The sequence below is a fragment of the Stegodyphus dumicola genome, chromosome 6 (assembly GCF_044657685.1).
Source record: "Stegodyphus dumicola isolate Sdum_Otavi_A_Nest chromosome 6, ASM4465768v1".
In the NCBI taxonomy this organism is placed as follows: Eukaryota; Metazoa; Arthropoda; class Arachnida; order Araneae; family Eresidae; genus Stegodyphus; species Stegodyphus dumicola.
Genome location: NC_140773.1, coordinates 156,040,558 through 156,184,736, shown reverse-complemented (window position 1 = coordinate 156,184,736; position 144,179 = coordinate 156,040,558). Strand labels below are relative to the sequence as shown.

Sequence of the window (144,179 nt, the reverse complement as noted above, 5' to 3'; positions counted from 1 at the left end):
AAAAAATGCTCGCATACCTTCACAGAATCTCTTTCTAGGAGGGAGAAATGAATCATTTGTTATCCCAAGGATGTTTTTGTGCTATGTGGGATAGAGAAACAAATGATTCATTTCTCCCTCCTAGAAAGAGATTCTGTGACCAAGGATGTTGCTCGCGGGATATGCGCATATCCTCAGGACATCCAGGAATATCCCGCGAACCTCCTCCCGAGTGCTTAATGTCACATCCCGGGATATCCTCAGGACATCCTAACCAAGTCCCATCGACAGCGTGGGGGATGTTATTAGGATATGAACTCCTACTTACTAAATTCTCGGGACATCCCACAAACCTCCTAAGCACATCCCATTATATCCTAAAAACATCCTATCTATGTCCCATCGACAGCATATGGGATGTTATTAGGATTTAAAGTCCTACTTACTACATCCTCAGGACATCCCGTAATATCCCAATTTCCTCCTAAACTCATCCTCCTGAGCGCTTAATGTCACATCCCAGTATATCCTTAGGACATCCTATCTACGTCCCACCGACAGCGTATGGGATGTTACCAGGATTTGAAACACTAGTTACAATATCCCTTTAACCTCTTAACTACATACTCTCAACTGCTTAGTGTCGCATCCCAGTATATATACAGAGGAAAATTCCAGTGAAAGTATGTGAAGGTGTGATGATCTAAAACCTACTTTTTTTTACACAGATAGTCTCAAATCGTTCTCCTATGGTTACTATGGAAAAATCAGAAATGTTAAAAATATTTATACAACTTATTTTGTTTTTAAAATCTGAATTTGTGAATATATTAAAACTGAGCAAGGAAATTAAAATGAATTATTAATACAAAATATTAAAACTGAAAATTTTGCTTTTATTTTTAAGACATTAAAAATCTTTTGATCATTTTTAAACATCCAATAGCCCCCAAATTGAATTATTCATAATTAAATTATTTTACAAAATCAGTTTCTAATTTGAGTTAATTTGTATTAAAAATTGAATAATAAAATTAGCCATTTAATAATCTTTACATAAATGAATCATCTTTCTTTAAAACATGTAAGGAATTTATAGTGTTTTGATGACACTGTTGGGAAATTGTTAAAAGGAATAAATTGTATTTTTAAAACTAAATCAATTCCTAGCCTCAGAATAAATAAATGTTTTCGTAACATGAGAATGCTGCAGGCTTTTTTATATATTTAATATTTAGTTGTAAAAATTTGACATTATGTTAACAATTCTTTATATCATTCAAAAGGTAACTCAAGAAGCTCTTCTAAAATTCTATCTTTCTGCTCACACAATTAAAAAAAAAAATCTGAAAGGCCTCAGATTTTAGCAGTCACTCAAAGAGGCTAAAAGTTTATGAATGCATAGATTATCAATACAGATGGGGCAGTGGAAATAGCAAAACATTTTATAAGATACTGACACCAGAAAGTTATATATCTTCTATATATTTGAAAAATGAAGAAATATATCATGTAATTATGTAGAAATATTAAAATGTTTTCAATTAGATATATCATGAATTATATGCATTTTAAATCAATCAGATTAAAAATTAAAAAAAGCATTGTTAAGAACTGTGTGTAATGCTTTTAAATAGCTTGGCTTGTTAGTCAATAATATATTAGATTTTAAAGGTAAATATGTTAAATTTTGCCAAATGGCAAGACTTGAATGAAAAGCGAAACAAGTTTACGACTGACGATATGAAGTCACATTTCAAAACTAATAGCCCTTTTAGATTAAAAAAAAAGTTCTGAAAATAATTTGCAATGGTTCATTGGTATTATTTTACGCAAAATTCAGTAAAATGAAATTTACCCGTTGAAATCAGCATCAAATTAAACTTTGTAAATTCTAGCGCATGTTAAAGTTTGTCTCATCCAGAATTCATTACTAACCATTCATTTCACAGCAAAATAAAACAGCAATTGCCATTTATATGACAATCAATATCAAAAATTTAAATCTGCATTTTACGCAACATAGAAAAACTTCAAAAGATCTACTGTTTACCATGCAATTAAGGCATTTTACTCTGCTATCAACTCTACCAATTATTAATTCCATTAAGTATATTCAGTTTACTCTTTCTGCTCAATATATGCAATGTAAAATTTTCCATAAATTTATTAATTCATTTTATTTTGAGGTGACCTTTTATTCAACTCTCAATGTCAACGAGAATGTTTAGTTCATTTTTTATTCGGTCTCAAGAGAGAAATCAAAATACGTGGATTTATGTACGTGTATTTATGAATCAAAATACATGAGAAATCACAGTGAGAAAAGCATTGCTACCTTAAACTGTGATTATATATAACAAATGCAGTGAATTATAGTTAAAAAATAGTGAAAATATATTTCTGAACTATTTCATATATAACATTTTCAGTTTCGCATATGTGGCAATTTAAGAACTTTTTTACGTATACTAATTTTTTGAAATATCTGCATATTTTTGTATCTTCAAGGAAAGCTTATTCTTTCACCTTTAGTATATGAGTAATGGTAATTTACCAGATAAAATTACTTAATGGGGAATACAGAAAAATATCTAACCACTTACCTTTGTGACTTCATCTGCAAAGAGACTAAAAAAGTAGTTCAGCTAAATCTGCTATAATAAATATTTATAATAATGCTAAATTATGCAATATCTATTAATATGACAAATTTTTGTAAAGCTATTTATCTGGATGAAAAATAAACACATTCAGAAATTTATGGCACTATATTATGATTAACAGAGGAAAAACACTTTTCAAAATTCAAAATAGTTTTTATTAATCCAATTTATCACATTTTATTTGAATTCATGAAAAACAATCTTATATACATGTATTCTTATGTATATAAGAACTCTTGATAAATTGGATCTCTGTCATTGCCTTTCACAGCACCTAAAATAAAAAAACACTCACAATTACTATATGTGAATATAATTCATAATTAAATTTAAACAAATGACTATTAGAATGCAAATTAAAGGAAGCATTTAAAATATTTTAACATTTAGTACCTATAAACAGAGTGGCAATTATTTGATTTTTCGATTATAGTAAAATAAACATGGGGGATGCCTTTTAAAATTTTTTATGTCAGAAAATAAACTCAAACCACCAGCTGAACATATGAGCAGTTTTATCAATCAGCCACTGGTAGGTAACCTGGATACTGAATCAACATATAAAGTTGCCAAGATAAAGAGAGAAACAAAATTATGATAATCACATCTTACCTATTCATAAAACTATTTTAAATTTAATGTGTAGGCAAGTCCAAAAAGAGTGAGAATGAATTTATTTTGCAACACAAAGTAAAGTCTTGCAGGAGCAAAAAAAAACTTGTCTCATGAGATTGGCAAGTAAAAAATAATTAACTGCATCTGGTAACATTTATCTGACAACACATAAGTAATTTTTAGCTACGTGCAGAAAATAAAATCTGATCAGGGGCGTAGCTAGAGGGGGGCAAGGGGGGGCATCTGTCCTCGGGTGCAGAATCCAAGGGGTACCAAACTGATTTTAGAATTAAATGTTTTCTATCCTTGGCAAGCAGTAGGAGGCGCGAAATCTTCAGTTGTCCCTGAGCGCTGAAAACCCTAGCTATGACTCTCAATCTGATCATGTTAATGCAATTTTAAACTTTTGAATTTAACCGCAGAAATTTACCAAAGAAGTACTTGTAACAGTAGTAAATGAAGATGTGGCTAATCTTTACTGTATGGTACACCTTGGTTTCTGTCTGAAAAAAAATTGCGAAGTGGTATTGGTTGTTTGTGAAATGTGGAAGCCCATTGCGTCAAATAAGTTTTTCGGTAACCCTAATGTTGATAATGTTGGCGAAAGTAGCCTTCGGGAAAAAAAAAAAAAACTTTTTTTTTGTCAATAAAAAGGAGTTATTTCTGCAAATATTGCCAACGTGCTGTGATAAATTTAGTTTTGTGCTACTTTTTTTAATAGTAAACCTTTTGTACAGTCCCAGGTTTTTGGTTCTTACCATTCTTTTCAATTGCTGTGTTTGGTTGCACAGAAGTGGTATGGTCTCGTATTTTGAACATGCTATTTATTATTTTGGTGTGGGTACCATCGTTTGAGTATGTCTGAGGTGACTAAGAGAATTGAATAAAATTTAATTGAATTGCTTACCTGGAGGATGGTGGTGGGAAGCCTAAACATATGCATGTGAAAAAAAAGGTATGTTAAAAAAAATGACGTTTCATTTATTTTTTTGTCTCTGTGTGTTAATTTTTGTTAGAAGATTTGTTGTTTAATGTTCTTATGTTAGGAAATATGTATTTTTGGTAACTTATTCCTCTCTGTTTGTGTATTTTTGGTTGTCTGTGTGTTAAGACAGTGGCGAATTTTTTCTGGTAACTATGATATTTTTAACTTTCTGATTTTCTTAAAGTGAAAATAGATCAATGTGTACACGACAAAGTTAAGGCAGTGCACAATGCCCAGTTTGTGCAGTTCTCAGTTTTAATAGGTCGATGTGTACATGGACACAGAGTTTGTGTATGTCTTTGACTTCTTATTTTGGTTTTGTGTAGTGGCCACCTTGAAATTGGTGCCGATCTTCTCAGGTGACGATCTTGATATAAAAAAAAGGAACGATTCGCCAAGGGTTACAGTAGAGTAAATTTTTACCAAAGATGTTCTGCCATAATCACCATTTCAGTGGTTTAAACACTAGTGGAGCAGTTTGCAGAGATGAAGATTTGAGTTTTGTTTACACAGCATGATGGTTTAGGCACTCCAGCCATTACAGTGAACAAAATTATAATAAACATAGCCACAATAACTGTCTATAAATATTGATGTATAACACTGCATTAACTAATATATTTCTTATGCTAGTATATACAGAATCCTTAATCGAAGAGGAAAATCAGAAGATTGTGCATGCATTTTCCTTTAACTGAAACATGGATTTGACCATACAAATCTCAGTCTTACGGGACATGCCACACTATGCAGATAGACAGTAAAAAGTGCTTGTGTTGTTTTTATTTGTTAGAGGTATGAAATAAATATACTTCTAGATTTTATTTTTTCTTTTCTTGTTTTACATTTGGATTACCTATCAAAAAGTAAGATATTTTGATATTACAATATCGGAGTTAAAATAACAATTATTGGACATGATAAAGTAATGAAAATTTTAAATTAGGTTAAAAAGTAACCCTTAATGTGGCATATTTTTGAATTAAACTCTATCGAAATTAAAAACAACAAAACGTCCTTCTTTATTAAGGACTTTAATTAACTAATTTTAATTACGGAGCTATGAATGAATTTTTTCCCTTGTATGTTATAATAACTGAAACAAAATTACTCTGATACAGTCAAAATTCCTAAATGCAAGTACATAAAATTTACTTTAGCAATTTAAAGAGATGAGACACACTGAACACATGAATAAATTTCTATCAAAGAATAATTTATTAAATTTGGCCCGTTCCATAGTAAACTTTAACCATTAGATTACATTATTACACCATGTTATCAGTTTGAAAAGCAAGTCATATGCCAGATCTTGGATGTAAAAGAAATGCACAAAATAATATACAGATTATTGAGAAATGATGTATACCAATGTTTATAGATATGATTAAATGTAACAGAAAATTTACTGTCACAACCACATTTTTAAGTGAAATGTATTATTTTAACATTTTACAATAGTTAAGGTATGGCATTAAATGCAACATTATGTGCCTGGATATAAGTTAGTAAATTAAAAAAAAAATAATAATCAAAGAATGAATGTCATGAAAAATTTCAAAAACAAGCAGAATTTAATTTAGAAGACCTTTAGACACTTATGATAAATAAATTTGAGAATTCTTCACCCAAAATTAAATTACAATTAACTAAAACCAGTTTGACTGACCTTCTACAAAATCCTTCAGTTGCAATTTTTTCTAGCTTGAAAACCAAATTCTTCTCCACATGGTAATAACATCTTAACCAGTTGAAATTCCTGCAGAAAGTTTGATAACACAGTAATAGAATTAATAGAATAGAAAAATTAACACAAAAGTATAGAACATCATTTAAACTTAACATTATTACAAATTTTAGTGCTTTCTGACTATCTGCAAAGCTGTGAAAATTGGGAAAATGGTTAGTTTATGGTTCATATCTACTGCTCTGTTCACAAGTAGTAATTCAAATAAGCACTTTATAAGAAACAAGAAATTTTAGGATGCACACACACAAAAATATATACATTGGGTCAATATTCACATATTTTTCATCCAATGGAATACTATTCAGAAATAAAGATTAAATATAAAGCATGTAAATACATGTGTGTGGTATGCATATTCATAGTTTGCTATTATTGTGTGCATACTCTTGCTGTTTTAGCATAAGTTGAAGCTGTGAGGGCAGATGATAAGAAAGTATCAGAATTTTTCATGTATAAGAAAAGATTGCCCTGACAACAGTATCTCAATTGTTTAGCACTGACATTTACATAGCGCATTAGAAATATATGGTAATATATGTATAATAAAAAGATAATTGCATATTATTAATTCATTTTTTTTTAAATGCCAAACTTTAACAATTCTTTCACATATAATTAAACAGAATTCTTTCACATGAACATCTAAAATCCATTCTTAACTAAAGAATAAATAATAAAACCATGTAAATTTCTTATTAAGCCCATCATTTCCGAAATGTCTACTTCTGAAAGTTCCCAGCATTTCTCAATATATTATTAAATTACTAAACTAAGCATCAATGATCGTCATGTTCGCTAATGTGGCAATATCTTTCACACTTCTTTGTTACCACAAGTAACAAGTAGGCTTCAATAAATCTTTAACTGTTACATGCTCCTTTTGTCTAAAATTTGTACAAATAATAAAATTAAATGAGCTCCTTATAATATGCTCAAAGAAATAATTTTGTATCAAAATTTGTATGTTATATATTGGCCTGATTAATGATTCAGGAAATAATTCAGGTTTTCAAAGTGCTTCCAATAATTCAAATTTCAGCTTGTGTCAAAATAAAATCTATAACACAAAGATAAGCAAATTTCCTTATGAACAATGCATTTTAACATTATTCAATCACTGGCAATCACACAGTATTGATTGCTTCAATAAACATTACTGTAACTGTGTTATTTAAAAGACTGTAATGTCTTAATTATTTCCTTAATTAAAACATTACAGTCTTTTCCTCCTTCTAACACCAAAAGAAAACCCAGATAAGAAATATAAAAATATCAGTAAAAATAAATTATATTATTGAATGACGCTTTACATTAATTACACTTATGCATATATTATTTTATTATAAATTATTTCAAAATCAAAGAAGAGAAGCAGGAGAAACTTTAATATTGACAATTCTAAAATGATATAAACATTAATCATTTAGTACAGTTTGTTATTTCAGGCAAAAAGAATTGACTTTTCTGGATAGCATTTATATTTCCATCTCACTTTCAATGAAACATTAAGAGAAATGCATATAATTTAAACACCAGTTTATTTTATTTATCAGACAGATTATGTCAACTCGAAAAAACCTATCAGTAAAATTCGGTAGTAATAATTCTGAATGTTAGGCAACTTGCAAGATTCAACAAAAATTATCAATACTTTTATTATAATGACAATACTACAGTAACATGAACATAAAATTAAACTGCATATAACTATAAAATAAACCAGCATATAATAATGGTGCATTGGTTTCTAAAACAATGGGCTCGATGAAAAAATACATGTATTATGGTAGCTATTCATATTCTTCAGCTTTCCTAATATTCTCATGTTCACTTTACATAACTAAAGTATCTAAAATACAATAAAAATGCAAACAATATTTATGAGAAAACGTTAAAAGCAATCATAAGCATTTGATTGAATGACCATATTTTGTCTTCCTGCAAGTCGAATCTTAAAATGATATGCAGTTTGAAAAATGCTTAATCCTTTTATAAAATATTCAAAATAGATTAAAAAAAGGTACTGTTCTGTTATCAGGGCCGGGTTCAGAATTGTATTTATGTATGCTTGTATATTTGTATGTTTGTGTGTCTACATATACACATCTATGCACATACTTACGAACACAGGTTCATACATTTCCGATTCTGGTCCTAATAACAGAACAGTACCCCCAAAAAAACTTGAATTACAAACTAGATTAACATAATGTTTCAACCATACATATTTTGGACAAAACAATGCAAACTCTTATTTTTATACAATTGTTCAAACTATTTAACATAAATTTATTGCTGCAATAAAATAATAAGTAATCTGATCACACATATTATTTTGAAACTGAATGCATAAACCAGACTAAAAAAAATTCAGTCATAAACATTTGGATAGCAGGGCAAATTAGATATTTGAAAAGACAGCCAGCCATTGAGATACTCGTAATTCACGACAGAATGGTAACAATTCATAAAGCTGTGAAACATTTAACTGTCAAAATGACATAAATTCGAAAAGCAAAAAAAGTAAACATACAAGTATTGCAACTGAACTTACCTTTCATGCAACAAAAAATATCCATGCAAGTTAACCTCACGGCGCAGCCATTTTGGACTTCGTTTCAAATATATACAGCTTTGGGTCTAACCTCCTTGAATCAGACAGATGTTTACAGATTTGCGGAAGAATACGAGGAACTAGTAGTTTGCCGGATACAATGTGCAATGACGCGAAAGAATATAATTCTGTAGAACTTCCTACATTATTCCGTAATAAACAGTACTATTTCCTAATTTTTTCTTTATCTAATTAATTAATTAATAGGGAAATAGTTAAATAATGCCGAATTCATTTTGAATGAAATGTAAAATTTTGCATGTATGGGACGACCACCTTCCATCCAATATTTCTGAGAATATAAACAAATTTTGGAATCTGAGAGTATCAGTAAATAAATATATAGAATATCGCCTCTCAAACGACCACTTCTGAAAGTGATCAATAGATCTGAGATTATAAATAAATATTGATATTAAGCATTATTTCTATAAGACGACCATCTCTATATAAGACCAAAGTTTCTAGAATCTTGGATAGTCATCAGAGATGTATCTTTACTGCGAAATTATCGCACGACTGTAATTCAATATCAATAACAGATCGCGCGATTGAAAAACATTTTCTGTCCTGTAATTAGAGGAAAAAATTTGTCCTTATGAGGTATTTCTCCCGCTTTCCTAGCGTGCCTTCGTGGTGTAATAGTTCTGCACGCTGGGCCGGTATTTCAGAGGCCCATGGTTCGATTCACGGCGAAGGCGGTTGCTAATTTTTCATCTCTACGGCTTCCCAAAAAAATCCTAATGTCTCTACAGTGGCGCCCGAACTAAAAAGGTGTTGGATGAGGTATATCCACACCCAGGATTTAGTGATTGGATCCCCTTAAAAAAGAGAAGTAATATAAGGTATTTCTCCCGCTTTCCTAGCGTGTCTTCGGCCCACCAGCGGCCGAGCGGTAAAGTCGCTGAACCCTGGTAGTGCGATCCGAGGTTCGAATCCCGCGAACGGGCTGGCTGCATGGGTGTTTTCGTGTTTTCCCCACGTGTAACGTGTATACGAGCCAGTTTCCCTTAGAAAGTCCTCCACGAAGACATCCCTCCCCTTAGGCAGATAGCCCTAGTGTGCTTTGCCATAATTAAATACACCACCACCACACCTAGCGTGTCTTCGTGGTGTAGTGGTTCTGCACACTGGGCCGGTATTCCAGAGGTCCGTCCTTCGATTCCCGGCGAAGGCAGTTGCTAATTTTTCATGTTTCCTGCTTCCAAAAAAATACCTAATGTCTCTATATCCAAATTTAAAAAAAAATTCGTTTCCGTAATTAAATATATATATATATCTAATTTTAGCTATATATGTAGTTGAGTTTGTAATTTGTAAGTAATTATACATGTAATTTATACATTTTTTATAAAAAAAATATACGTTATTTAGAATTTTGCAAATATTCTAGAAAATGCTAATCCATTGAAAAAAATGTTTTCCATGACTAAATAAATTTTTAAAAACGTTAGAAAAAATAGCAGTTAAAATTAATAACAAAATAACAAGAATAAATCATCAATCATATCAATATTTTTAATGTACAGCATTTAGAAACAACTTAGTAAAATACATATGAAAAATAAAATAATGTGCAAGTTTCAGATGAGCAATGTCAAAAAAGTAAAACTGGTAAATTTGAGAACAAATATCCTCAAAATGTTTAACAACGAAAGTCCTCCGGACAATGCAGAATGAATGTCCTCAGGATGTGAAATTGGTGAACTCTTCAGGACATCTGAGAATCAACATCTTCAGGACATCCTGTCATATCCCGGGACATAGCGACACTTATCTATTTAAACCACTCGAGTACGATGACGTCATTGGATACGGTGGAATTTGTAGAGAAATAGTCTAGAAACTAACTCAAACGCCCGTTTTTTTTCAGTCTATTTCAATACTCATGAGTGTCAATGCATTCTATTCCTTCCGAGACCCATTTTTTGGGGTCACACTCTCATCCAATCTTGGAAAATCTAAACTCACCTCTTGATGAGTCCAAAATTAGGGGAGGAAATCTTGAAAAAGATCCTCTGTCGACTCTGTTTGAACGCAACGATGAAGTCATTGGATACGGTGGAATTTGTAGAGAAATAGTCTAGGAGCTAACTCAAATGCCCGTTTTTTTTTTTTTTTTTTTTTTTTTTTCAGTATATTTTAATACACATGAGTGTCAATGCATTCTATTCCTTCCAAGACCCATTTTTTGGGGTCACACACTCATCCAATCTTGGAAAATCTAAACTCACCTCTTGATGAGTACAAAATTGGGGGAGGAAATCTTGAAGAAGATCCTCTGTGGACTCTGTTTGAACGCAACGATGACGTAAATATCCTCCACTTTAAACAAATTCGAATCGCTCTCCAGAAAATCTTGTTTGCGGATCTGCATTTTTGAACAGCTCATAGTCATCTGATGCGAAAAACTGGGAATGTTGAAAAAATGTAAAGAAGAGTCCATTCTTAAAAAATAGTGCTGTCTTGCCAATCGAAGATCGAGTCGGCTGGGAAAAAATTTCTGAGGGCTGGAAAACATTTCTGGCTGACTAAGTTATTAAAAAAAAACACTTTTTGTTAATTTTATGATGTCTTTAGATAGAAATAGATCATGACTCATCCTTTCTAAAAATAGAATTCCAAGAAAAACAATGATCTATTTTTAGAAAGAGTGAGACATCATTCTAAACAAAAAGGGTATGTCGTTAATTTTATGATGTCTTTAGACATCATAAAATTAACAAAAAGTTTTTTTTTTTTTTTTTTTTTTTTTTTTTTTTTTTTACATCTGAGCCAGAGAAATTTTTTTCCAGCTCTCAGAAATTTTTTCCCAGCCGATCCGATTTCACTTTTTTACTTTCACTTTCAATTCTCTCTTCGATAAAAGTATTACACGTTTTTTGTTTAGAACAGAACAGTGTGGGCTGTTGGAGATGCAACATTTCTCTCTCTACCCAAATCTGTGATGACCCACGATGATCTTAAGAAGAATTCTTTGAGAATCTCTTACCATTTCGGAATAATACAAAATTCTTTCTAGAAGGAATTCACATTTATCTATTTAAACCACTCGCATTTCGACTTCCAATAAGTCTGTGCTGTGGAATCGACCTGGATACACACTTCTTCCTCAAAGAAAGACATTCTGTAAAGACAAGCTAACATATTTCTCAGCTTTTAGAAATGTTTTTTTCCAGCCGACTCGATCAACGAGACATCATCCAATTTTTTAAGAATGGATTCTCTAATATCTCTGGAGGATTTTCCTGTTTCGCTTTCGTCGAGTCCCTGTTGTGCACCTAATCTCTCTAAAAAATATTTTTCCAACCCATGTCAAAAGGATCCTCCCAACCGACAAGATATCAACCCATATTTTTTTATTCTAATCTCTCAGAAAATATTTTCCAGTTTCATCTCAAAAGGATCCTTCTAGTCGACATCATTCTCGGAAAAGAATGCAGCCCATTTTTGATTCCAATCTCTCAGAAAAATATTTTTCCAGCCCATCTCAAAAGGATCCTCCCAGCCGATGTGATCCACGTGATCAACATCCCATTTTTTAATTCCAATCTCTCAAAAAATATTTTCCAGGCCATCTCAAACCGATCCTCCCAGCCGACGTTATTATCAGCCCATTTTTTGATTCCAATCTATCATGGAAAATATTTTTCCAGCCCATCTCAAAACGATCTCCCAGCCGATGTGATCAACAGCCCATTTTTTAATTCCAATCTCTCAGAAAAATATTTTCCAGGCCATCTCTAAACGATCTTCCCACCCGATGTGATCGACGTGATCAGCAGCTAATTTTTTAATTCCTATCTCTCAGAAAAATATATTCCAGGCGATCACAATACGATCCTCCCAGCCGACGTGATCATTAGCCCATTTTTTTTATTCCAATTTCTCAGAAAAATATTTTTCCAGCCCATTTCAAACTAATCCTCCCAGGTGACGTGATCGACCACACATCAGCCGATTTTTTTCTTTACAACTCCGTGTGGTTTTCATGTAACGGAGGGGTGAATCTGGATCTGTTTCAAGGACCATGGGATGTTGGCGCGAAGAATAGTGGAACAGCCTCTCGTAACAGAAAAGAAAGCTAACGATGACACACATTTCAGAGACCACGAGATGTTGGAGAAGATATCCAAGAGAAACATCACGTGAAGAGGAGAATAGAGGAAAACTCTCTCGTAAGAGAAGAAAGCTGACTATCCCACACATACCTACACACGCCCATTTTTAAAAAAAAAATCACAAAGTCTTTTGGGAAACATATTTTCATTATTTATAGAAAACACGCATGTTTAAGAGGGGGTCGCATTTAAAATGTATAAGAAAAAACATACGAATCATGTCGTTTAGCCATCATACGACGAAATAAAAATTTTTTTAAAGATTCATGGCAAACACAAAATCATAAAATATTTTACTCGAACACTATATATAAACTAAAAACATTTTAACTACCCACAGAAAATCTCGAAAATGTTTAAAAGAATACTTTGAGCCATTATTTTAAAAACGAAATGTAAAAGCTGACTTACCTTTCATGAAAAGCATTTCTGTGTAGATGAAAGCGCGAAGAGATCTTGAAAAAAAAAACCATTCTTCTTATCCTAGAACGATGTCGGCTTTTGGCTCAAGGGATAGAGTCCCCCCCCCCAAAATCTTCAATGGGTGACATGTTCAAAATTCATAAGTTATTCCATTGGAATATCCTTCTTTGATCAACAAATAGCTTCGAAATACGAAAAAGAAACATCCATCTCATCTAAAGTTCCGAAATGGTAAGAGACAGCCCACACTGTTCTGAACAAAAACGTGTAATGCTTTTATAGAAAGAGAAGAGCTAACACTAACATCATAAAATTAAGAAAAAGTTTTTTTTTTCATCTGAGCCAGAAAAATTTTTTCCAGCTCGTGGTCGACATTTGAATGCCTTCGTGTGCGACTTTTGAAGGGAAACTAGCTCGTATTCACGTTACACATGGGGGGGAAACCACCCATGCAGCCAGCTTGAAAATCATTCTTCAAGTTTTATAAAATAGGAAATTGATTCTATGAAACATATTGGGATATAGACCATATTCATATTCAAATTGGAACATTCTGTTGTTTTTTTTATCAGAATATACCAGTATATACGATTCAACAATTATTCTGAATCACATGATCTTACCTTTTTGAAAGGGCTTTGTTAAAATTTCACAAAATATATCAGTTAACGATGGAACAATCGTGATCCGTTGATCCTGACTGATCTCTAGCCAGCTGGGGATCACGAGATCTTGCCTTCTTGATAGGGCTTTGTTAAGTTTCACAAAATATACTAGTGCGCGATGGAACAATCGTGATCCATTGATTGTGACTGGTCTAGCCAGCTGTGGACCACACAATGTTGCTTTCTTGAAAGTCATTTGTTAAGTTTAACAAAATATATCATTATACGATGGCACAATCGTGATCCATTGATCGTGACTGGTCTAGCCAGCTGTGGACCACATGATGTTGCCTTCTTGAAAGTCATTTGTTCAAGTTTCATAAAATATATCAGTATACGATGGCACAATCGTGATCCATTGATCATGACTGGTCTAGCCAGATGTGGACCACATCATGTTGCTTTCTTGAAAGTCATTTGTTAAAGTTTCATAAAATATATCAGTATACGATGGCACAATCGTGATCCATTGATCGTGACTGGTCTAGCCAGATGTGGACCACATCATGTTGCTTTCTTGAAAGTCATTTGTTAAAGGTTCACAAACTATGAACAAACATATGAAATAACAAATCTTTAAACACTTTAAAGTGAAATATCAAAGTATTGAAAAGAAATAATAACATATTTTCTATAAAAAAGGCTATTGAGTAAAACATTTACAGCCTTAAAAACAAAAAGCAGGAGAAGGGAAAGAATGTTAAAATACGTCAAAGTATTGAAAGGAAATAATAACACATTTCTAGTCTAATGAAATACAAAAGAGTAGGAAAACAAAGTTCACACACGTTTGAAGGGAAACTGGCTCATATTCACGTTACACATGGGAAAAAAACCACCTATGTAGCCAGCTTGAAAGTCATTCTTCAAGTTTTACAAAATATGAAATTGATTTTATAAAACATATTGAGATATAGACCCATATTCGTATTCAAATTGGATCATTCTGTTTTTTTTTTATCAGAATATACCAGTATATACGATTGAACAATTATTCTGAATTACATGATCTTGCCTTCTTGAAAGGACTTTGTTAAAGTTTCACAAAATATATCAGTATACGTTGGAACAATCGTGATCCATCTATTTTTTGACTGGTCTAGCCAGCTGTGGATCATGATATCTTGCCTTCTTGAAAGGACTTTGTTAAAGTTTCACAAAATATATCAGTATACGCTGGAACAATTGTGATCCATCTATTTTTTTAACTGGTCTAACAAGTTGTGGATCACGATTTGTTTGTCCTATTCATTTCAAATATAACACCGTTGAGGTAGGAGAAAATTTAGAGCATTCCTATTTGTCTACGAGTGAATAACGGGTCGCCCACTAAACACAATGGAGAGCTGTTGTTCGATCTCTCAACATGAGCCTGCTTAAGACGACACGTTTGATGTTTTTTTCCTCTGAGATCCTTTAAAACAATAGGTCTTTCAGCGTGATGTATACAGACATTCCGCTTCAGATCAACCTTGACCAATTTCCTTGTAGCTGTATAAGCGAATTGTAAAAAAAAAAATTTGACTCGTAGCTCTCAAACGGAGGGAAAAGAAATGAGATCTGTCGAACGAAAATCACTTGAGTGAAGTCGGCAATCGGGGCGTTCTGGTATCGACTCAAAGGATAGAGTTTCCCCCAAAAAATATTCAAAGGGTAACATTTTTCAAAATTGGTAAGTCATTTCATAGGAATCTCCTTCTTTCATCAATAAATAGCTTCGAAATACGAAAAAAGAAACATTCAGTTCGTCTAAGCTAGAGAAAGAGAGCCATCTCTCCAATGAAAACACCTCCCAAGAAGAAGCAATGTTCCAATACCTCCAAAGAAGCTTTTTTTCCAGGAGAGAGTAGCGTGTATCGAGGTCGAATGCCCAGCACAGACTGATTGGAAGTCGAAACGCGAGTGGTTTTATCAGGTTCTGTGTTCCTCCTTACTTGCTTTGGGAACATTAAATGTCCTGACTCGGAGCAGGGAGCTTACTAAAGCTATGTTCAATAAATTTCGGAAGTAGGCAATACACACAGAAAGGGTATACGAAACCCTTTATTTTTCTCTCTTTACAATGATTTCCGGACTTCGGAATACAGAGACCAAAAACTTGTGGTCTGAACGTAAGAATATAAAAATATTAACTAAACTCTAACTAAACTTAACTTTGGATTAATCAAACAAGTGCCTACTCCAAGATTGGCCGTATATTAGCAAAAAGCCGTATGTAGTACAGAGAACTGCTAACACTACGATACGTTTAAAATTATCAAGAGGATTAAACTTCTGGCCTTGAAGGCAACCAGCAACCAAGTAAAACTACTATGGCAAGCGGCCTGCTTCTAATAGCCCCTTCCTCTCTCTTGCTTGGCAAAATGCCACAACTTAAGTACTTGGCGTTCGCAAGAGAAATTTGCATAATTAAGTTAAAGCTTTTAATTCTGGCCGGAAGTAGAAAATAAGAAGTGATAGTAAAGATTTAAAATAAAATAAACGTTAGTAAAACTTAAGATCCTTACATACTTCCCGCCAGAGTTAATTAGTTTGAAACTGAGGTCTAAAACGACCTTGTTGAAAACTTTTAGCTCTAGAATCTAACGCGAGGCCAATCTTTTACAAATATTTCTCACTAGAAACTAGAAATTAAAAAAAGTCGTTTTTACATCATCAACTCCTTGGACAATTACTTTTCATCTGTACTGCATCTAAACAGGAGTTCTTAGTTGAAATCTGGTTCCTTCCAGAGATCTGGAAGGAAAACTAGTTTAATGAAATGTTAGACAATTAAATGGCAAGTAACATGAATACTTATATTTATCTTAACATTCTTATTTCATTCATGACGTTATTTAATTATCTCCCCGTGCGCTCTGACATGTGTTGTAAAGGAAAACGACTAACACGAACGTGTTTATGTACAAGTGTTCAACACTACCGCCTGCAATCAAAACACTGACGTGTTAAAATTGAACATAACAAGACCTCATAACACACCTTATATTCATCTCTAAACCCTGAGGTACTAACCTGAAAGTGGCTAACTCTGAAGTGTAGCGTCAGAGAGCCTAACTACATTCATTCAACCTTTAACACATATTCACAATAATTTGCTGTTTTTACAATCACACGAATAAGTTAAAATGTTTTGGCATTACTTTCACTTTTAACATATTACAGTAGTTCTTAACGTTTAAAATAACAGTTCACATTGTATATAAGGACATATTAACATGTCGTTAATTTTACGCATTTTAGAATATACATTAGTAGTACATTGTTAACTTCTATTCTTTTCCAAGCAAGTGCCAATTCTTCTACATTGAAATACTACATTTCAAAAGTCTTTCAGACTAAAACTTTTTTTTTTTTTTTTTGCCAGAATCTTTTAAATAAAATTTTATACAATAACGTTTACAATATTCAAGTATTTACACATTCCTATTATACATTAATTTTAGTTTTACTCGCGAGTAATTGAAAAACATAATACCAAAATAGGTAACAACTCATTTCTCGCCTTTTTGGCGATAAAGGTAGACCTCACATGAGGTAAAACGTCTTGAATTCTGCTACTTGCAGTAAGAATGAAAGATTAACTTAAGGTTTCAAAGTAACATAAAGTTTTACTTATCTTTGTGATATTCGGACATCCTTTTTTCTGCCCAGTCTTGGAAAGTGGCGAAGACTACCGTCTGGTTTATCTTCCTTCTTGTACGGGTTCGCCCTTCAGTTCCTTCCTCCATGAGCTTTCTTTTCCTTCCAGTTTGGTCACCCTTGAAGACCTTCTTTTTAGCCTCTGTCTGTGGTCTCGGCCATTTGATGGCAGCTGGTCTTGGCGGAACCGGGACAACTCTCTCTCGTTCCTGCTTGGATCTCTTTGCTGGCTGTTCAAATTTTCCTTTTTTCTTTGCCTCCGCAGATGGTATTCCTTCATCAATTCGTCGACATTTGCTTCGTAGAATCCTGTCCGATGGGTAGATCTTCCGTTTTGGAGCCGGGTTATAGTTGCCGTCATTTCTCCTGGCTCTCTTTGCATTCGTCGTACTTCTCCCTTCTTCATTCTGGGGGTGGTCGTGCTCTCTCTTTTCTGGTCGGTGGAACGGCTTCTTTTTCTTGTTACCTTCAACTTTCCAACGGGGAAATTTCTTTTCAATTGCTCCTGCCTCCTAATGGCTTGCCCTTGTGATTGACGTTGTTCCATCTCTGGAGCTTGTGCCTGCAGTGCCTGCCGTGCCGGATCCTGCAAAAGATCTTTAAATATTTGCATTTTATTACGATTATAGAATGGTTTTATCTGGTCAATGTTTGCGGGGCATGTTTCACCATTCCTGGCTTTTAACACCACTACAGCCTGAGTTATTTTTTCTATGACATATGGCACTTCAGATCGTGGAAAAAATTTGGCAGTTTTATCTTTTGGTGCTGAAGAAAGTGAATGCTTAATTTTTAACACTTCATCTCCTACTTTATAAGTTACTCCTTGTCGTTTCATATCATAATAAAGTTTCTGTTTTCTCTGTGCTACTTCAGTGTTCTTTTTTTGCTTCTTTAATTAATTTTTCTATATCGCCCATTTTAAATTCTGGGGCTCTTTTTTGAACATAAAATAATTTATCTAACGGCGTTATAATCTTTCTGCCTAAAAATAACTCAGCAGGAGTTTCGCCCGTTGTATCATGTTTTGCGGTCCTAAGGGCGAAAGCTAATTCATTGACATAGTTATCCCAGCTTTTATGAAAATTTTTAACATAACTACGGATAATTTTCACTATATTTCTATTGACCAGTTCCGCTATATTTGATTGCGGCCGATACGGGACCATTTTTAAATGACGTATGCCCAGTTTTTGGCACATGTCTTCAAATATATTACTTACAAATTGAGGACCATTATCCGATATAACTTTTAGGGGCGCCCCGTATTTTAAAATATATTTATATAAAATAGAATCAGTAACTAATTTCGCGAAGGCTCGTTTTAAGGGAACAATTTCGGTCCACTTACTAAAATGATCAACCATAACAAGGAGATACCTTCTTTTATTTAACTGACTTTTTGGGAAAGGGCTCAATAAATCGATGACAATTATTTCATTTGGAAATTCGGATTTAATGCTATTTAGAAACCCGGCCGGGCGGAAATTAATACAATTAACTGCTTGACATGTTGGGCAGGACTGGACATACGCCCTTGTTAACTTTTGCAGTTAAGGAAAATAAACTTCTTCGCGTACGCGTTGGATGGTTTTTCGAATACCAGCATGAGAAGCTAAAGAGCAGTCGTGCAACTCCTGCAGGATATTTAATCTAAGACTAGCTGGGATAACAGGTCGAAATTCGTTGTTGGAATTCGTAGTTTTTGTATAAAATAATAGACCATCTATTAGTTCGTAATGGGCCGCCCTATTTCTTATCGCCACAATATCCTGGTGGCTAAAATTTTCAGGATCCTTTAAATACTCATAAATGTTTTTAAATTCAGGATCCTTACCCAGTTCGGTTATTACAGTTTCTCGGGAATTTATCGTACATGCTGTGAGCATTGCCACCTTTACAGTATTACTTTCTTCATCTATTTTTATTCTGTTTAGGGCATCTGCTACGATATTTTCCTTTCCGGGGGTGTGCTTGATTACCAGATTATACTCTTGTAACTTGAGTGCCCATCTTATTAACCTTGGGGATAAGTTTTTCCCTGAGTACAATCTAGTTACCGCCGCATGATCAGAATACACTGTTATTGGCGCCCTTCCAAAATAGACTCGGAACTTTTGCACTGCTAACAGAACTGCAAGTGCCTCTCTCTCAGTCGCGGAATAATTTCTTTGTGTTTGATTTAAAGTTCTACTAAAAAATGCCACGGGCTGCTGATTTTGAGAAAGTGCCGCTCCTACCGCATAATCCGAAGCATCCGCTGAAATTTCTAAATTCTCATCGTTTTCAGGAAATTTCAAAACAGGGGCTTGCGTTAATGCTTGCTTTAATTTTTCGAAAGGACTATTGGCTTCGGCCGTCCACGAGAATCTTGCCTTTTTCCTTTTTAATTTTAACAATAGTTCAGCAATAGCTGCAAAATCCTTTATAAAGGACCTATAATATGAACAAAGTCCTAGAAAAGAAGAGAGCTTTTTCGCCGTATTTGGTGGCGGATACTTTTGCACAGCGATTATTTTTGATTCGTCTGTCTCGATTCCTTTCTGAGATATTTTGTAACCTAAGTATTTTAATTCAGGGGCTGCAAATTTGCACTTTTCGACATTAACTTTTATACCGGCCTCATTTAATAATGAAAACACCTGTCTTAAATCCTGTACATGTTGGTCCAGATTATCACTAGTAATAATGATATCGTCTAAATAGATAAATGTGGACTTTCCAAGAACAGGCCTTAGCACAATATCCATTCATCGCTGAAATGTTGCCGGTGTCCCTGAAAGGCCAAACGGCATACGCAGGAATGCATAAGTGCCAGACTTGGTTATAAAAGAAGTCTTAGGCACATCTTCCGGTCTAAGCCCTATTTGAAAATAACCAGTCGTTCAGTCTAAAGTAGTTATGTATTTGGTAGAAGTTATGTTCCTTAGAATTTCTTCGATAATAGGTAACGGATATACCGGATATTTAGTCATGGAGTTTAATTTACGATAGTCAATTGCAAAACGTTACCTTTTTGGATGTGTTACCGGATAGTCATTGTTTTTCTTACATAACACAACCGGGCTAGCATAACTACTTGAGATGGGCGTTATGATCTTTTTACGTAACATATCTCTAATGTGCCACTCTATAATTTTTGTTTATTCTTATCATATCGGTATGGTTTGTGGCGAACTGGCAGTGAATCTCCGGTGTCGATACTATGGTTAGTAACTTGAGTAAATCCTGGAATATCACTAAATAACGAAGCAAATTCACTTACCATTTGTCGAATTTTTTGTCCAGTGTTGCTTCTGCCTCTGAAAGAAAATCTATCCCTAAGATGATATGTGCTTGCAAATTCTTTACGATAAAAAACATAATCTTTACTTGCTCGTCCTTGATACGAACGTATAACGGTAATTTACCTATGCACTTGCATCTTTCTCCCTGCGCAGCTAACACTGTAGTATTATTCGAATTATATATGCGGTATTTACGGAAATACTTCCTAAAAAATCTTCTGCCACACAGGAAAACTGCGCGCCTGTATCCAGGAGTGCGGTGGCTGGGATGTTATTCACCAACATTTCAATCTTTGGAAGAGTCAAATTTTTCACCATCACTGTATTTAACTTGAAGGAAGAGGGGTTTTCTTGGCCTTCAGATTTCCGCACCCTCCCGTCAGCAGAAATCCGTTTTAGTTTAAATCTTGTTTCTTCCTTTCCATGCCTTCCTTCTTTTTCCACTGGCCTTCAGACATTTTTTGTGGCTTACTATTGAACTGTCGACGTTCTCGGGTTGGTTTTGGATACTCGGGTTTCCTTGCCCACTGATTCGCTTTGCTTCCGTAGCCGTGTTCTTGAATTTGCTGTGGTCTTGGTGCACCAAATTGGCTTCGTTGCTCATACTGGCGTCTTCTTCTAATGTCCGCCGTTCTTCTACTTTCAAACTGGATTGCTAGCTCAAATAACTTTTCCAGTGTAGTCGGATTCCTTATTTCAATAAAGTCTTGTACTTGGGGAAGTAACCTCGGCAAAATCACTTGAATTATCTCAGGATCCGGACGGTTTCCATACAAGAGTTTGAAGACGTGAATTTTTCTTAAAATAAAGCTTGAGAGAATTTCAATTCGTTGCTGGTATATGCTGAAGAGTTCCGCTTCTAATTTTGAACGATTTCTTACGACAGGGAAGGCTTTTACTAAGGCAGTCGTGAAATTTTCGTAAGTATAGGTGGCGCTTCCCGCTTGACCCAGGTTTCTGCCTTGAAGAGGTTTCTGCCTATACATTTGAACCAATTAAGCGCTTGGCCCGTCAATGCGCTGGTAGCTAAGGTGACTTTCTGGAATTCATGCACTTGATACAGCATGAAGTGGTGATCCAATTTTTCCAAAAAACTGGTTACCGGTGAGTTTCCATTAAATGTTGCTTCTGGTTTCATCGATGCGCGCATGGTCTGGACGATGTAACCAAATCCTTCCAGGGCGGAAGCTGGCATTTCTGGATTCTGAGCCGCTTCTGCAGGCAGCACAGGTTCTTCTTGAAACTCGGCCATGGTTATTCTTCTTCGTCGGGAGCCACTATCAGGTTCTGTGTTCCTCCTTACTTGCTTTGGGAACATTAAATGTCCTGACTCGGAACAAGGAGCTTACTAAAGCTATGTTCAATAAATTTGGGAAGTAGACAATACACACAGAAAGGGTATACGAAACCCTTTATTTTTTTCTCTTTACAATGATTTCCGGACTTCGGAATACAGAGACCAACCACTTGTGGTCTGAACGTAAGAATATAAAAAATATTAACTAAACTCTAACTAAACTTAACTTTGGATTAATCAAACAAGTGCCTACTCCAAGATTGGCCGTATATTAGCAAAAAGCCGTATGTAGTACAGAGAACTGCTAACACTACGATACGTTTAAAATTATCAAGAGGATTAAACTTCTGGCCTTGAAGGCAAAGAGCAACCGAGTAAAACTACTATGGCAAGCGGCCTGCTTCTAATAGCTCCTTCCTCTCTCTTGCTTGGCAAAAAGCCACAGCTTAACTACTTGGCGTTCGCAAGACAAATTTGCATAAATAAGTTAAAGCTTTTAATTCTGGCCGGAAGTAGAAAATAAGAAGTGATAGTAAAGATTTAAAATAAAATAAACGTTAGTAAAACTTAAGATCCTTACAGTTTAAATAGATAAGTGTGAATTCTCTCTAGAAAGAATTATGTTTTGTCTTGCCAATCGATAATCGAGTCGGCTGGGAAAAAATTTCTGAGGGCTGGAAAAAAATTTCTCCGGCTCGGATTTAAAAAAAAAAAAAAATTTGTTAATTTTATGATGTCTTTAGACATCATAAAATTAACGACATACCCTTTTTGTTTAGAATGATGTCTCACTCTTTCAAAAAATACATCGTTGTTTTTCTTGGAATTCTATTTTTAGAAAGGATGAGTCATGATCTATTTTTAGAAAGAGTGAGACATCATTCTAAACAAAAAGGGTATGTCGTTAATTTTATGATGTCTAAAGACATCATAAAATTAACAAAAATTTTTTTTTTTTAATCTGAGCCAGAGAAATTTTTTTCCAGCTCTCGGAAATTTTTCTCCAGCCGATCCGATTTCGTTTTCTCACTTTCACTTTCAATTCTTCTCTTTTCTATAAAAGCATTACGCATTTTTGTTCAGAACAGACTGGGCTGTTGGAGATGCAACATGTCTCTCTCTCTCTACCCAAATCTGAGATGATCCACGATGATCTTAAGAAGAATTCTTTGAGAATCTCTTACCGTTTCGGAACTTTAGATGAGATGGATGTTTCTTTTTCGTATTTCGACTTCCAATCAGTCTGTGCTGCGGATTCGACCTGGATACACACTGCTCTTTCCTGGAAAAGATCCATTATGAAGGTATGGGAACATTTTTCTAAGATCTTAGGAATGTTTTTTTCCTCCCCAGCCGATTCGATCAATGATACATCCCTCTATTTTTTTAAGAATGGACTCTCTGATCTATAGAAGTCTTTCCCGTTTCCCTTCCGTGCAGTGCGTGCTGTGGACTCACCTGAATATCTATATTCTGCCCCTCCCCTTCTGGAAATTCCCATAGCTCTTTTGGATTCCCGTAGCTTTTGAAAGCAAATCTGATTAATGTTTTTTTTTATTGACAGCCTTCCGAGTTTCGCTTTAGCTATACCAGGGGGATCTGAGAAAACCATTTTTCAACCTAGAGTAATGTCAACTCTCGGGAGTGACTCAGAATTTTCTTCTGAGCTCTGAGAAATTGTTTCCCAGCCGACTTGATCCACGAGGCATCACCCTATTTTTTTAAAAGAATAGACTTTCCATTATTGAATGAAGTATTCCGCGTTTAGCTGCAGTTCAAGTTCAATCCCTGCTGTGGACCCATCAGGACACACGTGTTTCCCTGATCTGGAAAGAATGGGTATCCAGAGAGATTCCTTCTATTCTTTTCCCGTTTCAATTTACTCCCTACTAGAAAAAATGCTTCTATGAAGATATGAGAACATTTTCTCGCAGCTGTTAGAAAATTATGTTTTCCCCTGCCAACTTGATCGACGAGACATCCCTCTATTTTTAAAAATGGACTCTCTGTTATCTATGGAAGCCTTTCCCGTTTCACTTCCCTGCAGTTCGTGCAGTGGACTCACCTGGATATCTATTTTCTGCCCATCCCCTTCTGGAAATTGTCATAGCTCTTTTGAATCCTCGTAGCTTTTGCAAGCAAATCTGAAAAATGTTTTTTTTTTATTGTCAGCCTTCCGAGTTTCGCTTTAGCCATACCAGGGTGATTTGAGAAAACTAGAATAAGATCTCTCAACATGGTCTTTCTCGAGTGTTTAAAGAGGGAGGGTTGATTCCTACCTGAATAGATAACGGTTTCTACTCATATTTGAGAGCAGTCTCATTTAAAACGTATAGCAAAAAACACATGAATTATGTCTGGTATGGTAACAACATTAGAAACAAAAAAAACATTTTTAATACAGTTTCACTCTAGAAACAGAAAATCTGACAATATTTCACTCGGAAATGTTTAGAAGCATACTTTAAACAACGACTTGAGAAATGAAAAATAGGATATGCTTTTCGTGAAAATCATTTCTATCCAGACGAAAGCGGGAATAGATTTCCCAAAAAGCATTTTTCAACCTAAAGCAATGTCAGCTCTCGGGGCTGACTCAGATTTTTTTTTCTGAGAAATTTTCCCAGCCGACTCGATCCTTTTCAGAATGTTAACGGGAAAAAAATCCTCTAGCTCGTCTCTCATACCTCTCTAAATCACAAGAGTGCTGCCTGTCTTGGAAATGGAAATAAATATCAAAAACTACCCCCTTCACACCTCAATGGTCAGCCTAAACGGAGGGACCTGTAGAACGGAAAGGATTTAAGTCCAGACCGTTTCGCCTGAGACCTATTTCAGGGAATTCAAAAAGAATAAATTATCTGTGAGAGATTTTTTTCCCTCTGAGCTTAGAAAATAAAAAACCAATCTTAAAAAAAAACGCCTCTGGGATCTTTTAGAAATTGGTAATCAATAGAAGCAATTTTTCATTTAGAGTCTCGTTGCTGATCCATGAAGGTCTTTAAAAGGACAGTTTTGAAATCACATTGTAAAAAGAAAGGGGGCAGCTGAACAGAAATCCTTTTGCCCCATTTCAGCGACCACGATATGTTGGAAAAAGATAACCAAAAGAGAACAAACTAAACATACATATGTTTTTTAAAATAATCATGCGTTTAAGGGGGGGGGGCGTGGGGAAGTCCTTTCAACTCTCTCGACATATAGATATTTTCTACACTCCTATTTAAGAAGAGAGAATCTGATCTAAAGAGTATAGTGAAACATATGAATTATGTCCGGTATGATAATAACATTAGGAACAAAAAATTGTTTTTTTATAAATCTATTACATTTTTTTACAATGTTCTACTAGACAATGTTTAAACGAATAGTTTGAGTAAAAATATTTGTAAAAGACTTACCTTTCATGAAGATCATATCTATCCAAACGAAAACAGGAATAGATTTGGAAAAGCATTTTCGTTTTAAAACTCTCAGGATATTTTCTTTTTTTGTTTTTCAATTTCAATAGACGACATTCTTAAACAATTCCATTGGAATCTCCTTTTTTTGACAAAGTGCTTCGAAATACGAAAAGAAACATCAAACTCATCAAAGGTTCAGAAGCTGTCAAGAATTCCTAAAAGAATTTCCTCTTGAAAAACATCATGGGCCCAGATTGAGTAGAGACGTGTCGTCTTTTCAACAACCAGCACGGATCTGCATTGAAACACGGAATACTTTTATAAATAAACGAGCAATGGACATCCAATTCATCTAAGGTTCAGAAGTTGTCAACAATTCCTAAAAGGAATTTCCTCTGAAAAGCATCCTGGATCCAGATTGAGTAGAGAGAGATATATTTGTTGCCTCTTCAACAGCCAGCACGAATCTGCACTGAAACACGGAATGTTTTTATAGATAAGTGAGGAAGTGAAATTGAAAGTCAAAAAACTAAATAGGATCGGCTTGGAAAATATTTTCAGAGCTCAGAAAAAAAATCTGGCTGGCTAAGTTGTAAAAAAAAAAAAAAAACTTTTTGTTAATTTTATGATTTAGATATTATAAAATTAACGACATACTCTTTTTGTTTAGAATGATGTCTCACTCTTTCTAAAAATAGATCATGACTCATCCTTTCTAAAAATAGAATTCTAAGAAAAACAATGAGCTATGGTCTATTTTTAGAAAGGTGAGTCTTCATTCCCAGACAAAAGGGGGGAGATCGTTAATTTTTATTATGTCTAAAGAAATAATAAAAATAAAAATTCTTTTTTTTTACAACTTAGCCAGCCAGAATTTTTTTCTGAGCTCTAAAAATTTTTTCCCAGCCGATCCGATTTCGATTTTTCACTTTCACTTTCACTTCCTCACTTATCTATAAAAATACTCCACATTTCTGTTCAAAACAGTGCTGGTGCTTGAAGATATAGCATAGATAGCATGCTTTCTCTCTCTACCTCTACCTCATCTGGACACAGGATATGCTTTCCCAAGAAAAAGAATTCTTTGGGAATGTTTTGCCATTTCTAAACTTTACACGAGCTGGATATTTTCTTTTTTCATATTTCGAAGACATAAGTCAAAGTAGTGTAAGATGTCATGAATGGGACATGTTGACGAATAAGCTAAACAATTTTTATAGTCTCTCTTAAACCTCGATAGATGGAGAACCACCCTTTTATTTTTTTTTTATCTCAATCCCTGATGGTGGGAGCAGCTATTTTGTTTCCCCATCCTATGAAGACTTTCTGAGGAGAGTGTTGTGTTCTTTCTCTCTCTACGCGAGCGAAGATGGGACGCAGCGACCGTTTGATCAGTCACCTTTGTTTCCCAACTCACCTAGATAGGTCATGTTGTATTTTCTTCCGTACACCTAGACAGATTTGACGTGAGCTACCCTTTTATTTTCCCCATCGAACTAAGAGGGATAAAGGAGACCATTGTGCTCTTTCTCTCTTCGCGAACCGAGACGGGGTGGCATAAGGACCGTTTGGGATTTTTTTTATTTTTTCCTCTGAGCGCAAACCTGGATCACTTGAGCAACAATTTTGTTTCCCAGCTCACTCAGATAGGTCGTATTGTATTTTTTTCCCCTACACCTAGCCGAATTTGACATGGGTTATCCTTTTGTTGTTTTTCTCATCCAACTAAGATGGATGGGGGGACGATAACCGAGACGGGACGTAGCGACCGTCTGCGTTCTTTCTCTGAGCGCAAACCTGGATCACTTGAGCAGTCATTTTGTTTCCCAACTCACTTAGATAGGTCGTGTTGTATTTTTTCCGACACCTAGCCATATTTGACGTGAGCCATCCTTTTGTTTTTTTCTCATCCAACTAAGATGGATGAGTGAGACGATTCTGTTCTTTTCCTCTCTGCGCGAACCAAGACGCGGGTGTAGCGACCGTCTGTGGGTTTTATTTTTTTTCCTCTGCACGCAAACCTCGATTCCTTGAGCAGCCATTTTGTTTCCCACCTCACTCAGATAGGTCGTATTGTATTTTTCCGACACCTAGACGAATTTGATATGAACCATCCTTTTGTTTTTCCCATTCAACTGAGATAGACTCTTGAAACCCTTTTGCTTTTTCGCTTTTCGGCAACCAAGTCGGGCCGCAGCGACCGTTTGCGTTTTTTTTTCTCTGCTCACCCAGATAGCTCGTGGTTTTTTTCTCTCGACACCTAGCCAGGATGGACGTCAGCCATCCTTTGGTGTTCTTATACAACCAAGATTGACACGAGCCACCAGTTTGTTTCTCAACGGAAAAGTAAATTTTCTGAATGGGTACCGGTGTTCAAATTCTTTTGTGACGGACTGTCTGATTGTACTGTTACAACCACGAAATCTCGAAATGAATTGGTTTTACAGTTGACTACGGAAAGGCGTATCGAGACCTGCCACCCTCGAGCTCCTCCTAGGAATTCTGATGATACTATTACAACGCCAAAATCTCAAAAAATGCTAGTATATACATTAGACATTGACTCCCGAAACCTATGGAATTGGCCCTAGAGAGATTTGAAAGGAAGACAGATTCGATGGGAGAGATGACTCTTCTTTCTGGATGGAAAAAGTATTCGAACTGCCTTTGTCTTCCAACAGAGGAAAAACGGCATGGAATCCTACAACCAGTCAAGCTGACGCTAGACAAGTTCAAAAGGTAGAGAGGTTCGACTGGGGTGGAATTTTTTTCTGGTTCAAAAAGAATACTCGTTCTGCTTTTCTTCCAACATAGAGAAGGGCATCCAATTCCACAACCTTTGAATTGTCCCTAGAGACATTGAAAAAGGAAGACAGAGTCGACTAGGAGGGTTTTTTTCTGATTAAAAAAATATCCGTTACGCTTTCTATTCAACATGGAAAAGTCTATTGAGTCCCACAACCTGTCAAGCTGACCCTAGACAGATTGAAAACATAGATTCGACTGGGGTGGGTTTTACTAGTTAAAAGAGAATACTCGTTCCGCTTTTCTTCCAACATGGAAAAGGGTAGGTTTCACTCTCTTTTCAGCGACAAGATGTTTTCTTCTTCTTCTTCTTCTTCTTCAAAGCCTCGCACTCCACTGAAGCGAAACTCGGAATTCGAAATGTTTATATAGATCATATAGTCCATTCTAGAAAAAAATGGCGCTGTCTTGCCAATCGAAATTCGAGTCGGCTGGGAAAAAATTTCTCAGAGCTGGAAAAAATTTCTCTGGCTCAGATTAAAAAAAAACTTTCTGTTAATTTTATGATGTCTAACGACATCCTTTTTGTCTGGGAATGATGCCTTCCCCCTTTCTAAAAATAGATTTCTAAGAACAGAATGAGTCATCTCTTTCTTGGAAATCTGCTTTAAAAGCATGTTGAAACATGTTGAGACCTGATTCGAACCAAAATAGGGGAGATCGTTAATTTTTATGATGTCTAAAGACATCATAAAAATTAACAAAAAGTTTTTTTTTTAATCTGAGGCAGAGAAAATTTTTTTCCAGCTCTCAGAAATTTTTTCCCAGCCGACTCGATTTTCGATTGGCAAGACATCTCAAAATTCTTTCTAGAATGAACTCTATGCTCTTATTGGTTTCTGTAAACATTCCGAGTTTCATTTCAGATGGGAGATGACTCTTCTTTCTGGTTGGGGGATTTACTGGTTAAAAGAATACTCATTCCGCTTTTCTTCCAACATCGAGAAGGGCTACTAATCCCACAATCTGTCGAGCTGGCCCAAGAGATTTTGAAAAATTGAAAAAGGAAGACAGTTTCGACTAGGAGGGTTTTTTTCTGGTTAAAAAAATATCCGTCGTGCTTTTCTTCCAACATGGAAAATTCGATCCAGTCCCACAACCTGTCGAGCTGAACCTAGAGAGGTTGAAAAGGTAGAGAGATTCGACTGGGGTGGATTTTACTGGTTTAAAAATATCCGTTACGTTTTTCTTTCAACATGGGAAAGTCCATCCAGTACCTGTAGAGTTGACCCTAGATAGGTTCAAAATTTACAGAGATACTTTCCTTTCAACATGGGAAAGGTCCATCCAGTCCCACAACCTGTTGAGCTGACCCTAGAGAGGTTGAAAAGGTACAGAGATACTTTTCTTTCAACATGGGAAAGTCTATCCAGTCCCACAACCTGTTGAGCTGACCCTAGAGAGGTTGAAAAGGAACAGAGATAGATACGACTGGGGTGGGTTTGTTACTGGTTAAAAAAATAATACTCGTTCCGCTTTTCTTCCAACATGGAAAAGGGCATCCAGTCCCACAACCGTTCTTGCTGACCCTAGAGAGATTGAAAAGGAAGACAGATTCGACTGGGGTTGTTTTTTTCTAGTTAAAAACAAATATCAGTTGCGCTTTTCTTCCAACATGGAAAAAGTCCATTGAATCCCACAACCTATTCAGCTGACACTAGAGAGATTGAAGAAGGAAGAGAAATTCTATTAGGGTCTTTCTGGTGGAAGAATACCTGTTCCGCTTTTCTCTCAACATGGGTAAAAAAATGAATGAATGAAACAAATGTCCAAAGAAATTCATTTCTCGAAAGTATGTGACAGACTAAATTCTAAATTTAAACGGTCAATAAATAAACAACGCGGTAAACAATATCAATAAAATGGTAAAGTAAATTCATTAAGCTAGTCTCTCAAATCTCCCCCCCCAAGTGCAAAATATTTGAAATGGAAACAAATCAACAAAATGGTAAATACATCAATATAATAGGAAAATAAAATCGGCTAGAAGGAGTGGGAAAACTGTCAGAAAAGTAAAAACACAAAAGATAGAATATGACCTATCTGGGTGAGATGGAAAAAAAAATGACTGATCAAACGATCCAGGTTTGCGTGCCGAATGAAAAAAAACCAAACGGTCGCTACGTCCCATCTTGGCTCGGGTAGAGAGAGAAAGAACACAACGGTCTCTTCAGAAAGTCTTCATTGGATGAGAAAAAAAATAGCGGCTCCCACCATCAGGGTTTGAGATGAGAAATATATAAAAGGGTGGTTCTCAAACTATCGAGGTTTAAGAGCATGAAAGGGTTCGAGTTGAATGAGCCTTCGTGAGACTAGAAAAAATAGTTTAGCTTATTCGTTAAAATGTCCCAAAATATCCGTTGCGCTTTTCTTTCAACATGGAAACGTCTATCAAGTACCACAACCTGTCAAGCTGACCCTAGAGAGGTTGAAAACGGTAGAGATAGATTCGACTGGGGTGGGTTTTACTGGTTAAAAGAGAATACTCGTTCCGCTTTTCTTCCAACATGGAAAAGGGCAGGTTTCACTCTCTGTTCAGCGACAAGATGTTTTCTTCTTCTTCAACGGCTCGCACTGCACTGAAGCGAAACTCGGAATTTGAAATGTTTAAGTCCATTCTAGAAAAAAAAATGGCGCTGTCTTGCCAATCAAAAATCAAGTCGGCTGGGAAAAAAATTCTGAGAGCTGGAAAATAAATTTCTCTGGCTCAGATTTAAAAAAAAAAACTTTTTGTTAATTTTTATGATGTCTTTAGACATCATAAAAATTAACGACAACCCCCGTTTCTCTTGGAATCCTGCCTCATCCTTTCTAAAAATAGATTTATAAAAATAGAATGAGTCATCTCTTTCTTGGAAATCTGCTTTAAAAGCATGTTGAAACATGTTCAGACCTGATTCGAACCAAAATAGGGGAGATCGTTAATTTTTATGATGTCTAAAGACATCATAAAAATTAACAATGAGTTGTTTTTTTTAATCTGAGCCAGCGAAATTTTTTTTCCAGCTCTCAGAAATTTTTTCCCAAACGACTCGATTTTCGATTGGCAAGACATCTCAAAATTCTTTCTAGAATGGACTCTATGCTCTTATTGATTTATATGTAAACATTCCGAGTTTCATTTCAGATGGGAGATGACTCTTCTTTCTGGTTGGAAAAACTTCCAACAACTTTTTTTCCAACAGAGAAAAACGGCATCCAGTCCTATAACCTATCGAGATGACGCTAGAGAAGTTGAAAATGTAGAGAGATTCGACTGGGGTTGGTTTTACTGGTTCAAAAAGAATACTCGTTCCGCTTTCTTCCAACATCGAGAAGGGCATCCAATCCCACAACCTGTCGAGCTGACCCTAGAGGAAAAAAATTGAAAAACGAAGACAGATTCGACTAGGAGGGTTTTTGCTGGTTAAAAGAACACTCGTTCCACTTTTCTTCCATCATGGAAAAGTCCATCCAGTCCCACAACCTTTCGAGCTGACCCTAGACATTGAAAAAGGAAGATAGAAAATTCCATCAAGTCCCACAACCTGTCGAGCGGACCCTAGAGAGGTTGAAAAGGTAGAGAGATACGACTGGAGTGGGTTTTACTAGTTAAAAAGAATACTTGATCCGCTTTTCTTCCTACATGGAGAAGGGCATCCAGTCCCACAACCGGTCGAGCTGATCCTAGAGAGATTGAAAAGGAAGACAGATTCGACTGGATCCTTCTTTATTAGTTAACCTCTATTATTGACTTCATCTTATAATTTTATATATATATTTCTTTCTTGGTACTTAACAATTAAGTAAATGATAAAAATATAAGAATTCTATATACCTTTTAAAACATCTTTTTACTATTAAATAAAACGAAAAGTAAAGTCCGAACCCTTTTAATAACACGTAATTACTTGTTTGATCTAGTCCGACCAAGTAATTACGTGTTATTAAAAGGGATCGGACTTTACTTTTCGTTTTATTTAATAAAAATTTAAGAAAAAGGTTTACACTAGAAGGTTTCAAAATTGTATTAATGATATTTAATTATCATTAACGAACTTTTGGATGGGTGCCAGTATCTGACGATATTGATAAAGAAATAAATTTATCAATAATATATATATTTGAAAATGAATACCATAACGGAAAAAACATTCTTTTCCTGATGTCTAGATAGCTGTGTTTGAGAAATCATGTAGATGATCAAACAAATCACTAAAGTAATGACAAATAAACAGTAAAGCTGGACAGTATCAAATCGTCTCTTATCTGTAAAAACATTCCGAGTTTTAGTTCAGTTCGCAACGAGCTGTTGGAGATGCAACACAACAGGATCCTTCTCCTCCAAACCTGGAAAATACTTCCCTATTATGAAGATAGAGATACACGAAAAATCTCAAAAGAATTTTTTAATTGACACTGGAAAGAGGGGGAATATTATTATGAACGATTTTCTTTTGTTATTGAAATGGGGAAACAAATGTCACTTCTAAACATCCAAGGTTCTGTTTATATATGGAGGAAACAAAATGTTTCCAGCTGATTTGAGCCGCTACCAGGTTTTTGAAAACAATAGACTCATTGTGATTGATAGAAGTATTCAGATTTCCAATCTATGAGTGCTGTTCAACATGGAATACAACGGCTTGAATCTCTTCCACTTAAAGAAGATAATATATTCTATTCTTTTGAAATCTTCGAATTCAGGAAGGGTAAGTTTATGTCTTTCTTTTACACTGTCCAACTTTACTGTTTATTTGTCATTACTTTAGTGATTTGTTTTACCATCTACATGATTTATTAAACATAGCGAGCTAGACATTAGGAAGATATTGTTTTTTTCTCCCTTCATGATATTTATTTTTTCAGACATACATATTATGGATAAAGTTATTTCTTTTCCAATATCATCACATCCTGGCGCCCATTTAAAAATCATTAATGATAATTTAATATAATTAATACAATTTTGAAACCTTCTAGTATAAACTTTTTTATCAATTTATAGTAAAATAAAAAAAATCCTAAACTCCTTTTACACTGTCCAACTTTACTGTTTATTTGTCATTACTTTAGTGATTTGTTTTACCATCTACATGATTTATTAAACATAGCGAGCTAGACATTAGGAAGATATTGTTTTTTTCTCCCTTCATGATATTTATTTTTTCAGACATACATATTATGGATAAAGTTATTTCTTTTCCAATATCATCACATCCTGGCGCCCATTTAAAAATCATTAATGATAATTTAATATAATTAATACAATTTTGAAACCTTCTAGTATAAACTTTTTTATCAATTTATAGTAAAATAAAAAAAAATCCTAAACTCCTTACCTTTTAAATCTAGTGTGTCCCATATGACAAACCGGTTTGTCCTATCAGACACACTAGATTTAAAAGGTAAGGAGTTTAGGATTTTTTTATTTTGCATGAATTTCTTGTTTAGATTATTACCGGGTTGTGGGAATGGATGGACTTTTCCATGTTGGAAGAAAAGCGGAACGAGTGTTCTTTTAACCAGTAAAAACCCTCCTAGTGGAATCTGTCTTCGTTTTTCAATTTTTTTTTCAATGTCTCTAGGGTCAGCTCGACAGGTTGTGGGATTGGATGCCCTTCTCGATGTTGGAAGAAAAGCGGAACGAGTATTCTTTTTGAACCAGTAAAACCCACCCCAGTCGAATCTCTCTACCTTTTCAACTTCTCTAGCGTAAGCTCGATAGGTTATGGGACTGGATGCCGTTTTTCCCTGTTGGAAGAAAAGTTCTTGGAAGTTTTTCCAAACAGAAAGAAGAGTCATCTCCCATCTGAAATGAAACTCGGAATGTTTACAATAAGAGCATAGAGTCCATTCTAGAAAGAATTTTGAGATGTCTTGCCAATCGAAAATCGAGTCGGCTGGGAAAAAATTTCTGAGAGCTGGAAAAAAATTTCTCTGGCTCAGATTAAAAAAAAAAAAATTTGTTAATTTTTATGATGTCTTTAGACATCATAAAAATTAACGATCTCCCCTATTTTGGTTCGAATCAGGTCTCAACATGTTTCAACATGCTTTTAAAGCAGATTTCCAAGAAAGAGATGACTCATTCTATTCTTAGAAATCTATTTTTAGAAAAGGATGAGGCAGGATTCCAAGAGAAACGGGGGTTGGCGTTAATTTTTAAGATGTCTAAAGACATCTTAAAAATTAACAAAAAGCTTTTTTTCCTAATCTGAGCCATAGAATTTATTTTTTCCAGCTCTCAGAAGTTTCTCCCAGCCGATTCTATTTTCGATTGACAAGACAGCGCCATTTTTTTTTCTAGAATGGACTTAAACATTTCAAATTCCGAGTTTCGCTTCAGTGCAGTGCGAGCCGTTGAAGAAGAAGAAAACATCTTGTCGCTGAACAGAGAGTGAAACCTGCCCTTTTCCATGTTGGAAGAAAAGCGGAACGAGTATTCTCTTTTAACCAGTAAAACCCACCCCAGTCGAATATATCTCTACCTTTTTCAACCTCTCTAGGGTCAGCTTGACAGGTTGTGGAACTCGATAGACTTTTCCATTTTGGAAGAAAAGCGCAACGGATATTTTGGGACATTTTAACGAATAAGCTAAACTATTTTTTCTAGTCTCACGAAGGCTCATTCAACTCGAACCCTTTCGTGCTCTTAAACCTCGATAGTTTGAGAACCACCCTTTTATATATTTCTCATGTCAAACCTTGATGGTGGGAGCCGCTATTTTTTTTCTCATCCAATGAAGACTTTCTGAAGAGACCGTTGTGTTCTTTCTCTCTCTACCCGAGCCAAGATGGGACGTAGCGACCTTTTGGTTTTTCTTCCCTCGGCATGCAAACCTGGATCGTTTGATCAGTCACTTTTTTTTCATCTCATCCAGATAGGTCATATTCTATCTTTTGTGTTTTTACTTTTCTAACAGTTTTCCCCCTCCTTCTAGCCGATTTTATTTTCCTATTATATTGATGTTGTTTACCATTTTGTTGATTTGTTTCCATTTGAAATATTTTGCAGGCGGGGGGAGATTTGAGAGAATAGCTTAATGAATTTTCTTTACCATTTTGTTGATATTGTTCAACGCGTTGTTTATTTATTGACCGTTTAAATTTAGAATTTAGTCTGTCACATACTTTCGAGAAATGAATTTCTTTGGACATTTGTTTCATTCATTCATTTTTTACCCATGTTGAGAGAAAAGCGGAACAGGTATTCTTCCACCAGGAAGACCCCAGTAGCATCTCTCTTCCTGCTTCAATCTCTCTAGTGTCAGCTGGATAGGTTGTGGGACTCAATGGACTTTTTCCATGTTGGAAGAAAAGCGCAACGGATATTTGTTTTTAACCAGAAAAAAAACCACCCCAGTCGAATCTGTCATCCTTTTCAATCTCTCTAGGGTCAGCAAGAACGGTTGTGGGACTGGATGCCCTTCTCCATGTTGGAAGAAAAGCGGAACGAGTATTATTTTTTTAACCAGTAACAAACCCACCCCAGTCGTATCTATCTCTGTACCTTTTCAACCTCTCTAGGGTCAACTCGACCGGTTGTGGGACTGGATGGAGTTTCTCATGTTGAAAGAAAAGTATCTCTGTACCTTTTCAACCTCTCTAGGGTCAGCTCAGCAGGTTGTGGGACTAGATGGACTTTTCCATGTTGAAAGAAAAGTATCTCTGTACCTCTTTTTCAACCTCTCTAAGGTCAGCTCAACAGGTTGTGCTACTGGATGGACTTTCCCATGTTGAAAGAAAAGTATCTCTGTACCTTTTTCAACCTCTCTAGGGTCAGCTCAAAAGGTTGTGGGACTGGATGGACTTTCCCATGTTGAAATAAAAGTATCTCTGTACCTTTTTCAACCTATCTAGGGTCAACTCGACAGGTTGTGGGACTGGATGGATTTTCCCATGTTGAAAGAAAAGCGTAACGGATACTTTTTAACCAGAAAAACCCTCCTAGTCGAATCTGTCTTCCTTTTTCAATTTTTTTCAACCTTTTAAATCTAGTGTGTCCCATATGACAAACCGGTTTGTCCTATCAGACACACTAGATTTAAAAGGTAAGGAGTTTAGGATTTTTTTATTTCGCATGAATTTCTTGTTTAGATTACTACCGGGTTGTGGGACTGGATGGACTTTTCCATGTTGGAAGAAAAGCGGAAGGAGTGTTCTTTTAACCAGTAAAAACCCTCCTAGTGGAATCTGTCTTCGTTTTTTAATTTTTTTTCAATGTTTCCAGGGTCAGCTCGACAGGTTGTGGGATTCGATGCCCTTCTAGATGTTGGAAGAAGAGCGGAACGAGTATTGTTTTTGAACCAGTAAAACCCACCCCAGACGAATCTCTCTACCTTTTCAACTTCTCTAGCGTCAGCTCGATAGGTTATGGGACTGGATGCCGTTTTTCCCTGTTGGAAGAATAGTTGTTGGAAGTTTTTCCAACCAGAAAGAAGAGTCATCTCCCATCTGAAATGAAACTCGGAATGTTTACATAAATCAATAAGAGCATAGAGTTCATTCTAGAAAGAATTTTGAGATGTCTTGCCAATTGAAAATCGAGTCGGCTGGGAAAAAATTTCTGAATACTGGAAAAAAATTTTCTCTGGCTCAGATTAAAAAAAAACTTTTTGTTAATTTTTATGATGTCTTTAGACATCATAAAAATTAACGATGTCCCCTGTTTTGGTTCGAATCAGGTCTCAACATGATTCAACATGCTTTTAAAGCAGATTTCCATGAAAGAGATGACTCATTCTGTTCTTAGAAATCTATTTTCAGAAAGGGGGGAGACGTCATTCCAGGCAAAAAAGATGTCGTTAATTATATGATGTCTAAAAACAACATAAAATTAGCAAAAAGTTTTTTTTTTTTAAATCTGAGCCAGAGAAATTTTTTTCCAGCTCTCAGAAATTTTTTCCCAGCTGACTCGAATTTCGATTGGCAAGACTGCGCCATTTTTTTTTCTAGAATGGACTCTATGAGCTATTTAAACATTTCGAATTCCGAGTTTCGCTTCAGTGGAGTGCGAGGCGAAGAAGAAGAAGAGGGAAACATCTTGTCGCTGAACAGAGAGTGAAACCTGCCCTTTTCCATGTTGGAAGAAAAGCGGAACGAGTATTCTCTTTTAACTAGTAGAACCCACCCCAGTCGAATCTATGTTTTCAATCTCTCTAGGGTCAGCTTGACAGGTTGTGGGACTCAATAGACTTTTCCATGTTGAATAGAAAGCGTAACGGATATTTTTTTAATCGGAAAAAAACCCTCCTAGTCGACTCTGTCTTCCTTTTTCAATGTCTCTAGGGCCAATTCGAAAGGTTGTGGGATTGGATGCCCTTCTCCATGTTGGAAGAAAAGCAGAACGAGTATTCTTTTTGAATCAGTAAAAAAACCCACCCCAGTCGAACCTCTCTACCTTTTCAACTTCTCTAGCGTCAGCTTGACTGGTTGTAGAATTCCATGCCGTTTTTCCTCTGTTGGAAGAAAAAGGCAGTGCGAATACTTTTTCCGTCCAGAAAGAAGAGTCATCTCTCCCATCGAATCTGTCTTCCTTTCAAATCTCTCTAGGGCTAATTCGATAGGTTTCGGGAGTCAATGTCAAATGTATATCCTAGCATTTTTTGAGTTTTAGGGTAGTAATAGTATCATCAGAATTTCTAGGATGAGCTCGAGGGTGGCAGGTCTCGATACGCCTTACCGTAGTCAAATGTAAAACCAATTCATTTCGAGATTTCGTGGTTGTAACAGTACAATCAGACAGTCCGTCACAAAAGAATTTGAACACCGGTACCAATTCAGAAAATTTACTTTTCCGTTGAGAAACAAACTGGTGGCTCGTGTCAATCTTGTTTCGATCAGAACACCAAAGGATGGCTAACGTCCATCCTGGCTAGATGTCGACAGAAAAAAACCACGAGATATCTGGGTGAGCAGAGAAAAAAAACGCGAACGGTCGCTGCGGCCCGACTTGGTTGCCGAAAAGAGAAAAAGCAAAAGGGTCTCAAGAGTCTATCTCAGTTGGATGGGAAAACAAAAGAATAGTTCATGTCAAATTCGGCTAGGTGTCGGAAAAATACAATACGACCTATCTGAGTGAGCTGGGAAACAAATTGGCTGCTGAAGCGATCGAGGTTTGCGTGCAGAGGAAAAAAAATAAAATCCACAAACGTTCGCTACACCCCCGTCTTGGTTCGCGCAGAGAGAAAAAGAACAGAATCGTCTCACTCATCCATCTTAGTTGGATGAGAAAAAAACAAAAGGATGGCCTACGTCAAATTTGGCTAGGTGTCGGAAAAAATACAAAATGACCTACCTAAATGAGCTGGGAAACAAAATGACTGCTCAAGGTGATCCATGTTTGCGCTCAGAGAAAAAACGCAGCCGGTCGCTACGTCCCGTCTCGGTTATCGTCTCCCTCATTCATCTTAGTTGGATGAGAAAAACAACAAATGGATAACTCATGTCAAATTCGGCTAGGTGTAGGGAAAAAAAATACAATACGACCTATCTGAGTGAGCTGGGATACAAAATGACTGCTCAAGTGATCCAGGTTTGCGCTCAGAGAAAAAACGCAAACGGTCGCTACGTCCCGTCTCGGTTATCGTCTCCCTCATCCATCTTAATTGCATGAGAAAAACAACAAAAGGATAACTCATGTCAAATTCGGCTAGGTGTAGGAAAAAGAAATACAATACGACCTATCTGAGTTAGCTGGGAAAGAAATTAGTTGCTCAAGTGATCCAGGTTTGCGCTCAGAGGAAAAAATAAAAAAAAAAAAAAACACAAACGGTCGTTATGCCCCCCGTCTCGGTTCGCGAAGAGAGAAAGAGCACAATGGTCTCATTTATCCCTCTTAGTTCGATGGGGAAAATAAAAGTGTGGCTCACGTCTAATTTGTCTAGGTGTAGGAAAAAAAAACACAACATGACCTATCTAGGTGAGATGGGAAACACAAATGACTGAACAAACGTTCGCTGCGTCCCATCTTGGCTCGCGTAGAGAGAGAAAGAGCATTACAGTCTCCTCAGAAAGTCTTCATTGGATGGGGAAACAAAATAGCTGCTCCCACCGTCAGGGATTGAGATGAAAAAAAAAAAAAAAATAAAAGGGTGGTTCTCCATCTATCGAGGTTTAACCCACCGGGCGGCTCGCATTCAAATCTATTTACGTCTCGAAAACTGCAGTAAAAATTAACCATGTTTACAATTTTTTTTCCACTTAGAGTGAACCAAAATTGTCCTGAAAACGGCCTTTGTTAGATTTTCTTCCTCCCTACTTGTAGGGCGATCAACAAGTCGTTTCACTTAAGTGATGGCTTCCTACTGTCCTTTGATTACCGCCTAGAGGCGATTAAGCAGATGGGCTGCTTTTGCCCTTAAGGAGGAAGGAGCACGTTTTGTGTCCATGCTTTGGTTAGACGAAAAAAGATATTTTTTTCTAGAAATCCAAAACAGAAAAGGAAGTTTTGTATTGCATTGTTACTAATTTTGTGCATATTTCTAATCTTAATTGCTTATCAGAGCCGTGCCAAGATATTTTTTCACCTGAGGCAGAAAGGTCAATGCGCGTCCATATAAATATAAAAATAGCTACACTTGTATTAAGCAAAAGTAATTGTATTAAATCAAAATGTCATAACTCTTATAGCATAATTATACCATAATTCTTAAAGTATTTTTTAATCGTAGTTTTATAAATTCAGAGAAATAATGTAGCCAATTATTTATAATTTTCAAATGAAAACGTTAAAAGATTCGTTTTTGATAAATAAGAAATAACACTGAAATGCATATTGCATTAATTTCCAGGTTTTCTTGCAATTTTTTGGTTTGTTTTATTGATTTAAGTTTGACGAAGCTTATTTCCCCTAATAATTAAAGTAATTTTCGAATTCGCATAGCCAATTTGGCGCCTCTTCTAGTGATTCACATGAGCCCGGCTTTGTTGCTATTTAAGTATAAATGTTATTAATTTTTATTGCGTTTCGGTATTTTAATGTACATTTATAGAATGTTAATTTGTTTTTATATGCATATTTCAGTAATATAATCTTACGACTAGTGAGACAGTGTAGTTTAACTAATTTTCTGTTTTTGATTCATGTTATCGAGCTTTTACGCTAAGAAAAAATTTATAAGAGGCTTAAAATACCTAATTCCTATTGAAAGCTACATGTAATTGATAATTAAATTATTATTAAAATAACAAACACATGCTCAGTGTCAGTCATTTCGACATAATGTTTGTAATTCATTTTACCACAAATTTATTTCGTTTATCTTGTTTCATATTTATAAAAGGGGAGTTTACCTTCATCGCATTTATTGGTTGATTGAATATTTTGAAACAAATTTCAGTCATAATAACCTCATTAAAAATTTTCTACATATAGACAAGATGTCACAGATACCTCTCAGTTTCCGAACTAAATTACATGGTACTGAAATTCGGTGCATTTCCATATGATTATTTTTGACAGAAAGAGTTACCTTACGTAAATCACAAAAGAACATTGTTTTAATTCTTAATTAAATATAGCACTTGTATTAAATTGCTAAAATTCATTGTTAGGAAAATCTCGCTCTAAAAAATTAGACACTTTTACCTTTCAAAGTGGAATTTTTGTGGTTTTCTCTGTGCATAATGTGGGCGCGAGTAAGTTTTTCTTAGAATGTCCTCCACGGAGGCATTCTTCCCTTTAGGCAGATAGCTCTCCCTTGCTTTGAAGGAAAAATAAAGCAAACCAAAATAAAAGCTTCAAATTTGGTTTTTAACATTTTTTTGGGTTCAAATACGCAAATTACTTAGAGATCTCAATTCACATTATCAAATGTTATTAGTTAAATAAATAAAGGCAAGTTCAGGATTTCCATTTAAATTGTTTGTTTTAAAATAAAAAATAAGAACAGTCAGTTTTGAATAAATCTTGTCAACATCAAGCAGGGACAGGAACATGCCAATGTAAAATTTAATATTAGGCCAAAAAGAAACGCTTTGACGTAGATTTTGGATAAAACTTAATCAAATTCGCAGGTAGTCAGAGACAGGCCTTTCTTCAGTAGAGAGAAAAAAATGTTTCTGAAGTATTTGTGTATTTATTACATAAATGTTTTAATGCTTCCATAGCACTGCTAATCGATAAAATTTATTTGATGAAAAGTAGGAAGTTTGCTTTTAAAATTCCGATTTTTCAACCTTTTTCAGTGACATATATGGCATCGAAAAACACGTCTGGCCAGGTGGCAGATTAATGGCTGAAAAATTCTTAGAATTTAAAGAGGCATCGAACAAGAAAATTTAGGGATGGCGAAATTGTAAGAATTTGGCACTTGACAACGGCAAAAGTTTTAGAATGTAGAGAGCTACAGAATTTAGGCAGGGCAAAATATTTTAAATTTATAGAACATCGGTCAGTAGAATTAAGATCCCACAGCAATTGCACTGAGAAACAAATCGACCTGCTTCTCGATTATGCGGATGGACGCAGATTAACTTCCGAAAGCTCAGTGAAGCAAGAGCTATACATAATGCAGCTATTTACGATTTCTGCTATAATAAATTGAAATTTAATATAATAATTTAACACTATATATCAGTTTACGAAAACATGATGATACTTTTGAGAAATTTTTCTTTAATTCCCCAGTACACTAAAAAAAAAAAAAAAAAAAGTACAATAGATTGATTATATAATGATATTACTAACAAAACGATGTCGATGACGCATTTAATTTTTATCTTTTTATTAATCTAAATAAATATGTCATAGAGTTTTCCATAACTTATAGTTTTGCAAATTAAAAATGTTCAATAATATAATTCAAGGCAAAGCACACGAGGGTTATCTGCCTAAATGGAGGGATGCCTTCGTAGAGGACTTTCTAAGGGAAACTGGCTCGTATACACGTTACACATGGGCAAAACCACGAAAACGGCCATGCAGCCAGCCCGTTCGCGTGATTCGAACCACGGACCGAACTACCAGTGTTCAGCGTCTTTACCGCTCGGCCGCTGATGGGTAATGTGTGATTATGAAAGCTGTGTAAAAGAAGAAAAATTCTTGCACATTCGTCAGGCAGCATACGATGGGGACCTGCTTGAGGAAAAGGATGCGTTTGTAGATGACTTTTTCAGGAAAACTGGTTTGGTATATTCAACCTAAAATTCACCAAAATACCAAGCAACGAACGCATTCGCCGGAATTCAAACTTAGGCAAAACTACCAGTGTTCAGTTGCAAAAGAGAGTTAACAACATAAACAGGTAACATGTCTGAAATTAGTATTTATTGCATCCAACAGTGATATGATTTTCTGATAAAATTTAATGGAATATCATTGTAAAAGAATGGGAATCTTTTTTTTTCTCCTTTTGCAAGGAGATTTTTTTCCGCTTTGTTTTCAACATTTGGTTGAAATGCAAATTAAATAAATATTTACAAATGCAGAATATTGGATAGTTATTGATGATTTCGAGATTCAGTTTCTGAAATCCATTTCATGTATCATTTCCTTAAAAAGGTGATACTGAAACCAACTTTCGAGGAGTAAAATGATTACTAGAAAAGAGTTTCCGATTTTTTTCATTTATTTATTCCCATTATAAATTTATCCCGTAGTTCTTAGAACATTCTTCTATCCGTAAGTGATGATTTGCTTTCCGAGAAAATTTTCTGAAAGGAATAAATTACTTAGTCTTCAAACCATGGGAAAATCTTGCCATCGCCGGTACTTAATTCCCTTCATTTACTGAGATAACCTGCTTTGTTATAAGTATGGTACTTGTTTTCTGATTTTTACTGAATTTGCATGCTCAAAGATATCTAAATAAAGAAACGCTATTGTGAATATCAGGGTATGAGTACATATATGAAAGGGTTATATATTTTTCAGAATTCCCCTATGAGCTGTTTATTCTTAGGGCAGAAAGAGGAAAAAGCTTGCATACATCGCCATTCCCGGAAACTAGACAGTACCGAAAACATTACTAGACAGTCCGGTTTACCAAACAATAGAGTTTATCTGATTCCAAGTTGTAAAAGCTGACAGTTATAAATTGTTATGTTCATGGCGACCTTCAGAAGGCATCAAATTACTTCAAAAGTTCCGCTGCTATAAATTTTCAGACTGCAATTTTGTTCCTTTAAATTTTTGAAAATACCTATTTTTTAAGTATTTTTCGGTACTTATATTAATATTGATACAAATAATATAGAAAGCACCAAACGTAGCTATGATGTATTTTAATTTGTCCTTAGTATTTTCTCACATATAAGTATTAACACTTTGTCTACACGTTTCTAATGTTTCACCATATAGTAAGCCTTCTCTTTCCGAATGTATTCAGTTCCTTTTCGCTTTCGTTTTCTGCTTCTTCTTTTTTTTAAAAAATTTTATTTATTTATTTATTTAATGTTACCATATCCTGAGTTTTACTCTAGCTATTAGCTAGAGTAGCTACTAGGTAGCATTCATTATAGTACATTCATTATATTCATATAGCTACTAGCTAGCATTCATTATAGTACAAAATATAGCTTGTCAATATCAACACATTTTTATCTTGAATAAAATCCACTAATTCGATTGATGCTGTAAAAATTACAATTTAATACTTCAGCCAATTATTCTGATTATAGTGATTTAAATTCGATTTTAGGCAACATATGCATTCTTTCAGAAAACGCGATATATTGGAGCACCGCTGTTACAAGTAAATACTGTACATTCAACCATTTCATAATATGTAAATGTAGCATAACTTCTTTTCGAGTGCTTGCATTGAGAGTCTCCTTCAAGTAAACCTTAATGGAACTTTATTTCATGAAAATTTAGAAGTATTATAAAAGCCTCAGAATTATTTCCATTGCAAATATTTATGAATTATGAAGAAAAATATATAAGAAAAACATCAATGAGAAACTATTGTCGAATATACATTTCATGACAGCAGTAAAACATTTTTTCAGTACCGACGGTGTTAAAAAGCTCAATATTGTGATAAGCTAAATAAAATAAAACGGTATTAAAAGTTTAATAGTGATAAGTATACTAATCTATAAAACTCATTTGATATTTTTGCCATTAGGAACTATAATGTAATTCTAACCGTTAAAGTAACATTGTATTTGTATTAACTACAACTGTAATTGTAATTTCAATTAAATTTATCAGTACTCGTTGTTTCCTGCACCTTGAGGGAGACGCATTATTATTTTTTTTCTATTATATAAAATACTGTCCTCAGAAAAAAATGTCTCTAGACATGATTCTGTCTCCAAAATTAATGGATGAGGTGAACAGAAATAATCTTGGAACAGACTTTGGGCAAGTGCTGCGAGTATGCGAAATGTAAGACTGTAATTAAACTTCGACCATCCTGGAGACTACACTTTCTTAGAATATTGCCATTCGACAAATTATAAGACCTTCCATTTATCTTTAAAGTTTAAGCTATCTGTTATTGACTGAGAAAAGCTGGTAATTCATTGTAGTTACTTTGTAGTTAAAACTACAACTAATGCAGTTATAATTGTAATTGTGCCGCCCAGATGGTATAGTGGTTAGGGAAGCCTGACTGCGATACCGAAGGGCCTGAGTTCGAATCCCGGAGAAGGCATGGCTTTAACTGTTCGTCCTTTCATAGGAGGCGATGGTGGCCCACATATTAGATGCCTCTATAATAAAGTGACTGCAACTTCTGGCCATGTATAGACTAATGGACTGTGTTGCACTGTAACTATTCCCAATCTGCCATTGGGGAAAATAATAATAATAATAAACAATGATTGTTCGAATTACAATATAACTTCAAAAGCAATTAGATTTTTCGCTCAGCAGAGTAATAAGTCGTCTTTTGAATACTACAAGTTCAAATCGGATGCCCATTTTGGCAAACAATCTAAATGTTTAGATAGCTCCGTGGATTTCCTTATGTGTAACATGAATATAAATCATTTTATTTTAGAAAGTTCTCTATGAGTACATCATTCTTCTTAAACGTTTCGTTGCATTCAATTAAATAAAGATCTTTTCCTGCTTTTATTAACGGGGGATGTGAACATGAGCCAGTTTCCCTTAGAAAGTCCTCCACAGAAGCATCTTTGCAGTCTATACCGTAATCCAAATAATATGACAATCACAGGTGCATAAGAAAATTGTACTTTTATTTGTTCTTACGTGAAACAATGATGGAAAATAGTTCATGAAAGTACTTTCACTTGTAACTGAATAATGCATTTTAACTATTTATGGAAAATGTGTGTTATGTTGAATAAAAGACCAATTCGTAATTTTTTTTTTTTTCCAATGGCAGGGAGTACCCGTTTATAGACATTGATCACTACTAAGGCCGGTCATGTTATTAAGGAGGGAACTAATACGTGGGCCACCGTTGCCAACTATGAAGAGGACGAACAAATTACATTCATGCCCTATCCGGGATTCGAACCCAGGCTCTTCGGTACGGCAACCAGAGTCACGAACCGCTTTACTGTCTGGGCGGTAATTCATAATAAATGGATTTAGTAAAATGTCTAATACACACAGTAATTAAGCATACTGATTGCTGATCAGAATCCTTTTTTACCAGCTAAAGCAATAGGTTGGACAAGCATCCCGTAACAAATCCTTTGCGAAAACATCCCTTTGCACTGGCATAAACTCTTTGCTGGCTTTCCCTTAATCTTGTAATTTAAGTTCACATGTATATCGAAGATCATAAACATACATATTTGCTTACTAACGTTATGTGCATTTCGGTCTATATAGAATATTTCCTTTAAATAAACTCCAATTTATGCTGGTACCACAAACTACAATATATATAAGATGATTCAGAAGACATGACAGAAAATATTAGTATTTTTCTTATAGGTGATTATCCCGTTGTATTATTTAAAAACTCATTATCCAAAATGCAGAAACATTTCGAATATAATATTATTGACTGTAATTTTCAAATATTATCACGATTTCCTTAGCATATGTCACTGAAATAATAAGGGGCAATTGCTTTTCTGATTAAATAGTTACAATCATCTGCTGCGCAATTTTAATTAAGAGGTCATTACAATTGCATTGTAATTTTTATTAGATTATATAATTACAGTTATATACCGTTTATTCAATTAGATTTCACAATTAAAATTCAATTATAATTAAAATGCATTTGAGTAAATTGTATATATAATTAAAATTGTTACATTGTAATTACAAGATAATTGGATAATATTATTCCAATTACTACGTGTTTTCAATTGCATTCTGCAATTACATGTGCAATTAAGATCATGATTTTCCTGGGCTACGTAACTGCTTTTATCAGAAACAATTGCTATCTTAATTACATTATTATAATTACTTACTGGAGTTACTATGACAGTGTAATTGTAATTAGATTATATGTTTGCAGTTGCAGTGAATATGAAATTGGATTTCGCAAATATAGAGTAATTGTAATTTAAATGAAATTACGTAAATTGTAATTGTAATTAAAAAAACAGCTACTTTTTAACTATAACTACTTAGTAATTGCATAATTTTATTACAATTGCATACTACACTTAGAATTACAATTATGATCATAATTTCACTATGTTAAGTAATTCTAATTATCAGAGACAATTACTTTCCTAATTACGTAGTTATAATTACCTACTGCAATTGCAGTTAAAATTACGTTGTAATTAGCTAATATTACCGTAGTTGTGATTAGATGCAATAAAATTTGTAATTGTAATTAGATTATATAATTATAATGTTTGTGATTATCATTGCATTGTAATTGTAAGACTTAAGAATTAAAATGCAATTACATACATTATTGTTGCATTTAAAAAGTATTTACTTTCTAATTGTAATTGCGAAGCTAATTACAATTGCAATATAATTGAAATCACATATTTCAAAATATTGTTGCAGTTTCTTGCAATTTTAATTTTAATTCCAGTTACATTTTGCCAAACTGCATCTAAAATTTGGAGAATAATTAGGCTGGAAAATGAAAATTCTCTTTACAAACATAAACATTTAAGTTTACTATAGCTGGTATAAGCACAGAACAGCTGGAACAGCTGGAAGTTTTGAACGAGCTATTTATTCCGAGCTGTTATTCAAAACCTAACGATAAAACCCATTTGCCCCTAGCGAATAGATAGTTTCCTCTCCTCAATTACCTCCTGCAGAGAAAAATTATCACCTGTCAGTTTACATTAAAAGCAGAGAGGGGAGGCACTCTGAGACCGGCCGTATATATGCTGCTTTGCCGTTTCGGGCAAAAATTTAAGTTTACGTATATATGCTGCCTTGCCGCCATGAGGACCAAAATATTTGGACGCATATATGCTGCCTTGCCGCTATGAGAGCCATTATTTTCGAACGCATATATACGGCCTTGCCGCCTGGAGGGTTAAGAGAGACTATAAAAATTGTTTAGCTTATTCCTCAACATGTCCCATTCATGACATCTTACACTTCTTTGATAAATGGCTTCGAAATATGAAAAAAGAAAATATGCATCTGGTGTAAAGTTCAGAAATGGCAAAACATTCCCAAAGAATTCTTTTTCTTGGGAAAGCATATCCTGCGTCCAGATGAGGTAGAGGTAGAGAGAGAAAGCATGCTGTGTCTTCAAGAACCAGCACTGTTCTGAACAGAAACGTGGAATATTTTTATATATAAGTGAGGAAGTGAAAGTGAAAGTGAAAAATCGAAATCGGATCGGCTGGGAAAAAATTTTCAGAGCTCAGAAAAAAATTCTGGCTGGCTAAATTGTAAAAAAAAAAACTTTTTTTGAGACATAATAAAAATTAACAAAAAGTTTTTTAATTAATAATAATAAAAATTAACGATCTCCCCCCTTTTTTCTGAAATGAAGCCTCACCTTTCTAAAAATAGACCATAGCTCATTGTTTTTCTTGGAATTCTTCTTTTAGAAAGGATGAGTCATGATCTAGTTTTAGAAAGAGTGAGACATCATTTTAAACAAAAAGGGTATGTCGTTAATTTTATGATGTCTAAACACTTCATAAAATTAAAAAAAGTTTTTTTTTTTTTTTTTTTTTTTTCTACTTAGCCAGCCAGATTTTTTTTTCTGAGCTCTGAAAATTGTTTCCCAGCCGATCCGATTTCGATTTTTCCCTTTCACTTTCACTTCCTCACTTATCTATAAAACTTTTTTTTAGTTTTTCCTCTGAGCGGAAACCTGGATCACTTGAGCAACTATTTTGTTTCCCAGCTCACTCAGATAGGTCGTATTGTAATTTTTTTCCCACACCTAGCCGAATTTGACATGATTTATCCTTTTGTTCTTTTTTTATCCAACTAAGATGGATGAGGGAGACGATAACCAAGACGGGACGTAGCGACCGTTTGCGTTTTTTCTCTGAGCGCAAACCTGGATCACTTGAGCAGTCATTTTGTTTCCCAGCTCACTTAGATAGGTCGTGTTGTATTTTTTCCGAAACCTAGCCAAATTTGACGTGGGCTATCCTTTTGTTTTTTTCTCATCTATCTAAGATGGATGAATGAGACGATTCTGTTCTTTTTCTCTCTGCGCGAACCAAGACGGGGGTGTAGCGACCGTTTGTGGGTTTTATTTTTTTTCCTCTCCACGCAAACCTCGATCCCTTGAGCAGCCATTTTGTTCCCAGCTCACTCAGATAGGTCGTATTGTATTTTTCCGACACCTAGCCGAATTTGACATGAACCATTCTTTTGTTTTTCCCATCCAACTGAGATAGACTCTTAAGACCCTTTTGCTTTTTCGCTTTTCGGCAACCAAGTCGGGCGGCAGCGACCGTTTGCGTTTCTTTTTCTCTGCTCACCCGGATAGCTCGTGGTTTTTTTTCTCTCGACATCTAGCCAGGATGGACGTCAGCCATTTTTTGGTGTTCTGATCGAATCAAGATTGACACGAGCCACCAGTTTGTTTTTCAACGGAAAAGTAAATTTTCTGAATGGGTACCGGTGTTTAAATTCTTTTGTGACCGACTGTAATTACGGCACAGCCTCGAGGGCTATCTGCCTAAAGTGAGGGTTGCCTTCGTGGAGGACATTCTAAGGAAAACTAGCTCGTATACACGTAACACTTGGGGAAAACCACGAAAACGTCCATGCAACCAGCCCGTTCACGGGATTCCAACTTTTGACGGAACTTCTAGTGTTCAGCGATTTTACCGGCCGCTGGTGAAATCGATTTAAAAAGGGTATAAATATATATGTTATGCAATTTCTTTCACTGCATTTGTTAATATATTTATACAGTTTTATATATATATATATTTATATATTTAAAACAGATTTTCTGTGCCTTAAACTTCTATGCTTCGGGAAGTTGACAGATACATTGGGTAAAGACGCCCATGCGTCCAGTCCGTTCGCGGGAGTCGAACCTCGGACCGCACTACCAGTGTTCGGAGATTTTACCGCTCGGCCACTAGTGGGATCGACTTAAAAAGGGCATAAATAGGAATATGTTCTACAATTTCCTTTCACTGCATATATTAATATATTTATAATACATTTATATATACATACAGTTATTTATTTAAAACAGGTTTTGCATGCCTTAATTCTTTATGCTTTTGGAAATTACGAGAAATATGTTGGTAATGACAGATATATTGGTTATCAGAGATATGTTGGTAATGCAACGAACCCGTTCGCAGTATTTGGACCTCGGACCGAACTACCAGTGTTCAGTGATTTTACCACCCGGTCACTGGTGGGATCGATTTAAAAAGGTTATAAATAGGAATATGTATTGCAATTTCCTTTCACTGCACATGTTAAAATATATATATATATATATATGTGTGTGTGTGTGTGTGTGTGTGTGTGTGTGTGTGCGTGCGCGCAAGATAATATGTTTTATGATTTAAGCTATAGTTATTTAATTTTTTTTTATTTTTCTTCCTATTACTTTTGTTAAAATTTTGTTATGTTTTTACTCACTGCTTATTGGTATCTACGATACACAGTATATTTGTAGCTACGTGATAGGTATAATTCCTGAATAAATAAAATTATTGATATAATCATGGGTTGCTAAAAATTAATTTTTTTTGATTCAAATTCATTGGGAATATTAAACACGCGTACGCGGTGCTATATTTCAATGATTTGACTTATGACGTTGTTGCATAACCTTTTCAGACAAAATAATGTATTTTAATCATAAAATTCCTGTTAACAAATAGTTTACAAACATGTAACCTTTTAGAAAATTTCCATTTTGCAAAAGATCATACGTAAAATTATGTTTACGTTTCTTCACATACCTGAAGTTTTGACAAGGCCATTTCTTTCTGCTTTTAAAATATCCATTAACGTTCCCCATTTCTTTTTCCATACTCTTTACTAAATCCAGGAGCGTATTTTTTCGAAAAATTTCACCATTTACTCGAACTCGATTTTTTTTTCTACCGCCATCCTCAGTAATAAGCACGTGCGAAACAGCCCCTTTGACAACAAACTACCCCCTTCCCCTGAGCCTGGAGCAATGTAGAGGTGAGATAGACTGGTTGCTATGCAATACACGTCACTTCCGCACGGAATTTCCACTTCAATTTCTGTCGACGGAATTTGAAGGGGCCAGACTCGCTCTCCCTTCTGCTATCGAGTGGAAAGAGAATCCCGACTGGTTTTCCGATATCGATCTCGACCGGTGTCCAGACTAGACCCCTTTGATTCTGAATGTTCTGTTGCTGAGAAAAGAGGCTATTAAACGAATAAAATGATATGAAAAATTGAGAGTGATTAGTTTGTAAATAAGGCCTCGATGCCATACCCTGTCAAAAGCTTTCGCGATATCGAGGAATATAGCACCGGTCGGAAGCTTGCAGTTGTATCCTTCAGTGATAATGTTGATAACTCTAAGAAGTTGGCGGTAAGTGCTATGATGATTACGAAAACCGAATTGTACTTCTGGGAGAAAATTCATGGAAGGGTGAATTTTTTGGATGTGGAAAAGTAGGATTTTCTCAGTAACTTTAGACAGATGGCTAAGTAAACCGATAGGGCGATAGTTCTGTGGGAGAGTTGGATTTTGTTGCGGTTTAGCAGAAACAATGATTATAGCTTTCTTCCATGAGTTAGGAAAATGAGCGAATTTGATAATGTTGTTGATAATGTAGTTAGGCAGGTAAAAGCGTTGATCGGAAGAAGCCTGCATCTTGACACTCGAGAATAAAATACGATCTGTGTGTGTTCAGTGCTTTGGTCGAGATGCCATCGTGGAGCTTTCTTCGTTTGTAAGGCGCTGATGGTGTTGACAACGATTGTTGGGGTAGTCAGAAAAGTGAAGTTGTACGGAGCCAAGGTCCGTAAAAGAAAAGGTTAGCTCACTTGGGGTAAACAAACGAAAATTGCGTTCTCGCTGTCTATTGGCTGTGACGTCACTGAAGTTTTCTCTCCTCAGATCAACATTGATTTTTGCATTGATTTAAGTTGAATGTAAGCTTGTGCGCGACTGTGGTGGAAACTCATCCGTTTTTTTTTTTTCTCTCAAATATAATTAAATTTATGTAGTATAATGGTTGGTACGCACTGCGCAATTGCATTATACACCAATAATGCAGGCAAAATAAAAAATAATCACAAAAATGTATTATTTCATAGGTATAGAAACTTATAGTGTTTTCTGATTTGATGCAAGTTATTTTGAATTTTCGGGTTACTTAAATTAATTTATTCATTAATATATATAGAAACTTCTATGCATTTATTAGGTGTATTTAAATGCCAACGGTTTTGAATATTGTTGTGAATTGTGACAGATGCATATAAATATGCTTAAATAGTTTTAAATTATGTGTATGTAGCTCACTGCATTAATTAACTCGTTTTACACATGGAATAATGGCCATGCAATCAGCCTTTTCTCCAGGAATTGAAGTCAAATCACCAGTGTTCAGCTGATGGGCCTTGTCAATTACTTAGAATTTAAGCCTATTGTACTGTTAATATGGTACATGCCAGAAATACAATATCATTAATACACGGGGTACATGTAAGCAATAAGAAGGACTAACAACACCGCAGAGTACAGAAAGCAACATATTAGAAGTCCACAATTCATTTGGCGAGCAAATTAAGTTGTATTATTATACTTAAGGCTATCAGTTTTGGATAATTTTGTTACAGTAATTTTGCAAAGATAGTAAAGCAGTTCCTTCAGCAATATTAATTTTCTAATTATTAAGTCTTTTTTCTTTCATATTATTTGAAAACAGAGTAATACACAGCATGCATTTAAATGCAATCAAAATTTAGGAAATGTATGATTTAAGAATATAGAAACGTTTAAAAAACAAATATGCTAAAATTCTTGTAAAATATAAAATTTCATTTTCTATCTGTACTTATAATTTGTTATGATTTGTATTATGAATGAATAATATAACTTAAGCAAATATTTTTTTTATTATAGTTTTAAAATTAGCATTCCATTACCATGATATATTTCATACAAAATTTCATTTATAAAATTAAGATCCATATTTACTAAGATTTTGTTGAATGTAGTGTTTAAAATTTAGTACCAATTTTGACTTTTACATTTAATTATATAAATTTACCTGCAGAATTATATTTTGCTAGTATCTACGAATGTAATCATTATATCGGTGGGGATATTGTACACAGGTCATCATATTAAATAAACATCCACCCTTTTTCCATGTGTTCAAAGAAAGTACGATTACAGTCAAATGACGTTAAGATAAACTGCATAATGTTTTTATGAGTACATTTATCTTTGTATGAATAATATTTTTCCACAACTAAACTGATAAATCTAATTTTTTTTTATTCATAGAATGGTTAAACTGAATATGCTAAATGAAATGTAATATTTAAGTTATTATATAAACATATTTCTTTTTTGATACCAAAACAAACACATACAGCATTCAGTCCTATTAATATCTGACCACCAGCGGCCGAGCGGTGAAGTCGCTAAGCACTGGTAGTTCGGTCCGAGGTTCGAATCCTGCGAAGGGGCTGGCTCCATGGGCGTTTTCGTGGTTTTCCCATGTGTAACGAGTATACGAGCCAGTTTCCCTTAGAAAGTCCTCCACGAAGGCATCCCTCCCTTCAGGCGCATAGCCCTCGAGGTTTTGCCATAATCACACACACGACACCACCTATTAATATCTAGGATTTACTTCTCTGAAATAAAAAATGAGGATGACAATCCAGAAAATGACTACATGTTTCATTTCGTAATTATTTTTATAAATTAAGCAATACATAAGTGAAATAAATATAGAAACCTAAAAGATAAAATTCTAAATATACAATATTAATAACAAAACATAATAGAGGATATGCAACTATTCTTTTAATATCTTTTATTTATTTTTTATATAAAAGGTTAACATCTTCTATCTGAATACTTTTGGAAATTTTTATTTTTTATTTTTGCTAAAATGTAAAATTCAAAGAATTAAGATTTAAATCAAAATTAAGTCTCAATTTTTATATAGAATTACATAATGCAGCTGCTGATTTTAAAGAGTCTGCTGATTAAGTATTACACTTCCTTTCAATTATAGCTTGAATAGTTCATTTGTTTATGTTTCTTGTTGCTGCTTTACATCAAGAAATTACAAACAAGTTTTAGAATCTATCGACTTATAATTTTATGCAATTTCTTTTTTTTAATCTATTAAAATTAATCATATATTACAGGAAAAGCTCATGCGAGTTCATCTGAAAAAAAAAAAAAAAAAGCCACAAGTAAACTAAGATTTCTAAATGAAACAAGTACTGCAGAAACAATTGGACCAAAAGTAGGCTTTAGCAAAAAATTAATTTAAATTTCAGCCAAATTAGATTCCAAACATTAGGGACAAGTTTGTACAGCTTTATAGAATAAATATTCTTAATTTGAATTTCTTCTATATCGCTTCACACAGGGCTTAATTTCTAAAATTAGAAGTGCCGGAACCCTATGGAAGACCGTTAGTAAAGAGGAACAAGAGTAAATAAATAAATAAAATGACTATTAAAATCATTTATCATTTAAAAATTAAATAGTTAATTATTATCAAATTAATAAATAATTAGTTAATTAATATTTATTAATTATTATCTAACAATTAATTAATAATTGATTATTATTTATTAAAATAATTCAATAAAATGTAAAGAGGTAAATTAACATTTAATAAGCGGTTTTTAATATAATTTTATTGCTGCTAAAAATAAAATTTTTGAGATTAAATTTCTACTGAAATTGTAGTTCCGTTAATTACATAAAAGAAGTGCCGGAGCCTTCTTATGTAGGTCTCCGATGCGCTCCGGCTAGAATTTATCCCATGAACTGAAAAGTACCGGAGCCGACACAATTTAAGCTCTGACTACACTACATATTTTCCAGTTTTTTGTGAAATGTGGGTTTTCAGTCTGTTGAAGCTAAAATGAGTAACAGTATAAACAGCTGAATCCTGAATAGCAAATTCTGTGAGGAAGTTTGGAAGATTTTTGGTGAAACAATAAATTACTGAGGGAACTTTTCGTAATTAAAACTTATTCTATACAGTAAACAATATTTTAGGTAGTTAAGTTTCAACTTCAAATATTAGAATTTTTACTTTTCCGATGAAAAACAGAAAATATTTCAAAATGAAATACGAAACTACTATTAGGAGATGCTACAGCGAACTTCAGTGACGTCACAGCCGAACGAGTCGCTGGCTTTTCGTTTGTTTATTCCAAGTGAGCTAACCTGTTCTTTCTACGGACCTTGGTACGGAGCAAGGGTATTAAGGAAGTTATTGAGCACCTGGTTGACCCGTTCAGTATGGTTACTAAAATATTGTTACGAATTTGCTATTTAAAAAGCTAATGTTAGTTCAATTATAAATTAAATGGTTTTATTTCTCGCGCAGTGCAGCGCGTGACGAATATTAAAAGAAAGCTAAGCCGGAAAAATTAAAAATACAAGAGCGCGTGCGTTAAATAAATAAATATCTCTTTTTGATTTCGAGAAAGTGCTGGAAAATTCTAGCGCGTGATTTTAAAATCTTATAAAAGGAGGAAAACATCTCAGTTTGTAGTTAGTAGTTGCTTAGTTTGTTGTTGTTTAGAAAACTACTGTTGTTGATTGTAGCGAATTCGCGGATTAGCGTTCTTTAGCTGTTTTGAATTACGTTCTATTGACATTTGAGTAGTTAAAAGAAAACTACTGTGAGATATTGTAATAGTGCATGATAATTTGAGAAAATTTAAGCATTTTTGTTGTGATAATAATAAATTTTTGTTCATTTTTCATCGGACTTGTTCATTCATTTCATAACGAACCCGTACGCACGCAACAATTTTTGGTGTCAGAAGTGGGATTTGAATGCCAATAACAAGAGCGATGGAAGAACAATTGAGACAGCTCATTAGTGCTTTTGCTGCATTCCAAGAAAAGATGGAAGCTGGCCAAGCATCATTTAAGGAAGAAATGAAATTGGGCCAGGAATCCGTTAAGGAAGAAATGAAATTGGGCCAGGAATCCGTTAAGGACGAAATGAAAGCCGTTCAAGCTGGTCAAGAAGAAATGAAAAGAGAAATTACTTGCATAATAGAAAATAAATTTGAAGCTATGGAAGGCAGAATTGACGCAGTTGAAAATAAAGTTGGACATATTGAAGAAAGGGTTTCTTCGGTGAAAGAAGAAATAGAAGAAAGAGTTTCTTCTGTAAAAGAACAAATTGATGAGAGAGTTTCTGCAGTTGCCAAAGAAATGGATACTTTAAAGAAATTCGTAGCGTCGGCAGGGAGCAGGAGTGATGATTTTAAATTCTTACCAATGCCTGCTCGTCCACCTCTGAAGCTATCCACATATGATGGGAAGACCTCCTGGCAGGTGTATAAGACACAATTTTCTATCGTGGCGGATGCGAATGGATGGGATTCCCAAGCTAAGGCCTGTCATCTCGCCGCTTCTCTAAGAGCCGACGCAGCGGATATCCTTCAGACTCTTCCCGAAAACAAAAGGTTAGATTTCGAAGCTCTGTCCGGCGCCTTGGAGTTGCGCTTTGGGGAGAAGTGTTTAAAAGACTACAGCAGGCTCCAATTAAAATCTCGTCAACAGAAGCCTACCGGAACACTTCAGGAGCTCGCCGCGGATGTTGAAAGGCTGTCCCATCTCGCCTTTTCGGAATGCCCGACAGAAACAAGGGAAATCCTGTCCTTGCAATACTTTATCGACGGCATCCGAGATACTGAAATACAGAAAGCTCTACGAATGGCGGATGTAAAAGATTTAAAAAGCGCTCTGTTGTACGCCATGAAGTTCGAGGCAGCCCAGCAAGCAACTAGTAGAGATCGCTACCCAGTTAGAGCTGTGCGAGTCCATGAGCCAGTGGATCAACTGATGGCTCGTTTAGATGATTTAGCCAGACAAGTCGAAGATTTGATACGGAGTAGGAGCGAGAAGAAAGTGGCTCTAAGGTGTTGGAGATGTGGTAGTGAAGGTCACCTAAGGCGGAATTGCAGAACACCCCAGGGTACGGAATATAAAGCAGATGATTTTACCAGACAAGTCAGTGGCTTGAGACGGAACAGAAGTGAAAAGAAACTAATTCTAAAGTGCTGGAACTGCGGAGTTGAAGGCCACATACGCAGAAACTGCAGAACACCCCGAGGTACGGAAAATAAGACCATTTCCCAGCAACAACGCAGCAAACAAATTAGTGACCATATCGAGGAACGGAGGTTGCCAGATAGTGAAAAACCTTGTTTTAAAGCTCTTAAAATTTATACAGTGAGTGGCAACAATAACGGACTGTCCATCAATGGGAATATCGATGGAGTTCCTTGCAGTATGATCATTGACACAGGAGCTAATGTTACCATCATTAGGAAAGATTTAGCTGAACAGTTTAAAGATAAACTTATTTGGACGCCATCCTGTGTTACCCTTCAGACTGCGTCTGGTGACAAGATCGACATAACTGGGAAGTTAAACGTAAACATCACGTTTGGAAGTGCCGCCTACCATCACACGGCATATGTGGCGGATATTACAGATCCATGCATACTCGGATTGGACTTTTTAAGGAAATACAATTTTTCCTTAGACTTGAAAAACAACAAATTGCTTTCAGGATCTAAAGACATGACTATCCATCCTAAGAAGGGATCCTCGCCTGGAAATGTCGACGCCTTGTCCGAAAGATCGAGCTCGGGAAGCTGCCGAAATCATACCAGGGTCGAAAAGAAACGCAAGACTACCAGCTCTTCTCCAGCCCAGATGCTCTTCGGTCGAGACCTTCGTCTGCCTTGTGACCGCCGTACGGATGCGCCTTCATCGCCTGAGGAACACATCCAAGATGTCCAGGCCCGTTTTGAAGTGATGCCCCGTTTCGCACGAAAGCGAGTGAACTTGGCGACGGAGAATGTCAAGAGCAGATACAACGCGAGAGCTACTGGACATAGATTCAACAAAGGAGACAAGGTGTGGTTGTGGAACCCGATTCGACGAAAAGGAGTCAGGCCTGAATTACAGTCACCTTCGGATGATCCATATACAGTGCTGAACACGAATGACGTCGTGGTTCGGATTCGTAAGTCTTCGAACTCTAAACCTAAAGTCTAAACCTGATATTACGACAGGTTAGCTCATTACAATGGCCATAGTACGTAATGTGAATAATTGTAAATAGTATAAGACCATGGTCCATTTTGTTTTTAAATGTGTATTTGATTTGATTTGTATTTAGTATTTGATTTGCATTTAGTGTTTGATTTGTATTTGATAGCATTTGATTTGTTTTACTTATTGCATTTATTGTTCATGTTGTTTAATATTGTAATGTTTATGCCTCAGTTGCATGTATGCCACAGTTGTAAGTTTAGCTTCCTGTCCAGGGATTGTACTGCCCGGGACGTGCAGTCCTTCGGAAGGGGGCAGTGTTACGAATTTGCTATTTAAAAAGCTAATGTTAGTTCAATTATAAATTAAATGGTTTTATTTCTCGCGCAGTGCAGCGCGTGACGAATATTAAAAGAAAGCTAAGCCGGAAAAATTAAAAATACAAGAGCGCGTGCGTTAAATAAATAAATATCTCTTTTTGATTTCGAGAAAGTGCTGGAAAATTCTAGCGCGTGATTTTAAAATCTTATAAAAGGAGGAAAACATCTCAGTTTGTAGTTAGTAGTTGCTTAGTTTGTTGTTGTTTAGAAAACTACTGTTGTTGATTGTAGCGAATTCGCGGATTAGCGTTCTTTAGCTGTTTTGAATTACGTTCTATTGACATTTGAGTAGTTAAAAGAAAACTACTGTGAGATATTGTAATACTGCATGATAATTTGAGAAAATTTAAGCATTTTTGTTGTGATAATAATAAATTTTTGTTCATTTTTCATCGGACTTGTTCATTCATTTCATAACGAACCCGTACGCACGCAACAATATATTCCTCTTTCTACTTCCCTTTGTACCGAAACCAATACCACCTGAACTTACATAGGTTGATTTTTCGCTTTGCGGGCAAAAAGACTTAGTAGATGTAAAAAGATACATCTGTCTATACTTTGTGTGTGTGTGAATACCTAAGAAATCTGAATTTTGGTATCCTATTCAAAAGGTTTGGTGGTATAGATTTTGTGTTAAGAACGAATATTAATGAGCGGATTTAAGGCCTATCCATTTTTGAGCCTGGGGAGAGCTGTTTTCTGTTAAAATGCTCGAATATAGCTTTGAAAATTTTGTGTGTAAGAAATAAAATGCACCTGTACTGTTATCATGCAACCTGTTTTATGTTTATTTTTTTCTGTAATTTTCAGTTTTATAAGGCTGATATAGTTACTTCTAAATCATCAATTTTGAATAAATTGAACGAAAACATGAAACTGTCTACCGTGCTAGGTAAGTTTTTGTAGTATTTTTGTAATTGTTCTTAATTTTGCCGAGTTCGAAATTCTGATGGAACTTCACTCACGAAAAAAATTACTTTTTTTTATTAAATACGTGTTTTGGAACAGCATAATCCTACAGCGTTAATATAGATATTTGATGTGTAGAATTTCATTTAATGCTGTAACTTTTCGTGAATTCTTATAATATGAGATAAGTAGGGTTTTCATCCGCAGAGAACCCGTTGGCGCTTCGGGAAAGAACCCGTTGGCGCCGTTGCATTTTTATTCGCCAAGCTCGCGGTTCATCGATGATGAGCCGAGCCGTAAACGTGATTTTTAGTGCATGTAAATTCAAGTTTGCAGACAAAACAATATATTAAGCATATGGTAGTAAAAATTCACAGATAATAAGCATGTAGATGTAAAACTAACCGGTTAAACGTGATATACGAAAATAAATTTGTATTAAATTCAATAAAAAATATAAATTCGTATTAATGTACTGAAATTACCGGGTTAAACGTGATAAACAAAAAAAATTTGTCTTAAATTCCAGTTAACACAGAAAACAATATATTCCTTACACCAGCAGTGGTTTGCTAATTTTGATGACCATGGTGATGCATCAAACTATTCTGTCATCTTAGATAATCAATCATAGTTTTTATTTCAATTTAATCATCTATTTATGTCACACCTGCCACCCTTTGAAAGGTTACTGTTAGAAATATTATCTTGTTAAAATTTTACGCCATAAAATTTGATTTATTCTCATAATTTTAGATGACAATAACCAATAATAAAAATAAAAGCATTACTTAATTATTTAAAATGTACATGCATATTTTTGCGGCCTACAAAAACAAATTATTTTAGGGGTTGGAAACCTCATAGTTCTGCATGCTTACATCTGTTAATAATTAGGAACACAACGTGAAACAACCGTGTTACAAATTAGCATTCACCCCTCCTGCCGTATTTTCTTCCTTTCATACCGAACCAAGAACTACTACGGCATCTATCTACGAAAATATTTCTATCTATTCTTTGTTAAAGAATTCAGAAAAAATAATAATAAATAAGGGAAGAATAATATAAATCTGCAAATGCGAACAACGACAGGGATAATTCAATAAAGTGAATGCAAGAGGAATGGTTGCAAACTTCGAACAAGCGAATAGGATAAATCTGCTGGGTTACCAGGTTTGAGCTATTATCGCCAAAGTTGGCAATGTTTACATTTACCGGGTTCTCTACGGAAGTGCTTCCGATAAGTAAAATGCATTTTGCAAGACTTCGATGTTCATGAATATCAGATTTTTTAATAAATTTATAGTAGATATTTTAAAATGAGAGTTAATGTCTTTCTTTATCTGTCTTTGTATGGGTGTTTTTTTTTAAAGCAGAATTCATAATTTGTACTGTAATATTTTTATTTTAAAAGAAAGATTTGTATACAAAATAGAAAAAAAAAGGGGGGAATGGTTATATTTGAAATATGAAAAATTATGTTGGTGATGACAGATTTGAGACATGTACTGAAATACACACTTAAAATCATTGTTCTCCCCTTTAACTAGTACAGGTGGGGCTTGCAATGTTAAAAAGACTTGACTACATATGCTATTTTCTTGAACCATGGTCCTTATTCTTGTCTGAGCTACAGTGTAAAGTCTCAGCCTAGTAGTAGCCTTAGTAGGTAGCATCCACTAAGTCAAGACTTTTATAGACATAGTGAATTTTCTCTATGTCTAGATAAATGACAGAAATATAAGAAGGGTGTAACCCTTAATAAAAGAGTTTAGTTCGGTTAATCTTTGGATTATGGTAACTTGGCGATTTTTTGGCGAAAATTTGGTGACCAACTCTGCTACAGCAACCCACTATTTCTTTTTTTTTTTTTTTTTTTCCGCCGCCAGTAAAGACATGCTTCTTTTCTTTTTATTTACTGAACACTTTCCAACAATCTGCTATCCGAATTACACTTATGCTAGAAATTTTATGGAACAAAACTGCTTAATCATGACAAATATTAACTGCAAAATCGCGAAAAAGTGCAGAATCGCAAACTCCTTGCCGCGTTTTTCAAAATCGCACATACACAGTAACCATGTACACGTCGACTTATTTTTACTTAAAGAAACATCCCAGAATTGCACAAAAATGGCATTGTGCACACTCTTGACTTTATCCATCTAAACTGCTATTTTCTCATAAATTACAAAAATTTGCACGAAAATGCAGGAAAATTTTGTGAATCTTTAAACTCGGTAAAAAGCACATATATGAAATTACCTTATCGCGAAAAATTATATACCGTATCCAAGGATGAACATTTCCACGTATAATATAATTAAAATATCCAAAAACTTTTACCTCTAAATTATCTATTATAAACGTCACCAACGAATTCATAACAAAACATTAAAAATGGTTACAAATACTTTGTGTCAAATATTTAAATTATTTCCATGCACGTTTGCTTTCACTCAAACGTATACCAAATTGCTACAAACATAATTCACAAAATAACTATCATTTAATTAAAATATAATTAAACCATGTATACGTCGACTTATTTTTACTTAAAAAAAAATCCCAGAATTGCACAAAAATGACATTGCGCACACTCTTCACTATATCCATGTACACTGCTCTTTTCTCATAAATTAGAAAAATTTCACGAAAATGCATGAAAACTTTGTGAATCTTTAAATTCGGTAAAAAGCACATATATGAAATTACCTGATCGCGAAAAAGTATACAGTCAAAAGTCGTTAATCCGGACTCGTCGGTACTTCGGCGATTCCGGATTATAGATCACCAGTTTAAATCTCGTAAGATGGCATGCAGAAATTTTAAAATTAAAAATATGAAACCGTAATTTATGAAATAAAGAACAATTATGATCTAAAGGATATCAAAATTTAGAAAAAAAAGCTTAATATTTATTTTTTTACTTTATTAAACATTTCTTTGAATGTAAGTTGTTTAAGTTGCTTCGTTTTATGAGATAATACTTTCTCTTTAATTCTATAAACAGACATAATTTCTTGTTCAGTTACAAAGTTCCGCTGTTCAAGTACCGTAATTGCTGTGCCGAGAATACCGACTAACTTGTCAATCGAAATTTTTTCGTTTTCACTAACCTCTCTGTCACCTTCTTCATGTCTTTATCCATTTTTTGCAGCAATTCCACTTTTTGTTTGATGGACATCGGAACATACTTTCGTTTCGTAGATCCTTTGGGAGCTCCAGTATTGGAAATTCTATTTGACATAATCGAATGTTCAAGTTTACTTTTATAAAATTGCTCTTACAGTCTGCAAAAAATAATAAGCCGGAAATAATTTGAAGATTAAGGAACAACACAATCATCAACATTAACTGAAATAGATAATTTTAGCATATACCGTCCGTTATACATAAAACGCGCACGCGAAAACGTATTCTGCGCTTGAGCACACACATATGCGCAGTAGTAAAGGTCTTACGTGCACGCGTAAACGCCTATGCGCATGTGTCAACGCGGCGCATGCGCAGAAAGTTTTTAGCTTTGAGGTCCGAATTAACGACTTTTGACTGTATACCCTTTCCAAAGATGAACTTCTGCACGTATAAAATAAATAAAATATCAAAAAACTTTTACCTCTAAATTATCTATTATAAACGTCACCAACGAATCTATAACAAAACATTAAAAATGGTTACAAATACTTAGTCTCAAATACTTAAATTATTTCCATGCATGTTTACTTCCACTGAAACGTTTACCAAATTGCTACAAACATATAATTCACAAAATAACTATCATTTAATTAAAATATAATTAAACCATGTACACGTCGACTTATTTTTACTTAAAAAAAATCCCAGAATTGCACAAAAATGACATTGCGCACACTCTTCACTATATCCATGTACACTGCTTTTTTCTCATAAATTCGAAAAATTTCACGAAAATGCATGAAAATTTTGTGAATCTTTAAATTCGGTAAAAAGGACCTACATGAAATTACCTGATCGCGAAAAATTATATACCCTTTCCAAGGATGAACATTTACACATATAAAATAAATAAAATATCCAAAAACTTTTCCCTCTAAATTATTTATTATAACCTCACCTACCAATTTCTAATGCAAACATTAAAAATGGTTCCAAAGACTTAGTGTCAAATACTTAAATTATTGCCTTGCACGTTTACTTCCACTGAAACATATACCAAATTCCTACAAACATATAACTCTCAAAATCACGATCATTAAATTAAAATATAATTAAATTAAAAAACACTACTTAAAATATAAATAAGCACATACATTAAATTAATAAAAATTAGCTGACAATCCTAATTACTTTAAACTAAATCATTGTTAATAACAATTTTCCAATGATACCATATTAATTTATTTACTCCTTACATTTAAAACAATGCATAAAAATAATATCCTCAAATAATTAAAAATACTAACTTACCTAATCTTCTACAAAATCTTGAGTGCATGGCGAATCACAAAATGTCCATTTTCACCAGATTTCTTGCACCGCCATTCAAACTTATCTGTAATATCCTTCCTTACACACAATCTTATTTCATACCCACATGTTGGACATTCATACTTATCCACAATTAAGCAATTCTTTTCAATTGCACATAAACAGAATAAAAATTTGGGATTTACTTTATATAGGGCCCTGGGATCCAAATGTTAAACAACACTGTTTCACAGAACATAAAATGAAACTAATGCTGTACAGCAGATATTTTTACAAATTTACACCCTTTTCCGATTAAAGAACAGTGATTCGTCCATTAATGTCACATGACATATCTCATGATCTCTCATTTCCCTCACACAAAATAATGCGGAATCGGAACTGAGTACTTTTCACATTATTCCCAAAGTCCTAGGTAGTAACCTTTATCGCCTCCAAAATGTCGCCAAACTGCCTGTTATCATATTCCAAAGATCAGCCAAATTTACAATTCACTTTAGATAGCGCCATGCAATTCAAAAATTAATCAACACTCTTTCACACAACACACAATGAAGCTTAATACAAAATAATATAGTACTACAGATATTTTTCTAATTTTACCCCCTTTTCTGATTAAAGAACTGTAATTCGTCCATTAATGTCACATGACATATCTCATGATCTCTCATTTCCCTCGCGCAAAATAATGCGTAATCAGAACTGAGTACTTCTCACATTATTCCCAAAGTCCTAGGTAGTAACCTTTATCGCCTCCAAAATGTCGCCAAACTACCTGTTACCATATTCCAAAGATTAGCCTCTAGTTCAAATAATTGATCAAAAGATGCTTTTGTGTTTACAAAAACAGCCAGCATTTATGATGTACCTCAGAAGTAAGGAATTTCAAATTAAAACTAAGTTAAATCTTAATTAGCCAAAAGGCTACACAGAAATGCTTAACGCGCAAGTTGTCTCAAATCTATACTGGCATGGCAAGCATTATTGGCAAAAATAAAGCAACAACGAAGGTAGACTGCTATTGTAGAAATTTAACTAGTAACATGACCTTCAGCTGGAAAAAACATTTCTCTGTCTAAGCAGCTTAAAATTTTCTTTTAAATACTAGGTTAAAAATATATTTAAGGGTGCCCTTTGGAAATTTTTGTCGATTGGCCAGCAAGGTATAATTTCAAGATGGCTGCTACATAAAACCAAAATAACAAATCAAAGAATTGCACAAACTTGGTGTCCTTGTACACATCAATCTATTTTCACTTAAAAAAAAATCAGAGAATTCCACAAACTCAGCATTGCACACTCCTTTGACCTTGTCCATGTACAAGTCGATCTATTTTCACTTTAAAAATATCAGGAGAATTATGATGTCATATAATATTAAAACAAAGTTACATATCACCAAAACTGAACAAAATTTGTAGCCAATCGAAGCTCAGTAAACTGCATTTTAAATCGCACAATGAAATTTATCGCATATATGTACTACAAAAAGGAAATATCTCCTAATCATATTTAGAAATTTCTGTGTCTTCAGTCTGCCTCACACAAAATTTCTTAACAGCATTAAAAAACTTAAATTATCTAAACTAGAATATGCAAATTCTCAAAAATAAGAGTAAGAAATATCCTCCGTACTGCCGGAAGCATTTTATGCATGAAACTTTCTTGTGACAAACCCATTCAAAGCCATCTGAATAATCTTTACATTCGACCGTATGTATTTCCTTCATATAAACAGTGCACTTATGATGACTACTACTACATTAACCTTCATTTACACACCAATCAATTAATGCTTTTTTCCCCCCTTTCATTCCAACTTGTACAGAAATTTCACATTAATCTCATCACATACAGCCATTTTGTGGTGTACAGCAAACAATAAGCAACGTACTTCCTAACTGACATCCAGCGCAGAAATAAGCTTTTATAAATATTTTCCCATTAGTCAAATTCACCACAATAATGCAACCAATCACATGATAATAAGATTTCCATAACATTCAACTACTCAGGTTACCATACATGAAACAACAATTTGGCAATAATAATCCAAGAGACATCCTAAAATACATACTAACCAAATACAATCTCTTTCTAACTCATTTTATTATGTACAATCTAAAATTAGCATTCTAGTAGGGTCCACGACACTTAGCTGGCGGGACAGTTAATCGACAGGACATTTAGCCGACACGGATGGTTAGTCGACAAGGACATTTAGCTGACACGGACAGTTAACCGACAAGGGCACTTAGCGGATAGGACATTTAACCGACACAGACAGTTAGTCGACAAGAACACTTAGCCAACACAAAAAGTTACCGTCAGGACGTTTAGCTACGGGACATTTAACTGTCAAGACATTTAGTCAACAGGACACTAAGCTGACAGTGACGCTTAGCTGACACGTACCCAATAATTATTTAAACTTACTATCAGTTATAAAATTTCTCGACTTATCCATAAGTTCAATATTTAAATTATTTTTTTCATCTATCAGTAAAATTCATTTCTTTTATTCTTAAAGGTCTAATATGTGCTTTAAATTCTTGTGTAATTTAGCATTGTCTGATATGTATCGTGCTGTTTGGTGTATATTGGCCAAATTGAAAAAGGGCTGAAATTTCTCGTCAGGGAATATGAATTAAATTTCGAAAAGAAAAAAGAAATTTTTTTAAGCTAAGTACGGTAAGTATTGTTATTAAAAACAATTTAAAAAAGTGAATTTTTAAGACAGCAAGGGTATACATTTTTTGTGACCTCTATAATTTGCTGTTCATGCCCCCATTCTTGAGATAGAAATTTTGTAACATTTTATTGACCACTCCTCTCACTTAAAATACTTACTTAGGTTAATTTTCATTTAAAATACTTAACTTAGGTTAATGGTTACTTAAAATACTTACTTATTTTAATGTTTAAATATCTTATATTAATGTTGTTCTTATAAAATATAACTTTTTGCAATATTTGTTAAAATGTATAAATTTTAATTTTATTGTTCATTAATTTAATTTTTTTTTCCTCTTTCAGTCCTTCTCGTTTTCGGTTTAGCTACATGGTTTTGGGAAAATTTTTGGTGCCCATTTTTCTGCATGCATATTTAAAGTTCTAGCCTAAAAAGGCAATTTTCATTGGAAGAGACTCATTATATATTAAATGAAATGGTAAAAGCATAATTTAGGGTACCCTTTGGTGAAACTTGGTGATTTTTGGTAGTACATATATACCAATTTTGTGCAATTCTTTGACTCGTTATTTTGGCTTGCAAAGCGGCGATTTTTCCGCCAAACATCACCGCTACACAAAGCCAAAATAACAAGACAAACAATTGCACAAACTCGTTATCCATGTACACATCGACTTATTTTCACTTAAAAAAAAATCCCCGAATTGCACAAAAATGGAATTGCTCACTCCTTTGACTTTATCCATTCCCCGAATTGTGCAGAAATGGCATTGCGCACTTTTTTAACTTTATACATGTACGCATCGACCTATTTTCATTTTAAAAAAAATCCCAGAATTGCACAAACTTGCATTGCGCACTTCCTTTACTTTGTCCATGTACACATCGATATATTTTCACTTAAAAAGTCAAAGGAGCACCAAATTCTAAAATATAAGCTAACGAAAAATACATAGTCTCAATAAAATAAATTTTAAATCAAACAATAAAATAACATAAGAAAGGAAAAACATGTTATACGTTTAAGCACCTACCAAAAGCAAATATTCACTTACCATGATTTTCGTGTTTGCTTCGTACACCCAGAGCCACGTAAAAATCAAAATATCAATCATACTCAAATTACTTTTTTTCAAACCAGGTACTCTTTCTGATCGAACGCTTCACATAGTGACCATCTAAACCTTTCTTCCTACAAACCCATTCAAATCCATCTAAACGGTTTTTACGCTCGACTAGACGCATACCCTTCCTACATACAGGACATTTATAATGGCTACTAAGTAAACTTTCATTTACACACCAGTCAATTAAAGCTCTTTTCCCCTTTCGGTCCAAATGGTACAGAAAATTCAAATTAATCTTACTATATTCGGCCATTCTACAGTCTAAAGAATCAAACCATCACACACTACAAAAATGCTTACAAAACATCCCATGATTCAAAATTTCCCAGAATCATGCACCCGATTACGTCACAATAGGGTTTCCATAGCATTCAACTACTCGGGCTACTATAAATGAAACAACAACTTGGCGATAAATCAAAGAAATACTTCGCTATAGTACAAGGGGTACCTTGTACTATGTACTAAGTCTACTCTACCCAATAAAATAGTTACCCTATTTTTGTTAGGCTCAGCAGAGGCCGAGATTTAAAGTCATGAACCCTGGCTGTTCAGTCCAAATTTTGAATCCCGCGAACAGACAGGCTGTGTGTGTGTTTTCGTGGTTTTCCCCATGTGTAACGTGTATACGAGCCAGTTTTCATTAGAAAGTCCTCCACAATGGCTTCCTTCCCTTTGTCCAGGTAGCCTTTTGGCTTTGCCATAATTACATAAACCAAACCTACTTCTGTTAAATGGCTGCAGACTTGGTTTGTGGCCCACTCCTTCTGCAGCTTCACTTATGAATATAACAAAACCTTAAAGAATATTTTACTTCTAAATTAAACATTATGCACCAATTTAGTGCTGTTTCTAAGTAGTGTTTAGTGCATTAACCTAAGTAAGTATTTTAAGCGAGAGGCGTGGTCAATAAAAGGTTACAGAATTTCTATCTCAAGAATGGTGGCATGAACTGCAAATTATAGAGGTCACAAATAATTTATACCTTTGCTTGTCTTAAAAATTCTCTTTTTTAATTGTTTTTAATAACAAAATAAAGTATATTTGCTAATTTAACCCTCACCAATATATGTTTATATGAAAAAGTATAATTCAAGAATAACAATAATTTTTATTGCATTATTCAGATTTTTCATGACAGCGAAAGGATATTTCGTTAGTGGGAGGAGCCAAACAATTTTGTAAGGGATATAATTTAACTTGATGCAATGAGTAAAATAGTAATGAAATGCAAAGGTATTAGAAATTTGAAAGCATTTGGAGGAGCAAGATTGGAAAATTGATATCATTAAGTAAACAAGAAAAATTATTAATGATGTAAAAGTGCTAAAAAAACCCAGTTGATTAATGAAGAAGCTTTACGGATAATTTTTGAAGATCATATTAAAATCTAATTAAGTGACCTCCGTACTTAGCTAAAAAAATTCTTTTTACCTTTCGAAATTTAATTCATATTCCCTGACAAGAAATTTCAGCACTTTTTTAATTTGGCCAATATACACCATGTGTTGTTTTTTATATATACTATATGTTGGGTATGTGCTCAGTGATGATTACAAGATGTACACAAACATTGTTTATTATACATTGCTCATCAACTATTCTATATTACAGTTATGAGTAAAGATAATAATAGATACAGTTACATATATAACATCTCCCTTTTTACTTCCTTGTACGAAGTAAAAAGGAAGTATTGTAATCGCGAAAAGTTTCAGGCAGCATATTTCAACGAAAATATCCATTTTGACCGCTATCGAATGCAATTTAACGATGTTTTTGCGTCATATCTGTACGTAAGGACAGAATAAAAGACTCGTTTCCTTCAAAAAAATTATAAAACTGCTTTAAAATTAATTCTGAAGAGAATTTTTCGTGGCGTCTGTACGAACATATGTACGTACGTGCGTACGTACGTATCTCGCATAACTAAAAACGAGTAGCCTCAGAATGTTAAAATTTTGTATATAGGACTGCTATAGCATGTAGATGTGCACCTCGTATTTTGGTTGCAATCGGCCGCACCAAACTTATATAAATATATTTATATATATATCCACTCTATTACCCGGCTCAGTGATCTCAGTTTCTTTACTCTTATATGTTTGTAAATTATACATTTTTTGCTTTAAAAATGATTGAATTATGTTGTTTTTATCTTCCGGTTAAGGATTTTATGCCGTTAGTAAATCTGTGTGCAATATTTTTAGAATTATCAGCAATTTTAAAGTTGCCGCTAAGCCTGTTTTTAATGGCGGCCATTGATGTTTACATTTGAAACAGGAGACTAGTGGATTTGTTGCCAATCTAGAGAAACTTAGCTTCGCAACAACAAAGATAACGCATTCATTTATTATTGCCAATTAAATCATGCTTAATTCTTTCTGGAATGTTTTCGAGGAAATAAGCGGAGATTTACTTCGTAATTTTGAATATAGATATTTTGAGTTTTTATGTATTTTTGCCTTCTCGTGAAGTGAGAACTGAATTAAGTGAATGAGAAATACTCAATTGTCTGTGAAAAACTTTTTTTTTTTGTTTTGTTTTCTTTTATACATAGTTCTAGCTTTATTATAGTATTTGAATAGAACATGTGGCAACGATTAGATAATTCTTTAAATGATATACATTTTGTGCATTCTGAGTTATATATAATATGAATGAAATATAATACTGTTAAGTAAACCTAGCGCCAGAGTGTCGCTATGGTAAACAAAATGCATTTTAAAGAATGCATTTATTCTATTGTGGTTTATGCGCTGTCGGCGAAGTAGGTTTAATTCAATCTAATAAGTTTAAATAAAATGCAAGGAAAAATGGGTATAATTTAATGTTCCGTACAAGGAAGTCATGTGGTGTATACATCAGATTTTTTATCAAAAATAATAATAATAGTAAAATTAAACCTATTCTTTTAAATAATAAGGTTTCTTGACAGTCCTACCAGATCGAGTAACGTAGTTATGTCCATTTGAAAAATTTGATGATACTATACCTCTTTCACTATTTGGTGACGCAACACTTCTGTTAGGTTTTGAAGGACTTACAGGCACATCTAAATTTGTAGTGCTCTTGCTATTCTCAGGTATCTCGGGTTCATCTATAACTTCATTCTCATAGTTGTTTTGTATTGCAAACTCTTTCTAATTATTTCCTTTAAGAAGGTCTCTTCTGTTCCTTTCTACAATTCTTCCATCTGTTCTAATAATCCTATATGAACGTGGTCTTTGCTTCTTCTATAATTTTCCCTCTTTCATTTAGTTTTTTCCCTTTCTCTTTTTTGTAAACATGATCTCCTATCTACAGTGATTTTAACGGTCTTGCATTCCTATCATAATAACATTTTTGTAAGGTTTGTCTCTTCAGTAAATGTTGCTTATGGTCTTCATATCATTTAGCTTGGACAAAATTCTCTTTTATAGGCATCAATCCATTTACTTTTCTTCCAAACATCAATTCTGCAGGTGACTTCATTTCATATGAAATAGGAGAGTTACGATATTCCATTAATACTAAATATGGATCCTTATTGTCAACTACAGCTTTTTCTAACATTCGCTTCACAGTTTGAATATGTCTTTCAATCATTCCATTAGATTGTGGGTAATTTGGACTTGAAGTTCTGGTTTCAAAATTCCATCTTCTTGCAAAATCTTTAAATTTCCTGCAATTATATTGTGGACCATTATCCAAATATACTATTTTCGGAATACCATGTCTTGCAAAAATTGATTTCAATTGCTTTATCACTGCTACACTTGACAGATCTTCCAAATATCCAATTTAACATATTTGCTAAAATAATCTATAACCACTATATAATCCTTTCCTTGAAAGTAAAAGAGATCTGTTCCCAATACTTCCCATGGACCATTAGATATTTCTTTTTAGATGTCATTGTTTCTTTAGTATTAGTTTTTTGTAAACTTAAACATGTTTGAGAATTCAGTACCAAATCTTCAATTTCTTTCAACATTCTTGGCCAATATAATATTTCTCTTGCTTTAATCTTGTATTTTACTACTCCTAAATGACCATAATGAATTCTGCTTAATATATCTTTTTGTAAACTTCTTGGTATAACAACACAGGAATTTTTTAATATTAATCCATTTGTTTCTGATAGTTCTTCTATCTGAAGTTAAAATATGGTTTTGCCAATTCTGGAACCATATATTTTTCATCTGGCCATCCAGTTTTAATTTATTTTCTTAAAATTTGTAGTTCTTCATCTCTTTTTGTTTCCAGTTGAAAAACTTCCATTTTACCATTAGACATTGATATACATTCTACAACCAATCCAACATCAGCTTCTATGTCTCCTTCAAAGAAATCAGACCCTTTATCAGTGAATGATCTTGATAAGGCATCCACTATAAAAAGTTCTTTTCCTGGTTTATATTTTATCTCAAACTGGTATGGCTGTAATCTTATACGCATTCTTTGTAATCTTACAGGGCATTTATTTAATGGCTTTTTAAAAATTGATTCCAGTGGTTTATGGTCACTTTCCACAGTAATATATTTTCCAAATATATACTAGTGAAATTTTTCACACGCAATTACAATAGCTAAAGTTTCCTTTTCAATTTGAGCATAATTCTTCTGTGTATTTGTTAATGCCTTAGATGCATATGTTACTGGTAAATTATTCTGCAGTAAGACTACTCCTAGTCCTTCTTGAGATGCATCTACAGATAAAACTACTAGCATGTTTATATCATAATACTGTAAAACTGGTTTATTTACCAAGACATCTTTCAGTCTTCTAAATGCTTTTTCATGTGTTGCATTCCAGTTCCAGATAACTTGTTTTTTCAACAAATCTCTTAAACATGATGTCAATTCTGATACATTAGGTATAAATCTAGAAACATATGTAATCATTCCTAGAAAAGTTTCTAATTCTTTCACATTTTTTGGTGGTTTTATATCTAGAATAGCTATAATTTTGTCTTCATCTGGTTTTAAACCATCTTTAGAAAATATATGTCCCATATATTTCACTTCATTCAGCCGAAATTTACATTTATTTAAATTCAATTTAACATTCTTTTCCCTGTCTCGGTCCAACAACTTCTTTAATCTTAAATCATGTTCTTTTTTATCTTTACCCCAAACTAATAAGTCATCTATATATATTTGAACTCCTTCTAAATCACTAAAAATTTCAGAAAAACTTCTGTGGAAAACTTCTGGTGATGAACTAAGTCCATATGGCAACCTCAAAAAACAATATCTACCAAACGGATTGTTAAATGTAGTAAATTCACAACTTGAATCTGACAGTTTAATTTGCGAAAATGCTTTGTTTGCGTCTAAAATACCAAAGACCTTTGCATTTGTCATTTGAGATGAAATTTCTTCAAAGGTTGGTATGTGATAATGTTCTCTCAGTATATTTTGGTTAAGATACTATCTTTTTCGATTCTTGCTAATTCCTTTTTTAATGGATTTAATAAGCTAAGTGGAATTTTCCTACAGGGTTCTATTTTACCAACAGCTCCTGGTTTTAATTTAATATGATATGTATATCCAGTTAAATTCCCAGTTCTTTTAAACAAATCTTGATATCCTTTTAAAGATTCTGGTAACTTTTCATTGGAATCAGGATTTATTGTACAAATCCTTTGTATTAGGTTTAATTTTTGCAATGTCGATAAACCTAAAATAGCTGGAACAGTTTTATCACGTGTTACGACTTGAAATTCTACTTCATCCTTGTCCCTTTTCGATGTTTCATATAATAATTTACATTTTCCGACTACATCAATTGTAGTACCATTGTAATTATTTAAAGTGACTTTTGATTTAGTCAAACATTTATCTCTTAAATTTAATTGTTTAAATTTAGGCAATGGTAGCACATTACACTGAGTTCCAGTATCCAACTTAACAAATAAATATTTATATATGTTTACTTTTAGTTTTTCAAACTATTCTGTTTTATTTTTAGAAAATGGATTTGTATCTTCTACTGACCCTAAAATATATTCATTACCATTATTATGCAACTCATGCTCTAAATTATTCTGCACAACATCAGTGGCGTAGCAAGCAAGACTGGCGCCCGGGGCAAAATACCTTTTTGGCGCCCCCCCACAATAAAAAATTTCAGTAATATAATGTATAGAATATATTCGTAATAAGAAAATAATGCAAATAATAATAAAATGCTGAATCTGCCATAAAATACTCAAAAATATATTAAGAATAGTCACTACCTAACTACACTATCCATGGATTCGGAAATGCATCTGTGTCGGCGGAAAAATCAGACATACGATGATCTAGAATTAGTTCAAAAGGTGTTATAAGTGTTTTTAAAAAGTGCAGGTTTTAAACAATTAAAAGTTTAATATACATTATAGATAAATAGATATGTAGCAACTTGCCTACTACAACTCAACTCTGCCAGTCTGATAACCCATAGCAACAAAGAACAAAATAATATTTATTCTATTCAATTGTTATAATTATTTAATGATCTGTCTCAAAAAATTGTACTATCATAATTGGTGACACGTACTTATTACGAATAGCAACCTTCAATGTTGCACGAATATGGAATTCATATGTCAAAATTCTGAGCAGCAGTAAGTTATCCAGTGTGATGAGATGCAAGTAAGACATTTCACCTGTCATTTAAAGCGTTGTGCCGCATTCCGGTGAGTCAACATATTTCTGTCATAATTTCAGTGGATATATGTATCGTCTACAGCATTTGAGCCGCCAATTTCTCTGATTTCAAGTATCAAGAAACTGTGTCACTATAAACATGTTGATTATTTTTCTATACATATTATTATTGTGCGTATTTGATTGATATAAAGTGGTTGACAACGATGCTGCTTCACAATTGGCGCGAGTGGCAGTTAAGCCATCACCTTTTTGTCGCCGAGACCCATCGTTATGGTTCATTCAATTGGATGCGCAATTAAGTCACATTATTGCCGACAAAACTCAATTTTATACAGCGATCTCCGTGTTAGAATCAGAGGTACTGCAATCAGCTCGTGAAATAATTTTGAATTCACCGGCGACGGACAAACACAAGTCTTTAAAAAATATTAATTTCTGTTTGTGAAGAATCATAGACAGAATCAAGCAGTTGTTGCACGATTTACGATTGGGTGATAGGAGGCCTTCTCAATTGCTGTCTAAAATGTCAGACTTAGGCACCGGTAACCTAACGGATAACATTCTTAAAACATTATGGATACATAGACTCCCATCTAACATGCAAACCATTTTAGCGGCCAGTAGGGAGCCATTTAAAAATCTTCCCGAAATCGCTGATAAAATTCACAAGTTGGCCATTCCAGCGCAAATACACGCAGTGCAGGCTCCTGGTCCAGGTACTGTGGCGTTACAGGCTCAAATTGATGATTGGTTCAAACAGGTTGCTCAGATTGTAGCCATCCAAGCTGAACCTTTTCAGCGCAACCGCTCCACATCCCGTGGTCGAAATACACATCGTAGCCCACTGAGGAAACGTTATGAAAGCCGGGTATTCATAACACGGCTATTTGTTTTTACCACCACAAATTTGGAAACAAGGCAAACAAATGCCACCCACTGTGTCGTTATAACGATCAGGGAAACGAGAAGGGCCGTTGCTCGAAGTTGTGAAAGACAGCGGCCGGAATTTTGCACGCCTTTTCGTCATCGAAAAGAATTCGGGCTTAAGGTTTCTTGTAGACACCGAGACCGATGTTTCTGTCGTTCCACCACATTTTCACGAACAAAAGGGCCTTACCAAGCTATAACTTTATGTAGAAAATGGAACTCCTATTCAAACTTTTGGTGAACGCCTGATATCTGTTGATTTAGGATTGCGCCGCAACATCCAATGGCCATTCATTTCAAGTCCTATTAGTGGCGCTGACGTTTTTCAAAAATTTTCTTTGCTTGTCGATCTTAAGAATCGCCGTTTGATAGATTCTACAACCAACTTAACTTATCCGGGAGTAATTCACAATAGTCAAGATTTGAGCATTAAACTGATTTCGGGTAACTCCCCATGGCGTCAACTTCTCAGAGAATTCTCTACAAACACGCGCCCAGTTATGGGTAGTTCCGAATCCAAACACGATGTACTACATTATATTGAAACTACATAACCTCCAATTGCAGCTAAACTAAGACGCTTACCTCCGGACAAGCTTAAAGCCGCCAAAGAGGAATTTCAATACATGATGGAACAGGGAATTTGCCGTCCTTCAGAAAGTTAATGGGCCAGTCCGCTCCATCTAGTTCGGAAGCTAAATGGTAACTGGCGCCCGTGTGGCCATTATCGTCGGTTAAATGCAGCTACAATTCCTGATCGTTACCCAGTCTCGCACATTCAAGACTGTATGCAAGTTTCAGACGGAAAAGCTATTTTTACAACCCTTGATCTTGAGCGGGCGTATCACTAAGTGCCCGTTAACCCAGCTGATATTCCAAAAACTGCTGCAATGCTGCTCAAACGTTTCAACGCTTCATGAATCAGGTGTTAATCTGCCTCGACTTTTGTGTACCTTATTTTGATGACGTCTTAATCACCTCCTCTTCAGAGCAAGAACACCTATCACATTTGAGAACAGTTTTTGAACGTTTTCAAAGGTACGATGTCAGTCTTAATCCTTCCAAATGCGTTTTTGGCCTACCAAGAGTATCCTTTCTTGGTCATGAAATTTCCGCTCATGGCGTTCGACCCCTTCCAGATAGAGTCACCGCTATCCACGATATACCCGAACCATCTTCAGTGAAGGACTTAAGAAACTTGCCACGCTCAATTTTTATCGAGGTTTCTTACCTCATGCAGCGACCATACAAGCACCTCTAAATTCTTTTTCGGTTGGAAGCAAGAAAAACGATAAACGTGTTATAACCTGGACCACAGAATCTCGCGAAGCGTTCCAAATATGCAAAAATGATTTAATTTCGGCACCAAATTTGCAGTATCCTTCCGCATCTAAACAGTTATCACTCTACGTTTATAAGGTATTTCTCCCGCTTTCCTAGCGCGCCTTTGTGGTGTAGTGGTTCTGCACGCTGGGCCGGTACTCCAGAGGTCCGCGGTTCGATTCCCGGCGAAGGCCGTTGCATATTTTTCATATCTTCTGCTTTCAAAAAATAACCTAATGTCTCTACACGATGATGCATCTACAGCAGGTATAGGAGCAGTTTTACAACAGAAAGATCAAGAATTATGGAGACTACTTTCATATTTTTCTAAAAAACTGTTACCAGCACAAACCAGATACAGCACTCACGATCGCGAATTATTAGGAATTTATGAAGCTGTCAAATATTTTCGACTTATGCTACGAGCAATATATATCAAAAGATATCCGTTATATTGAGGGTTCGCAGAATATTGTTGCAGACACCTTGTCTCGTATTGAACAACTAGCCGTTCCTTCGCCAATAAACTTTGCTGCCCTTGCGGATGAACAACACCGGGATTCAGAACTACAAACCCTCTTGAAAAGCAAATCTTCCACCGATCTCAACTTGCAGCCTATGCAGCTGTCACCTGGAAAATCACTTTATTATGATGTTTAAGATTCAAGATTTCGACTTTATGTTCCCTCCAGGTTTCGCCATGCCATTTTTAGTCAGTTACATCGTCTGTCACATCCTGGCATCAAGGCTTCGAGGAAACTGACACAGCAACGTTTCGTATGGCCTAGCACGCAAAAGGACATAGCCAACCGGACACGTTTGTGCTTAAAGTGCCAAAGATCTAAAATTGTCAGACACACCACCAGCCAACTTAAAAATTTTAATTTGCTCTCATCTCGCTTCAATCACGTGCACCTTGACATGGTCGAGCACTTATATTTATTAATAATAATATAATACATGAATACAATTAATTACTATGTATACATTTTTCTTACCTTGGATGAAGCAAATTTATCATTTACTTCATCAAAGTCCATCCTTTCAAATTTTTCTCTTTCCACACTTAAAAATGCTAGATGACTTAGGGGATCTTGGCCCATCGTTGATTGTAAATATGTGAAAATTTATTTTAATTTGCTGAACGAACGTTCATAGCTAGCATTCGATAACGAAATAGTAAGTAGTATTTAAAGTGCGACTCTTAGGTTTGGAAAACATTTTCTCTATATATCTGTAGTGGAATTTTAGGTTCCGTTTCTTTTCTACTGCGGAGTAACGTCATGAAGTAACATTCACTGCTCAAAACAATTAGGGGATATTGTGGGTTCGGTATGAAAACCATATAATCGATAACCTTTTTGAACAAAAGGCAATAGAAGAGATTATAAAGGGAAATTATAACGTTTAAAAAGTTGGGAATATGCAAATTTAGTCTGTGACGTCGAAAACTATGAGTTTAAGATAAGGAGTGAAAAGCGACCTGCAGCATTCCTTTTGTAGTAGGAGATTAAAAACAATTGACAAGAGTTGACTGTTTGCAGCAGTCAGTCCGATCACTTAGTAGAATCAGTAGACTAGAAGGCCATCAGTCGTTTACAGGAGAGTCAAATGCAATCCATTATAGCGGAAGCGTTAGGATTTTCCAAAAATGTCATTTCCAGATTATGGAATTGGATTTTGGAAACTAGATATGTTTGAGAAATTCGGGAGAAGGTCGTGTTATCGTTTTAAAATAAAAAGCGAGAGATATGCGTGCATTTCGTTTAAAAAAATAAAAATATATCTCTATTTTGGAGAAATAAAATGGTCAGAAAGAACGTTTGGTTGATGTACTGCAAACATTTTATTACACATTTTATGAGACAAATCAAGAAAATAAATGATTAATTATATTACAATAGTTATTAAATTTAAATATATTTTCCAGAAATCGAACAAAATAAAAACGGAAATTTTCCGGAAAATCTTGTTTGGAGACCATTTGGCGCCCCTCTACGAGCGGCGCCCGGGGCATCATGCACCCCTTTGCCCCCCTGTCGCTACGCCACTGCACAACATTAACATTTTTGTAAGTGCACATTTTAGAAAAGGGATTTTTCTTTTTACAGTACAAGCAAATCTTATTATAAGCAGAACAATTGTATAACTTATGAAAAGTTCCACATTTTCTACATGGTTTTGGATTATTGTACTTATTTCCTTGATAGTTGGAAGAAGAATTAGTACTTCGTTGCTTTTGTTTAACATGATAGTTTTTCTGACAAGGCTGATTTTTTTTCCTCTGAAGGTCGAAATTTATTACAGTAGAAGTCCATTAGTCCGGCATCCAACATTCCGGAATGCCCGATAGTCCGGCATCGCTTCGGAAAATTGTAAAAATTTTGGTTTTCTCCAAAAGTGTGCCTTTAAAGCAAATAAAACCGCTCGAGAGCTATTCGGAAGTTTTCGGGGTAGTTCGAGATCATCCGGAAGCGCTCGGTATTGTTCGGAAACAATTAGCGGCCGGCTAGTCTCAGCTGTCACAACAAATTCAGGTGCAGTGCAGCTCCCTTAATCAATCACGAAGCGTCTTCGCCATTTTTTTGTGCGTTGTTGTTTTGTGTCCTTTCACATCGCAGTAAACGTAACTTTTGAAACTGTTTATAAAAAACGTGATTTTCGTTCTAACTGTACAGTGACCATGTTTCCAAAACCTAAGCCTTCTAATTCAAAAGGAGAGAAACGAAAACACGTAACACTGACTCTCAATCAGAAACTAGAAATCATCAAACGGTTAGAAAAAGGCGAGAATAGAAATGTTTTAATGAATGAGTTTAATATTGGCTCATCAACTATTTATGACATTAAAAAACAAAAAGATGAACTAATGAAGTTTGCTTCTCAATCGGTAACAACTGAAAAATTGGCTTCTAGACAAACATTAAAAAAACCAAAACTGGAACAGCTAGATAGTGTATTGTTCAAATGGTTTAGTGCAGTACGTTCTGAAGGAAAGCCGGTAACAGGGCCAATGATTGTTGAAAAGGCAAAGAAATTCGGCCAAGATTTAGGAGTTGCTGAAAGTGAATGTAGAAAGTGAATGTAATTATTCTGATGGTTGGCTCAGAAACTAAGTTTCGGCATGGAATTCGAAGACTTGATGTAACTGGAGAAACCCTTTCAACAAACCAAAACTCTGCAGAAAAATACAAAGACGAGTTTGAGAAAATCGTGGCTGATAATGATTTAACACCTGAACAGATTTACAATGCTGATGAAACAGGGCTATTGTGGCGATGTTTACCAACATCTACACTAGCTGGGGGAGGAGAAAAAGCAGCCAAGAGTTTAAAAAAAAAAACAAAGACAGATTAACCGTTTTGCTATGTGCTAATGCGTCTGGAAACCACCGAGTGACCCCTTTTGTGATAGGTAAATCTGCAAAACCCAGGGCTTTTAAGAATGTTACACACTTGCCTGTCCAATACGATGCTCAATCAAATGCGTGGATAACTGCCGCCCTCTTTAAAGACTGGTTTTTTCACCACTTTGTGCCTGAGGTCAAGGAATCCTTCAAAAGAGCCTTGGTCTACCAGAAGATACTAAAGCCATCCTTCTTTTGGACAATTGCAAAGCCCATCCGCCAGTAGATGAGTTAGTTTCTGGAAATATTGTTGCTACTCTGCTCCCACTTAACGTAACATCTTTGATTCAACCCATGGACCAAGGGGTTATTCAAAATTTTAAATGCTTTTATAGAAGGTCTTTTATTCAAGGCCTGTTAAATGCCGACTGTGACGTGACTGATTTTCAAAAAAAGTTTACAGTAAAAGATGCCGTCTATGCTATTGCACAGTCTTGGAACCAGGTAAAGAATACAACACTCCAAAAATGCTGGAGAAAACTTTGGCCAGCTGCAAACCCTGCATCTGACCTAACTCTACAGACTGATGAGGAAGAAAACCATCAAGATGCTCTGACCAAAGTTTTGGATGTCGTTAGAAGTACTGACAATCCCTTGAAAAACCTGCCTGAAGATGAAGTAGAGGAGTGGCTTTTAATCGACGAGAATGAGCCTGTTGAACAAGAACTAACCGATGAGGACATTATCAACATTGTAGTAAACCCTCAGCCTACTCAAAATCTTGAAGAAAATGACTCAGATGCCGAAACGGAAGAAAAGGGAAAAAATCAGCTGGGCAGAAGCTGCAGAATCACTAAATAAGTTTATCTCTTCTGCCGAGGCTAGTACTAGCTACAGTGCTTCAGAAATTATTGACTTCCATATCATTAGAAATAAATTTTATACTAAACGCCAAAAGTCAAGAAAACAAAAAGACATTCGTGACTTTTTTAAATCTAAGTGAAATATGTTTTACAGTACGTGTACATACATTATATGAAATGTAAAATAAACTTTGTTGTATGTATTTGCATGCTGTATTTTTAGTTTAATTATTAACCTAATTGTTCTTATAATTACCGCCCGATAGACCGGAATTTTCGGTAGTCCGGCACCGAGCCGGTCCCGAACGTGCCGGATTATCGGACTTCTACTGTACATTTGATCACTTCTATTTTATTTTCTTCAGTTAAAGTTTTCAGCTGAAGTTCTGCTAATTCAGAAGCTTTACACATTTTAATACATTTCTCCAATGTTAACTGATCTTCGCTTAACCCCTTCGCGCCGACTGTCACGTCTACGTGCCAACAACGAACACACTCACTTCCCGGCCGACACACAGGCGTGCCAGAGCGTTTTCCCGTTCAGCCCCGACTGTCACGTATTGTGCCAGTGTCCTGAAACGTTTTAAAAACTATGATTTCTGCCACAAGATGGCACTGTATGTCCATATGGTTTCAGATACATGTACAATAGACCTTCTACTCAAAATGAGAGAAGCATGACTCACATACTCGTGTTTTTGATTATATAAACAGAAGGGGAAATAAATGTTTCCGAATGGTGTGATTTATGACGTCTCTTTAAATTCGCACGTGGTAGTTGTTTATTGTAAGTAGAGAAGTTTTATTTTCGCTAAAGCGTTGGGTATTTCGGTTTGCAGTTCAGTTTTTAGAAAATAATCAGATCTTGTTAGACATGAATTCTTTCTGTTTTTACCGTTGCAATGTCGAAGCATCGAAAATGTTTAACAGAGCATGAAATAGCAGAAATGATGCAAAATATTTCAGGTACTGATTCTGAAATTCTGATACTGATCCTGAAAGATTAAGACATTTTCCAAAACTTTGTTCAGAAGAGACTGATAAGAAAATGAGACGATGATGCTTCGTTTGTTCACATTCCCGGAAAAATCCTCCAAAACGGCAAATGAGTTATTACGAGTGCAAGGAATATAACGTAGGACTGTGTGTAGATCCCTGTTTTCAAATTTTTCATACGAAAAGATAATTTTAAGTAATATATTTAGTTTTCAGATGTATAATGTTAAAAGTCATAAAATGGTGAGTAATGAAAATAAAATGTGTAAAATATGCATTTAAACAAGAAATAAGGTAATTAAAGTATATATAAAAATATCTATAAAGCATAAGCCGTTTTAATACTCTATAGAGCATTATTAAACAATGCATTAATACTTCGGAAATTTCATGGATTTAGGCTTAATAACAAAAAAGCCCCCGGCTCTGGACAGACGCACGCGTAAGACACTGCCGGCCTCCGCGATAAGCGCGCGTTTGCGCTACCCGGCGCGAAGGGGTTAACCTAAGGCTCCTCTAAACCAGGCTGAATCACCAACTTTTCTCTCTTGGCGAAAGAGTGAACGCGCTGCCAATTTTGGCGCGTTTATCGCACACGCTGGCTGAATGTCTGCTGTTTTTTTAAAGATTTATTTTATAGACGCGCGGCATTCAGCGCATATAATCTTTTCGGATAATTTATTAATTCTCGAATAGTATATAGACGTTTTCACTTAAATAAAAATTTCGCGTATATTTTGTAAATATATTCAAAATAACTTATTCTTTAGATGTTTCAGTTTCGTTAGCAGACTAAAATAAATAAGATATGAATAAAAACTTTCAATAGTGTCAAATGGGGAAATAGTTAAAGCGTAGAGTGTGCAAATAAATTTATCTTAATGACATTTTAACAAAAATTTCCATAAAAACACTGTAAATTCATACTAAAAAAATAACTTAAGAATATGTTGTCATTTAAGTCTGAGGTATATGGAAATAATTGCGCAAGATTCTGAAGAAACACTTTCTTTTAAATGTGTGAAATATTTCATAACATATATGGAAGAAGAAAGTATAGCATTCTGTGTTTTGGATGCTTTTCATCAAATGTAATATAAATACGAACTAGAAACCGTAATAAAAAGTCCTTCCTCTTCAATCAGATCACCTTTGTGTTGCATTGTATTTGTAATACTTCTAAAAATCCAATTTTTACCTAAATTAAAAAACAGTTATTCCATAAAAGATAATAACTTTGAACGTATATAGAATGAATTTTGTAATTTGAGTTATGTTACAAAATAATTCATAGTTTATATATTTTATACTAATAATTTAGATAAAACCTGTCCAATTTAAGAATGTGTGTTAACCACATTCTTAAATTGTAAAAGGACGACTTAACCACATGTAATTCATTTCAAAGCATAAAAGAAAGCTTATTTTTTATTTTACAGAGCAACAGCATTTTCATGCAGTCAAGTTTTTTTAACTGCTAGTTATTATACATAATACTTAATTTTAAACCCATTCTTATTAGAAAGCATAACTAAGAAACTTCTTTTTAAAGCACCACAGTGATTGCAAAGAATGGTGTTAAATTTACAAAAGTATTGAAGATATATTGAACAGCATTATAACAAGAAAGTACAGTACAAAATATGTAAATTGCATAACTTCTTTTTTAGTATTTGCATAGTTTCCTCCAAATGAACCTTAATGGGAAGTTATCTTGCAAAAATTTAAAAGTATTAAAATGGCCTCTATTTAAGATGTAACTGCATTTATAATTATTTTGTAATTGCGAATAGATTATATTATTGCAATTAGATTATGCACTTACAACATAATTGCATAAAGTAATGAAATTAAGAGTTCACAGATACAATGTAATATAATTACAATGCAATTACCTAAATTGTAATTATAATCACTTATTTAATACCACAATATTATTACAATCACAATGTAATTTAAATTGGGCACTATATTTGCATACCCTCCACTCAAAAGGAGGTACTGATAAGCCTGGAAGTTATTATCAACAAAAAGCCTGTTCAGGACAGTTTGATGACAATTTCCACCGGGCGAAAAGTACATTCTTAAGCCCAGGCAAATCATGACAATAAAAATCATTTAGTCTTATGATTCACTATATTTTAAACCCTAAATTTGAATTCTGCACCAAATTATTTACCTATATTTTAACATACTTTATGAATTATTAGAAGCGATATGGCAAATATCTTCTAAAAATAACTGTAAAATATTTGTATCCATTAATTGATTCAGATACACACTTTTATTATTTAAGTATATCAAAATAACAGTTTCATGTTCCTGAAATACAAAAATTATATTCTTAGAAGCATATGATATTAGTCACCAGATGCAAAATTATAGTAAATTTTTTGCCCTAAATACGATTTTATTACACAGTAGTCAAATGTGTAACTTAATAACATGTTATATAAAAAATTAATGATAATAAGTTTATCAGAAATGAATTAATTCTGCAAATAAACTTTCTGCTTTTGAAAATTTTCTACACCTGAGGGGAGGGAGAGATCTAGTAAAATTAGATTTATTATAACTTCAGTTGGACCAAACACCTTCTCTATATATATATGTGCATTACTAAAGAAATAAATAAAATTATCATGCTTAAAAAACAGATATACCATACCAGTTTTTTTTCCCCCTTGTTACCCTTTACATTGAGAAATAACAAACACTGAAAAATACTATCCTTGAAATTTTGTTTAAATGAAGAAACACACACCATCTTTTCATTTAAGCATTACACTTCAAAAACAAATACACATACCAATTTATTTTCACTAGCCTTTATACTGATAACATGCCATATAAAAATGAAAAGAATTATCCTTGAAATTTAGATAAAACGAAGTAACACAATGGGAAAATTTATGCACACGGACATCTTTTTTCTATTGCATGTTGTCTGACATGATCCACAAGTGCCTAAAAATGTACCCAATGAAACGCATTTCAATATTAACAAAAAATTGTTTACAGATTAAAATTCATTCATTTCATACCAGTATTATAAAGATCATGCATGAAACAAATCTGCTTTCCCATACTTTTAAGTAAAACTTTTATACTGGAAAATAGACTATATTTCTATATATTAGAAACAAGAAAATACTAATTTGAATGTTCTGCATTCATTTCTAAATCTTTACTCCATTACCAAATTGTATAATACTGTGATTATAAATAAACTTGCACAATCCTTGCAATTATTGAAGTCAGATTATATATATTTTGTCTCACACTATTCAATTTATTCTATTGACTTCAGATGTCAATGTCAAAATTCTGGAAGTTATTTTAACCAAGAAACAGTAGTGGGCACCGTGCATAAACAACTCATCTAACTTTTTAACAATAGTAATTATAAAATAAAGAAAAAAATTATATATCATTCCAACGATATTGCGACTATAGTATAATGTTACATATATCTTTAGCAAACATTCAGATTTTATCTTGACTTTCCAAATTATTATTTATTTTTTTAATAAATTTCAATATGCTAATGATTTTCATGTTACATTAGTATAAATTCCACAATTAGCACAGGCAAACAAAATCCGCGCTTTATATTTGAAGAGAAATTTCTTTTCCACATTCAAAACATCTACATTGGCGATGTTTGGCGACGGGTACATTAACCCTAGACTAATTTAATTATAGCTATTATTACAGAAATTAGCAGATATTCAGGTTATTGTACACAAGAATTTCACTTTACTTGCACATTATAAACATCAGAGAAGATATAAACTCTAAATGAAGGCGTAATTAACATTATACTTACTAAGCAAAGTTCAGCGCCTGGACCAGGTTTCCAGTTGTCTCTTCGGCAATTTTTACCCATATTTTTCTTCTTTCTTCATTTTTAGGAAATTTTACCAATGTATGACCTTTCCGTGAATGATTTGAACAATTAATAGCTGTACATCCGCCCATTTTACACAAAAAAAAAAAAAAAAAAAAAAAAAAAAAAACACAAAAAATTGTTTCACCGTAACTACACAGCCGCCATTAAATCTCCCACTTGGGAGCGCGAATGCCTGATGATTCAGCCTGGTATATAGGAGCTTTAGGTTAACCCGCGAGAACGCGCGTCGGGTCTGCGAGGCCCGGTCGTTATAAAAACGTAATACAAAAATTTCTCCCTTTGGTGAAATTTTTCGACCTTCTCAGTAGCTGCATTTAAGGTCATGTACTTGTCATTCACAAGCATTTCCGAAATTTAACCCTTCATCTTATCTCAGAAACTGAGTAACCGGGCTTCCCAGGCCCGAGCTCGCATTGTCATTTAAAACTGTGAAAGAGATCAGGCAGCTGCAAAAAGGTCTTGCTATTTGAGTTATGACGATGAAATGAAAAGACTACAGAAACTATTAGCCGAAGTATCGACTGATAAAGATACAATTAATGAAGAGGATGAAGAAATAGTTGGTGAAGAACACTTTAGTGATCTCCAATCGAATTCTGAAGAGGCATTAGACTCAAGCGATGAATCTAGCAATGAATTAAGTAATTTTGTGCCCGTCAGCGAATTGTTATCTTGGCAAATAAAATGTGACAAAATGGAATAAAAAAGAACCAAGACTTGGTGTGAGAACTTTTGCTCACAACATTGTGAGAAAATTGCTCGGAAATGTTTGTGAAGCAAAATTTGTGTCCTTCCCTATGAATTCTTGGCAACTGCTTATGGATAAAATAATAGTAAAAGTTCTAGTAGATTGTGCAAATATTTATATCGAATCCATCGCCGTCAAATTTGAAAGATAGAGAGGTGCTCGATCCACAAATATTAAAGAAATCAGAGCATATATCGGTCTTCTTTATTTTGAAGGACTCCACAAGGCTTCTCACATAAATGTTCTCGACCTTCGGGTGACTGACGGAACAGTGCTTGACATTTTTCATCGAACGATGTCTAACAAACGTTTTTTATTTCTAATGAGATGTTTGAGATTTGATGACATAAGATATCGCTTTTCTAGAAGGGAAATAAATAAAATGGCTTTGAAAAAAAATATATGCCTGGAAAAAAAAAATATGCCTTTGAAAAGTTCGTTGAAAATTGCAAAAATGTTTACAGTTTTGGTGTAACGGACCGAAAATCACAAATTTGCTGCGCTATGTGCGATAAAAATGTTTGTGGTAAAGACAGCACGATTATTTTCAAAAACAATGTGAAGTGTAAGTTTTATTTTGAAATTATTGCTGTAAAAATTTAATATTGCATAAATTAGTACTAAATTTCATTTGCGCTCGAAATCAGTTTAATTTTTGTTGTTAATGATAAATAATTTCAGTCTTAAACTTGTTTAAAATACAATTTTATTAGACTTATTAAATTAAAAGTATATTTTTACATTTTATACACTCTGTCTTTATTATTTAAATATTTTCCTTCAATTACACAAGCAATTTTATTTTTGTTGTGTTAAGAAATAAAGTTTCGGGTCTACGGAGCCCGACGCGCGTTCTCGCGTAGCTAAAAGTAGCGCACGCTAAAAGTAGCGGGTTAATAACCTATCTTTGAGATTTTTATTTAGAATTCCACTTACTATTCTATCCCTTATTGAACTATCTTTTAATTCTGCAAATCCACAGTTGCTACTTAATTTCTTTAAATCGGTTAAAAAATCATCAAACGATTCACCTCCATGTTGTGTTCGACAGAAAAATATATGTCTAACAACACTTTCGTTTGCTTTCGGTATGCAAAAATTTAAAAGTATTAAACTTTTCAAGTGCTTCTTCACCAATAATATATAATAAAATAGCTACTTTAATTTCAGGTGATTTAGTAATACCACCAGTCGCTAACATATAAATTTGGAATTTTTGTTTCCATTTCTTCCAATTTTCGCTTAAATTACCTTCGAAATTTAGATTACTTGGTGGCTTTAATTCATCCATATTTAATTTAAAAAATAGTTTATATATACGTATTTTTAGCCATTTCAAATAAAAATAAACAACACACTTACCAGACATAGAAGTTTCGATTTCACTGTAAACAACTTCCCATCATGTTTTTGTTTAGAATATCTTTACCTACGCTGCATGGTTCTTCAAAAAAGATTTTCTTTTTTAATCTAGGATCCACTCGACTGCGCCATGTGTTGTTTTATATATATATATGTATGGTATGTGCTCAGTGATGATTATAAGATGTACACAAACATCGTTTATTATACATTGCTCATCAACTGTTCTATATTATAGTTATGATTAAAGATAATAATAGATACAGTTACAGTTACATATATAACACACCATGCCACAATAAATATCAAACAATGCTAAATTAACACAATTATTAAAAGAACATATGAGATCTTTAAGAATCGAAAAATGAATTTTACTGATAGTGAAAAAATAACTCAAATATTGAATTTGTGGAGAAGTCGAGAAATTTTGTAATTGATAGTAAGTTTGAATAATTATTGGGTACATGTTAGCTAAACGTCACTGTCGGCTTAGTGTCCTGTTGACTAAATGCGTTGACAGTTAAGTGTCCCGTAGCCAAATGTTGGACAGCTAACTCTCTGTGTCGGCCAAATATTCTGTCTGCTAAATGTCCTGTCGGCTAACTGTCCGTGTCGGCTAAATATCCTGTAGGCTAACTGTCCGTGTTGGCTAAATGTCCTGTAGGCTAACTGTCCGTGTCGGCTAAGTGTCTTGTCAGTTAAATGACCTGTTGGCTAAGTGTCCATGTCGGATAAGTGTCCGTGCCGGTTAAATGTCCTGTCGGCTAAGTGTTCTGTCGGCTAAATGTTCGTGTCGGCTAAGTGTTCATGTTGGCTAAGTGTCCCTGTCGGTTAAGTGTTCCATCGGCTAAGTGTCCGCGACCGATTCTAGTAAAGCTGTGTAACATAAAATGACTGGCTAGATAAAATAAATAACTACTATGCAAAGGTAAACATTTTCATTTATGTGTCTTTCTGGAGTGTTTAATCTGTGGACATTCTAACTTGATTCTGCAACAATAGTCAGCTAACATATGTACATCTATCTTGGTACCATGCCTCCATAACCTTCAAATCTTGCTGAAATTGCTCACCATGCTCATCCCTGAGTACACGAAGATTTTTCAGGAAGTTATCAAGATGGCTATGTAAAAAATGCATTTTGATTCTAACAATGCAATGAAGCATTAGGAAGCATTCCAAAATGTTGCTGGACAAATTCGCTGCAATTCTGTGCTCGTGTATTTCCAAAAGAGTCTTCGACAATGTGTTTGAATGCCAACCAAGCCTTCTTTTTGAAGTTTTGTCATTGCTCTGATGAAATGTTTATCTTTAAGGAGCTGCTAAATCTTTGGACCATCAAACTCATCGGCCATTATCTTTTCAAATGACAGACTAGGAAATACCATAATGAGATACTTAAAACAGTCTCCTCAGTTCACAAAGCTTTAACAACGAGTTCATTATGAGTTCTTTAACGAAATACATTTTTATAACTCAAGGTGGAAATATAATGTTTTTCTCATCGACAAGTGGCTGATGTAGAATGTGTGGATCACCAGGTTTCAGGTCATATCTTAGCTGCCAGTTTGTCTGCACGTAGTACTTTTCATGAGCTCTGCTCTTCCACTTACACAAAAAACAGGGATACTAGATGTATCCACGTTGCTGGCCGAGGAGAAAGCAGACTATGGTAAAAGTATATTTACAGTACCCCTGTTGGCGAAAATTGACGTTTTTTCGCGGTTACATGGATACTGAGTTTGCGTAGTTCTTTTTGCCTACTTTTTGGTTCTTTTTGACTTGTTATTTTGGCTACACAAAGACAAAATAACAAGTCAAAGAATTGCACATATTTCGTATCTATGTATACATTGACCTATTTTTACTTAAAAATCATCACAGAATTGCACAAACTAAGCATTGCGCACTTCCTTGACTTTATCCATGCACATGTCGACCCATTTTCACTTAAAAGAAATCGGAGAATTGCACAAATGTGGCATAGCGCACTCCCTTGTCCCTGTACACATCGAAATATTTTCTCTTAAAAAGTCAAAGAAGCACCCAATTCTGCAGTAGGGGCAAACAAAAAATACATAATCTCAATAAACTACATTTTCAACCAAACGATAAAATAACATAAAAAAAGAAAACCTCTTAAGCATCTAAGCAGTACATAAAACAAACATCCACTTACCTTATTCAGAAATTTCTTAGTCTTCAGTATGTGGCACACAAAATTCCTTAACAGCATCCAAAAACTTCCTAAAATTATTTGAACTCGAATCCGTTTATCGGCGTCGCCACATAAATTCACAAAAATAAGAGTCAAAAATATCCTCCGTAGTTTCCGGACTGTCAATGACACTTCTTGCAAAAATCCCTTTCTAATCACACTCCACATACCTTCACTATTGTTAATACGAGCTCCCATTATTGAACGCTTGACATAGTGACCATCTGAACCTTTCTTTTGACAAAGCCATTTCAACGATCTTTATATTCGACCAGACACATTTCCTTTCTACAGGACACTTATAATGGCTACTAAGTAAGCCTTCATTTACACACCAGTCAATTAATGCTCTTTTCCTCTTTTTTACAGAAAATTCAAATTAATCTTACTACATTCAGCCATTCTATCGTCTAAACAACGAGACAAACAATGGACTTCCTATCCAACACACACCCCAAGTCCTTACAAATCCCATAATTCAAAATTTACCTCAATCATGTAACCGATTACGTCATAATAGGATTTCCATAACATTCAATAGTTACCATAAATGAAACAACAACTTGGCGATAAATGAAATCACAACTTCTCGATAATACAAGGGGTATGCTACAGTCTACTCTAACTCAGACCATTTTAAGGTCAGTACAGATGATTTCTTGGTGCATGTGATATTGCAATAAATCAGTGACTCTTTTTGTATCTTCATATTATTCACACAAACAAACTGAATGGCCTATTAGGACTGCATCAAATAAATTTAGAAGGAGGATACACTTTAAGCTCTGCTTTGAGCTATCGATGAACATTCGCCATATTAAGAATACGTTGCGGGTTAGAGTAGACTTTAAGGTAACCCTTATATTATGGCAATCTTGTTGTTTCATTTATAGTAGCCTGAGTAGTTGAATGTTATGGAAACCCTATTGTGACATAATCGGGTGCATGATTCTGGGAAATTTTGAATCATGGGACGTTTTGTAAGCGCTTTTGTGGTGTGTGTTAGTTTTATTGTTTAGACGGTAGAATGGCTGAATGTAGTAAGATTAATTTGAAGTTTCTGTACGATTTGGAACGAAAGGGAAAACAAGCATTAATTGATTGGTGTGTAAAAAGAAGGTTTACTTAGTAGCCATTATTAAGTGTCCTGTTTGTAGGAAATGCATCTAGTCAAACGTAAAAACCGTTTAGATGGATTTGAATGGGTTCGTAGGAAGAAAGGTTCAGATGTGGCGATGCCGATATACGAATTCGAGTTCAGATAATTTTAGGAAGTTTTTGGATGCTCTTAGGGAATTTTGTGTACCACAAGCTAAAAATGAAGGAACTTCTAAATAGGGTAAGTGGATATTTGCTTTTTGTAGTGCTTAAATGTATAACATGTTTTTCTTTTTTTATGTTATTTTATTGTTTGGTTTAAAATGTAGTTTATTGAGATTATGTATTTTTGTTTGCCTGTATAGTAGAATTGGGTGCTCCTTTAACTTTTTAAGTGAAAATATATCGATATGTGTACATGGACAAAGTGAAGGAAATGCGCAATGCAAGTTTGTGCAATTCTTGGATTTTTTTAAAGTGAAAATAGAACGTGTACATGGATAAAGTCAAGGGAGTGCGCAATGCCATTTTTATGCAATTAGGGGAATTTTTTTTTTAAGTGAAAATAGGTTGATGTGTACATGGGTACCGAGTTTGTGCAATTCTTTGTCTTGTTGTTTTGGCTTTGTGTAGTGCCAATTTTTGGCGTAAAAATCGCCGTTATGCAAGTCAAAGAATTGCACAAACTCGGTAGCCATGTACCGCTAAAAATTGACAAGTGTCGCCAAGGGATACCCTAAAATATACTTTTACCTAAGTTGCGTTATAGGCTGAAATTTTCAACTCTTCAATTAAAACATGTATTTTGTGGATATGCACAAATCCATCATCATTTTGAAAGTATTGCAGAAACGCACCTTCTCATGATCGAAATTAGTCTACCATGATCTATTAGTGTACAAGCAAGTTTTTTTTAAGGCTGTCTTGATGCTAATGGCTCTGAAGCTTTTTGGATAGCCCCAAATCTTGTGCTAAATTATTCAACTCATGCTATTTAAATCCCTTACAAACTGAAACATCTTCAATTTCAAAATCTTCACGATTGGGCTCAGTTTAATATTCACTAGAATCATATAGCTGTATTTCCAAAGAGGAATTCTTTGAAAACTGGCACTGGGAATTCAGCTGAGTAAGGCAGTGGACATAAAGCTGATGTTAAACAAGGATAGTAATCTTTGGTTTCTCGCAGAATCATAGGCATACCAAATAAAATTTAGATTGTGTTCCCTTCATCTATATCTAGAAACTCTCGGCACATTGTTTGCACACTTTGTAAAGGTCCCATGATTTATCTTGATACCAATTTTCACATTACATAAATAGGCTTGTTGACAACTGTGTTGATATTTCTTTGACTGAGAATAGTAAAATACAAAATTAATCTGGCCTGTTTAAGCACTTTCGATGCAGACTAATGGAGGAAGACATAAGGAAAGGTTTCAGTTTACCTATAAATAAAAACTAAACACTACTAATGTTATATACAAACAAAAACTTGGACTCCACTTTGGAATGGCAACTATATATCAGAACGGCACGTAACGTATCACTACAGTATCTTGGGTGTTACTGAACTAGTCTAGACAAGTATACACCTACTGCTGGTCTCCTGTGGTGTCATTCACCTGGCACCAATCAGAGGGTTTATGTCAGCCTGTAGGAGAGCAGTAGTACTTCCTATGATTTACACTCGATGCCACAGAGAGTGGTCACATTCACATAAGGTGGAGAGAAAAAAACTTGATGTGGTAGAAAACTAACTACAATTTTTAAATTAGCATGCCTGTTTACCTCTAAAACAGTGTCAAGATCGTGACTTGTAAAGATCATGACTTGTAAAGATCGTGACTTATAAAGATCATGACTTGTGAAGATCGTGACTTAAAGAGAACGTGAAATATAAATAATAGGACAAGAACTTGCATTTTACGGGGTGGCAACAAGAAGAGGATTCGGAAGATTTTTATATATTTTGTTTAGAGAGTTTAAGATTGTAGTATTTGAATAGTTGTAAGAGTTTTAACTGTAGTAGTTAAGAGTTTAAAATTTTGATAGTTAAGAGCTGCAGCATTTATTTATTATTATTATTATTATTATTATTATTATTATTATTTGGTTCTGTTTTAAAATTCAAATAAAGGTATTTTGTTCATTCTGAAAATTTAGCTTTGTTCTTCCTACAAGGTTCAATATCCATTATATTGAAATAAGGAAAGGATTTTTACTAACAGCTCAAAATTGAAACTCAAGGTTCAGGGTTCGTACGGTCCTTAAGAGTCCTTAAGTTTTTTAATCGATTTTTGGTTTTTAAAAGTTCTTATTTTGGCCAAAATCGGCAGAAGGTCCTTAATTTTAATTATGTGAAATTTCTGTCTGTTTTTACGACTGCCATTTTGGGTGTGAATTAGCATTTTGCAGGAATATTTTTCGCGGTTCACTGACAAATATGACTATTTTGTGAATCGTTCATGAGTTATAATTTGTTCCTGTTTGTAATATAATTAATGGTGGAATACTCGAGTTTCTGAGCAAGAAGTGAAACATAAGCATTTCAAAATTATTTCATTTTTTGTAATGAAGAGCTCCCAAACAACTTTCCGCTTTTAGGGATGTGAATTCTTTTATTAAACGGTTCTAAACTTGGCGATTTTAAGATCGGTTTCTATAGAAAATTTTTAATTCCAAGATCTGGGAATTTTTTCACGATTTTTTTAGAACATTGATAAATGTCATTAAAATAATGGTAATATATTGGAATTGTATTTAAGAAATAACATTAAAATAAAGCATTTTTATTTTTCATTGTTGTATTCTAATGTTCCATTTTGGCCACATATTATACAATTTTTTTGAATTTGAAAAATAAGCAAGGAATAATGCTATAAAGCACAGTTTACGAAACAGTTTTTAACTAAAGCAAAATAGCTGTATAATTAATTAAAAATGTCTTTTTAATTTTTTCATGGTAAGAATTTTTTCCATTTCTCAGAATGATCAGAATTCTCAGAATACACATCAGTTTTTTCTATAAAATTAATTTCACACTTTTTTCCTCCGATTTTTTCTAAAAACATTTCTGGATTTTTGCTGTTACAGAATTGGTAATTTTTCTTTAGGATTTTAGACTTTGAAGCTTGAAACATTTAGAAAGATTTCAAGGCAAATTTATAGACCCACGATTCTAAAAGATTCCAGAAAAATGTGATAAAATGAAAAATGTCTCCTCTTCTGATTCTAGAATCGCTTTCTTAACATTTTTATCTTCCCTTTATTTTCTCTACTTTTCACTAGATACAAGCATGGAAAATGTCAAAAGTACTTCTAATCTTATCGTATGGACAAGCATTATAGAAAGGAATTTTTTTATTAATAAAGAAATTGAAAACTGACAATTCAAAGGATTCATCTAATATGTCTTAATGCATCAATTACAGAGCTGGCGCTAGGCATTTTGCCACCTGATGCAGTCTCTGTGGATCCTAAATTCTGCTTTCAATGCTTGCTCTAAATTCTAAAAGTTTTGCCATTTCTAGATTTTTTGGCTCACTGCGTCCCTAAATTCTAAAAATTATGCCACACCAGCTCTATGACCAGACCTTATCATATATATTTCATATTCCTTCTGAATGTTCATATTACTAAAGAAATACAATTAGCAGCTTTTTCCATACATTCTAAATGCATTTAATCTTTTAGAATAACAGAAGTCTTTAATTAAATCTAAAAAATTTAAAGCGAAAAGAAAACGTGTTGAAAAAAGAAACTAAATATGTAAAGGGAAAGAAAATTATTCTTCAAAGATATGTACAGTTATGTAAATTACCCAGTTGTTTACAGTTTCAGTCTTTACTATAATTTCCCATTTGTATTTCCTCATCAGAATGCAAATCACTTAGACAGTTTTTAAACTGAGTTTTTTTGAGTGTAAGACGAGTGTTTCTGAACTCCGCATGCTCCCTGCATTAGTTCTTGTCAGTTCTGATGATTTGTAATTATTAGTCTTTCCATTACTGCTGCTGACATTTAGTCTTTCCATTACTGCTGCTGACATTTGAGTTTATTATGACTATAGAGTTACTGAACCAGATTAAATTGAAATTAAATTGTATAGTTTTTGACCACTAATGCATATTTTTAGGGCCCACCAGCGGCCGAGCGGTAAAGTCGCTGAACACTGGTAGTTCGGTCCGAGGTTCGAATCCCGCGAACGGGCTGGCTGCATGGGCGTTTTCGTGGTTTTCCCCATGTGTAACGTGTATACGAGCCAGTTTCCCTTAGAAAGTCCTCCACGAAGGCATCCCTCCCCTTAGGCAGATAGCCCTAGTGTGCTTTGCCATAATTAAATACACTACACACCATATTTTTAGTTTGAATTTCACTCTTCTTATTTAATTATATCACCACAAACTGTATTTTATTTTGTTAGCATAAGAACATGCGTATATGTTCCAAGTTCTTTTTAAATAAGAAGCTTATTTAAACCTTTATTTAAATTTATTATCTGATTTATAGTTACTTTCAGACATAGTGATAATTTGTTTCTCGTCGGTCAGGAGGCGAGTCGGACTATTTAACTTTTACCAGATCAAGTAAACCCTCATAGGTAGTACATTGTGGAGAGGTTGGCAGTTAGGAGATAAAACATGCAGAAACTAATGAAAACATTGTTTTGCATATTGAGACAAATTTCTAATTGTTAGAAAACATGCGTAAGAAGAAGGAAATCGATATAAATTAGCCAAAATGTCTGGGCAGGCCTTCAAATTAAAAAGACGCATAATTATTTTGTTGAATTTTATGTCTTGTAGCTTTTAATGTGTAATTATCCTAATATTGTTTAAATAATCAATGTCATAAATTGCATGTATTTTAAACTGTGAAATTTTATGAGATTGTGATATTATAGGGTTTTTTTATCAAATATTATTAAAATATAAATTTAATTTAATAGTGGCCATGCAAATCCATAATGACTAAGGTTATCTAATACCTAGTTTAATTATAACTAAATGCATTTCCTTAAAAATTATCTCTCTATATTAAAGCAAGTTATTGCCTTTCGTTAACACACTGAGCTCGGTGTCGGTCCCTGGGGACCGGCACTGGAATTTTTGTTTGGATGGCGTCGGTCCGCGAGACCTTCAGTATTAAAGTTAAAAAATAAGTATAGTCTCACTGAAATGTGATCAAATGTAGTTTTAATGAAATTTATTGAAACATTCTAAACAAAATTACGGCTTAGCTTTACACATATTACAATACGAAACAACTATTTTGGAAACATTTTTGGCTATCTTGCATCCAAATAGTTTTGAATTGTCATCATAACATTTCGAGTAATACTTTCGGACTGTATGTGCGTCTCCTTCCTTTTTGTATAATTTATGAATAATTTAAGTCTGCAATATTGCACCGCTTGATCGCTCGCTGCTGGCCAAACGGAAAGGACAGCAAATTCGGCACCGGGCTCAATGTGTTAACCTTTACCGTGGTCACAAGGTAAAACACAAAAATATAAAAATTCATGTGAAACTTATTCTTTGCATCTAGTGAGACTTAATGCAAAACAACTTATCACCGCTAATGCTTTAGTGGCTTAACCTTAAAGTATATTAACTGAGTTACAACCCCTGGAACTCTACACGAAGCTACGACACTAACTATGTCAGACAGAGGTCAGCTAACTTTCAAAACTTGCTTAACTGTGTTTACATCAGGCCTTTCAGGTTTGTTCTGATCAGCAGGTTTCTCTATAGGCAATACTCCTGCTTGCCTCTTTTGTTATGAATCATGCTGATTATGATTTTAATGCTTATTTTAACCTATGCTGCTTGACATAAAATCTACTTGCTATTTACTAAACCTCTAGACTGAGCAAGTATGTGACAAAATGAGACATTAAAAAAAAAAAATGTCTAACTGTTAATAAAATGTAACTAAAATGTCACTTATCTTCTTTCAAATATGTCCAGTTATTATAAGTGTAAAATATTTAATGCTACTTGATAAATTTCATAAAATTAATTTTATTCTCAAACGTATTAATAATTATGTTAATTAAGTTATGTTTAATAATAATGCATCCTACTCACGTTCAGGCATAGATATAATATTTTTAATTGAATTTAATCAGTTCCCATTTGCTCATAGGCCCTTAATTTTTTTTTCATTAATGGTCCTTAAAAGTACTAAATTTCCGTATGCAGAAATGTGTACGAATCCTGAAATTGTGTTGCAAATTGTTGCCCAGTGTTATGCTTCAAAGCTTACCATGAGTACATGGAGTTGTAGAAAATATTGAACAAAACAGTTCTGAAATCAACTTTGGTCTTGAGTAGTTCAAGTTCGAGTTCTGGTGAGCATGCTTTTGCATAGGTATTTATGTGTATTTTCCCAAGTATTATGTAAGTACGAGTCTGTTTTCCTCGAGATGCTTTTTTCAAAGTCATCCCTCTGTATAGGCAAAGAATCCTCATCTTTTTTTTTTTTTTTTTTCATTAAACAAATGAAAAAAACACATGAGGATTATGCATTTCGGGGAAGAAGTGTTCTGGAGGAGCATATTTTAAGAGAAACTGATTCAGTCAAGTAGAAAAGGAATACTGCTTTGTGATTTTAGCCTTTTGGCCATTAATAATCTCTTTATGAATGGCAGGCATGTGAAAAGGCCTGCAAGGCTTGCTAACCATAAAAGAACACCTTTGAATGCCTCACAGTTAAATCAGTTTCTATTCATACTTTGAGTATCAAATTATTCGTCAAAAACTAAAATATAAAAGATACTATTAATTATATACAGCATTTTCAATATAGATATTGCTCCATGAAAACTCGGCTTTAGTGCATCAAATGTAAGTTAGGGTTGAAAGTAAAAATTATGAGATTTTGTATCATGCTACATTTTTCTATTCTGAACTGTGCTGAACATTGTTCATCGATTGAAAATACAGAACAAGCCACATCACTTCATTTTGATTTTGTGCACCTGCAGCGTAGTTGAAAAATAAAGAGTTAATGCATGAATAGGGAAAAAGCTGCTAATCAAAAGATTATATGGTCATTAGTGCCCCTTGGATTGTTGCTAAGTTGTTGTTTCATTTATGTTCTTGTCTCATGGCAACTTGAGTAGTTGAATGCTATGGAAACCCTATTGCAATGTAATTGGTTGCGGTGAATTTGAATCATGAGAAAAAATTTGGAAAGTGTATGTCGGATTTTAGGTAAGGGCTTATGTGTATTGGATAAGTACGTTGTTATTTTGTGGTTCACACGGTAAAATGGCTGAATGTGGTAAGATTAATTTGAAGTTTCTGTACGATTTGGAACGAAAGGGTAAAAGGCATTAATTGACTGGTGTGTAAAAAGAAGGTTTACTTAGTAGCCATTATTAAGTGTCCTGTTTGTAGAAAGGAAATGCATGTGGTCAAACATCGGATATTTTTTACTCTCTCGGATTTCATTGGATATTTTGGAGAACTGAAAGCCATTCATGTAGCTCTCCAACAATTATCATTAAGACAGAGCTCATTCAGGAGGGCTGTTGTACTGTCTGATTCGACTTCAGCAATACAGGACATCTTCTCTTACCAAGAGTGTACGAACATATGTGTTCAACAGTGTCAGGAAGTCATAAAAGAACTTTCCCACAAGATATCTTTTCAATGGGTACCTTCATACTGCGGTATTTATGGGAATGAGATGGCTGATATGCTTGTGAAAAGGGGGGCTACGGCTCTTCAAAAGCCAAAAATGAGTGCAAGCCTCCATTCTGTTAAGCTTCTGACATCGCTAACATATCAAAAGACTTTTAGAGATTTTGCCACTCGGGCTTGCAAGGGCAAGCCTTGGAGTGTTCTCTCATCAAACCCAGCTTTTGTTCCTGACCACCCGCGAACAGTTGCGGTTGCATCTTTTAGACTATTGACGTGACATGACTGTCTACAGAATCATTTATTTCGCATTGGACTAGTTGATTCACCGTTGTGTGTTTTATGTAATAGTGGACAGCTAATGATGGTGGAACATTTGGATGAGTGTGAAGCACTGACAATTTTTTCTTGTAGATTTCAGCGTTATTGGCAAGCAAGGAGTTTAATGGCCTAACGGCCAGTGTAACTGGCATTTGACAGATAAATAAATAAATAACTTTTTCATAGCACTGCAGAAAGAGAAAATGTTTATAGAAAAGATGTGTAAATAATAATATATGCAAAAATATTGTATAAATAAATCTTAAAAAGTCGGAAATAAAATTAAAAACTGCACAAAATTTAATATTCCTTGTGTAAATTTGAAAAGTGCTCAAGCAGGTTCATTGGCTGAAATTTAATTTTCTGTTATTTAGGCATGTTACTTTATCAGGTTCAATGTTTCTTCTAACTTTCTTCGGAAACATACAATGACCTGACTAGAACAGAGAGCTTACTAAAGCTATGTTCACTAATTGTAGTAAGTGGACAGGATACAGACGAAGGGTATACAAAACCCTTTATTTTTTTCTTTATATACAATGACTTCCGTACTTCGGAATACAATGACCCTCCACTCGGGGTCTAACTTAAAAGATATCAAAATAAAACTAAACTCTAATTTAACTTTAGAATAAGATTGGCCTTATAATAACAGAAAGCGTATGTAGCACAGAGACTGTGAACACTACAATACGTTTAATTTATCAAGAGGATTAAAACCTCTGGCCTGGAAGGCAAAGTAGCAACTGCGTAACTTCTAAGGTAAGCGGCCTGCTTCGAACTCACGGCTTCCTCTCTTCTGCTTGGCAAAAAGGCCACACTTAAATACTTGGCGTTCGCCAGACAACTTTGCATAAACTCCTTCACGCTTATAATTCTGGCCGGAAGTAGAAAATAAGAAGTGATAGTAAAGATTTAAAATAAAATAAACATTAGTAAAACTTAAGATCCTTACATACTTCCCGCCAGAGTTAATTAGTTTGAAACTGAGGTCTAAAACGACCTTGTTGAAAACTTTTAGCTCTAGAAACTAACGCGAGGCCAAACTTTTACAAACATAACTTAGCTAGAAACTAGAAAATTTTAAAAGAAAGAAATTTGTTACAATAGCAGCTCCCGGAATATACAACAATCTTTTTTCTTTTTCATCTGTACTGCATCAAAACAGGAGCTTTATTCAATTCTGGTTCCTTCCAGAGATCTGGAAGGAAAACTAGTTTAATGAAATGTTACAGAATGACATTGCAAATAACATATAGAATATACTTTTCTTAACATTCTTATTTCATTCATGACTATTTTAATTATCTCTCCCCGTGCTCTCTGACATGTGTTGTAAAAGAACACCAAACACGAATGTGTTTCTGTCTATGTGTTCAACACTTCCCCCTACAATCAAAACACTAACGTGTTAAAATTCAACATACGAGACCTCTTAACACACCCTAATTTCAACTCTAGACCCTGAGGTACTATTCTGAAAGTGGCTAACTCTAAAGTGTAGCGTCAGAGAGCCTAACTACATCATTCAACCTTTAACACATATTCAGCATGATTTAATCTTTACAGTCACACGAATAACAAATTTTTTAACATTACTTTCACTTTTACCATATCACGGTATTTCTAAACATTCAAAATAACAGTTCACATGTATACAAGAACATATCAAGATGCCGTTAATTTTACACATTTGAAAACATACATTAGTAGTACATTGTTAACTTCTATTCTTTTCAAAGCAAGTGCCAATTCTTTCTACATTGAAATAATACTACATTTCAAAAAGTCTTTCAGACTAAAACTTCTTTCTTGTTAGAATGTTTTAAATAAAATTTATACAATAACTTTTTACAATATTTAAGTCTTTATACAACGCTATTATACATCAACTTTAGTTTTACGCGCGAGTAATTGAAAAACATAATAAGAAAATCGGTCACAACTCATTTCTCGCCCTTTTGGCGATAAAGGTAGACCTCGCATGAGGTAAAACTTCTTGAAATCTGCCACTTGCAGTAAGAATGAAAGATTAACTTAAGTTTGTAAAGTAACATAAAATTTTACTTATCTTTGTAATATTCAGACATCCTTTTCTGGGCCCAATCTTTAAAGGTGCTGCAGACCGTAGCTTGGTTGATCCTCCTTCTTGTACGGGCTCGCCCTTCAGTGCTTTCCTCTGGAAGCTTCCGTTTTTCACCACTACGGCCACCCTTGAACATCTTCCTTCTGTCCTCTGCTTGTGGTCTTGGCCGCTTGAAGGCAGCTGGTCTTGGTGGAACCGGGAAACTTCTGTCGTGATCCTGCTTGGACCTCGTTGTTGGCCGTTCAAATTTTTCTTGTACTTTTTCCTCCGCCGCTGATGGCCCTTCCGCAGTTCGGCGACTTTTGCTGCGGAGAGTTCTGTCGGATGAGTCAATCTTCCGTTTCACAGCCGGGTTATAGTTGCCGTCCTTTCTCCCGGTCTTTTCCACATACGTCGTCCTTCTCCCTTCTTCATTCTGGGGGTGTTCGTGAACTCTGTTTTTTGGACGGTGGAACGACTTCTTTTTCTTTGTACCTTCAATTTTTCCGCGGGGCAATTTTCTTTTCACTTGCTTCTGTCTCTCATTGGCTTGCCCTTGTACTTGTCGTTTTCCCACCTCTGGAACTTGTACCTGCGGTGTCTGCCGTACCGGATCCTGCAAAAGATCTGAAAAGATTTGCATTTTATTACGGTCATAGAATGGTTTTATCTGGTCAATGTTTGCGGAACAGGTTTCGCCATTTCTTGCCTTTAATACTACAACAGCGTGAGTTATTTTTTCTATAACATATGGTCCTTCAAAGCGTGGGAAAAATTTGGCAGTTTTATCTTCTGGTGCTGAAGAAAGTGAATGCTTAATTTTTAGTACTTCATCCCCTACTTTATAAGTTACTCCCCGTCGTTTCAAATCATAATAGAGCTTCTGTTTTCTTTGTGCTACTTCCGTATTCTTCTTTGCTTCCTTAATTAGTTTTTCTATATCACCCATTTTAAATTCTGGGGCTCTTTGTTGCACATAAAATAATTTATCTAACGGTGTTATAATCTTTCTGCCTAGAAATAACTCAGCAGGAGTTTTGCCCGTTGTATCATGTTTTGCGGTCCTAAGGGCGAAAGCAAATTCATTGACATAGTTATCCCAGCTTTTATGAAAATTTTTAACATAACTACGGATAATTTTCACTATATTTCTGTTGACCCGTTCCGCTATATTTGATTGCGGCCGATACGGGACCATTTTTAAATGACGTATGCCCAGTTTTTGGCACATGTCTTCAAATATATTACTTACAAATTGAGGACCATTATCCGATATAACTTTTAGGGGCGCCCCGTATTTTAAAATATATTTATTTAAAATAGAATCGGTAACTAATTTCGCGGAGGCTCGTTTTAAGGGAACAATTTCGGTCCATTTACTAAAATGATCAACTATAACAAGGAGATAGCGACTTTTGTTTAACTGACTTTTTGGGAAAGGGCCCAATAAATCGATACCGATTATTTCATTTGGAAATTCGGATTTAATACTATTTAGAAACCCGGCCGGGCGGAAATTAATATAATTAACGGCTTGACATGTTGGGCAGGACTGGACATACGCCCTTGTTAACTTTTGCAGTTCAGGAAAATAAACTGCCTCGCGTACGCGTTGAGTAGTTTTTCGAATACCAGCATGAGAAGCTAAAGGGCTGTCATGGAGCTTTTGCAGGATATTTAATCTAAGACTAGCTGGGATAACAGGTCGAAATTCGTTGTTGGAATTCGTAGTTTTTGTATAAAATAATAGACCATCTATTAGTTCGTAATGGGCCGCCCTATTTCTTATCGCCACAATATCTTGGTGGCTAAAATTTTCAGGATCCTTCAAATACTCATAAATACTTCCAAACTCAGGATCCTTACCCAGTTCGGTTATTACAGTTTCTCGGGAATTTATTGTACACGCTGTCAGCATTGCAACTTTTACGGTATTACCCTGTTCGTCTAATTTAATTCGTGACAGGGCATCTGCTACGATATTTTCCTTTCCGGGGGTATGCTTGATTACCAGATTATATTCTTGCAGCTTGAGTGCCCATCTTATTAACCTTGGGGATAAATTTTTTCCAGAGTACAATCTAGTTACCGCCGCATGATCAGAATATACTGTTATCGGCGCCTTTCCAAAATAGACTCGGAACTTTTGCACTGCTAACAGAACTGCAAGTGCCTCTCTCTCGGTCGCGGAATAGTTTCTTTGTGTTTGATTTAAAGTTCGGCTAAAAAATGCTACTGGCTGCTGATTTTGCGAAAGTACCGCTCCTACCGCATAATCCGAAGCATCCGCTGAAATTTCTAAATTTTCATCCTTTTCAGGAAATTTCAACACAGGGGCTTGCGTTAATGCTTGTTTTAATTTTTCGAAAGCACTATTGGCTTCGGCCGTCCACGAGAATCTTGCCTTTTTCCTTTTTAATTTTAACAATGGCTCAGCGATAGCCGCAAAATCTTTTATAAAGGACCTATAATATGAACAAAGTCCTAGAAAAGAAGAGAGCTTCTTTGCCGTGTTTGGAGTCGGATACTTTTGTACAGCGATTATTTTTGATTCATCTGTCTCGATCCCTTTTTGCGATATTTTGTAACCTAAATATTTTAATTCAGGGGCTGCAAATTTGCATTTTTCGACATTAACTTTTAGACCGGCCTCATTTAATAAAGAAAACACCTGTCTTAAATCCTGTACATGTTGGTCTAGATTATCACTAGTAATAATGATATCGTCTAAATAGATAAATGTGGACTTTCCGAGAACAGGTCTTAACACAATGTCCATGCATCGCTGAAATGTTGCTGGGGCGCCTGAAAGGCCAAACGGCATTCGCAAAAATGCATAAGTGCCAGACTTGGTTATAAAAGCAGTCTTAGGCACGTCCTCAGGCCTGATCCCTATTTGAAAATAACCATTCGTTAAGTCTAAAGTTGTCATAAATTTGGTTGATTTTATGTTCCTTAAAATTTCTTCTATAATCGGTAACGGATATACCGGATATTTCGTTATGGAATTTAATTTACGGTAATCAATAGCGAATCTCCACCTTTTTGGATGCTCCAAAGGATAATCATTATTTTTCTTACATAAAACCACCGGACTAGCATAACTACTTGAGATAGGCGTTACGATCTTTTTACGTAGCATATCGGTAATATGCCATTCTATAATTTTTTCCTTATTCTTATCATACCGGTATGGTTTTTGACGAACCGGCAATGCATCTCCGGTGTCAATACTATGGTTAGTAACCTGGGTAAATCCTGGAATATCACTAAATAAGGAAGCAAATTCACTTACCACTTGTCGGATTCTATCTTGCTCGTCATTAGGCAGGTGGTCGAGATTTACCCTTGGCGGTTCAACCTTTTCTACACGCACTGGCTTCATCGTCAGCTTAAGAGACGCTTCATTAAAATCCAGTGTAGCTTGTGCGTCTGAAAGAAAGTCTATTCCTAGTATTAAGTGTGCTTGCAAATTCTTTACTATAAAAAACATCACCTTTACTTGTTCGTCCTTGATACGGATGTACAAAGGTACTTTACCTACGCACTTACATTGTTCTCCTTGCGCCGCTAATACTGTTGTATTATCCGCATTATATATGCGGTATTTGCGAAAATACTTTCTAAAAAAGACTTCTGCCACACAGGAACACTGCGCGCCGGTATCCAGGAGTGCGGTGGCCGGGATATTATTTACCAAGACTTCAATCTTCGGAAGAGTTAAATTTTTCACCATTACTGTATTTAACTTGTAGGAAGAGGGGTTTTCGTGGCCTTCGGATTTCCGCACCCTCTCGTCAGCAGAAATCCGTTTTAGTTTAAATTATTTTTTCTTTCGGTGCTTTCCTTCTTTCTCCACTGGCCTTGAGACTTTTTTCCTGGGTTGCTATTGAACTGTCGACGTTCGCCGGCTGTTTTTGAATGCTCGGGTTTCCTTGCCCACTGATTCGCTTTTTCTCCGTAGCCATGTGCTTGAGTTTGCTGTAGTCTTGGCGTACCAAATTGGTTTCGCTGTTGATATTGGCGTCTTCTTTCGACGTCCGCCGTTCTTCTACTTTCAAACTGGATTGCTAGCTCAAATAATTTTTCCAGTGTAGTCGGATTTCTCAATTCAATAAAGTCTTGCACTTGGGGTAGTAACCTCGGCAAAATCACTTGAATTATTTCAGGATCCGGACGGTTTCCATACAAGAGCTTGAAAACGTGAATTTTTCTTAAAATAAACCTGGAGAGGTTTTCCATTCTTTGTTGATATATACTGAAAAGTTCTGTTTCTAATTTCGCACGATCCCTTACAACAGGGAAGGCTTTTAGTAGGGCAGTCTTGAAATTTTCGTAGGTATAGGTGGGACTTCCTGCTTGACCCAAGAGACTTCTGCCGATACATTTGAACCAGTTAAGCGCTTGGCCCCTCAAAGCGCTGGTAGCTAAGGTAACTTTTTGAAACTCGTGCACGGGGTAGAGCATGAAGTGGTCATCCAATTTTTCCAAAAAACTGGTTACCTGTGAGTTTCCATTAAACGTTGCTTCTGGTTTTATCGAAGCGCGCATGGTCTGGACAATATACCCAAATCCTTCCAGGGCGGCAGCTGGCATTTCTGGATTCTGAGCTGTTTCTGCAGGCAGCACAGGTTCTTCTTGAAACTCGGCCATGGTTATTCTTCGTCGGGCGCCACTATCAGGTTCAATGTTTCTTCTAACTTTCTTCGGAAACATACAATGACCTGACTAGAACAGAGAGCTTACTAAAGCTATGTTCACTAATTGTAGTAAGTGGACAGGATACAGACGAAGGGTATACAAAACCCTTTATTTTTTTCTTTATATACAATGACTTCCGTACTTCGGAATACAATGACCCTCCACTCGGGGTCTAACTTAAAAGATATCAAAATAAAACTAAACTCTAATTTAACTTTAGAATAAGATTGGCCTTATAATAACAGAAAGCGTATGTAGCACAGAGACTGTGAACACTACAATACGTTTAATTTATCAAGAGGATTAAAACCTCTGGCCTGGAAGGCAAAGTAGCAACTGCGTAACTTCTAAGGTAAGCGGCCTGCTTCGAACTCACGGCTTCCTCTCTTCTGCTTGGCAAAAAGGCCACACTTAAATACTTGGCGTTCGCCAGACAACTTTGCATAAACTCCTTCACGCTTATAATTCTGGCCGGAAGTAGAAAATAAGAAGTGATAGTAAAGATTTAAAATAAAATAAACGTTAGTAAAACTTAAGATCCTTACAACTTAAAAGACACCTTTTGTGGAAGAAGTGAATAAATAGTTTTCTTAATTTGTTAAAAATTAATGAAAATAATTTATTTTATATCGCATAAGTTAGAAATTAGCTTTGAATTTTAATGCAATGTTCTTTCTGGCGAACCTTAAGATTTGTTGTTGATATTTTTCAAACAAAAATATTAACTGATAAATAAATTGTGAATTTATTTTATCTTTATAAATACAGTTTATTCATTGTGGTGGCTAACATTGCATTTTTCTTTTAGTTCATCTCAATGGAATAGTTATAAACTATTCTTTTATTTTTTTTCTAATTCTAGTGCTTTATTTTTCAGGTCTTTCTACGGTAAATGTTGTAAAAACAACAAAAGAACCTCTAAGCTTGAAAGTGCGAAAAAGAGCATCCCGAAAAAATTTAGGAGAGAAATGTTCAACATTTAATGAATGCCCTTCAATTGCTTTATGCATGGGAGGCATATGCTCTTGCCCTTATGATTATTATAGTTATATTCCTCACTCTCAACCAGAATTGGCAGTTTGCAGAAAAAAAGTGAAATTTGGTTACTTTTGTACACTTTCTGAAGACTGTATTGGATATGATTCTAATTCAGTGTGTACTGATGGTATCTGCAAATGTATCAATGGAACTCATTACATTGGTTCTCGTAATTTACTTGCATACCACAAACGCTGTTATAAAATCTTAGAAAGAGAAGGTGACGTTTGTGAAATTGATGAACAATGCAGTCGACTTGCAGACAATCACCACAAATGCCGTTGTGTTGGACGGTGTGACTGTGCAAGTATCAATAGGTATGCTGGTTGCAGCATATGCCATGAAAATATTAAAAGAACTTTCTTTGGAGGTGCTGCATTTATTGTGATATTATTGTCATCGCGTGTATTTTCGAAGATGAGAAATCGAACTAACTCTCGCCAGCAACAAAATATTGGTCTCGGTGGTTCACGTGAGAGATGCTACAGGTTGAATACAAGTCGCACTGTACCATTGCCAGCTGTATCTTACACACGCAGTAATTTGAGAGCAAATCGGCATGTCACAGGCTCCTTGCCTGATGTATTTTTAATAGAGAGTCATAGCCTGATAGGTATTCATTCCTCTAACACAACAGATTTTTTTGCTCGGGCTAGTCCATCTGCAAATGAAAGATCTACAGAGAGAAATGAAGATGCTCCACCATCATATGAAGATATTGTAGGAGATGATCGCTTAGTTTGGAATGAACCACCTCCTTCTTATAATGAAGTTGCAGCAAAAAACACTTAATGGAAAAGTGATCTCTGGGAAAAGATGCATTTCAGACTTAATAAATAAACATTTATGCAGAGTACTTATTGTCTCAGCTATGTTTGCCTTTGATTATCAGCAGCCTTAAACATATGGGAACACAAGCAGTTAAATTATTTTAGCCTAATTTTATATCCTTGTATATATTTTTTCATGCTTTCTAAATCTGTGCTTTTGAACTTGTATACTATAAACTTCAAACACTCTTATCTATATCTTAAGCTCTGGGGAAAAAATATAAATTATGAAAATTATTGTGTTTAAGAAATACATATTAAAATAATTTATTTATATATTCAGTTACATTATGTTGGTCTGTATGCAGAGTTTGGATACTTTCTCATAGTAACACCACTCCAGAAAGTCAAATGGTTTACTTAATAATTATTGTTTTTTACATCTGTTATGGAAAGCCCAGGATTGTTGCAAGTAAAAAATAATATAAAAGTTAGAGATACTTATTTTCATTATATTCAGTCAAATTTAACCATACAGTTGTATTTCACTATGAGTTGTATTTATTAAATTTAAGTATATCGGTCTTTATATTCAAATACGTATCAGCTACCCTAAATGTATTATGTATGTAATTTAAATCTATATATTCAATCATTTAGCCTCTAAATGTATGTAATTTAAAATGCATATATTCAATCATTTAGCATGCATTCATTGTTGTAAAAACTTATGCATTTTAACATTATTTATACTTATGGTTTTGCTTGTTTCACTATTTAAAAAGCAAAATCATAAACCAAATTAAAAGCAATACAGTCAAAAGTCTTTAATCCGGACTCGTCGGGACTTCGGCGATTCCGGATTATCGATTTTTCCGGATTATAGATCATCAGTTTAAATCTGGTAAGATGGCATGCAGAAATTATAAAATTAAAAATATGAAATCGTAATTTATAAAATAATGAGCAATTATGATCTAAAGGGTATCGAAATTTACAAAAAAAAGAAGCTTAATATTTATTTGTTTACTTTATTAAATATTTCTTTCAACGCGCGCATGCATAAAGCATACCTTACGCATAGCCGAAATTAGAAAATTGCAACCAGAAAACTATTTGATTTGTATTCGTGATATTTATAATGACGAGGAATTTGATTTAAATCATATCAAAGACGAAGTACATCTAGATTAAATACAGTCAAAAGTCGTTAATCCGGACTCGTCGGGACTTCGGCGATTCCGGATTATCGATTTTTCCGGATTATAGATCATCAGTTTAAATCTCGTAAGATGGCATGCAGAAATTCTAAAATTAAAAATATGAAACCGTAATTTATGAAAAAAAGAACAATTATGATCTAAAGGGTATCAAAATTTGCAAAAAGAAAAAGCTTAATATTTATTTGTTTACTTTATTAAACATTTCTTTCAATGTAAGTTGTTTAAGTTTTGCTTCGTTTCATGTGATAATACTTTCTCTTTAATTCTATTAAACAGACATAATTTCTTGTTCAATTACAAAGTTCCGCTGTTCAAGTCCTATAATTGCTGTGTCTAGAACACCGATTAATTTGTCAATCGAAATTTTTTCGTTTTCAATAACCTCTGTCACTTTCTTCGCTATCGAAAGCGAATTATAATGATGAGGAACTTGTTTTAAATCATATCAAAGACAGAGCATATCGAGATGAAATACTACATTTGATAAGGAATTATAAGCCAAATAAAATAAAAACATCTGCGCTGAAGATAAGGATAGTGTTGACAGATCAACTTCCTATTCATTACGCGCCCGCCGCGGCGATCCCCCCCGCCGAGCAGCGTGAAATTGATAAACAGATTTCGGATTTCAAAACATACTTTCGCTTTAGATCCTTTACATATTAACAAATATATATCGGAAATTCTATTTGATATAATCGAAAGTTTAAGCTTACTTTTATAAAATTGCTCTTACAGTCTGCAAAAAATAATAAGCCGGATCCAATTCGAAAATTAAGGAACAACGCAATCATCAACATTAACTGAAATAGATAATTAGATAATTTTAGCTTATACGTCTATTATACATAAAACGCGCACGCGAAAACGTATTCTGCACTTGCGCACACTCATATGCGCAGTCGTAAGAGGTCTTACGCGCACGCGTAAACGCCTATGCGCATGTGTCAACGCGGCGCATGCGCAGAAAGTTTTTAGTTTTGAGGTCCGGATTATAGATCATTCCGAATTATGGGTGTCCGAATTAACGACTTTTGACTGTATTTGCAATTTTCATAATGGCTTTTGATGTCTTTTGATTTTAAACGGAAACAATATACGAAGCATTTTACTGTTTGGCATCAAACCCTTTTCGAGCTGTTTACCAATGGGAAAGTACCAGAATTGTTTTGCTTTTAAAATGCAAGATTTTATAAAAATAGGAGACATAATGTTATAATATGTTGTAAATAATGTATATGATATTTTCATGTTTGGTATTTACTGTTTTCATTAAGTTAATTTTTTTCTTTATTGGAAAAAAAAGAATGTATGACCTATATGTGATCAGATATTTAAAAATATAAACTTATTTTTAATTTTTTACTGTTAAAATGGAGCTAGTCTCAAATTTTTATAGGATATTAGAATATAGTAGTAAATAGTTAGAAATAATTGTAAGTATATCTGAAATAATGCTGAACTAGAAATTTGCATACATTTACTATATATATATTGCATAATATCGCATGCTGTTTACTGCATTTCTGATATTGTTAGAAAATATACTAGTTTGATAGTTTTGGGCAAGATATTCTGTAAACATTTATTTTTTTGTTCAAGTAAATCAAATAGTTTTTGATGCTCTTATGATACATAAATTGTTATGGTATATAGAATAGATTGTGATAATATACTATGTAAATATTTTTCGTCATAATACAATTAGAAAGAGAACATAAGTGTAATGAATTGGTGCTTGAACTTTTAAAGAGTTCATTCATATATACAATGTTACTTATTTGGCATTTGGGCAAAAAGAACTGTGAATAAAGTTACGTTGTCCAATCTTTTTAAATATAATAATGTTTTTTTTTTTTTTTTTTTTTTTTTTTTTTGTGTGTGTGTGTGTGTGTGTGTGTTTAAGCCATCTGTGTTTTAAATTTGAGTTTATAATTTATTTTTGTTAATTTTTTATTAATGTGAAGTGAAATTTTTATTATTATACCTAAACGAAATTCAATAGCTAAATTTCCATAACAAAGCTTTAATTAAATTCTGATTTTGAAATTTAGTAAATATTAATTATCTTATCTAATTTAAAGCTGTGCAGTGTTATCCAACTTAAGAATTTGCAAATTATTTTCTATTTCTGTGCTTAATTTTTTTTTTTTTTTTTACTTAGCATAAATAGCAGTATTTAAAAAAAAGGGGGGGCTGTTTTTAGAGGCAGTAGAAATGGAATATATATCACAGATATTCTCTGAAGAAATAAAGCAGTGCTATAGAATCTCACAAAAATAATGTGTAACAGTATGTTTGTTTTCACGTATTTGTTTTTCTGTTTAAAACAAAAATAAAAAATAGAAATAAATATTCTGTAAATCATGAAATTAATCTGTTATGTTTGTATCATATAGTGTATTTAAAGGTGGGAAACTGTGCAACTTAAGATGACAGCCCACAGTTCCAGCATATTTTGATCTTCTGTGGAGGTAGATCACATGAAACTTTTTTACCAATTAATTATTATTGCAGTCCTTGCAGTTCTCATTAGGGATTTTTTATAGTTAAAAAAAAAAAACCTTTTCATGTTAAACCAATTTATTAACTTTGGTGTTTTATTTATTTTTAAGATATTTGTTCAAGTATATGAATGAACTTAATTCTAAAATATGTAAGGATTAAAAAATCACTGGAAATTTCAAAGGGTTAATCAAAAAATTATATAGAATGCGAATATTTTAGGATGCGCTATTAATGAGCAAACTAAGCTATTTAAAAGCTGCAGATGGAGTTCTTAATATAGTTGTTTTGTAAGGATCTTAAGTTTTACTAACGTTTATTTTATTTTAAATCTTTACTATCACTTCTTATTTTCTACTTCCGGCCAGAATTATAAGCGTGAAGGATTTTATGCAAAGTTGTCTGGCGAACGCCAAGTATTTAAGTGTGGCCTTTTTGCCAAGCAGGAGAGAGGAAGCAGTGAGTTCGAAGCAGGCCGCTTACCTTAGAAGTTACGCAGTTGCTATTTGCCTTCCAGGCCAGAGGTTTTAATCCTCTTGATAAATTAAACGTATTGTAGTGTTCACAGTCTCTGTGCTACATACGCTTCCTGTTATTATAAGGCCAATCTTATTCTAAAGTTAAATTAGAGTTTAGTTTTATTTTTATACCTTTTACGTTAGACCCCGAGTGGAGGGTCATTGTATTCCGAAGTACGGAAGTCATTGTATATAAAGAAAAATAAAGGGTCTTGTATACCCTTCGTCTGTATCCTGTCTACTTACTACAATTAGTGAACATAGCTTTAGTAAGCTCTCTGTTCCTAGTCAGGTCATTGTATGTTTCCGAAGAAGGTTAGAAGAAACATTGAACCTCATAGTGGCGCCCGACGAAGAATAACCATGGCCGAATTTCAAGAAGAACCTGTGCTGCCTGCAGAAACGGCTCAGAATCCAGAAATGCCAGCTGCCGCTCTGGAAGGATTTGGGTACATCGTCCAGACCATGCGCGCTTCGATGAAACCAGAAGCAACGTTTAATGGAAACTCACAGGTAACCAGTTTTTTGGAAAAATTGGATGACCACTTCATGCTCTACCCCGTGCACGAGTTTCAAAAAGTTACCTTAGCTACCAGCGCTTTGAGGGGCCAAGCGCTTAACTGGTTCAAATGTATCGGCAGAAGTCTCTTGGGTCAAGCAGGAAGTCCCACCTATACTTACGAAAATTTCAAGACTGCCCTACTAAAAGCCTTCCCTGTTGTAAGGGATCGTGCGAAATTAGAAACAGAACTTTTCAGTATATATCAACAAAGAATGGAAAACCTCTCGAGCTTTATTTTAAGAAAAATTCACGTTTTCAAGCTCTTGTATGGAAACCGTCTGGATCCTGAAATAATTCAAGTGATTTTGCCGAGGTTACTACCCCAAGTGCAAGACTTTATTGAATTACGAAATCCGACTACACTGGAAAAGTTACTTGAGCTAGCAATGCAGTTTGAAAGTAGAAGAACGGCGGACGTCGAAAGAAGACGCCAATATCAACAGCGAAACCAATTTGGTACGCCAAGACTACAGCAAACTCAAGCACATGGCTACGGAGAAAAAGCGAATCAGTGGGCATGGAAACCCGAGCATTCAAAAACAGCCGGCGAACGTCGACAGTTCAATAGCAACCCAGGAAAAAAGTCTCAAGGCCAGTGGAGAAAGAAGGAAAGCACCGAAAGGAAAAATAATTTAAACTAAAACGGATTTCTGCTGACGAGAGGGTGCGGAAATCTGAAGGCCACGAAAACCCCTCTTCCTACAAGTTAAATACAGTAATGGTGAAAAATTTAACTCTTCCGAAGATTGAAGTCTTGGTAAATAATATCCCGGCCACCCCACTCCTGGATACCGGCGCGCAGTGTTCCTGTGTGGCAGAAGTCTTTTTTAGAAAGTATTTTCGCAAATACCGCATATATAATGCGGATAATACAACAGTATTAGCGGCGCAAGGAGAACAATGTAAGTGCGTAGGTAAAGTACCTTTGTACATCCGTATCAAGGACGAACAAGTAAAGGTGATGTTTTTTATAGTAAAGAATTTGCAAGCAAATTTAATCCTAGGAATAGACTTTCTTTCAGACGCACAAGCTACACTGGATTTTAATGCAGCGTCCCTTAAGCTGACGATGAAACCAGTGCGTGTAGAAAAGGTTGAACCGCCAAGGTTAAATCTTGACCACCTGCCTAATGACGAGCAAGATAGAATCCGACAAGTGGTAAGTGAATTTGCTTCCTTATTTAGTGATATTCCAGGATTTACTCAGGTTACTAACCATAGTATTGACACCGGAGATGCATTGCCGGTTCGTCAAAAACCATACCGGTATGATAAGAATAAGGAAAAAATTATAGAATGGCATATTACCGATATGCTACGTAAAAAGATCATAACGCCTATCTCAAGTAGTTATGCTAGTCCGGTGGTTTTATGTAAGAAAAATAATGATTATCCTTTGGAGCATCCAAAAAGGTGGAGATTCGCTATTGATTACCGTAAATTAAATTCCATAACGAAATATCCGGTATATCCGTTACCGATCATAGAAGAAATTTTAAGGAACATAAAATCAACCAAATTTATGACGACTTTAGACTTAACGACTGGTTATTTTCAAATAGGGGTTAGGCCTGAGGACGTGCCTAAGACTGCTTTTATAACCAAGTCTGGCACTTATGCATTTTTGCGTATGCCGTTTGGCCTTTCAGGCGCCCCAGCAACATTTCAGCGATGCATGGACATTGTGTTAAGACCTGTTCTTGGAAAGTCCACATTTATCTATTTAGACGATATCATTATTACTAGTGATAATCTCGACCAACATATACAGGATTTAAGACAGGTGTTTTCTTTATTAAATGAGGCCGGTCTAAAAGTTAATGTCGAAAAGTGCAAATTTGCAGCCCCTGAATTAAAATATTTAGGTTACAAAATATCGCAAAAAGGGATCGAGACAGATGAATCAAAAATAATCGCTGTACAAAAGTATCCGACTCCAAACACGGCAAAGAAGCTCTCTTCTTTTCTAGGACTTTGTTCATATTATAGGTCCTTTATAAAAGATTTTGCGGCTATCGCTGAGCCATTGTTAAAATTAAAAAGGAAAAAGGCAAGATTCTCGTGGACGGCTGAAGCCAATAGTGCTTTCGAAAAATTAAAACAAGCATTAACGCAAGCCCCTGTGTTGAAATTTCCTGAAAAGGATGAAAATTTAGAAATTTCAGCGGATGCTTCGGATTATGCGGTAGGAGCGGTACTTTCGCAAAATCAGCAGCCCGTGGCATTTTTTAGCCGAACTTTAAATCAAACACAAAGAAACTATTCCGCGACCGAGAGAGAGGCACTTGCAGTTCTGTTAGCAGTGCAAAAGTTCCGAGTCTATTTTGGAAAGGCGCCGATAACAGTATATTCTGATCATGCGGCGGTAACTAGATTGTACTCAGGGAAAAATTTATTCCCAAGGTTAATAAGATGGGCACTCAAGCTGCAAGAATATAATCTGGTAATCAAGCATACCCCCGGAAAGGAAAATATCGTAGCAGATGCCCTATCACGAATTAAATTAGACGAACAGGGTAATACCGTAAAAGTTGCAATGCTGACAGCGTGTACAATAAATTCCCGAGAAACTGTAATAACCGAACTGGGTAAGGATCCTGAGTTTGGAAGTATTTATGAGTATTTGAAGGATCCTGAAAATTTTAGCCACCAAGATATTGTGGCGATAAGAAATAGGGCGGCCCATTACGAACTAATAGATGGTCTATTATTTTATACAAAAACTACGAATTCCAACAACGAATTTCGACCTGTTATCCCAGCTAGTCTTAGATTAAATATCCTGCAAGAGCTCCATGACAGCCCTTTGGCTTCTCATGCTGGTATTCGAAAAACTATCCAACGCGTACGCGAGGCAGTCTACTTTCCTGAACTGCAAAAGTTAACAAGGGCATATGTCCAGTCCTGCCCAACATGTCAAGCCGTTAATTATATTAATTTCCGCCCGGCCGGGTTTCTAAATAGTATTAAATCCGAATTTCCAAATGAAATAATCGGCATCGATTTATTGGGCCCTTTCCCAAAAAGTCAGTTAAACAAAAGTCGCTATCTCCTTGTTATGGTTGATCATTTTAGTAAATGGACCGAAATTGTTCCCTTAAAACGAGCCTCCGCGAAATTAGTTACTGATTCTATTTTAAATAAATATATTTTAAAATACGGGGCGCCCCTAAAAGTTATATCGGTAATGGTCCTCAATTTGTAAGTAATATATTTGAAGACATGTGCCAAAAACTGGGCATACGTCATTTAAAAATGGTCCCGTATCGGCCGCAATCAAATATAGCGGAACGGGTCAACAGAAATATAGTGAAAATTATCCGTAATTATGTTAAAAATTTTCATAAAAGCTGGGATAACTATGTCAATGAATTTGCTTTCGCCCTTAGGACCGCAAAACATGATACAACGGGCAAAACTCCTGCTGAGTTATTTCTAGGCAGAAAGGTTATAACACCGTTAGACAAACTATTTTATGTGCAACAAAGAGCCCCAGAATTTAAAATGGGTGATATAGAAAAACTAATAAAAGAAGCAAAAAAGAAAACAGAAGTAGCACAAAGAAAACAGAAGTTATACTATGATCTGAAACGACGGGGAGTAACTTATAAAGTAGGGGATGAAGTTTTAAAAATCAAGCATTCACTTTCTTCAGCACCAGAAGATAAAACTGCCAAATTTTTTCCACGCTTTGAAGGACCATATGTTATAGAAAAAATAACTCACGCTGTTGTAGTGTTAAAGGCAAGAAATGGTGAAACCTGTTCCGCAAATATTGATCAAAGTAAACGCTACTTCGATCGTAATAAAATGAAAATCTTTTCAGATCTTTTGCAGGATCCGGTACGGCAGACACCGCAGGTACAAGTTCCAGAGGTGGGAAAACGACAAGTACAAGGGCAAGCCAATGAGAGACAGAAGCAAGTGAAAAGAAAATTGCCCCGCGGAAAAACTGAAGGTAAAAAGAAAAAGAAGCCGTTCCACCGTCCAGAAAACAGAGTGCACGAACACCCCCAGAATGAAGAAGGGAGAAGGACGACGTATGTGGAAAGGACCGGGAGAAAGGACGGCAACTATAACCCGGCTGTGAAACGGAAGATTGACTCATCCGACAGAACTCTCCGCAGCAAAAGTCGCCGAACTGCGGAAGGGCCATCAGCGGCGGAGGAAAAAGTACAAGAAAAATTTGAACGGCCAACAACGAGGTCCAAGCAGGATCACGACAGAAGTTTCCCGGTTCCACCAAGACCAGCTGCCTTCAAGCGGCCAAGACCACAAGCAGAGGACAGAAGGAAGATGTTCAAGGGTGGCCGTAGTGGTGAAAAACGGAAGCTTCCAGAGGAAAGCACTGAAGGGCGAGCCCGTACAAGAAGGAGGATCAACCAAGCTACGGTCTGCAGCACCTTTAAAGATTGGGCCCAGAAAAGGATGTCTGAATATTACAAAGATAAGTAAAATTTTATGTTACTTTACAAACTTAAGTTAATCTTTCATTCTTACTGCAAGTGGCAGATTTCAAGAAGTTTTACCTCATGCGAGGTCTACCTTTATCGCCAAAAGGGCGAGAAATGAGTTGTGACCGATTTTCTTATTATGTTTTTCAATTACTCGCGCGTAAAACTAAAGTTGATGTATAATAGCGTTGTATAAAGACTTAAATATTGTAAAAAGTTATTGTATAAATTTTATTTAAAACATTCTAGCAAGAAAGAAGTTTTAGTCTGAAAGACTTTTTGAAATGTAGTATTATTTCAATGTAGAAAGAATTGGCACTTGCTTTGAAAAGAATAGAAGTTAACAATGTACTACTAATGTATGTTTTCAAATGTGTAAAATTAACGGCATGTTGATATGTTCTTGTATACATGTGAACTGTTATTTTGAATGTTAAGAAATACCGTGATATGGTAAAAGTGAAAGTAATGTTAAAAATTTGTTATTCGTGTGACTGTAAAGATTAAATCATGGTGAATATGTGTTAAAGGTTGAATGATGTAGTTAGGCTCTCTGACGCTACACTTTAGAGTTAGCCACTTTCAGAATAGTACCTCAGGGTTTAGAGTTGAAAGTAGGGTGTGTTAAGAGGTCTCGTATGTTGAATTTTAACACGTTAGTGTTTTCATTGTAGGAGGAAGTGTGGCACACGTAGACAGAAACACATACGTGTTTGGTGTTCTTTTACAACACATGTCAGAGAGCACGGGGAGAGATAATTAAAATACTCATGAATGAAATAAGAATGTTAAGAGAAGTATATTCTATATGTTAATTGCAATGTCATTCTGTAACATTTCATGAAACTAGTTTTCCTTCCAGATCTCTGGAAGGAACCAGAATTGAATAAAGCTCCTGTTTAGATGCAGTACAGATGAAAAAAAAAAAAAAGATTGTTGTATATCCCGGGAGCTGCTATTGTAACAAATTTCTTTCTTTTAAATTTTCTAGTTTCTAGCTAAGTTATGATTGTAAAAGGTTGGCCTCGCGTTAGTTTTTAGAGCTAAAAGTTTTCAACAAGGTCGTTTTAGACCTCAGTTTCAAACAAATTAACTCTGGCGGGAAGTATGTAAGGATCTTAAGTTTTACTAACTTTTATTTTATTTTAAATCTTTACTATCACTTCTTATTTTCTACTTCCGGCCAGAATTATAAGCGTGAAGGATTTTATGCAAAGTTGTCTGGCGAACGCCAAGTATTTAAGTGTGGCCTTTTTGCCAAGCAGGAGAGAGGAAGCAGTGAGTTCGAAGCAGGCCGCTTACCTTAGAAGTTACGCAGTTGCTATTTGCCTTCCAGGCCAGAGGTTTTAATCCTCTTGATAAATTAAACGTATTGTAATGTTCACAGTCTCTGTGCTACATACGCTTCCTGTTATTATAAGGCCAATCTTATTCTAAAGTTAAATTAGAGTTTAGTTTTATTTTTATACCTTTTACGTTAGACCCCGAGTGGAGGGTCATTGTATTCCGAAGTACGGAAGTCATTGTATATAAAGAAAAATAAAGGGTCTTGTATACCCTTCGTCTGTATCCTGTCTACTTACTACAATTAGTGAACATAGCTTTAGTAAGCTCTCTGTTCCTAGTCAGGTCATTGTATGTTTCCGAAGAAGGTTAGAAGAAACATTGAACCTGATAGTTTTACTTTATAAAATTACGTTTTTTTTTTTTTTTTTTTTTTTCAAAATATGCAGAAGATACACATATAATGTTCCTATGTTAGTCTAAATCTATTTATCTAGTACAGTAGAAAGTCCGTAATTCGGACTCATCGGGACTTCGGCGATTCCGGATTAGGGCTTTTTCTGAATTATAGATCATCAATTTAATTCTGTTAAGATGGCGTGCAGAAATTGTACAATTAAAAATATGAAATCTTAATTTATGAAATAAAGAACGATTATGATCTAAAGGGTATCAACATTTAAAAAAAAAACCCTTAATATTTATTTGTTTACTTTATTAAGCATTTCTTTCAATGTAAGTTTAAGACGCTTCCACAAAAAATTCAAGAAGTTGGTTTTTCTTTTTTCTTGTCCGTCCAATGCCATACTCCTCGCATAATTTTGAGATGGATATGCCTTTATCAATTTTTGCAGCAATTCCACTTTTTGTTTGATGGACATCGAAACATGCTTTCGCTTTGTAGATTTTTTGGCAGCTCCAGAATTGGAAACTCTTTTTGACATAATCGAAAGTTCAAGCTTAATTTTTATAAAATTGCTCTAACATTCTGCAAAAAATAATAAGCCGGATCCAATTAGAAGATTAAGGAATAGCGCAGTCTGCAACATTAACTGAAATGCCTTAAAATCAGTAAAGACAATTTTAGCGTAGCTTATACCGTCCATTATATATTAAACGCGCATGCGTAAACACACTACGCGCATGCATAAACACATTACGCGCATGCGTAAAGCATAACAAAAAAAAGTTTGTGGCTTTGAGGTCCGGATTATAAATCATTCCGGATTACGGACTTTGTACTGTATCTTATAAAATACTTTGTTATTCCACCTGAACCATCTTTGTTTATAATATCTGCTGATAAACTATATTAAATTTTAAAAGAGCCCTTTTGGGCGAATGTTAAAATCTTAACCCTTCAAGATTTTTTTCATTATTTTAAGAGTTTATACTTCTATGAATTTCACAAAAGTATCTAAAAAATACTTATTCTGAGCATATAATACAAGATTTTATATACGATAAAGGCTTTCCTGGTGTACAGTAAATTTGTGTAATCCTGTTAACATTGTAGTTTGTAGATTTTAATTCTTTCCTTCATTTTTGAAAGGACCAAATAGAATTTAATCAGTGATCATTAACAATTCAATATATTAAGTTCCAAAGTTTAGGGTTTTGAGTTATGCAAAAAATAAACTTTTTATGGAATTGGTTTAAATGAATAAATAGTTGAAATAAAAATATTTTATCAGTGATTTCATTTTGATGTTATAATATTAATTAGTAAAGAAGATATATCAGCCTATAAATATAAATTTTAGTAATCAGTTTATTTATTTCTTTTGTATGTTACCAGTCCTTTAAACCCGTAGTGAGCACTTGATAATATCAAATATGAGTACATATGTAGAAATATCTGATTTTCTGGTATTTTTTTAAGTATAAATAGATCTAATGATGCACCTAATTCATAATAAAATGTCAGTAATACATAACTGTTCTAAATATTCATAATAAAATGTCAGTAATACATAACTGTTCTAAATATTCATAATAAAATGTCAGTAATACATAACTGTTCTAAATATTTCAGAAACCACTGTTTTATATGTTAAGCCAGTAACATCTATTTGCCATAACCATTTTGCATTCTCATAAGATGATTATTGTTACCTTTTTATTATTTTGCTGACAAGTAATTTTTTTCTGTCATTGCACTAAGTTCTTTCAATGTTCAGTGTTTTTCATTGACTAAGAGGCTGTATGTTTTTTAACATTTATCACATATTATTCTTTTTTTTTTTTTTTTTTTTTTTTTTTTTTTTTTTTTAATTTATGGGCAACTCGATGTATAAATTTATTAGGCCAAATTTTCTTACTCATTTCATCTACTATATTTATGCTTTAATGCCTAAGTTTCCCAACAATCATTACTTTATTGTAATCCTGCAAATATCTCATAGTTAGACTCATTGATTTTTATTGTATTGAAACATGTGCAAGCATTAATTTTTGAGACATTTCATTTTATTGTATGAATATGAGCCAGTTTTCCTTTAAAAGTGTATGAAAAGCATCCTTCCCCTTAAGCAGGTAGCCTTATATGCTTTTCTATATTTCTGTAATCATAACCATCACTTTGTAGCTGAGATATCTTCATTTTATACCCACCTGCTTCACCAGAATGAATGTGAGTTCTAATGTTCCCACGGACAGCATATGTCCGTGGGAAGCTAAATCCATTCAACAATGAAAATGACTTTTATTGTGATTGTTTCCCAATAAGAAATAAAATAGTTAAGACAGTTACAATAAATGTAGTTCATGTTTGTCAGTTTTAAGGAATTTGTTCCCTGGGATGTAGGGTACATTTTGCATTCTTAATAGTTTAACAATTTCTAATAGCTGAAGATCACATAAAATAATTCTGTGAAATGAGCTGTTTTTCAGATGTTCACCTTTTTAACCATTTACTGTGCCTTCTATTAAGTACTGTCCTAAATACAGAAACATTCCTCAAATATTTCAGTTTTAACGTTCGGAATAAATTTAATTTTTGAAACTGTAAAAGTACAATAAAATAAATATATCTATTATTACAGCTCAATAATATTATGCTGAACTGATGCAAAATAGTTTAACATTTTAATGCAAATAACTATTGAAGGAGCTCCCTTTTTTACTTTAAATTGTCCATCATAGTGAGTAATTTTAAATAGAAACTAGTGAGTAACTCGCCAAATGAGCGGATTGCAGCCAAAGCAAAATTTGTAAGTTCTGTGTACCCCTGAAAAGGAAATGTATGAAAACATTTCAGTATGAAAGAAATTAGTTCATTCTCTCCAAGCAACAACCAATTAATAATTTTTTTTTTTTTTTTTTTTTTTTGCCGAACCCGGAAACAAAAACTTTTGACACTTCAAGTTAATAAGTATGACGATGTGATTTAAATTTAATGTAATATAGCAACATTTTCTCAATATTAATAAAAGAATTAACATGGCAGTAATATATCGTGTTAGTTATACTAACTTGAAACAAAAAAGTTGCCAGCAGCAGCTTTTTAGTTAAAATGCTGACATTTATATTATATTTATTTATATTTTGTAGAACTTACAAATTTTTCATTAACAAACTCTATGATTTGAAAGCGAGCAATAGCAACACTTTTCAAAATAAAGCATTTTTATCGCCAATGCATGAGACTGTTGCCACCCGGAAAAATGAGTGCAAAAATTAGTGGTTTCAGAGTTTTTAATTAATATCTCGGTTGATTAAAAATGTACAAAGATGGGAATAGTCGAAATGACATCCCACATAAATTGTGATCTTTGGCAATGCTATTTTTATTTTATATTTTGTAAAACTTAAAAATTTTTTATTTATAAACTCAATGATTTGAAAGTAAGCAGTGGCAGAACTTCTCGAAATAAAGCAGATTTTTTTCTCCGTGGTGCGAGACTATTGCCACTCACCAAAATGAGGGCGGAAATTAGCATTTTTCAGAATTTTTAATATTAAATGAATAAGCAGTTCAAATAAATAATTAATGTCAAATAGATAGTAATCAGTTTAACATTTAAATTGTGGTAGAAATGAAATTATCTCCATTCTTTGTTATTATCCTAGCATATTAGCCATTGAAAGATCAGCAGTTTCAATAACAGTAGTTTCTTACTAATGTAATAAGGTACCAGGATGTTTGGACTTCAAAGACCAAGACTGGGGGAAAGCTACGTTGTGTTCCCCAAAATCAGAAAGATTCAGTTAAGGGGGGAGAAATACAGTTCAATATTCATAGAAATGGTTATTTTATAGCAATGCATGCACTGTTTCAAAATCCATAGAAATGACCATGATGCAACACAACTCTCACTATCCATGAGGATCATATACCATCTGCAAGTTTTAAATTCTAAATATGGCACCTTCAAGATCTTTGTTTTAAAATCCCTTACTGTCAGTATATTATTGCTTCCATATAGATAATTTGATTATGCGCAGCGCTGTTAGGTTCCTAGGTCTTGTGAACTTTGTGAGTTTTTTATAATGATGATTATTTTTGTTTGGAAGAAAAATTAATACTGTATACGCTCACATAATGTCCGCACTTTTTTTACTAAAATTACATCAATGCAGGTGCGGACATTACCTGGTTCGTTCAAATGTCATGCCTTTTCTCATGAGTAATTTTGGGTGTAAATTTCATTTCAAACAGCCAAGTTTTTAAATTTGTCTAATAGCTACCTATAATTTACAAACTCACTACATTGAATAACAACTGCACCAGAATGCAAAAAAAAAAAAAAAAAAAAAGTCTGCTTTCCATCTGGTGCCAACCAAAGACAAAACAAATGCATATTCTTTCTTTAAAGGTGTTTATTGACTAAAGTTATTCACTGAAGGGGAAAAGGTGATGTTAAAAAAAATATATATTAAAGTAAGAAATTCTTTAGTTTTTGGGAAGCGGACATTGTGCGGGTTACTTTTTTTTACATAAATTTTATTTGTAAGGTTGGGGTGCAGACATTATACGAGCATATACAGTATCATAATGCCTTTCAAAACTATCGCCTTTCTAAGATCTAACCTCTGAAAATGACCAGTATTTCTGAGGAACTAATTTTCATCTTCTCTAAAATAACTACCTCTCCAGAAAACCAAAATTATCTGGAAACATAAATGCTTATGATATGGTGATTTCTGCACAATCATTGTAGCATGTATGTGTAAATTTTGAATGTGTCTTTTCAGTAGGCATGTATTACCTGTATAATTTCTTTACACACAGTTTATCATTTGCTTTACTAAAATTTTACTCCTATGCTACCTTTGAGGATAATCTTAGTCATCATCCATAGATTTTTATAGATCATTAAGATCTATAAAAAATTTAGATTTCCATTAAAAGTTATTTAGCTTATGTCTTTTAAACTTCTAATGAATATCAATTTTATTCAGATTCAAATTCAAATTATGTTGAAATATCTGATGGAGAATTTACTAAGGGTAGGTGACTTAAAAATACACTTTAAATATTGTTATCATAAATGTCATATGAGGAAAGATAGCATATGCTGTATTTAAACTAAATTTAATGTTAAAAAAATTTAGCTGTGATCCATTTTTAATCTGTCCTTGCTTTATTTTTTACATATTTTAAATGCATTTTGTGTAATTCATATAGTATATTTATTAATCTTGCTTCAATTAATGAGACACAACCAAAACTGGGTGTGTTTTCTTTCAGATTCCAGGTAATTTTGATGCAGCCATATTCATTTCTAACACTGTACTTAGAATCAAAGTTAAATTACTGTATCTGTGATAATTTCATATAATGCAATATATGATAATCAGTGCATTTTATTTTCTTATATTTGTCATAGGATATTAAAAGTAGTTATATTAAACTGATTAGGCCTATTTCTAGTATACATACTTCAGCTTTCAAATCCATGTAGTTGATTATGTCAGAAAAAATGAGCAAAATAGTTTAGGTTTAAATGTTCATCTGAAGTAGTTAAACCATGCACTCATATGAAATACAAGCCCTTCCAAAACTGAATTTCTTGTTAAATATGTTCTTTTGATTAAAAAAATTAAGCATTAATTTTTTACTTATTTACTATAATCATTCTTATCTTTCCATTCTAAAAATTAGCAATTTTTTTGGCCAAGCTTGATTAACAAATGCAGTGGAACCTTTCATGGTAACCAAGGTACTAAAATTATGACTTAGTCTCAAAGTCATTACAGTAAACCCTTGCACAAAGGGGGGGGGTTACATCATTAATATACTGCACTTATAGCAAAATTTCATTCCAGAAGTAATAATCAAAATCGCAATAACGACCTTGTATTTAGCGTATAAAGAGACCCTTTATTCAAAGTTCAGACTTGGTGCGTGAAGGTGCAGTTGTCCGTCGCTCCCTATTTTTTTATTTCGCTGATTTTTTTGCGTTTTAGTCTATGTGTTATATGTTTGATCAGATAGCCTTGCTCAGTAAAAGTAGGCGGTAAAAATCTGGTTACAACCACGTGTTTCTGATACTCTTTTGCCGATGCTCTATTTTTCTTCTTTTTTCCCCTTTCTAGTAATTTCGTTCTCCTGATGAGGAGGGACCTTTAGCTGCCCTCTAAATCATTTAGTGTTGTAATATATGTACGCCAAATACAAGGTTGTTATTGCGATTTTGATTGTCGCATTGTGTGTTTCTCTTCTATTCTAGGTTAGGTATAATTGAGATTAAGAAATTTTGTATAATTTACACAAACTTAAATATTATAGTAAATGAAAGAGGGAAATTAAGTAAATGCCAATTCAAGGGATTTTTATTACTGCTTAATAAGTAGGCACATAATACAGTTAATTTTTAATAAGATGGTGATTTTTGCTTAGCACAGTGTGTATGCAACTCATTAAGCATTTCATGTTAAGGTGTGCAAAGTGTTCCGATACCTCTCATAAAATATCTGTTGCTTTCTTCATTTCGGTCAATCTCCATTACAAAATCGGACACTTCCTTTACCCCCCCCCCTTTTTTTTTTTTTTTTTTTTTTTTTTTTTGTTAATTCGTTTAACTTCTTGTACGCTAAAGGCTCTTTATCTTCACCGTTTACTAATGTTCTAAAGTCGTCCAGATTTTCATTTCACGATTCTCATTCGCAACTATTTGATTTCTTCTTACATCTCTGAAAATTCTTCGTCTCCCATTGCTTTTGCGGTATGTACGATTTCTTTGACTTCATTTTCAATATATGGAAATCGTTTAAATCAATTGACAACATCCGGTCGAAGCTGAAGCCAGCAAACATTCATCGTTGTTCACTTGTTTCTATGCAAGTTTCATCATATGCAGTGTCTTATGTTGAGTTCTTTCCAAAATATAATTGGTGTGTCATGTTATATTTCACCTAGCTTTATTTGCAAAGATGTAAACATTGCCTGACATAATAGGATTTCATTGTTTCTAGTTCCTTGATCCATTGGTTCTGTGATCCAAGGAAATGGTGTTCGATGAAAAAAATAAACCCCCTGCATTTGTATGCATTGAGGACTTAAGCACCATATCCCAGAGCATTATCCAGAATTAGAACTTTAGAATTCAGGTTTTGCTGTTTTAAGCAATGTTTCGCTTTTAATGAATGAATTTTCAAACCAGCTACTAAAGTGGACTTTCACAAAGCGGCCGACATTCTGCAGTGTACTGCGTATAATTGAAATTCTCGCGTTGGGCAAATTAAATGGAGGCAGTTAAGATAACGCATATACGAAAAATCGCTTTCCGCAAGTTCTCATCTGATAAAGGTTACAGTTTAAAGTCTGAAATCTGAACGTCCAATAGCCGGAATGATCTAATATACAGATTTCTTACCGCAGAAATATTTTGTAAAAAAGAAAAAAGATTTTGATTTTGAAATTAGCACCTCATTTAGAATATGTTTAATGCTTCACACATTCATAATAAAAAATTTTTCGTAATAAAACATGAGGAGGATCTTGACTTTAAAGTTCACTTTGGCAACTGAATGAAATACATCTATGTTGAAAAAACGCTGTTCCCAGGCTGGTGAATCATTTTTTTTATTATTTTTGCCTTCATCACCATATGACTGTTAAATCATAGCAGCTTGAGAGATGACTCATGCAGCAATTTATAAAATGATTTCATAAATGCCGAATAGCACTCTAACATTTTACGTTGACATTACGCCTGACGACGATTACAGGCTTCAGTCAACTACGTTGCGAAGTGCTGAATGTGTTGACAAACAGAAATTTATTTCGATTTGCCCTCCCAAAAAATTGTGAATCATATTCACAGGCCAAAAGATTACATTTAATTCTGTTTGACTTAAGAATACCTAATTTGTAATGCAGATAAGCCTTAAGTATATGTGGGAATCTAATTATGGGATTCAGACCAGCTGTTAAGCATATGTGGGAAATAGAGTTAAGTGACATAAATAACTAAATTAATTCAGGTTTAACTTCCACAGCGCACAGATACAGGGAAAACTTTAGCAGTACAACGTATCTTTAGTCTCCAGTCTCTTGCTTTCTAAGCTTTATGAATTTGAAATTTGAAGGTTTTCAGATATCGCAGATAAAAAAGCAAAAATTTCCAATTAATGGACTTTGTGAAGAAATGTAGAGATGTAGTAATAAATGACATGTAACAGATGTTTTACATTACTATGATAATGCCTCAACAATCAATCAACTAATGAGCATAGAAATCTAAGTATGGTTCTAAATCCAGAAAAAAGTTGCTACCAATATTGATAAATGTGAAAGAGAGGTTGTTGAGAGGAAAAAAAAATTAATTGACAATTTCATGAGAATTCTCGACCCGGCAATTATAGGACTTGAACGATGGAACTGTATAACAACAAGAAATTATGTCTGTCTATAAAAGTAAGAGAAAGTCTCAGCACCAAAAAACATAGCAACTTAAACAATTTACATTGAATAAAATGTTTAATAAAGTAAATGAATAAATAATAGGCTGCCTCACCTCCTTTGGGGGGCGAGTAAATTTTGATTCCAAGGTCATAAATGCTTCATTTTTTCATAAAAGAATATTTAATATTTTTAATTTTATAATTTATACATATATGTATACAGATAATTTATATATATTTACGGATTTAACTGATGATCCAGAATCAGAAAAGTCCCGACGAGTCCAGATCTTGAACTCTGTTGTGTATTCTGAAACCATAATAAAATAATAATATTTAACATATTTATAGTCATGTTTTTTAAGCACATCACCTTCTGAGAATTATCTTCAACCATGAATTATCATATTAAGCAGATTTTATTATATTTCTCTTGTTGTTCCAAAATAATATGAAATTAAATGTATATGTTGTAAAGACCTTATTTTATTTTAACCAATTGCTTTTTATTTTACGAAACTTTCCGTTCACTTCTGATTTCAAATTCCTGCCAGAATGCTAATTTAAATGACGTTATGCATATCTGAAAGCGTTCAGAAATAGTATTTAAGTAGCAGAATTTAAGATTTCGTGGTAGGAGTGTTAGTTCCGAGTTTTTGCCGCATGTTTAAAAGTAGCTGTGTACCAGAATATTTGAGTGCTAGCCGCTTATTTTAGATTATATTGCTATTCTAGGCTCAGCTCTGCTGTGTGCAGCCGATTTAAATTGAGTAGAAGCCAGTCGTTAGCTAAAAGTTAATTCATTGTACGTACTATTTTATGTGTAAAGTACGTACTATTTTATGTGCAATTTACTTAGCCACAAGCGGTGGTTAATTTGTAAGCACCGAGTGAGTGTATGTTCTGTTCCATTTAGTTAAATAAAAAAGTTGTTATAACCTTCGTCTGCAGTCATCTGTTCCTTCAAGCCATTTCGCTGACATTGTGAGAATTCGCTACCTCGTCATTCAGCAGGGTCTAGAGTTTATGCTCCCAAAGCACACAAGAAGACTGTATACAAATCTGAAATTAAATTTTCCTATCAAATATTAAAATGATTTGAATTGAAATGTTAAAATTTTTTCAGAATTGCACTAAAAAGCTAAAGAAGTAAATATGGCAGTAAAAAGGGTTGTTGATTTTTTTTTTTTTTTTTTTTTCATTCTTATTCCTTATTTTAATTTCCATTATATGTTATGCATATCAGAATTAATGGGAATATATCTTGTAATATTAAATCTCTTTCATTCTTTCTTAGTTAAGTTATTCTTATTCTTTTTATTAATTTCATTCTTATTATTTTTATCAGTTTCATTCTTATTAGTTAGAGTTAGTTTCTATGCTGAATTTATTCTTTTAATTCTATCATCTTATAGGATTTTTATAAGTTTTAATTTTCTTATTAAAGAACACGTGTTTAGAAAACTGTCATATGAATTTGATATGACCCTTCTCCCCCCAAAAAAAGTAAGACCTAAAAACCGTATACCTTTAATATTAATATCTTTAAGATGATGATAGTAATGGCTATATAACATTTCCATAAAATTCTACAGATTTAAATATTTCTTGCATTTGTTCCCTTTTCGTAGGAAAGAGATGATTTTAAGTTATTTTTTAATTCCGATCGTCGTATCTTTATCTTCAGAAAGGGAACTTTTGACTTCACTAAGCCTCATTAAGGGGACCATTGATTTAATAATTGCACCTCCAAGCCAGAGTTAATTTTGTACTGTTCCTTTTGTTGCATCTGCACTGAGAGGACATTTGTTGTCAAGGTTCAACAAAACTTTGGCTATGTCGATTATGTTATAAGAAAAAGTTTTCAGTTTTTCTTTATCTGCTGTAAATGCGTGCTATCTTTGCCTGTGCGTATGATAGTACAGTAGGAACTTTTATGCTTCATGAGAAAGTCCGTATGATTTCCTTGCCAGAGGGCTTTGAGTTTTTATGTTTACTCCAGAAGATAAGTGTTTCTGTTGCATGCTTTATCATTTACAATCTTTTTTAGCAATAGCCTTATAAATTATAATCCAGTCTGCTTTAAAACACTGGGAAAATGGGTTGCAATTTATAGGATCTATCGCTTATGCTGACAGATCAGTTCTCTGGAAATTATTCATAGATATTAAATCATTGTTTACTACATCATGTGCAGAGCTGCAGTTGATATTTAGGGGTGTACTCCAACTGCGCAAATGAAAATTTCCCCGGGTCCTGCTATAGTCCAACTGCGCCGATCAAAATTTCTTCCCCCTGTTGCCTACAGGGTTACAATTTAACATTTCGAAGCCAATTGTAGCCAAGAGGAAAATAAAATAAAGAGATAGAATTACATATCACAAGAACAAGTAAAAAAATATCTAATAAGCAGGCTAATTACTTGAATAACAGTAATAAATGCGAGATCTAACAAAGAAAGTAAAATGTATTGGTAAACATACACATTAGCATTACAAGCATATTTCATTAATTATAATAATATCATAAATTAAATAATTATAAAGCATACCAATTATATTTTTTATAAATTTCATCAATAATAGTCAAGATGTCTGAACTAGACAGGAAAATTTAATAGAGCTCACTGGCGTGCAAAAGATTATTCCATATCAAAGTGTGTTAAAATATTTTTTGTTAATTAAAGTAATCATGCAAATGTTTGCAGAAATTAATAGTTAAATTTTAAAAAAGCTTAGCATGAAATCTTTTATAACAAAATTACTATGTGTTTGGAACACTGATGTATAAATTATAAATAAATTTAAATTATTATGTTAAGAAGTTTTTTCAAAAATTTACCTAGAAGAAAGGAATTACGAGGCGTATTCGGAAACTAAGTACCGTTTTGAAAAAAAAAAAAAAAATAGTAAAACATTTTTTTCGAATCCAATTTTATTTTTACATGAAAATACATGTCTTAAACTATTTTTTAACATAGTTTCCGCCAATGATCAAACACTTGTCATAGCGGGTGACCAGTTTTTGTATAACATCGTCAAAGAAACTACCCGCCAGTTTCGATAACCACGACTCCACAGCATTTTTCGTGTCATCGTCAGATCCAAAGCGCTTGCCACCAAGCTCGCGCTTTATGTGCAGGAACAAGTGATAGTCGGACGGCGCCAAGTCCGGGCTGTACGGCGGGTGATCGAACTGCTCCCAATGAAACTGTCGAATTAACGATTGAGTGACACCAGCAGTATGGGGCCGAGCATTGTCATGGAGCAACACAATTCCTTTACTGAGCATTCCTCTTCGTTTGTTTTGAATGGCACGCCTTAGTTTTGTTAAAGTCTCACAATATCGTGCCGCATTAATGGTTTCACCTCTGGGAAGAAATTCAGTAAGCAAAACGCCTTTCCTATCCCAGAAGACAGTGCACATGATTTTTGAATCATGATTTGAAACACATGATTCACATGATTTGAAAAAAATTCACATGATTTGAAAAAAAGAAAAATCTCACCACTGCATTTTGTTCAGCAATTCTTTAATCCCATGGTGGAATGTTTATATTTATACATATAAAAAAATATACATGATTTCATAGTTTGCATAAAAATCGCAATTTTGTTCATGCATTTTAAATTTGTGATTTCTAAAATGCTTTTAGTATTTGCAATAAAAATATTAAATATTTAATGTTTTTAGGAGCTTTTATACTCTACTTACTATTTGATATCATGTAGAACTGAGGAGCTTGCAATATTACATGTCTTAAAGTAAGATCTAAGTTATTGAACTTTCGTAGGCAATTTTACAAAGAGATGATAATTTGTTTATTCAGGAAACTGAGTATAGAAATAGTTAGCGCGATTCAGTGTGGTAACAAAAAGACAGTGTTAACTGTAGGCTGATTAATCCGTATAATTTAGATTAACTGGGTCTACAGCAAGGGCGGATTTCCCTGGTTCGACTGGTGCAATGAATGCTGATCATATGCGGTCAAGTCATAAATTACGATCCTAAACAGGAGGGGATGATGACTGCCGGCATCAGAGACGTGGGAAAATATTGGGTTCGTTTAAACATCTAACTTCTCTGCATTTAATTTTAAAGAGAGGAAAATAAGAAAACAAATTGAATTCTTTGAATGAATGCAATTTTGTACAGTGAAAATGGATTTTTGAACGATAAACTGTAAACTAAATAACACCTTTTTTTTTTTTTTTTTTTTTTTTTTTTAAACGCATAGGAGTAGAAAGACACATATTTGTTACATCAATGACTATGTAATGTAAATATATTGCATTTCAAATGCTATGTTACATGTATGCGAAGTATCTGAGAAATAGTCTTAACTCAAATGGCTTTCAACCTTTTTACCTCCACGGACCGTTTACAAAATTACAAATATATTGTGGTCGCTGCTTTTTGGTTAATCTTCTGATGCCATATAAATAATTAATTGGTTTTGATTCGGTACTTATGAATAAAATAATAACGCGAACTAAAATTCTTAAGATTGAAGTTAATAATACTGAAAAAATGTTTTACAGATACAGTTTTTGGTTAATATGAAATCCTTAAATTATATGTATATAATTAAGACACAATAACACGCCGAATAAATACTAATTCAGAATTCAAACAACAAAAATCAGCGTTATATTTACAAAATTTTCACAGGACTAGTTTCGATGGTTTTACCGAACCACCATCTTCAGCTGCAAAACCGCAAATGAACAAGATAGGAAATAATGATTAGATAAGATAAGAAAGCCTGGACAAGAATAAGCAAGTGGTGCCATTTGTTGGCGAAACCAGAACTAAAACATGATTTCTCTAAAAGCCGAAGGCAAATTTGGATTGGAATTAGGATCGTTAACTAGAACAGAAAGATTTTTATGAATGTGAAATGCCTCTAGAAAATCCAGTTCTCCAATGGAAGATGTTTTTTGAATAATTTTAGCAGCAGAAAAATTGAAAGTGGGATTTTCGGACCAACAATGTTGAGCAACAGAAGACTTCTGTGTTTCCTTTTTTCTAACATATGCCTCATGTTCTTTGACGCGAAATTTTAAGGCTCTCTTAGTTTGGCCAATGTAAATTGAACCACACTGGCAAGGAATCCTATAAATACCCCAGGAATTCATATCCGGAATGGGGTCCTTGAGTATAGAAGTCCGAATTTTATTGATGGGAGAATAAACAACCCGAAGGTTAAATTTCTGCAAAATATGTGCAACTTTATAGCTAATTGATGGAAAGAAGGGAATGACAACAGAATTTTTACAATCTCCTAAAATAAGAGTGTGGCTTTTAGTGTGTTGAGATGAGAATTTTTTAACTGCTTGATTAATAATGTTGGGTGAAAAGCCCCTGTAAATAGCTATTGCTTTTAAATAATTTAGTTCTTCATCAAGGGCTAGTTTGGAGGAGCAAACTTGAAGAGCACGGAAAACATAGGAATAAAATGAAGTTAACTTTTGTTTAGTCGGATGACATGATTTAAAGTGTGGTGGAAAGCAAACCGATGGAAGGTTTACGGTAAACTGTAGTACTGAAGTTGGATGTGTTACGTGTGACCAGAATGTCGAGAAACGGAAGAGAATTGCAAGTCTCAAGTTCAAAAGTGAACTGAATAGCAGGATCAATAGAATTCATTGTTGAAAGAACTTTATTTAAATCATCTTTATTACCTTCAAACAGGGTAAAAGTTTTACATCAAAAGAAACCATGAGTAAATTACTAGGAGAAATGATTTTAACCTTTTTTACAAATGACAAGATGATCGCCCACTGCTTGGCGTGTTTTTAAGAATTGCACATACTCAGTATCCATGTACACATCGACCTATTTTCACTTAAAAAAACATCTCAGAATTGCACAAAAATGCCATTGTGCACTCCTTTGACTTTATTCATGTACACATCAACCTATTTTCACTTAAAAAGTCAAAAGAAAATTGACAAAAATCCAATTCCTTTTACTTTTGTATAAAGTGCCAAATAAATAAGTGCGCGATTCTGCACATTACCCGAAAAAATATATAAAAATACCATTTACCTATATATATTAATTTATTATTACACATATTTATTATAATAATTTATTATTACACAAGGTTTTTCATATATCATCTCAAAGGAACATAAATTTAATTAAAGCGATGCATTATTGGAATAAATTTGAGTCAGTGTTTTACGTGCAAGTTATTTAGATTTCTATTGTAGAAAGAATACTTGAAATAATGTATAGAAATATTATTTGGAACCATAAAAATTCTCAATAGTAAAATTTAAAGTACTGAAAAGGTAGCTATTGTTTTTGACAGTAGATTACATAATATAAAAATACCTCATGCTGAGCATTTCCTGAAATTACAATGCTAAATGAAATTGATATAGTGCAGTATTTAGCAATAATAACTTTTTGTAAACAAATGTGGCTATATTCGCTTAATTGTAACGACAGTAAGTTTAACTGCATTTGTATAAGGCTGTACAGAAGATTTATTTATATGGGTTTTCATCCGCAGAGAACAACCGGATTCCCTGTGGAAGTGATTCCGAAAATAAATGTTTAAATATTACTCTAACTATATTTGAAAGCAATGCTATAACAGTACCCTTATAAGACTCATGATCCGAAAAGCTTTGGTTTTAAATGTCTCGTAAAAACTTTCAATTACTTCTGCAAAATTCATACCCACGTAAAAATTACTACACCAATTGATTATACAGCAAAACGTTCCTAAAACAATCAACTCCACAATTCGAGATAATGCGAGTTTCCTGTAGCCTGACAAAACTATGAATGATTTTTAAGTCCTGTTATTTAATTATTGTCCTGACAAATGTGCCATTATCAGAGGTGGTCATTTAAGAAAATAACCACTATATGAGGTTTCAACTAAATGTAATTTTTTTCAAATAAATAATTCACTTTTTATACTCCCAAGACTAGTACATTTAATATTACATAAATCTTATTCACAAATCTACTTCTATTTCAAAAGCAATTTAGGAAAAACACATTTCAAATTTTCTTCATCAAACTAATAATAATGAAAATTAAAGTATGCATAAAAATGATTATATGTGTTTTAACAAAATAGCACAAAATATTTAATGTAAAAATGTGGTTCTAGTGTCATACTTATAAAGAAAAATAGACCAAAAAGAAAAAACAATGTAAGCTACTATGATCATCTAAATTTTCACATAATTTTAGTAGTGAAAAAAAAGAAAAAAAGAAGAAAAGTGAGATACGAAATAAAACATTATACGCTATGAGATATTTTCTTAATTCCTGAACTGTGCGTTGAGAATTGGTATTTGTTGAAACTTGTAAATTTTTTTAAATTCATTTTGTTACAATATAATTTATTGTATTTTGGGTACTATTAAGTTTATTATATGTTATCTTCATGTTTCATTTATCTTTTGAGAGATACAGGTAACATTCAAAGTATTGTAATAAGGGGTCGACACAGTATTTGTATATTATTATTTCTTCACTACATTATATTCTTGGATTCATCCTTTCTTCCACGCAAAACATCTATGTGTATGCATGTCATAATAAGCTGCAGCGTGTTACTATCATCGGTAAGCGAGCTTTAAGGGGATAGCAAGTATGCTAAATTTGAACTCTGTGTTAAGTTTCTAATTTGCAAGTCCCGTATTCTTTTTGCTTGCTTGTTAATAATGTTTCTCTTCCTGAAAATTTGGGTTTCTTCTAGTTTTGTTTTTTAATTTGGTTTAGTGCATTGTAGGTAACTTAAAATTTAAGCAGATGCTAGAAAGTACCATCCTTTGGCAATACATTTCTCATTAGGTATCAAATTGTTAAACAAGCTGATGTGATTAAATACAATTGTTTAATTTCCCAATTAAAGAACTGAAATACAAATATATGCAGTGAGGTACAGTACTATATGTATATATTTATAATGAAATCAATAATATATATACAGTCAAAGTAATGATTCGCAACCATCAAATGAAATGATATTATATATATATGTAATAGATTCTGTAGTCAAATACAAGCAGCTGAATCCGTAATGAACAGCAAGAATTTTGATGGCTTAGAGATGTTGAAACTCCAATCCACAATGAATAAGAAATTTGGCAGTCGAGGTAGATTTAATTCAACTTTTCTTTCAGCAAATATGTTGCAGCCACAAACAAGTTGGCAATTTATGCCTATTCCAAAAATTAACATTTTTGATAAATGTGTAGTAAGAAACAAGGAGCAGACAGACTGCAACCCAGCTAATACAAAGCGTAAAAAGCAAATGCGTTACGTTAAGGGTGAAATCTTAATTCAGACCGAGTTAATTTTCGTTCTCGATGCATTTTTACTCGTCTTTGATAGTTAATACTGCTGTAAAATTACTATTGGCTGTATGAGTTTTAGTTTCTTTTACAACATCAAATTATGTAAGAGTCATATGACATGAATTAATCTCCAAATGATGCAGTGCAGAAAGATTACTGTTTTTAGAATAGAGAAGGAAAATTAATTTTACGCTGCTAATTTAATCTTTTGCATATTCCTTATTTTTCTTACATATATATATATGTACATATATCATTCGATGGTTGTGAATCATGACTTTGGTTATTATCTTTCTATTCATTTTATTTTCAGAATTATATAAAGGTAGTTTAAAATTTTGTAAAGAGAATTTATACAAATATTTTGTAATATGTTTATAGATATTGACGTGCATTAAGAAGGACGGGCTCGTAGGCTTCTAGATATTTTAAAATTTTTATTTATTCGCACTGAGTTTTATTTAAAATTACTTTACATGCTATCTCCGCAATTTAGTTCTGTACATTTGATCAGTGCTAATTATGTACTTCTGCTGGTTTATGTTTTTATGGAAACTTGATTTACAGTTCTATTTTTGTGTATTGTTTTTTATAGGGATTCTGTATATGGATACCCGTTCTATGTACGATTCTATGTATGGATACTCCACTATGGTATAATGCTATTGGTTCTGTTTATGGGTTTTGTGCAGCGATTTTTCCAAGAGGTACCTTTATTGGTCTGTGGATTTTTGTGTAGTGGTTTTTACAGGATTTGGCGTATGGGTGCCTGTATACGTGTACATGCTTTTGTTTACTGGTTTTTACAAGGCATAGACCTACGGAATATCCATTTTTTTAATGGAAATTTGGCCAATGGATATGCATATAAAGTTTTGATTTTTGGCTATGGGTTTTTACTGGGATTTTGTTTATAGTGCCTACAGTTCTACAGAGATTTGACCTACTCGTAACCGTACAGTCGTACGGGTTTCCGTTTACAGGTTTTTTACGGGTATTTCGCCTAGAGGTACCTATACAGCCGTGCATGTTTCTTTCTATGGGTTTTTACGGGTATTCGGCCTATGGGTACCCGTACAAACGTACAGGTTTCTTTTTATGGGTTTTTACGGGTATTTGGCCTATGGGTACCCGTACAAACGTACGGATTTCTTTCTATGGGTTTTTACGGGGATTTGGCCTACGGGTACCCGTACAACCGTACGGGTTTCTTTCTATGGGTTTTTACGGGGATTTGGCCTACGGGTACCTGTACAACCGTACGGGTTTCTTTCTATGGGTTTTTACGGGGATTTGGCCTACGGGTACCCGTACAGTTGTACGGGTTTCTGTCTGTGGGTTTTTACGGGGATTTGGCCTACGGGTACCCACAGAGCTGTACGGGTACCCGTAGGCCAATTCCCCGTAAAAAATTTTATGGGTTTCTACGGGGCATTTTTAGCAGGGAGTGCAACCTCCTGTCGAAGGAATTCTTTAAAAATACTGTTACGAATTTGGTATTTAAAAAGCTAATGTTAGTTCAATTATAAATTAAATGGTTTTATGTCTCGCGCAGTGCAGCGCGTGACTTAAAACCATTTAATTTATAATTGAACTAACATTAGCTTTTTAAATACCAAATTCGTAACAGAAAACCTACCTAGCAGGATATTTCTATCTGTACTCCTACAACAAAACAATTAAAACCATTTAATTTGTAATTGAATTAACATTAGCTTTTTAAATACCAAATTCGTAACAATACATTTTCATCGCTATAGTTAGTTTAAAACAACGGGACAATGGGTAATGCTTGCCCAAGGAAAGCAATGTGTCTGTATGGGTAAAGTGAGGCTGCACGTTCAAATAAAAAACGAGATTCAGAAATTTAATTTTTTGGTAGTAAAGTATTTGTTAACTTCAGTTATTTTAAGGGTCGATTTCTTATGCGCCGCTAGCGCAAAGCTTAATTTCAAGAATTCCACTTTTCAGGTGCACATGGACACCGATGAAGGGGCGACGCCGGAGGTGGACCTCAATCATCTCGAAAAAGACAACAGGAAGAAAGTCGAAAGACTGGTAAGAAACTTTAGTGAAAAATCCGGTTTCTGCCAAGTGGTAACCCGTGAACTCCAGTCCGGTCTAAGCCTTACAGGTATGACCGCGTGAAGGAAGATATTCTTGAAGAGCATATCAAGAAAATGCTAGATAACAAAATTATAGTACCAAGTGCTAGCCCCTATGCGAGTCTTGTGCAGAAAGAAAAACGGACTACCGCCCTCAGTCCCAAACTCATGGAGATTTGCGGTTGATTACCACAAGTTAAATAGCATAACGCAATATCCCACGTATCTCCTCCCGATAGTTGATGAAATTATAAGAAAAATCCATTCTACTACGTATGTTAAATGTTCATCTAAAATGGCTTTCTCCCGCTAGAGGGAGCCGGGAGTTCCATTTGTGAAAGAAATTAAAACCTTGTTTTTATTAATTCTTTTTTGTAAACAGTAGATAGTTCTGTTTCGAATCCGTGTGATGGACGAATAAATTGTTTCGTACACCCATAAGAGGAGAAGAGATGCTGTACAAGAAAATATATTTAAATATAAAATTTTCCTTTCGAATGTCTTATGTAAATAAAATGTGATGTCAAGAAATTCAATTGTGTTTTTTCTGTAAAGAAGACTGCCAGCTGAAACATCGCGTCAGATTCAACAATGCATCAGAACAGGTAAATGAATTTTCTTCTTGTTTTTTAAATCAATATAAATAAAACCTGCATACGTCAGTACATTCTGACAACTTCGATCAACAGTAGTTGATCAATTACGTAATATAATAAAGTTTTTCACGTCCGCCATCAGGACGTGTTGTCCTAAAGAAGAACTAGTTATTTATGCTTTCGAAAACGAAAGTACTTGAAATATGTTTACTTTCTGAAGATGCATTTTGTTGAATGAAAGCATGTTTATATTTAAGCTGAAGAGAAATAGATATTTAGTATTTTCAGCTTAAAATAGATATTATAAGTTTTATGTTTTTAATAAAAGTAATTTCAACGTAAAACAAATTTATGTGTTCCACTCTGTAGTGTCGCTTCAGTTCCGTTAAGTTTCTAATGAAGTTTAGTTAAAGCGGAATGGCAACACCTTCTAGTCTCCGCGAAGAACGAAGTAAACAAACTCCGAGTTTTTGTCACGCGATGCTACGTGCATGTAAAATGTAAATAAATATTATGAATAAGAAGCTATAACATCGTAAGGAATAAAATATTGGTTCCATAGGAGTCAGAGAAGTGTTATTTTTCTATATTTGTACACCAGACACTTCACTGGTGTATCCCGGCGTGATCGAATTCTACAATGGCTAACGAAGACGAAACCGAAATTAAAGCAACAACTGCATCTGTCGCCAAGGTAAGCGTTAAAGTTCCTCCTTTTTGGAAGCCAGATCCTAAAATATGGTTTATTCAACTAGAAGCACAATTTAGAAATGCAAAAATTAGTGCAGATCAAACAAAATATGATTATGTTATAAGTTCCATTGAACCTGATATTTTGTCACAGGTATCTGATATTCTGCTAAGTCCACCACAAGATAATAAATATGAGGCAATTAAAAATAGACTAATTTCATTATATGCTGATTCAGAGACTCAAAAAACCCAAAAATTACTGAGTGAGTTAGAACTGGGTGACAAAAAGCCATCTCAATTGCTATGTGAGATGCGTAATTTGGCTGGCGATAAAGTAACAGATACTTTCCTAAAAACATTGTGGCTACAACGTTTACCCGTTAATATGCGTAGCATTATATCTGTTAGTAGTGAAGATTTGTCAAAAGTGGCTACAATGGCCGATAAGATTTGGGAATTAAACCCTGTTACTCCCCAAATAGCTGCTGCATCATCCATAACGGTAAAAACGGAAGTGATTGAAAGTTTACAAAAACAGGTTAGTGAACTTAGCTTACAAGTTTCTGCTTTAAGCAAGCAACGTCATAGTCGTCCCTATTGTCGTAACCGATCCAAATCAAGAGATAGGAGTTACAGTGGTAACAGATCTAGTGATATTTGTTACTATCATAAAAAATTCGGTGATAAGTCATTTAAGTGTAAACAACCCTGCAACTACTCATCAACATCACAGACAAATAGTCCGGAAAACCAGCTCCCCGTCTCTCATTGACGACGGAGGGACAAGGGGTGCAGCTGAGTCGTCTTTTCATCAGCGACAAAGAATCGGCTACCCAATTTTTAATAGATACTGGGGCAGAAATTTCTGTCATTCCTCCTTTGCCTGCAGATAAGAAAAACATCTCAAAATTAGAACTCTTTGCTGCAAATGGTACGAAAATTAAAACATATGGCCAAAAATTACACAAGCTTGATCTTGGACTCAGACGATCATTCACATGGCCTTTTGTAATTGCGGACGTAAACAAACCGATAATAGGCATGGATTTTCTTGCAAATTTTAACCTTTTGGTAGATTCTAAAAATCGCAAGTTGATTGATGGTACTACATTCTTAACAACCAATGGAACTCCTTGTTTTCAAAATAACAATAATAATATTCCGATTTTAAATGCCGTAAATGATCCATATAAACGTATCATTAACGATTTTCCGGATTTGTTAAAACTCAATGTAGTTAATAATAAAGTTAAAAATCATAACATCGAACATTATATCGAAACCAGAGGTCCACCAGTTTTCGCTAAAGCCAGGAGACTATCAGGTGAGAAACTTAAAGCGGCTAAAAAGGAGTTTGAATTTATGCTCCAAATGGGTTTATGCAGACCATCCAAAAGTAACTGGTCAAGCCCACTACATCTCGCTATGAAGAAATCAGGTGATTGGAGACCTTGTGGAGACTATCGAGCGTTAAACAACGTCACGATTCCTGATAGATACCCTCTACCATTTTTAACAGATTGCAGTTCCATTTTAGCTGGAAAAAGAGTTTTCTCATCCATAGACCTCATTAGAGCGTACCAACAAATTCCTGTTCGCGAAGAAGATATACCGAAAACGGCCATTCTCACTCCCTTTGGCTTATTCGAGTTCCCATTCATGACGTTCGGCCTACGAAATGCGGCCCAAACGTTCCAACGTTTCATGAACAGTGTGTTGAATGGACTAGAATTCGTGTTTTGCTATTTGGATGACATTCTAATAGCCTCCCCAGATGAAGAAACTCACCAAAAACATCTACGAGCAGTCCTTGAGAGACTAAACGAATATGGCCTGTGTATTAATGCGGCAAAGTGTAAATTTGGTCAAGCAAAACTTGCATTCCTGGGATACGAAGTGTCAGCTGAAGGACTTAAACCTCTCTCAACGAAAGTTGATGCCATCAAAAATTTCCCAGAACCAAAGTCATTTACTAGTTTAAGACGATTTTTAGGTATGGTGAATTTTTATCACAGATTCATACCAAATTGTGCAAAACTACAACAACCTTTAACAACAATGCTCAGTGATATTAAAAAGAACTGCAGAAAAGAAATAACCTGGACGGCAGAAACAAGAAACGCCTTCCAGATCTTAAAAGATGCACTTATTCATGCCACAAACTTAACTCACCCATCCGAAAAGGCTGAAATATCGCTAACAACTGATGCTTCCGATACTGCCATTGGAGCCGTTTTACATCAGAATGTGAATAATGAAAAACAACCTTTAAGTTTCTTTTCCCGAAATTTGACATCAGCACAACAAAAATATAGTGCCTACGACAGAGAACTCTTAGCCATCTATACAGCAGTAAAACATTTCAAATACATCTTAGAAGGGCGAACTTTTGCAATATACACGGATCACAAACCACTAACATTTGCCTTCCAACAAAATTTGGAAAAAGCTTCCCCACGACAAGCTCGACAACTGTCATATATTGGCCAGTTCTCAACCGATATCCGATTCATACAAGGGCATGAAAATACCGTCGCTGATGCTCTCTCTCGCATAGACACCATTTCTGTACCATCTGCAATAGACTTACAAACTATAGTAGACTGTCAAGAAGATGACGACTTGGAGATACTAAAAAACAACCCAAACTTAAAAATCCTACAGATCCCTATACCGGACAGCGACAAGAAAATTTACTGTGATACTTCTACAAATTATAATCGACCATACATCCCTGCAAAGTTTCGGCAGAAAATATTTTCTTCAATCCATAATTTATCTCATCCTGGAATAAGATCCACGATAAAATTGATAACACGACGTTTCATATGGCCCAATATGAATAAAGACTGCCAACTATGGACTAGAGCATGTTTATCTTGCCAAAGATCTAAAGTTCACAGACATACACATTCATCTTTGGGAGAATTCAAAGTACCTCCACACAGATTCCAGCATTTAAACGTAGATCTGGTGGGTCCGCTACCTCCTTGCAAAGGATTCAAATACCTTCTAACCATCATCGATCGTTATACACGATGGATCGAAGCGGTACCGTTAGAAGATCAATCAGCAGAATCTATTGCTAAAGCTTTGATTTATACTTGGTTTTCACGCTTTGGAATTCCGAATCGCATAACATCTGACCAAGGTCAGCAATTTGATAGCCAACTTTTTCAAGCTTTAGGAAAATATCTAAATCTTGGTTTTCATACAAACACTACAACTGCGTACCATCCACAGGCAAATGGCCTGATCGAAAGACAACACCGAACTTTAAAAGCAAGTCTCAAATGTCATCTACTCGAATCAAAATCATGGCTGGAAGCATTGCCTTTCGTTCTATTAGGCATAAGATCTGCCATCAAGGAAGACTTAGGTTGCTCATCCGCAGAACTTGTATACGGAACTCCTTTAGCATTACCTGGTGAATTCTTTTCAACAGTATCTCATATGAAACAGTCTGAATTTTCTCAAAACCTTCAGAAAATAATAAGAGCTATGAAGCCAAGTTCTACCACCACCCATGGAAATAGAACAGTCTTTGTTTCTAAACATCTTTCCAACTGTTCTCACGTATTCCTATACAACAACATTAATAATTCGTCGCTACAGCCTGTCTATCTTGGACCGTATCCTGTAAGAGCAAGAAAGGATAAGTACTTCGATATTGAAATCCAAGGAAAAGTTAAAAGAGTTTCAATAGACAGACTAAAGCCATGTTTCCTAGCGCAAAATTCTGATATTCCTTTTCAAAACTCCCATTCCAAGAAAGCGGAACTTTGGGAAACACCTTCACTCAAGAACACTGAAGGAACTTCAGAAAATCATCATGAAACTAAGACTACTAGAACCGGCAGACATGTGAAGTTCCCCAGTCACTTTAAAGACTATTTTCCATAATCGCTGTCACTAGGAAGGGGGTGTGTAGTGTCGCTTCAGTTCCGTTAAGTTTCTAATGAAGTTTAGTTAAAGCGGAATGGCAACACCTTCTAGTCTCCGCGAAGAACGAAGTAAACAAACTCGGAGTTTTTGTCACGCGATGCTACGTGCATGTAAAATGTAAATAAATATTATGAATAAGAAGCTATAACATCGTAAGGAATAAAATATTGGTTCCATAGGAGTCAGAGAAGTGTTATTTTTCTATATTTGTACACCAGACACTTCACACTCCAATAAAGGATTGAGGAAATAAGATTACGTTAAAAGGATTACTTTAAAATTTAAGATAAAATATTTGAGTTTAAAGTAAAAATGAATGTTGATATGATAAAGAAAAAACGTGCAACGGCACACAGTGCTTTCACTAGAACGGTTAAAGTTCTAAAAAACGAAATTAGTAAAAATGCTCAAGCAGATAAAGCTGTATTAAAAGATAAAATTGTGAAGTTACAAACGATAACTGCTGAGTTAAAATCTTATGATTCAGAGCTACTAGATTTATTAATTAAGGGTAATGCCACTGAAGATCATTTAGAAACCGAAGTTATAAGCTGTGAGGAATATTCTGATGAATCATCACAATTGAAAGAAAAGTTAGTGAATTACTAAATGTAAACAAAGTTCCAAATGACGCTGTTTATAGTAATTCTGATGTCAGTAGTAACTCTCAAGTAAAGTAAAGTCAAGCGGTATAAATTACCTAAATTGAATATAAAACCTTTTGATTCTCAGTTAATTAATTATTTGCCATTTTGGGCACAGTTTAAGATGATACATGAAGATAAAGAATTAGATGATTGTGATAAGTTCCAATATTTGCTACAAGCTGTAGAACCTGGAACTCGTACTAGGCATTTATTAGAAAGTTACCCGATAACTTCAGAAAATTATTCAAAAGCTTTGAGAGCTTTTCAAGACCGTTATGGGGACAAAGATATTCTTATCGAAGTGTATGTCAGGGAATTTTTTAATTAATTACAGCAAATATTCAAGCTAAGGGTAAAGACAGATTATCATTGTGTGACTTATTTACCAAGGTAGAAGCACATTTAAGGTCTTTAAAATCCATGGGGCTTGATATAGAAAGTAATTCAGCCTGGCTATACCCCATGATAGAATCCTGCTTACCTGATGATATTTTACGAGCATGGCAGAGATGCAATATTAGGGGAAAGGAAGATTCTGATAGTGAAGTGAGTTTTCCGAAGTCGAGTTTAACGTTGTTAATGAACTTTTTGAAGAGGGAGGTAGCGGGTGAAGAAAGATTACAGTTAGCCAGGTCAGGCTTTGAAAATATTATCCCAAAAGAGAGAGTAAAAGAGAAAATACTGAAAAGGGATAACAAGTACCCTACTGCAGCGGTTATTCGCTGCTAAAGAAATGCCGTGTTTGTTCTGTGGTTAAGTCGCATGAAAGTAAGGACTGCGTAGTCGCCAGATCGTTCTCTCTGGAAGAAAAAATAAAGAAAGTCAGGGAAAAGAACTGTTATCTGAAATGTTTACGCTTTGGCCACCGTGTCAAAATGTGCAAAGTTTTTGTACGCTGTCATGTCTGCTCAAAATCTCGTACAGAGCTTTTCTGTCCTGAGATAGGTAAAACGAAAGAAATTAGTGATAAAAGTAAACCCCTAGTGAATATCCAGAACACACTTGAAAATCAGCAGTGTTCAAAAGAAATAGCTCTCATGACATTAGAAATACTAATTAAGGGTAATAAGAATATTAAGAAGGTTAGGGCAC

At 34.3% G+C, this 144,179-nt stretch overlaps 1 protein-coding gene and 1 long non-coding RNA gene across 3 annotated transcripts; one reads left to right on the top strand and one right to left on the bottom strand.

Moving 5' to 3' along the window:
* Window positions 1-2,777: 2,777 nt before the first annotated feature.
* LOC146996881 (uncharacterized) lies at window positions 2,778-8,674 on the bottom strand. Of its 2 annotated transcripts, XR_015041750.1 has the most exons (3): window positions 8,550-8,674; window positions 5,915-6,004; window positions 2,778-2,919 (listed from the first exon to the last, which is right to left on the bottom strand). It is a non-coding gene; the product is annotated as an uncharacterized LOC146996881 (long non-coding RNA). The 2 variants fall into 2 exon arrangements; XR_015041749.1 differs by lacking the exon at window positions 8,550-8,674 and having other exon boundaries at window positions 5,915-8,542.
* A 49,534-nt stretch (window positions 8,675-58,208) lies between these two features.
* On the top strand, window positions 58,209-110,443 carry LOC146996880 (uncharacterized). Its single transcript, XM_085819088.1, has 2 exons — window positions 58,209-59,083; window positions 106,445-110,443. The coding sequence occupies exons 1-2, from the start codon at window positions 58,942-58,944 to the stop codon at window positions 107,395-107,397; spliced, it is 1,095 nt and encodes a 364-aa protein (XP_085675214.1). The 5' UTR covers window positions 58,209-58,941; the 3' UTR covers window positions 107,398-110,443.
* Window positions 110,444-144,179: the final 33,736 nt, after the last annotated feature.

Bases quoted from the DNA above. Each gene is read 5' to 3' on its own strand.
- LOC146996880 (XM_085819088.1), top strand. From the start codon at position 58,942: ATGCACCTGTACTGTTATCATGCAACCTGTTTTATGTTTATTTTTTTC. The intron at 59,084-106,444 runs GTAAGTTTTTGT...TTTATTTTTCAG, and splicing joins GAAACTGTCTACCGTGCTAG to GTCTTTCTACGGTAAATGTT.